The sequence below is a fragment of the Cupressus sempervirens genome, chromosome 7, assembly GCF_028749045.1.
Source record: "Cupressus sempervirens isolate cs-2001-9-10 chromosome 7, ASM2874904v1, whole genome shotgun sequence".
Lineage (NCBI taxonomy): Eukaryota > Viridiplantae > Streptophyta > Pinopsida > Cupressales > Cupressaceae > Cupressus > Cupressus sempervirens.
Window position 1 is genome coordinate 331,587,345 of NC_143124.1, and position 144,179 is coordinate 331,731,523.

The window sequence follows — 144,179 nt, forward strand, 5'->3', positions numbered from 1 at the left end:
ACCGAGTGACATTCTAATGGAATATTATAAAGTCCTCTAACAAGGCTCACTCCTAAAAGGCTAATTGAAATCCTTTAACTAGATCACATTTAATAGTGTGTATTGTAACCTTTAATAGGGTTGGCCTTTCATAGGGCATCACTTTAGAAGAGTGAGAATTAGTAGCATGATACTGGTGGTTTTTCCCAAATTGGGTTTCCACATAAAATCCTTGTTTCATATGTGTGAATGATTCTATTAAAGTGATTTTGACTTATGATAGTAACCTAAAAGTTTAAGTTTTGAATGATATAATGGATGTACTTAAGATACATGATAAGGATATATATATATATATATATATATATATATATATATATATATATATATATATATATATATATATATATATATATATATATATATATATATATATATATATATATATATATATGAGTTTTGTTAAGTAGTGAATAGTTTTATTGGGAGTTTTTGGACCTTGGATAACTAGTTCATTCCCACCCCCCACACCCCCCCCCCCCCCCCACCCTCATCTCAGTTATTCTAAAGTATTCTAATATCCAGGTCAGTGAGTACGCCTATGTCTATTGGACATTATCTATCTAAGACTGATGATTCTGTTGATGTGAACCATACCCTATACAAATCCATGATTGGAAAACTATAGTATCTTGTTCATAGCAGGCCAGATATTGCTTTGGCAATTGGGATAGTTGCTAGATTTTTAGCAAATCCTAAAGAGAATCACATGATGGCAATGAAAAGGATAATGAGATAACTAAAAGGTACAAAATAATATGGATTTTATTACAAAAGAAATGATAAGTTTGAACTAAGGGTGTTGATTGACTAAAATTGGGTAGGAAATATTGATGACAGAAAAAGAACTAGGGGAGGTGCATTGTTTCTATGAAAGAGATTGGTTTCATGGACAAGAAAAAAGAAAAATTGTATTTCCAAATCTACATCTAGAGTTGCGTATGTGGTAGTTGTAGTGAACTATTCAAAAATTATGTGGATCAAACAGTTATTGAAAGGTATGAAAGAAGAAATCACAAATCTAGTGGTTATCTACTGTGAAACACAAGTGCTATTAACATTTCAAATAATTGAGTGATGCACACTAAGACAAACCACATTGATATCAAGTATCACTACTAAAGGGAATTAGTTAAAGACAAAGAAGTGAAGATAGAATATGTGAATACTAAATAATAGATTGCTAACATATTCACAAAACCCTTACCTAAAGATTCTCATTAATATCTTACAGGTAAACTAGGGGTGATTCCCCTAATCAAAGCTACTTAAGAAGACAACATGCATTGCATCACATATGTTAATTAGAATATACTACATAATAATGCATTATATATCTACTTTGGGAAGTTTTTAAGGTAGATAATTTAGTACCACATAACAAATCAATCATACCCAAGATGACAAGTATTAGTCTGACATGCAAAATCTACCTAATTCATATGTATGAATAATTTGAAGCTGAGATAGCTACACTTCTTTGGCATTATTATCAAAGAGAAAGAAATATATAGATAAAGGAATTACAAAAGGATAGATTATAGAAAGAGGGAGAAATTAGTACAAAGAGAGATTCAGAGAGAGAAATGTAAAAGAGTACAATCAGACTAATAGTAACAAAATATTTTGGATTGTATGATAACTAAGCTACAATGACTATTGAGATATTCAAGATGTTTCCATCAATGCCAAAGAGGGAGATTGTTGGAAAATTACAATTGTAACAATTTTTATTTTGTCATTGATGTCAAATCTATTGATAAGATATATTGCTACCTAATCTAAATGTCATATCTATTTGATTGATGAAGAGGATTTGAGAAGTTTCTCATAACAGTAACACCTAGAGGAAAGGTTGAGTTATGAAAAGGAAGCTACAATAGACATTTTATTAGATAGACTTTGATAAAGAAAAGTGATTGTTTATGTCAAGAAAGCTAATCCAAATTGAGCTACAGTTAGTATCGAGTAATGCTAGTGTCAACCGAGCTATAGTTAGTGTCAAGAAAATTTAGTGTTGACCAAGAATGAGTATTAACCAAGAAATTTAGTTGATATCAAGCCATAAAATGTTATACAGACCAATTATTTTAGTGATGACCAAGTGCCAGACCTTAGAGGTTGTCCAGTGACAATATGAGAATGAATTCAAGGAAATTGTGAGATCAAGCTAACTCAGTTGAATTCTTGGGAGATGTAAACTGACTTTAAGATAAGATTGATGAGTTGGATCATTAAATTCAAGGCAAGGATTACATAAAGACCTAATAGATGAATTCTAGAGAAGTTTCGAGAAGAAGATCAAGAAGATGGACAAATACAATGAACAGAGTTGAACCTGATCATGAAGCTTAATATCTATGATGGATGTAGAAAATGGTAAAGCATGAATTTCCTTTTTAAAGAGTGAGAAAGTCAAATATTTGGTGCTAAGGGTGTTGTGTATGTCTTTGAATGTTCAAATCTTGTATGTGAAGAGAGACATAAAGAGAAAGATTGACCAGTAATACACAAGTGTGAGTGATTGTGAAGCTAATAGAGAAAGCTTACAAAGATGATGCTAATGTTGTTAAGTGAATCTAAGTAGAAGGCTTAAGGTTATTAAGAAGAGTGGAAAAATTGCTTAAAAGGTCACTGAGCGAATCAAGATCAGAGTGGAAAGTGAAGAACTTATCAGCCAGTCAACATAAGGATTGAACATTGATATGAACCAACAAAAGTGAGTTGTACTCACACAGATCAAAACCTATTGTTTTCTTTCTAGTCATTGTAGATAGTTTGTATTGAAATCCTTTTAACAAAGGTTGACCTAACAGTCATTTGAAGACTTAACACTCTATTTAAATCCTTTAACTAAGTGACATTCTAAATAGAATGATCAAATTCCTCTTACAAGGCCACTCCTAATAGGGTGATTAAATCCTCTAACCAGATCACATTTAATAGTATATTTTGTAACCTTTAATAGGGTTAGCTCCTAACAGAGCTCACCTCAAAAGAGTGACATGTCGATGGTGATTTTTCCCAAACTAGGTTTTCATGTAAAATCCTAGTGTCAAACTGTGATGAATGTTTTATGTATGTTTACATTTGATAATGTGTTCATTATGCAATGAAAGTTATGTTAATGATAGTTTTACAGTACAGACCGAGCAATAGTAGGATAAATAGAACAGTAAAGTGTTTAGATTTTAATTTTTCAAGTGGTACATATTGACCTTGAGTAACTAATTCACCCCACAACTCCCTTATAGTAAGTTGCCTCAAATTTATTTCCCTAAAATCAATGATATCATTTGGCACCAATACCAATTTTCCCTCATCATCCAACAGTGGAAGCACTATAGAAGGAACAATCTGGTGTCCTAACACATTTTTCAGATGTGACACATGAAACACATTATGAACTTTTCTTTATGCCATAAAATCCAACTCATAAGCCACCTCTCCAACTCACTTGATCACCTTGAAAGTCCTATAATAACATGGCTTAAGTTTCTTGAAGCCACTCTTTTTGAGAGTGGACTAGTGGTAAGGTTGTATCATCAGATATACCATATCACCTACCTCAAAAGACCACTTAGTCCTCTTCTGATTAGCATACTGCTTCTACTAATTTTGTGCCTTAGTGATATTCTCCTAAGATCCTTTATAATGTCTTGTCTTTCTTGTAATAAGTCTCTAGAACTAGGAACTCTACTATATGATAGCAACAAATCCATGAAATTGAGTGCCTCACATCCATATAATGCCATGAATGGTGACATCTATATAGACATGTGATAAATGGAATTAGTAAAATACTCACATAGATATATCCACTTAAGAATACTCACATAGATATACCCACTTAATCTAAGACTTATAATGTCCTTCTCTGTAATTCCTGAGGTATCCCTCCACCTATTTGTTCATTATCTCTGTCTGACCATCTATCTGGGGGCAGTAGCTAGTACTCAGAGTGAGCTCTGTCCCACACAATATGAACAACTCTTTACAGAAGTGACTCATAAGATTATTGTCTCTATCATTGATTATGCTCTGAGGTAATCCATGCAACTTAAATACCTCGCTAAAGAATAAATCTGCCACTTGCATAGCAATGTATGTAGTGCTAATCGGGAAGAAGTGAGAAAACTTTGAAAGCCAATTAAAAAAAACATATATACAGTCTCTACCCTACACTCTCAATAGTCATGTGATGAATTCCATGGAAAAATACTCCTACTTTCTATTAGGAATCAAAAGTGGATGAAGTAAGTCAGCTGGGTAAGAGTGCACTTGTTTATTCTACTAGCAAGTAGGACACTTTGTAACATACTGCAATACCTCATCTTTGAGCCCTTTCCAAATAAAGCACTCATGACTCTGCTGGTAGGTTTTGTAAAAACCTAGATGTGTTGCCTTAGGTGAGTCATGATAAGCTCTCAACAACATCCTCCTCACCTCTAACCTTGGTACCAAATAAATGTGCCCTTTTTAAATGATGAGCTCATTCACAAAGGTGAAATCACTATTCCTAACCAATCCATCTATGAATCTCAATGCCCATGTATCCTTTACAGACTCTACAAGGATCAAATGTCTCCAATCCTCTAATATATCTATGATGAAGCTAAAGTGAGGTCTTTGTGATAAGGCATCTACTACTACATTTGATGTCCCCTTGAAATAGGTAGTATCAAAGTCATATGCATTTAATTTACTTACCCATTTCTTCTACCTATAATTAAGATCTCACAGCCCCAGTAACTGTTTCAGGTTATTATGGTTGGCTTTTATGATAAATTTGGTACCCACTAAATAGTGTCTGAATTTGGCCAAAGTATGCATTATGGACAACATTTCCTTATCATAAATTTTGAAGCTTCTCTGAGCCCCCCTCAAATTTCGACTCGCATAAGAAATTAGGTGCCTATCTCACATAACCATCACTTGAACACCTTCACCAGATGCATCACAATGCAATTCAAAAGGTTTGCTAAAATTTTGCAATGCTAGCATTGGACAAGAATTCATCAACTCCTTAAATTTATCAAAATACTCTTATGGGTATATGCACTAAGTTGTGGTGCCAAAAAGGTGACAACCATTTTTTTTTTTTTTTTCTATTTTAGAGTAGTGCATACGTGCTTTTAAAAAGGTGATTTTTTATAAATGGGTTGCATACCTGCAGCCCATCCATTTCATCTCACTTTTTTTACATTCTTCCAATAGCAGGGCATATGTGCGTTGAAAAAATAAGGATTTTCACCATCCCCCTTGCCGATATGCGTCCTCACTGGAAAAATTTGATATCACAAGCACGCCCACACCTACACCGTCTGTGATCTAAACTTCATTTTGCATTGTTTGATATGTTTTTCATATTGTTTTGTAGGCTTTTTATATTGTTTTGTAGGGTTTTTACAATTTTTATTTAAATTTCAATTGATTTTTTATCAGAAACATCCATAATCAACTGAAAAATCCACAAGAACCTCAAAACCCTCAAGAGCCTCAAAAAAAAAACCCTCGCCAAGAAGAACAACAAACTCCACAACCCAAACCAATTGCAAGACCTCCACCAGGCACACAAGAAAATATAATAAATGAAATAGAGAGAGAGGCAAAATTGAATTAGAAAGACTCATTGGTCGGTTAAAAGAATTTGGACAAACCAATCCAATGAGGGCTCAATTGGCATCATCCCTTGAATCCATTAAGACCCAAATAGCCTCAGTTAGTGGTCAGTTAGATATTTGGCGGGTTAAGAGGGATGAACAGAAAAGATTTTATGCAAATAAATTGTCATATGAAGATGTTAAAAAAAAAAAAAAAAACCAAAAAGTAGAATATGTCACTTATTTAGAAAAATCGATGAGAAAAATACTGTTAGAGATGGTACTAAATGATTCCCCATCCATTGGTGCATACACGATGTTATTAGAAATAATTTTTGGGATAGATGGTGGATGGTTTTTGATGCCCCTCCTTGCAACAATCACAAGGTCCCCATGTATTTTTTGAAGAAATTATATTGTGAGTTTGTCCTTGGGGAGATCCCCAATTATTTTGATATATTAGACTCCCAGGGCAGAGGTGGGGGGTCATCATTTGAGAGGGTTAGGAGCACATCATGACCCTAATGTAGTTAGGACACTTGTGGTCAAGCCATAGTGTGAGCATGTGACTATTCCTTTAGTTGTGAAGGAACAAGTAGAGGCCAACACTCTAGGGACCATTAATGCTTTGACACAAACCCTTATCCATTCCATAAGCCCATTAGTTGAGGGGGAGCCTTCTGTGCATCATGGTCACATGTACACTTCATGCGGATCCCTATGCACATTTGGCACTCATGTTGGAGATAGTGCGGATGATGGGCTCATCACTAATCAGTTCCTAAATGACACATTTGGCATTGACACATAGGTAAATTACAATTATAATTTACTAATTTGATCACATTTCATATGTATAGTGAATGATTAATTAATTAGCATCTATTGACATTGTTCAAATTTCAGGGTCAAAGTGTTGGCGGGCCTAGCAGCAATCCTCCAGCCCCATTTTTTGTCCCCTCCATGAGTCCAGAGGTATGAATTGATTTAATCATTTAAATTAATACATATATTTATTAAGAAATCATATTAAGGATTGACAAAAAAAATTATGCATGGGCATCAGTTCTCTACTGGACCATCAACCTTTACTACGGACTTGGAGCATAGACATCATACGTGCTATGTATAGGTACATTTGTTTCATGTTAATTTAATTCATTTGATTATATTTGTTTCATGTTGCATGTTACATGTAACATGTATTGCAGCTCATGACGTCGAACACTCCTCATCTGTGACAGTCTGTCAATCATCGAGTGGCCACGACTATGGCTAGCTCATAGCCATTGATTGAGGTATGAAAGAATTTTCTTGGTTTTAGTTGTTTATAATGGTTAGTATCAAAATTTCTAATGTTATTTATAAGGAATTATATTGATTGAATTTTTGTAGGGTCTTGTCATGCCTGATCATCCATGAGCCTTCGAGGTGGACTTACAAAGTGATTATTTGATGGCAGTAAGAAAATAATTAATTTTGTGTGTACATATATTTGATTTCAACATATAACAAATATTGATTCATATCTACTTTGTTTGTATCAACTCAAGTTAGAGAAGAGCCTCAACAAGAGGATGAGTGAGCATTTTAGGAGGACCCCATCATCTCCACCATCTCCCTCCACACAATGATAGAAGACATCGAGAGATTTTTTCCCTTCCCCTCGTGGGAAGAAAAAGATATAGTTGATCTACACATGTATAAATAGGAATCAGTGGACATATTCAATACACATTTGATGTATATGACATTTTATATTTGATGTATGACATTTATTTGATGTATGACATTATTTGACTTATGACATTATTGGTTAATATATGATATGTTTGTTCATATATGACATTATTGATTATCATAATATATTATGTGTTTGTTAATGTACATGATATTATTGGTTATCATTTTATATTATATGTTAGTTCATGTATGACATTAAATTAGATATGTTCGTGTATGACATTAAATTAGATATGTGCATGTATTGCATTAAATTAGATATGTTTATGTACGACATTAAATTCAATACCTAATATGTTTGAAACTTTGATAGAATATTGATTAACAATAAACTTTATCACTGTTTAAGCATAAGTTAATCATTTGCAATATGTCATCGTCATATGATTTATGATCTTGTTCATGTTTAAATTTTTCATTCTCTATCATTTGTTTATCTAGTTTAATTCAATACCTAATTAGTTTGAATTTTTGATACAATATTGATTGGCAATAAACTTTATAAGTCAAGATCGATCTCACAAAGTTTAAGAGACATTGCTTGATAGCTTATCTTGTTTCTAAGGTAGTCACAAAAGGATCAAATGCCTTGGAAAGAAATCCATTACTATAATATACCTAACACTTCCCTTAACAAAAATAATATTTGCTACAAGTTTAATTCAAATAAATAGTGCATTCATCTAAGCATAGAAATATTGTTACATAAGAAGAAGATCAAGTTTTACAATTGCTAATAATCATTAATGTATGCACATACACTTAAACCTAAAAAGGATGACCTAAAGAAGACAAATTAAGTATGAAGTCATTACAAAATCAATAAGAGAGTTCTAGCATGATATCTCCAATATTTTTTGAATGAGAGAAAACTAAGTATTAATATGATGATCTCTATGAATCTATATCACCATCTAGATGTCTCTCTACGTCTCCCTAACTCTCTCTATTTTATCTCACATCCATCCTCTTCTTATATCTCTATTCATTTATCACTATTTTTTTATTTCCTTTAATCTTCATGTCTACCTACACCTTCTTTTGTTTCCCTCTATCTCTATGCATCTTTCCTTCTCTCCCTCTCTCCTTCTCCCTTTATAATTATATTTCCCTACTTCTCTATCTCTATCTCTCTATATAAAAAAATTTCATATCTCTCTATCCTTGTATCTCACTCTCTCTTATTCCCCCCCCTCTTTATATTTCTATTTTTTCTATATCTATTTTTTTCCATATCTATGTAGCCATCTATCCTCTTTATCTCCCCCTCACTAATGCAGAGATGTTGAGCAAGAAGTGAGGTTTAAGCACTTTCTTCTTCCTAATCTACCAAACTAAACTTGTGGCCTTCTAATATCTTACTCCTTTAGGATATCATTTTTGTGGCCTATCATTTTTAAACTCCTCCAAGGTGAGTACTTCTCCAATCAAGATCTTGCACCTTTTTGTTTTAGGGAAACTAGCCCTATTCCAAGCCAATAACTGTAACTCTTCACCAATGGCTTCACCAACCCCAATTTTCTATTGGGACACCTTCCTTATGTTGAATTGATTGAGAATCAACTCTTGGTTTAACCCTCCAACTGTCATATAGTACAAAATGTTGACTATCATAGAATTCCTTGTAGGTCTCCTACTCTGATTTTCTAGACTTAAATTCCTCTCAGGTTGAAATCTAACTATTCTATTGGTAGATTTAGACACCCTTTTGGAATTTATTTAATACTCCAAAGCCTAGATTCCCAATTCCATTCCTATAGCACCTAACCCATGTAAAGTACATAGACCTAATAAGGTCACACTAGGTTTGGTTTTCAAAGTAATTACTAGATAATTGGTGCATGGCCTCAGACCTCCTCTACTAACCAAAAATAACTGAAATCCACCACTAAACTACCCATCAATTTAGTTCAACATATTTAAATCTTTTTGGTCTCAAATACACCAAGCTATTCAACTTAGGCACTAATGCAAACATGGTTTTTCCATCGAGACACTTCCTGAGCTCTAGGAATCTATAATTATACCCTCCTTACTTGAATTTTCTAGAATCTTAGAGCATTTCATTGGTTCAAATACAAGTAAGGGCTTCATTTGTGGAATGAACTCTTAACAAGCCTTTTCTTAGATTGTTTCTAGAAAACTTGCCTTCAACACTTTAAATCAAAACTAAACTATCTTAAACCAATATAAAATATCACAATAACACAAAGGATCTTCAAAAAATCAACTTAGTTTGTAAGAATCACCACAAATATGATCACACAACTAAAACCATACTCCCTAAGACACTTATCTAACATGTACCATGCTTACTAACCTTGTAATGAGCATTTAATCTGAAGAATTGGTGATCACCAAGCAAGAAAGTTGTGAAAACAAGGGTTAAAGTTGAGGGGACAGGCCTCTAGCAAGATATTTGTCTTAATAAGGATAGTTTTTAAGTTTTGGAACATGCTTGTGATGAAAAATCATTGATGTTTGCATCTTTAATTGACTAAGCCCTAGGAACAAGGGCTCTGAAAGGGTGAATTGGGGATTTTGGGGTTAGGGAACCCTTATATTTAAATTGAGTGTGGAATCTCCTAATTAAAGACATTTTAAGAGACTATGCAAAATTTGGAAACCAGATCTTAAGTCTTCCTATCAGCTGCTTTGTAATTGCATCATTCTTACATTGTTGGAAACAGGGGCAGTGTGAAGGATCTCTAATATTTTCGAAAGGAAGGGTATCTAAGTTTTATATATGTTTTGTGCAAGGATAAAGGGTATCCAAAACATCCTTTTTTGGGAGTCTTTTAGGAAAAAAAAAATTTATTGATCAATTTGTCTTGTTGCTTTCACAGAATTGGAAAAACTTGCATTGACAACATTTGGGTACATTGAGCATTTTGGCTTAGAAGGTATTGAAACTGAAAGGTATTGAAACTAAAAGTTATTTATTGGAACATGTTAGATATGCCAAAACAAACCTATTGATGCCTTGAAACCTCCTAGAGTTGACTATTTGTAGATTTTTCCCATTAAGACCTAGAAGGGCCTCTTGGAACACTTCTACACTTTTGCTCATTTTGGGTTGTTTAAAGGGCTCATCATACTTTCCTCTACATTAGAAGGGGACAAGATGAGGTTGGGGATAGGGTTTACTTGACCAAACAGAGCTAACGGAGCAGACAGTTTGATCCCATGACAAAAGGTGAGAGAGATTTGGCAGTTGGCAACGTTGTACTAGCCAACACTACAAGTTTTAGTATCACCTAAGATGGCATCATAAAATGAAAACAGAGTGTGATCTCCAAAAAGTGAGAGAGATTATTGTAGGTCTCTGCAACATGGTCCTATAGGAACTAGAATCACATCCATACCTCGCACGAGCTCCAACATATGCCCCATCAAAGATCATAGCCCTATGGCATTTAGTGACCCTTAGGGACGTTCCAGTTTGGCGTGCCTGAGAATTTTCAAGCCTTGAAGGGGATAGGACAAGGTTGGTGATAGGGTTTTCCCGGCCACCTAAAGCTAACAGAGTAGACAGTTTGATCCCACGATGAAAGGTGAGAGAGATTTGGCAGTTGGCAACTTTGTACTGGCCAACACTGCAAGTTTTAGCATCACCCAAGATGGCGTTGTAAAATGAAAATGGAGTGTGATCTTCAAAAAGTGAGAGAGATTATTGTAGGTCTCCACAACATGGTCCTATAGGAACTATAATCGCATCCATACCCCGCATGAGCTCCGAGATATGCCCCATCAAAGATCGCAGCCCTATGGCATTTAGTGACCCTTAGGGACGTTTCAGTTTGGCATGTCCAAGAATGTTTGAGTGCTAAAGGGGATAGGATGAGGTTGGTGATAAGTTTTACCCAACCAACCAAAGCTAATAGAGTAGACAGTTCAATCCCATGATGAAAGGTGAGAGAGATTTGGCAGTTGGCAACTTTGTACTGGCCAACACTGCAAGTTTTAGCATCACCCGAGATGGCATCATAAAATGAAAACGGAGTGTGATCTCCAAAAAGTGAGAGAGGTTATCGTAGGTCTCTACAACACCACCCTGTAGGAACTAGAATCACATCCATACCTCACACGAGCTCCGAGATATGCCCCATCAAAGATCACAATCCTTTGGCATTTAGTGACCTTTAGGGACGTTCTAGTTCTGTGTGCCCGAGAATGTTCAAGCACTGAAGGGGATAGGAAGAGGTTGGGGATAGGGTTTACCCAACCACCTAGAGCTAACAAAGTAGAGATTTTGATCCCATGACGAAAGGTGAGAGAGATTTAGCAGTTGGCAACTTTGTACTGGCCAACACTACAAGTTTCAACATCACTTCAGATGGTGTCGTAAAATGAAAACAGAATGTGATCTCCAAAAAGTGAGAGAGGTTATTGTAGGTCTCTAGAACATGGTCTTTTAGGAACTAGAATTGCATCCATACCTTGCATGAGATCCAAGATATGCCTTGTCAAAGATCACAACCCTATGGCATTTAGTCACCCTTAGGGATGTTCTGGTTCGACGTGCCCGAGAACGTTTGAGCATTTAAGGGGATAGCATAAGGTTGGGGATAGGTTTTACTAGCCACCCAGAGCTAACGGAGTAGACAGTTCAATGCCATGAAAAAAGGTGAGAGAGATTTGGCAGTTGGCAACTTTGTACTGGCCAACACTACAAGTTTCAGCATCACCCGAGATGGTTTCGTAAAATGAAAATGGAGTGTGATCTCCAAAAAGTGAGAGAGGTTATTGTAGTTCTCCACAACACAATCTTGTAGGAATTGGAATTTTATCCATACCTTGCATGAGCTCTGAGATATGCTCCATCAAAGATCGCAACCCTATGGCATTTAGTGACCCTTAAGGATGTTTCTGTTCGGCATGCCTGAGAACATTTGAGTGCTGAAGGGGATATGAAAAGGTTGGGGATAGGCTTTACCCAGCCACCCAAAGATAATGGAGTAGAAAGTTTGATCCCACGACCCTTTTTACACTAATTTGCAAATTTGAGCAACTTTTACAACTTTCAACAATGCAACTTTGCACAAAAAGTGAAATTTTTACTTTTTTCACTTGATTCCAATTCTATGACTTAGAAAATGTTTGGAAATAGTAAAATAATTTATTTCCAAATGCTCATCCCTTTACCAATTCCCAAACTCCTACAAAGTTGTTAGCATTTTTGCAATTTTGCTTTGACAACTTTTGCAATTTTTTGCAATTTTTGAGATCTTAACTCCTAGATGCCTAAAACTTAACCTAATGATCCTAAGGACATTTATAACCCTCTAAGAAACATAAAATTCTTTTTTTCCTTGAAAAATCACCTATATTGCTCATTTGTATGCCTAAAAAGTGGCCCATAGGCATATTTGACACAAAACCCCACAAATAAAAATAATGAGTAGGGGTGACTTGCAAGCATGGAAAGGGTCTATTTAGGTCCAAACTAACATGAATCCAACATTAGATTCAAACTGTGCAACTTTCATTGGCTAGTTGCTTCACAAACTCAAGACTAGGTTTGTAGCCTTGAACATAGAAAATTGCAAACATCTCCTCACAACCCAAAGAAAATAATCACAAATTTGGATACCCTTTTGGGTTTTATACAACATACTAAAGCCTTGGGATCTCAAAAAAAGTGCAGCAACTAAGTTTTTTAAGGCTCACTTAGGAATGTAGGCAATTAGGCATCCGTACCCTACCACTTGAGAAAAAATTCAAACTAGAAATTGGAACATGAGGTCTATCATATAAGATGATCACATACTAATTTTCAAGCCTTGAAACCTTCTCTGTAGCGAGTTATAGAAGATGTTGCTACGAATTTTTAGCATGCACATGGATCTTGCATGCCTAGGGCATCAAGTTTTTCTCTCCAGCCTCATTCTTTTGACCTAAAACCAAAAGGAACATAAAAAAACATTGTCCTAACTCAGATTCCACCAAGGGTCATTAATTTCCCATGGTGGAATCTCAAGATATGAAGGAAAATAGATGAAACCCTGGGTAATGGCACAAAATGGGGATATCAGTTAGTAAAATGGGAATATCTTGAGTTGTAGAGTGAATTAGAACCTCATTCCAAGTGCAACAGAAAGAAGATTCACAAAGCTATCCAACCATACTAGATATACATACTTATATGTGATCAACTTGACCAATGAGTAGAAAACATTGAATAAAACTTAGAATTTTTGCCTTTTTCTCTATTGTTTCAATTTTGTACAGCCTGTACGGATTGGTAGTAGTGAAATTTTGGTATGGTTGGTATGTATGGATTAGTAGTACTCATACTTCCTTTGTAACCCAGCCTAATCTAGCCAATTACATCTGTGACTCAAAGTGGGTGTTAGTTGGTGTTGGAACAGAGTTAGAGTTTGATCTTTTGGAATCTCTAAGAAGTGGAAAAGCATCTTTTCTAATGAGTGACACTAGATTTGAGGTTGTTCTTGATCTAGTACAAAGGGAATACCAGGGAAGGAATCAAAAGAGATTGAAATATTCTTTATAATATATAGTAGAATGGATTTGTTGAGACAAAGAATATAGGGAAGAAGCTAGATGTTAGTCGCTTCAATATATTTGGAAGTTTGATATATTTTCATATTCCAGATGATACACATGTACTAAGTAAGATCTGACTATAAATATGGGGTACTTTTTTTGGTATAGTAAAACCTCAAAGGAATATAGGAATTTTCTTCCAAACACTAGAAGAGTTATACTCAAATGTGATGTTAAGCTCATGGAGGAAAAGACATTTAGAAGGTATAAAGATTTTCTACTGGATGATCAAAGTGAGTAGCTGATAAAAGCTACAAGGATAAATCGACCAAGCGACTCAAACTACCATCCAAACCCTCTATACTCCACAAGGTCACTCAAGGCTTGACTCACTTTCACAAGGACAACAAAACTTCAATAATAAATTCACAAAGTTGAATGGTGCACAAGGTTCACTAGGCTTCTTAAAGGCACTCAAATGCACAAATTTGGAATATACCTTCAACTATCTATTCCAACCTCACAAAGTGTTTTAATAGACTTAAACAGACGTGTTTCAATAGGTTTTATAACCCCAAAACTCAAGTTCATGCACAAAACAAGTTACCCCCCTTAACTAGGTTGTTCTCTCTATTAGGTCAGCAAACACTGTTGTTTGGAATTATCTCACAAACTCTCCAAAACACCAAGCAAATAAAAACTTGTTTTAGATACCCTTTTCAAAGTTGTATGACATATCTAAAAACAAGATATCACTCCTTTGTAAAGGTTGTTGCAGCATTTTCCTCTCTTTTTCCCACTATTAGTCACAATGATCACCCCTTAAATGTTTCTTCTTGCACTCAAATCAGTTAGTAGCATTTGAAACATGTTATAATAGATCCATTCCCCAGGAAAAAACAAGAAAATAAGAATTATAAAACAAGTTTCAAGAGAAGCTTAGGCTGGAAGACTTTTTTTCTATGAGATGACTACTCTTGGTAATAAGCTACCAAATATTGAAACTACAATTAAATCCAATATTTATAAGGATAAGGAAGAACTTTTGAAAGATAGTAGCTATGCTAAGTGTAAGAATTTTCTCAAGGCAAAAAATGAAAATGACAAGATCTAGTAGCTCAATCGATAACACAAATTTTCCAATTGTTGACCAACATTGGTGTAGGAGCACCAAGGTCACAAGCAAGAGGCAAGATGAGCAATTGGGACATTGATGGATCCTTAGGTGGATTGGAAGACAAATGGCCTTCTAAGGTCATTAAAACTTGTAATGAGTTTAATCATGGACATGTGATCTTGTTTTGATCATAGACTAATCATATTGTAATGAAAGCTTTAATGTAAGCCTTAATGGCATTATTGAGCCTAGAAGGTACCTAGTGGTCACTAGGAATGGATTTGGATTGATCCTAGGTTAGGGATGGATACAAAAGACCTATAAAGGTCTGGAATAATGTAATAGGGCTTTCAAAGCCTCTAAAAGATGTAAAAGGCACTAAAAGTGCAATATTTTGTAAAATTGTAAGCCAAAATGGGCTTAATGGAGTCATGTAAGGGGTTCAAAGGGTAGATATGAGTTTTTTTTAATGTTTTGTGTTTAATAAGGTCTCAAATGACCATATTAATGTAATGGGATAGTCATGTAGCAAGGAAGATCAAAAACTTGTCAATTCACAACTAAAAACTTATCAATTCACAACTAAAAACTCGTAACAGATGTTGTGATCATTCATGAACTTGAACAACTAAAACCATGTTAGAAATAGTGTTGTGAAAAAAGACTAAAAAATAGAGGGAAATTGATGCATAGGAAAGGATGATGAACCCTTAAACAACCCAAAATGAACAAATTTGTAACAATGTGCCAAGTGACCCTTCTAGGACCTGATGGTCAAATTCTACAAATGGTCAACTCCAAGAGGTTTTAAGGCTTCAATGAGCTTTTTTTGACATTTCTAGCATGTTCCAATCAATTTCCTTGAGTTTCAATACCTTTCAAGCCAAAATGCACAACATGCCAAAATGTTGTCAATGAAAATTTACAATTTTGTGACAGTAGCAAGACAAATAGGTAGATAAATTTGGATTTTTTCAAAAGACTCCTTGAAAAAATTGATGTTTTAGATACCCTTTATCCTTTCACAAAACATATTTAAAACTGAGATATGCTTCCTTTGGACAATATCATTGATCCTTCACAATGCCCCTGTTTTCAACAATGTAAGAATGATGCATTTACAAAGAAACTGATAGGAGGACTTAAGATATAGTTTCCAAAAAAAATTTAGGCTCTTAAAATGCCTCTAATTAGAGGATTCCACACTCAATTTCAACCTAAGGGTTCTTTAACCCCAAAATCCCTAATTTGCCCTCTTGAAACCCTTGTACCTAGGGTTTTACCAATCTCACACATGCCAGCACTTCTCTAATCAATTAAAGGTGCAAACACTATTGTTTCAACATCAATAACATGAATCAAAACTCAAACTATAGACTCCTTAAGGAAAATCCTCTGCTCTAGGTCTATACCATACAATTACCCCTTATTTTCATGAACTTTTGCTTGGTGGCCACCAAAATCCTCAAGTTAGATGAGCATATTAGTGTTAGAAAACATGTTAAAAGTTATAATAATTTCATTCCATGAAGAAATAGTGGAATATTTCATGGGATGAACATGATTATTTGAAAAGACCTTCAAAATTGCTAATAAACTGTCTGCTACAGCTAGTAGTCTATGAAATTGAACAATAAACTTACTAATTTTGATTCAAAACCTAGTTTCAAACATCAAGAAATGTCTAAGAATATTGTGCAATGCATTCCAAATCCAAAGATATGCAAAGAAACCCAAGAATCCTTCAAATTGTTGTCAAAAACCAAGCTTTTACATGCAAATTTTTTAGACAGTCTGTACCAAGCCAGACATTAGTTTCTTCTTTTCTGCCCATACCAAGGATGTCTTGGTCATTTAATAGACTCTCTCTACCTATGCCAACCAACTTTAAATAGTTGGAGGCTTAGCTAAGCCTAAAAATAATCTAAAAGCTAATTCTTACCAAAATGCCCATATAACCATTTGAATTCAAAATTTAAATTTCAAACTATGCATTTTATGAATGTTCTAATCTCCTAGCCTATTCCATCAACCTATGAAGGGTCAAATGGATTTATTGAATGTATTTAACTATGAAAACTACCCCACCCATTACATTGCATTTATCATCTATTACATTGTATTTTGGTACTTAGACCTTTATCATAACCTTTACATAATTTTTTGTATTCATCATTACATAAGGCCATTATAGGCTTCAAGAAATTTCACTTGACTTCTTTTGATTGTATTTTATCCTCCTTAGTCCTTGGAGTCCTCCTTTGTTCAATTGCCCTCCTAGATGCCCCTACATCAGAAATGGCCATCAAATATGCATGATTTAAATAGCCCTTTACTTCATAAATCACTTCAACTTAATCATTACGTTGTACAAACAACCTCATCATATGTCACTTGAACAAACTTATCATGTACAACATGAGTTAAAAATCCACAAAATTAAATCTTAAAATGTTACAAACCTATCATCAAATCGAGGCCTATTTTCCTTCTTACTTTTTGATGATTGTGATCCTCTACAATTCCAAGCATAAGATGATTAACACAAAATGTTACACAAACAAAAAGCACTAATAAATATTGAGGATGTGAATTGATAATACTATTTCGCAGATGATTTTGGCATCTCACCCTTTATCACTGGTACTTTAACTTTATTAGCCCTCTTCTTTGGTGACCGGCAAATGAAGAATTAGCACAATAAAAAATCTAAGATAAGATTAAATTCTAATATAGAGGAAGAAGACTCAAATTCGATGGACTCAATGGAAAAGAAAAGTATCAAAGATTTGAATGCAAACACTATCTTTGCATTCTTTAAAAATTTTAAATTTTCCATAGTTAAGAATGGTTAGAGCTAGTTTTATGGTATTTATTTAATGTTGAATTTATTGATTACATCAAACTTTAACAAATTTGGTGTTTAAAGATACATAATATGGTTTTCTCAACACTGAAAAAATCTCAAATTAAAACATACGAAGGTTCAACTAGAATAATGGCTTTTAACCAAGTACCAAAGCCAAACAGAGTATTATAATATGCCATAACATAGGTTGTGCCAGAAGTATGAAACTAGGAACAAAGGAATTGGGACTTTTACCTAAAATGAATAAATTACATGAAAAAGGCTAGTTGCTTGTTTTGAAATGTGCTTGTTTTCTTCTCTCCCTCCTCTCATAAAATTGACAAAAAAATATTAAATAGAGTTCACTATTATAAGTGACATGATTCCATTCTAATATAGAGGAAGAAGACTCAAATTTGGTGGACTCAATGGAAAAGAAAAGTATCAAATAATTCAGTGTGAACACTATCTTTGAATTCTTCAAAAAAAATTAATTTTTCACAATTAAGAATGGTTGATGCTAGTTTTATGGTATACATTTAATGTTGAATTTATTGATTACATCCAACTTTAACAAATTTGGTGTTTAAAGATACATACTATGGTTTTCTCAACATTAAGGTCCAACTAGAATAATGACTTTTAACCAAATACCAAAGCCAAAAAAAGTATTATATCATGTGATAACATAGGTTGTGCCAAAAGTATGAAACTAGGAACAAAGGAAATGGGACTTTTACCTTAAATGAATAAATTACATGAAGGGTGGCTATGTTGGAAATGATTGAAAAGCTCATGAATGAAGAGTAATGGAACTGGTAAAGAATGTTTTCAATCATTGCTTTGTCATTGATGTCAAACTTGCTACTTGTAGGAATGACAATTGCTTTAGTGATCCAAATACTATAAGTTGGTTGATTGACTAGGAGGTGGCAATCAATAAGATGTAACTAGAATACCTAGAGAAAGGTTGAAGTTATGATGTTGTAATGAAGTATAAGGATCAGCTAAGTCATTGATGAAATAGTGTATTGATGACATACTCTAAAACATAGAAGATGGACACACTAAGACACATGATGTAAGGATTAACTAAGTTATAGTTAGTGCCGAACAGTTTCTTAGTTGAAGCTGAGCAAGTTCAATTTTAGTGTGTGCCGAGTGATCTTCAGGTGTTGAGCAGTCTTCAAGTGCCAAGTGAAGATTAGGTGTCAAGTAGCAGAAAAGATAATAGGTGCCGAGTAAGTCTTCAGGTGTCGAGCAAGAAATAGGTGTCGAGTGAAGATATTGGTGCCGAGCAAGATACAAGTGTTAAGTAACACAGAAGAAGCTGTGCATCAGTAAATCAATAATGTCGAGTTACTGCATATTTTGAAAATTGAAGATTCACCAGATCTGAGCTGACATGGTAGTTATCTAGAATTCTATGAATTAGATAAAAGATAAGAATGATGAGCTGGTGGCACAGAACACTATGTAAAATTTTTTTGGCAAATACAATTGGATTCTAGACAAATTTTCTAGATAAGAGTAAGATATGGGATATATACATTGTATCCTACCTAATCTATTGAAACGCTAAAGTTGGAGAGGGAAAAATGAGCAGGAAAGGTATCCCAAATTTCTATTTAAGGAGTCATAAGGTCACGAAGCAAAATGGTGGTCAAGCATGAAAGCATGAAGTGTTGAAGAAGGCTAAGGTGGGAGAGAGCACAGATACTCTGCTTTGATAGGTGACCATAGATATGATTGCATTGGTATGATGAGTAAGGAGACTCAAGGTGATGAAGCTTAAGATGAAAAGCTATCAGAGCTACAGTGATTAAAGCCAAGCAAAGGATTGAACTAAAGTGTGATATGTAATATGCAAGATATGTTGTAAGTTGTATCAGATCGAAAGCCATTATTGTTACTATCTAGCAATTATAATAGTTAGAATAAATCCTATGGACTTAGGTTGGTTTAATAGCCATGTTGTAAATCCTTTAACAGGGTGACATTCCAAGTGAATGTTCTAAAGTCCTTTGACCAGGCCCATTCCTAACAATATGGTGAAATCCTCTAACAAGGTCACATTTAACAATGTGTTGTAGCCTTTAACAGGGCAGACCATCAGAAGTGGTTGAAATCAATTGCGCAATTATTTTGTGGGTATCATCCCCACCCCAATTTTACCTTCTTATTCTTGGAGGGTTTCTGGGTTATCAGATTCTTAGTGTTATGGTGTGATACATGTTTACTTTTCATGATCATTTAATGCTCAATTACATGCATGATAATTTTAGTTATGTGCCATTAAGGATTTCTAGAAAAAGTTGCATTGGACATCATTAGACCTTGAATAACTGATTCACCCCCCCTCTCATTTATTCTAAAGAATTATAACAATTGGTATCAGAGCCTTGCTGCTGACTTAGTTTAAAGGGACTAGAAGCAGAAAAGATCAAAATGCCTAAGAGAGAAGTTTCGAAGCTCAACAAAGACAACTTTGTTGTATGGAAAAGCTTGATGAAGCTCTATCTTGGATCCATAGGAGATTATGCCCAAAATTCAATTGTTATTGAACATGTTGATTCAACCGGTACTCTTACAATAGAAGATTTGAAAAATAAACAGGAACATAATCAAACAATGTTGGAGATTGCTTCTGCACTCAACTACGTTGAATTCGATGATATCAAAGGATGTGACACTACATTCAAGATGTGGAAATCCCTATCAGACATTTATGGAGGAGATCTGAATGTCCAAAGAGCAAAAAAAGAAATCCTCAAAGGAAAGTTCAATGATATGAAAATGGAAGAAAGTGAGAATGTTGCTCAGTATGCCTCTAGAATAAAGGAAGTGGTAAGTGCAACAAGATGTTTGAGTGGTCAATTAGATGATGATAATGTTAATAGTAAGTTCTTAAGAACCTTGCTCCCTATCTATGCTATTAGAGAATCAGCTATACAAGAGCTAAGATGTGTGCTAGGGAACAATCTAAGTTTTGAAGGTGTAGTGGGTAGACTCACTACATTTGAGTTATCTAACTTTGACAACTAAAGACCTGAGAATGTTGAATCTTCTTTCAAGGCCACTCTATCACTAAAAGATGTTGAATAGGTGAAACCAAAGAAGGGAAGAAAGATGAAATATGTATCCAGTGACAGTAGCACTAATGAGGAAGATGTGGAACAATTGGAAGCATTGCTAGCTAGAATATTTCACAGAGGAAAAGGAAAATTCAAAGGTAAGTTGCCTATCATTTTTTTCAATTGCAATGAAGTAGGACATATTGCTGCAAGGTGTACACAAAAAGAGGAACACAAGGAAGGCAACAAGTACAAACATAGAAGAGAAGATGATAAGAGAGATTACAAAGACAAAGGCAAGAAGTGCTATATTGCTGAAGAGGATTCTGATGATAATGATGATGAAGTTGTTTATGTGGCCATGAAGGACCAATCTGATGAAGAAGAACCTATAGCACTAGTAACATGTATGAACAAGAATGACAGATGGATCATAGACAGTGGATGCTCACATCACATGACAGGAGACAAAATTAAGTTTGTTAACTTTACTCAGTATGATGGAAAAAGTGTTAGATTTGGTAATGATGCTCCATGTCAAATCAAAGGAAAAGGCTCCATTAAGCTTATAGAGCAAATTTCATGTGATGATGCATACTATGTTGAAGGACTAAACTACAATTTACTAAGTGTCTCACAGTTAGGCAATGTAGGGTGCAAAGTAGAATTTGGAAATAAAACTGCAAAAATCTATGATACGGATGGTAAATTGATAGGAAAAGGAGATCAAACAAGAAGTAATCTGTTTTATCTTGATATGGAAAATGCTTCTTGTCGTGTTGCAAAATTTGATGATGTGTGGTTATGGCATAGAAGGCTGTGTCATGTCAACTTTGATAATTTGGTCACTATCAGTAAAATGAAGAAAGTCAGAGGTTTACCTAAACTAACAAAGCCTAACAACATCATGTGCAAACAATGTCAGCTAGGAAAAATGACTAAGTCAAGTTTCAAGAGTAAAAACTATACATCTAAAGAAGTTTTGAGTTAGTCGATACTGACTTATGTGGTAAAATAGAAGTACAAAGCTACAAAGGAGATAAATATATAATGTTATTTGTTGATGACTATTCCAGGATGATGACTGTTATGTTCTTAAAGAAAAAATATGATGCTTTTCAAATGTTTAAGTGGTATGTGGCTAGAGTTGAAAAAGAAATAGGAAAGAGTTTGAAATGCTTGAGATCAGACAGAGGTGGTGAATTCACATCAAATGAATTTGAGACATTTTGCAATGACAAAGGAATCAAGAGACAAACATCAGCTCCTAGAACTCCCCCACAGAATGGAATTGTTGAGAGAAGAAATAGATTTTTGATTGTGCTAGAACATTAATGATGGAAAAGACTGTTGCTCCAAAATATTGGAGAGAAGCTGCAAGTGTGGTTGTTCACACACTGAACTGAGTACAAGTCAAGAAAGGTACAACTGCAACACCTTTTGAATTATGGTATGGTCACTCACCTAATGTAAAGCATTTCAAAGTATTTGGTTGTAAATGATTTATCCTTAAAGATGCTAGAAATGGAAAATTTGATGCAAAAAGTGATGAAGGCATATTCCTTGGTTACTCCACTAGAAGTAAAGCATATAAGTGTTTAAATACTAACACTGACAAAATTGTGGAAAGTGCAAATGTAAACTTTGATGAGCATACTGATGTCCAAGTTCAAAAACCAAAGAGAATGGATGACTACAGAACCTTTTTGTATTCTTATGAAGGAATGCCTATTGACGAGGATGCTATCAATCAAATTGGGATTCAACAACAAGTTTTGGTTTCAACCGAGTCACAACCAGCAAATGTCAAGCTGCATTCAAAAGCTGAATTGCAGAATGAAGGAAATACACATTCTGATTCTGAAGTCAGTACACATGAAAGAGATGTAGAATTACCTGACAACGAAGTGCATAGTGACCCTGAATTTGAAAGATCAAACATGGAAACAAGGACAGAACCAAGATTATCCAAATATGTGAAGATGCATCAGGCTGCTGAACAGATAATTGGTGACAAAGATGCAAGACCAATGACAAGGAATAGACTAAGAAATCAATCCTATCTATTAAGTAAATTTGAACCTAAAATAGTATATGATGCATTACAAGATGGTGACTGGTATAAAGCTATGGGAGAAGAGATTGATCAAATAAAGAAAAACAAAACCTAGAGTGTGGTTCCCAGACTAGTTGACAAGAATGTGATTGGCACCAAGTGGGTATTCAAAAACAAGCTAGATGAGAATGGTGAGATTACTAGAAACAAATCCAGACTAGTATGTAAGGGTTATGCTCAAGAAGAAGGATTAGACTATGGGGAAACATATGCCCCTGTTGCGAGAATGGAAAGAGTAAGAACTTCACTTGCATATGCTGCATATAAAGGTTTTTAAGTTTATCAGATGTATGTAAAGTCTACTTTTCTAAATGGTATATTGGAAGAGGAAGTCTATATTGAACAACCAGAGGGATTTGTTGATGAGAACAATAGGGGTATGGTTTGTAAACTACATAAAGCACTCTATTGTCTAAAACAAGCAGCTAGAGCATGGTATGAGAGACTTCACAAGTATCTAGTGCAAATAGGATTTGAAAGAACTGATGATAACAGCAACATGTACATCAAATCAGAAGAAGGTAAGGATATTACTGTATCTGAAATCTTTGTGGATGACATAGTTTTTGGAGGAAAGGAAGTGCTTTGCAAAAGTCTTACTGACAAAATGAAATATGAGTTTGAGATGTCTATGTTTGGAGAGATCAAATTTTTTGTTGGTTTGCAAGTACATCAACTAAAACATGGTATATTTATGACACAATCAAAGTACATCAAAAAGATACTTAAAACGTTTGGATTGGAAGACTCCAAACTAGTCAACACACTAATGGAAATAGGACATAAGCTATCCAAAAATGATGTATCAGCTGAAGTTAATAAAAAAAGTACAGATCCATGATTGAAAAACTACAATATGTTGTACATAGCAGACTAGACATAGCACTAGTAGTTGGAATAGTGGCTAGATTCTCTTCTAATCCTAAAGAAAATCATCTCATAGCAGTAAAAAGAATAATGAGGTATCTCAAAAGAACTGATGATTTTGGCCTATATTATAAAAAGAATGAAAAGTTTGAGCTCAATGCATACACAGATGCAGATTGGGGAGGCAACATTGATGACAGGAAAATCACAAGTGGAGGAGCATTATTTTTAGGTAAAAGACTAGTTACTTGGACTAGCAAGAAACAAACCTGCACATCTCAGTCCACTGCAGAATCTGAATATGTGGCAGTAGCAGTCAATTGCACAAACATTATGTGGCTCACACATCTATTGAAAGGAATGAAAGAAGAGCTAACCAAACCTGTGATATTGTATTGTGATCATACAAGTGCTATAAACATATCCAAGAATCCAGTAATGCATGTAAAAACCAAACATATTGCAATCAAGTATCACTATGTCAGAGAATTGGTAGAAGAAAAACAAGTGAATATGGAGTACATTCACACAAAGGAACAAACTATAGATATCTTCACCAAACCATTGCCCAAGGATGCTTATGAATATCTTAGAGGCAAGTTGGGGGTAATGCCCCTAACTCAAGCAGTTTAAAGCAACAAAGAAGCTGCCTTGCATCAACAGGAACAAATCATTGAAATATCAAAAGAATGGTGCAAAGGATGACAGCAGGAGCAGGAACTCCAAATCAGTCACAAGCATGGTGACAAAGAGAGAAAACATGAGCTACAAAGCTTATATTTCACATGTTAAAGATGCTACATCTTTGGCATTTATGTCAAAGAGGGAGATATATGCAAAAAACTAATCAATACAAAGTAAGAGGGAGATATATATGAAAGAGGGAGATTTATGAGAAACTGAAAGGTAAAGATATGGAGACATATGAGATCAGTAGTAAAGGATGCAGCAATCAAGAAGGAAGCAGAAAGTAGCAGAATGTATATAATTTTGGTGGTAACTAAGTTGATCAATTGATCAGTTTGGTTTGCCATCAATGCCAAAGAGGGAGATTGTTGGAAATGATTGAAAAGCTCATGAATGAAGAGTAATGGAACTGGTAAAGAATTTTTTCAATCATTGTTTTGTCGTTGATGTCAAACTTGCTACTTGCAGGAATGACAATTGCTTTAGTGATCCAAATACTATAAGTTGGTTGATTGACTAGGAGGTGGCAATCAATAAGATGTAACTAGAATACCTAGAGAAAGGTTGAAGTTATGATGTTGTAATGAAGTATAAGGATCAGCTAAGTCATTGATGAAATAGTGTATTGATGACATACTCTAAAATACAGAAGATGGACACACTAAGACACATGATGTAAGGATTAACTAAGTTCTAGTTAGTGCCAAACAGATTCTCAGTTAAAGCCGAGAAAATTCAATTTTAGTGTGTGTCGAGTGATCTTCAGGTGCCGAGAAATCTTCAGGTGCTAAGTGAAGATCAGGTGCCGAGTAGCAGAAAAGATAATAGGTGTCGAGGTGTCGAGCAAGAAATAGGTGCCGAGTGAAGATACTGGTGTTGAGCAAGATACAAGTGCCGAGTAACACAGAAGAAGTCGTGCATCAGTAAATCAATAATGTTGAGTTGCTGCATTATTTTGAAAATCAAAGATTTGCCAGATTTGAGCTGACATGGTAGTTATCTAGAATTTTGTGAATCAGATAGAAGATAAGAATGATGAGCTGGTGGCACCGAACACTATGTAAAATATTTTTGGCAAATAAAATTGAATTTTAGATGAAGTTTCTAGATAAGAGAAAGATATGGGATAGATACATTGTATCCTACCTAATCTATTGAAACCCTAAAGTTGGAGAGGGAAAAATGAGCAGGAAAGGTATCCTAGATTTCTATTTAAGGAGTCATAAGGTCACGAAGAAAAATGGTGGTCAAGCATGAAAGCATGAAGTGATAAAGAAGGTGCTAAGGTGGAAGAGAGCACAGATACTTTGCTTCGATAGGTGACCATAGATATGATTGCATTGGTATGATGAGTAAGGAGACTCAAGGTGACGAAGCTTGAGATGACAAGCTATCAGAGCTACAGTGATTAAAGCCAAGCAAAGGATTGAACTGAAGTGTGATCTGTAATCTGCAAGATATGTTGTAAGTTGTATCAGATCAAAAGCCATTATTGTTACTCTCTAGCAATTGTAACAATTAGAATAAATCCTATGGACTTAGGTTGGTTTAATAGCCATGTTGTAAATCCTTTAACAGAGTGACATTCCAAGTGAATGTTCTAAAGTCCTTTGACCAAGCCCATTACTAACAGTATGGTGAAATCCTCTAACAAGGTCACATTTAACAATGTGTTGTAGCCTTTAATAGGGAAGACCATCAAAAGTGGTTGAAATCAATTGCGCAGTTATTTTTTGGGTATCATCCCCACTCCAGTTTTACCTTCTTATTCCTGGAGGGTTTTTGGGTTATCAAATTCTTAGTGTTATGGTGTGATGCATGTTTAGTTTTCATGATTGTTTAATGCTCAATTACATGCATGATAATTTCAGTTATGTGCCATTAAGGATTTCCAGAAAAAGTTGCATTGGACATCATTGGACCTTGAATAACTGATTCACCCCCCTCTCAGTTATTGTAAAGAATTATAATAGGTTGGCTGTTTAGAAATCTACATATTTTTCTTCTCTCCCTCTTATCATCCAAAAAGATAATGCAATGAAAGAAAAATATCCTCACAATAAGAAAATATGAAAAATATTGTTCTAGCTTAAAAAAATTTGGAGACATCAAAACATAAAATCTATGATTTAAACTAAATCTCATCACTTACATATCATAACAATGCGGTCCACCTTAGTCATGTGGACAGTCTTAGGGAAGAGGTTGCAACATTGTATTTGGATCCAACTGGTCACTCTTTCTCTCTCTCCCTCTCTCCCTATTCAATCTAATGAGCCAACTGGATCTGCTTGACATTTTAATGTCTCAGGTATCGCCTCATTTTCTGACTCGCGAACTTTCCAAAGATTCTTATTATGTGGTTTTCCACCATATTTTATCAAGTGGACATTTGATTTGACAACAAGGTTTGAATAATGAAGAATCTTCCTCTCTATTTTCCAATCCTCGAATAACCACAAGTTAAGGTTCTTCATAGAATATCGTCTAAGCCATGTGTTGATTACAACCACCGCACCAACATGGTACTCTAAACCTTCACCATCTATAACCGAGTGATTCAATTTTTTTTTGGCTTGAACACAATGACAAAAATAATAATATGTCCCTTCTTCATTTTCTTCAAGTGCAATAACAACAAAAACATGGCCTCCAGTGACAAATGTACAAAATGTGGTCATTAATTTAGAAAATCTTTAGGGTAAAAGTTATAAAGTTACATATTGAAATTACAAAGATATATATATATATATATATAATCAGGTTGCACTAGATCTGACAAGTGGTCAAAGTCAATAGACGAATCCATCTCTACCATTTCCAGTGCTTGTGGGGGATGATAGGTGTCAATTGGGTCCAAAACCCATATATCCCATTTGTCCACCCATTCAGTTGACTCACAATCATCCCACTTTTCCTCTGCACATAATGGACAATAGCATGCCATTTTTCATGTGTGGATACTCCATGAACCTGCATCAGAGCTTCTAAAAGAGTGTAACTCACTGGATCCTATTAGTGTGCAACAATCCTGATATGGTGCAATGTTAGTATTATCTATCAACTAAAAAAATCTATGAACCGTAGACTCACCTTCCTTACCTGGACCCATTGTAGCATTACACAATTGCATGATGGATTTTGCATCTATCAATATTGCTCCATCTTTTACTTTAGTTCTTCACAAGCTAGGGCTCTTTTGATGCATGCGCCTACACCATCATGCTCTCCCTTTCCATGACCAGCCTCTATGAAATTCCACATATATTGAATTCTACACAACCTATGCATCCTGCTCAACCAATAGAACATCCATGCATTCTTGAATTGAGATGCGCAATTGTCTAACCAAATAATGTGTTGACAATATGTTATGCCCCTGTTAGCCAAATCTCCATAAAATAGTTGAAAACAACCATGTACGAACTCTGTAGAATGTGATCGATCATTGTTGATGTAAAAATGGTACTCCCTCAAAATATTCCTATCATTCTCTATACTTGTAGGTGAATGTATGAATGTTATGTGAACAAATATGAAAATCTGTTGAGAAGTATAATACTTTGCTTGCACCTCATTTTGTGGTTGTAGTGTGTAGTTCTCTACAAAATTTACAACCAAAACAATGGTATCCAGTGGAAACGTATCCTTGCACAACTTGAATTGCAAATCCAGCCATCCAACTCTATGGGTATGCCTTGCATACTCGTAAATAATCTTTTCACGAAAAATCTTCATGAACTCATACACTGGAATCTTTTCGATGACTAAATCACATCTTTTACCATGTTTTCTATCTTTTAGAGCATATGTCACTATCTTAAAAAATTTATAATCTACTATTTCATTTCCAATTGCATGTGTACTATCCATATGTTGACAAGTTGATAAAAGTTGCAAAGAATCACAAAATAAGCACATACCATCCAAGCATGATGTCTTGTAAAATTTTTGTTCGTCCCCTATTTCACATAAAATGTTGGATATGAATTCCCTTGAAGAGCTGGGTGGCTCAATTTATGTCACAATCCTGCAAAATAAACTGAGAATGCAAAAATAAGCATATATGTCTTAAAACATCAAAATGGTTAAAAAATTCAATATGTATCCTACAACAAGAAGTTGTGTGTGTGTGATTTATCTTCACATAAAGAGGTTTACCCATCTCAAAAAATCTTTGACTTATTCGAATTTGAGGATACATACCAATAAATTTTGCAAAAAAAGTTTCGCATGTGGGTCACGATTTTGGCTACCAATTCTACTTCTTACAACATCTCTTTGATTAGGGGAAACACGTGTGTTATTTTTTTCAAAAATCTTCGATCAATGATTTCAAGGCTTCACTAATTTCTTTATCCTTTCGCAGTAGTCTACTACTAAATGTTCATAACTCATTTTTTGTTGCATCTTCCAATCTCTCATGCCTTAGCATGGCTCTCCTTAGAGTACCTCTACCAATTTTTTAATATTTTTCTTGTCTTTCTCATGAGTCTAGCTTTCTTCATTTGGCTACTTACTATTGTCGATGTAAGTATTCATCTTGTGATATTACTATCTTTGGTGCGTGATTTAGAACTCACTTTGTCATAAGCACTCATTGGATTCTTTACAATATTTTTTTCATTTGAATCGTCCATCATTCTTAGCCCAAGAATCTTCATGATAGGCCTAAATTTCAAATTCTTCATCATTTCAAAAAATAATTGGCATTGACCTATAATATTTAATTCATTGAAAAATAATCTCCACATACGATTAACTTTTCTTTGACAAGTACGCTTGCTAATCTTGTTAGGCATTGATTTCAAAATGTTATTATCAATATCAATCAAATATTTTGGTCTTCTAAAATGGATTCTAGAAGGTGTTATGATCTCTTCAATTCTCTCAACATTTTGAACATCAACATAAGGTTGATTGTATTGCATACCTTGAACCGAAGACCATGTGCCTTGGCAATAAGATGCAAAAGATGGAATATCACCTACTTGATATGTTGATGTTGTGCCTTCAACATGACATGATGGAGCGTGTATGTCGTCAGATCTATAAATCAATGTCTCTTCAACATGAGAGGATGATATAACTTCAACATTGGAAGATGGTGTAGTGGATGATATGACTCCAACATTGGAAGATGGTGTAGCTTTACAATTCAATTGTCTTCTTGAGCGTAACAGTCTCATTCGTTATCTTTGTCTTTCCAATTCTTCCTCTTTGTTTCTTTGTACCAATGGTTCTTGATCCTCTTCGAAAGTCAATTCTTCATTATTGCTTTGAAATTTTCTTTGCTCAGGTAGTAATTTCATTTTATCTCTTTTAATTGCCAAATCTCTCTTCCTATCTTCATTTGTTTGAGTTTTTGCTTTCTTCCTTGGCATGATGATGATTTCTATAAGTCAAATTATTCAAACATCTGAATTACTTAAAATGTGTAAATTACAAATTATTCAAATACATATAAAAATTATAATTATTTAAATGAATACACAATATATATCAAACGACTTGTCAAATTTCTAACCATTTCGAAATAACATTTTATTCAAGCATACAAATTTCAATGAATTCACTATATATTAAACAACATGTCAAATTATAATCAAATTTGTATCTATATATCAACAAACAATATTTAAAATAGATTGCACTAACCTTTTCTATACAAGAAATATTCAAAAATTCTTCAAATCGTGTATCCAATGATTGCATTTGGTGTTTGCTAGCTTTCAAAAGTGTTGAAATAGTGTTTGTTATGTTGAAACTCGTGATTTCTATCGGAATAACAAAGTGCACAACAAACCAAAAGTAGAGAATGGATGAAATGGGCCCCAAAGTTTTTTTTTGATCATGCATATGCATTATAGTGCATACGCACTATAGTGCGTATGCAATATGTGAAAACACATCACTCTCCATCCTCCCTACTCTCTATCCTCCCTACTCTCTCTCTCTCTCCCTACTCTCTCTCCCATCCCCTACTCTCTCTCTTCCTACTCTCTCTCCCCTCTCCCATCCCCTACACTCTCTCTCTCCCCTCTCCCATCCTTTACTCTCTCTCTCGCTCTCCCTCTCCCACTACCTACTCTCTCTACCTCTCTCACCCTCTCTCCTCTCCCATCCCCTACTCTTTAGATCTCTCACACACACTCCCATCCTCCCTCTCCCACTTTCTACTATCTCTCTCTCTCCCCCATCCCCCTACTCTCTCCCATCCCCTACTCTCTCTCAAACTCTCTCACATCTGCTACTCTCTCTCTCCCCCCTCTCCCATCCCCTAAACTCTCTCTTTTAGACATACACACTCCCATCCCCCCTCTCTCTCTCTCCTCTCCCATCCCCTACTCTCTAGATCTCTCACACACTCCCATGCCCCCTCTCTCTCTACCTCTCCCACTCCCTCTTCCACTGCCTACTATCTCTCTCTCAAGTTCTCTCTCTCCCATTCCCTACTCTTACTCTCTCTCTCCAATCCCCAACTCTCTCTAACACTCTCTCCCATCCCCTACCCTCTCTCACATTCTCTCTCATCCATTCACTCTATCTCTCTCATCTCGTACTCTCTCTCTATGCCACCTCCTACTCTCTCACACTCTTTCCCATCCTTTCACTCTATCTCTCCCGTCTCATACTCTCTCGCTACCACCCAATACTCTCTCTCACACTCTCTCCCATCCCCTACTCTCTCTCTTTCACAAACACACACACATACACACACTCCCATCCCCCCTCTCTCTTCTCTCCCATCCCCTACTCTCTAGATTTTTCACACACACTCCCATCCCCCTCTTTTTATCTTCCTCTCCCTACTCTCTCTCTCACTCTCTCCCATCCCCTACTCTCTCTTACACACACTCCCATCTACCCCTCTCTCCCTCTCCCACCACCTAGTCTCTCTCTCCCATCCGCTACTCTCTCTCTCTCTCTCCCCTCTCCCATCCCTTAATCTCTAGATCTCTCATATGCACTCCCATCCCTCTCTCTCCTCCTCTCCCACTCCCTCTCCCACCACTTACTATCTCTATCTCTCAAGTTCTCTCTCTCCCTCTCTACTCTCTCTCTTGTCCCCTACTCTTACTCTCTCTCCCATTCCCAACTCTCTCTCACACTCTCTCCCATCCCCTACTCTCTCCCATCCTTTCACTCTGTCTCTCCCATCCCATACTCTCTCTCTTCCACCCCCTACTCTCTCTCTCTCACTCTCTCCCATCCTTTCACTCTGTCTCTCCCATCTTGTCCTCTCTCTTTTCCACCCCCTACTCTCTCTCTCACTCTCTCCCATCCTTTCACTCAGTCTCTTCCATCCCGTACTCTCTCTCTCTACCACCCCCTACTCTCTCTCACACTCTCTCCCATCCCCTACTCTCTCTCTTTCACAGACACACACATTCTTATCCCCCCACTCTCTTCTCTCACATCCCCTACTCTCTACATCTGTAACACACACTCTCATCCCCCCTATCTCTCTCCCTCTCCCTCTCCCACTCCCTCTCCTACCGCCTACTATCTCTCTCTCTCAAGTTCTCTCTCTCCCTCTCTACTCTCTCTCTCTCCCATCCCTTACTCTCACTCTCTCTCTCCCATCCCCTACTCTGTCTCACACTCTCCCATCCCCTAATCTCACTCTCTCTCCCATCCTGTACGAGCTCTCTCTGCCACCACCTACTCTCTCTCACACTCTCTCCCATCCCTACTCTGTCTCTCTTACACACATTCCCATTCCCCCTCTCTCTCTCCCTCTCCCATTGCCTACTTTCTCTCCCCCATCCCCTACTCTCTCTCTCCCCTCTCCCATCCCCTACTCTCTCTCTTTCATAGACACACACACTCCCATCCCTCCTCTCTCTCTCTCCTCTCCCATCCCCTACTCTCTAGATTTTTCACACACACTCCCATCCCCCCTCTCTCTCCCTCTCCCACTCCCCCTTGCACCGCCTACTATCTCTCTCTCTCTCATACTCTCTCTCCCTCTCTACTTTCTCCCTCCCATCCCCTACTCTCACTCTCTCTCTTCCATCCCCTAATCTCTCACACTCTCTCCCATCCCCTACTCTCTCTCTCTCTCTCTCCCCCATCCCATATGAGCTCTCTCTGCCACCCCCTACTCTCTCTCAAACTCTCACACTCTCTCCCATCCCTTACTCTATCTCTCTTATACACATTCCCATTCCCTCCCTTTCTCTCTCTCTCGCACTCCCTCTCTCACTACCTACTCTCTCCCATCCCCTACTCTATCTCTCTTACACATTTCCTTTCCCCCTCTCTCTCACTCTGACTCCCTCTCCCACCACCTACTATCTCTCTCTCTCTCACTCTCTCCCTCTCTCTCCCATCCCCTACTTTCTCTCTTATACACACTCCCATCTCTCCTCTCTCTCCCTCTCCCACTCCCTCTGCCATTGCCTACTCTCTTTCTCTCTCATCCCCTAATCTGTCTATCTCTCTCTCCCCTCTCTCATTCCCTACTCTCTCTTTCACACACACCCATCCCCCCTCTCTCCTCTTCCATCCCCTACTTTTTCTCTCACTCACTCTCCCTCTCCCACTGCCTACTCTCTCTCTCTCTCACTCTCACTCTCACACTCTCTCTCTCACTCTCACTCTCCCTCTCTCTCTCACTCTCGCTCTCTCCCTCTCTACTCTCTCTCCTACCCCCTAATCTCTCTCACATTTTCACACTCTCTTCTATCCCCTACTCTCTCTCTCTCTTTCTCTCTTACACACATTTTCATCCTCCCTCTCTCTCCCTCTCCCACTCCCTCTCCTATCGCCTACTCTCTCTTCCATCCCTTACTCTCTCTCGAGCTACTCTATCTTCCCCCTCTCCCATTCCCTACTCTCTCTCTTTCACACACATGCACTCCCATCCTCCTCTCTCTCACTCTTCCTCTCCCACTTTATCTTCCACTACCTACTCTCTCTCTCCCCCATCCCCTACTCTCAATCTCTCTCTCCCAACCTGTATTCTCTCTCACACTTCCTCTCTCTCCCATCCCCTACTTTCAATCTCTCTCCCCCATCCCATACTCTCTCTTTGCCACCCCTACTCTCTCTCACACTTCCTCTCTCTTGCATCCTGTACTCTCTCTGCCACCCCTACTCTCTCACACTTCATCTCTCTCCCATCCTATACTCTCTCTGTCGCCCCTACTCTTTCTCACTTCCTCTCTCCCATCATGTACTCTCTCCCCTCTCCCATCCCCTACCTACTCTCTATCTCTCTGTCTCTCTCTCACACACACATAGCCATTCCCACCCCCCATCTCTCTCTTGCTCTTGGTTTGCAATTTAGGTCTCAATAGTGTCTGTGCACTATAGTGCACATGCGCTACTAAGAATTCAAATGCTTTCAATAGTGCATGCACGCTATAGGGCACACACGCTATTGAAAGCTTTGCATTAAAACCAATACTAAGGCTTGGTTTTGCCTTGGAGATCCAACCCAAAGGTTTGGAGTTTATGAACAAGTCTGAGACATGTTTTCCAGCAAACATACAAAAAATGATTTGTTTTTCATTTGTGCTCCCCTTCAAGATTCCTCGTAGTTGGGTATCGATAAGATCAGGTTACATAGCATTATAGGTCTTTGTGTTAGCTATCTAACCATATAATTTATTTTTAATTTTGAACTATTTCAAGTCTTTCAACTATAATTTCTTTTGAATTTATATTCATTTTTTGTCAAAAAACACCATGTACTAATTGGGCTATAGATTTTAGCCCGTTCATCAAATTTTGCAACAACTTAGTTTTTTAGAAACTAGACTCCATTCTACACACTTCAAAAAAAAAAGTTTTGATTTTAGATTAGTTTTCAATTATTTCTAGGGGGAGAACATAGATATTTCACATTTTTGGGATGTTTCTAGTTAAAAAATTCATTAAAAAAAAATACACATTATAAAATTACTCGAAATATCTGGGATAAACTAAATAGTGTTAAGTAACTTTTGACTAGAGCAATTAAAGAATTTCAAAAAAAAAGTTAAAATTTTAGGGGAGCCACACTTTGTACTGTGTTATTTTTTTTGGAGTAAATAGTACCACTTTTTGTGGCCCCCTTTTTTGAGGACCTAAAACTAAACCATTTTGTAAAAAAATTAGTAGTTTAGAAACTAGATTCAAAGGACTATGACTTTTGTTTTTGTCATATCTTAAAATTTTGAGCGTAACCATCTTCAAATTCTTGTTGAAGTTCAAAAATTGCAGATTTTAGGAAAAAGGTGTCCACTTATACCCCCATTTTGGCACCACAACTTGGTGCACTTACCCTTATGCCTCAAGAGTCCATAAGAAAGCCCTCTTTCTTATCAAGTCCATCAAGGGTATTGCATGCCTAGAATATCCACTAACAAACCTCCTATAGAATCGACACAACCTCAAAAATCCTCTCAACTGTGTACATTTCACTAGAGTGGGCCACTCAATAATATCATGAATCTTTTCATGATCCATGTGTACTCCTTGAGAACTGATAATGTGACTCAGATATAATAACTCTAATAATCCCAAATCACATTTGGACTCCTTTGCATACAAGGACTCCTTACTCAGAATTCTCAACACAGTGTCTAAGTGTTGCACATGCTCATCCCATGTCCTACTATACACTAGGATGTCATCAAAGAAGACTAACACAAATTTCCTCAACTGATTCATCATGGAATAAAAAGTAGCTAGAGCATTAGTTAGCCCAAATAGCATAACTACAAACTCAAAATAGCTATAATAAAACTTGAATTTCATATTCTCTATATCCTTCCCTCTAACATGGATCTGATGATAGCCTAATCTCCAATAAATTTTGGAGAAGAAACATTCTCCATGTAGCTCATATAATAACTCATCAATTTGTGGGATGGGGTATCTATTTTTGATAGTCTTCTTAATCAAGACCATGCAATGTATGCACATCCTAAGTGTACCATCCTTCTTCTTCACCAAAACCGCACAATAAGTGAAAGGAGACTTACTTGGTCTAATGTGCCCCATAATAAATAGTTCCTTCATGGTTTTCTTAATCTCATCCTTTAATCTCTTTGGATTCCTATAGGGTGTGATCATGATGGATTTAGCAACCTCCTCTAACTCAATAATATGCTCAATACCTCTATCTGGAGGTCTACCTGGTGGTATGTCACTAAAAACTTTGTAGTGCTTGATTCTTATTTCCTATATGTCTGGGTGATATACTAATTTTTTCTACCCCTATGATGGCATTAAAGTAGAACATGCTGCCCACTCAGCCTTGTCATGTCTTAATAAGCTCTTCATGCATTTGTAAGAAATCATCTTATACCCTCTATCATAAATGAACTTAAGTATATGACCCTTCTCTTATGATTAAAACTTCATCTCCATATCTCTCAAATTAAGAGTGAACTCTCCAATATCATGTACCTAAGTCATGCAAAGAACTAAATCTATATCACCCATGTTAACAACAACAAAAAAAATGCTCTAAAATCAAAGTTGTTGATCTTTATAGGCAGACTCGTAATCTTTTTGTCACATTTGAGGATGTAGAGATCAACTACCCTCACTCTTAGAACGTCAAAATTCTCTGTCTATATCTCATGCCTCTCAATCAACCTCGAATCAATAAAATTGTGAGTAGCACCTGTATCAAGAAAAATGATAACTCGCTGACCAACCAATACCCCTCTCATCCTGAATGATCCCTCTTATTTTACACTAGTGAGATGGGCCTCCTTAAGTATACCCTCAGTCTTCTCATCACCTGTAGCCATTTTGTTCAACTTTTCATCATCTGTGCCTTCCTTTTCTTTAATTGATTACTCATTTTCAGATTGTTGGTCAGAATTTTTAGAATCAAAATTTTAATAATAAGCCCACATAAACCTATTTTCTTTCCCCTTTGGCCTCAAAGGATGGTCATGGTTCGTGTCATATGGTCCTTTGAAATAATTATTTTTCTTTCTTAAATCATTCAATGTCTCTCTATCCAAGGGAGAAAATGATTTATATTTATTTTCAACCTTTGTTTCATTCCTCTCAGGTTTCTTGAAGACTGATTTATTGTCTTTGCTAGATGATGCACCCTTTGATTGAAATTTATTTACTGGGGCTGATTGTTCCATACTTCTATCCTTCTTAATCACTTCTTGCTAATTGAATGGATCAAAGGCTTTTACCCAACCCTTCAGTGTTTTGGATATCCCTTAGTAAAAAAAAAACCAATCTCTTATTTGAGATCTTTGGCACCATAATAGATAGCCTTTGAAAGTCACTAATGAAATGCTCCAATTTTCCTATTTATCTCAATTGTGCAAACTCCTTGAAGTAGACTTCTAGATCCTTCTTATCAAACCTCTCTAACAACCTATCCATGAAGTCCTCATATGGAATCACTTGGTTATGCTAAAGGGTAACCATCCCATGGTACCACCAATCATGTGCATCTCCCTCCAAATGTAGCATGACATATTTTATTACCTCCACTTTTGTCATAAGTATCAGTGCTAAGAAGGTATCAAGATTGTGAATCCAAGCTTGCACTGTCATTTTACTACTACCATCAAATGTAGTCAAGTAAATATTACTTGTAGCGCACTTTAATTCATTATTCTTGTTGCAAAGTCTCCTTTCCTATCTCTCTTCCCTATAATTCTCTCTCCTTGGGTTAAAAAAATACTCAAGTGTCATCCTCCCTCACACTTGTGGAGCTAACAAATCTCATTCATCATTTATATCCATGAGGATATCTGTGAAAGTCTCGTCTCCTACTTCTATAGGTGCTATCTCAGGCTCATTTCTCATGAAGGTAGAAAAAGTAGGCATGTATGCTATCCTGGAGTGTGTCATGTGAGCTCTAGGCAACCCTACTACAATCCTTTTATCCCCTTTCTCTTGATTTTGTATGTCTTGTGGGTTCACGTGTTGAACCATGGTGGTGGGTGCTTGCAAAACCTAAGCTATCTGCTCCTTTCATATAACCATTTCTTTGAAAATTTCTCTTGTTTCTAGATCTACATTCCTATTACCTCTGGATGAGCTGCCCTATTTCCTATCACCCATGGTACCTAGTCGCCTATCAAATTCTTGTTCCCTGTCAACACTTGCCTCTGAGTGTAAAATTTGGGAGAGTCAATGATATGACAACCAATATTGCTCTAAAACCCCGAGCTCTCTAGGTTCTTCTTAGGTCATTCATTTGACCAAATAGGGTTCCCACACCTCTAAGGATTCTATCCAATAGATCATACTCATTCAACTAGTGCACATCAACTAGATAGTACAAGCTTCTTCATTAACTCCCATTACCACACATATAGCCCCAAATGACATTGGATCTTCCCACATTATCAAATGGACACCTAGGTATGCCTTAGGTATCTCTGCAAGATTCCAAACCCAAAATAATGTTGAAACCCTAATTGAGTTGCAATCCACAAGTGTAAATGCACTCAAATGCTTGGAAAAAGGCTTTAAAGATTAGCCCTCCAAATGCAAAAAAACCTGAATATCTTGAAAAATCCCTTAACAAGTGCCCAAACAAACTAGCATTCCCACTACCCTTTCCAGACTTCTTGAATATTTTGGAGCTTTTAGATTCCCAACTTGTTCATACTATACGGGCACATTTTTAGCCTTATAATGATGGTTTCAAGGGTTTTCTTGTTGTCTGATGCAAAAAAAAATTCTGCACTCCTTGGGGCTCTCACCATAACTTCTTCTTAGGATTGGGGTTAGTCCACAACCCATACTTACTCACCACTTTCTTGGATTGAAGAATTAGTCCTTTCAATCCTCTCCATAGCTCTTCTTTTTCTCTATGATCCCTAACCAAGTTGGATTTACTTGCCTAGGGCATCACCTTAAAAAAATAGTTGTGCTTTCCATGGGCCCTCCATTACTGTACATGGATTACATGGAGTCTAGTTCTAAATCCCAATAAACTATACAATTCCTATGGTGGGAAGTGGCCCTAGAACCCCATTTGTGCAAACAACCTGTCTCAGGACAACAAATTGGTGTAAAGAAAACTAATTAATCTAAGCACCCAAAACTTGATAAAACAACTAACTTGAATTATAAAGAATCTTGAAACAATCCACCCTAACTATTCCAAAACAAAAGTATGCAGAGCTAATCCATTTACTTGCCAATAACACCAAAAATACAAAATTGTTAGTCAAAATGATGTTGCACAGTCTGTACAATGTTAAATCCACTTTCTCCAACTAATTGAAAATATTGGAAATTGCCTTATAAAGGCTTAACATGAATGTTCCAAAATAATTTAGGTAGTTGAAGATCTCTAACCGATAAGTTTCTCTTTTTGCAAGAAAATTGTCAAAAAGTTGTGAATGACAACTTTTGCAAGATTTGACAATTTTTGCAATTTTTAACATCTACTTCTCAAACTTGCTCCATTTGACAAAAAACTATGAAAAAGGCCTTAGGTGGATACTAAACACCTAATAAGTACCTTAAAACACTTACTTTCCCTATTTAGCCTTCAAAACCCAAAAATGCTCTATAAAGCCAAATGAGCAACTTTGAGCAACATTGCCTTTTTGGGCTCTTACAACCTACCTATCCACACCTTAGAACCAAGTTAGTCCTCTTATTGATCTAGTGATGTGGATAGAATCACTGCAATATAAAACATCTAAGAAGCCCTAGAACTACCATTATCCTACCTAGGTGCTTCTACACCAGCCAACCTCAGGTGGTTGCATGTGATTGCTAAACCCTCAGGATGACAAGATTTAGCTCTGATACCATTGTAATATCCCTTGCAATTTTTATTTTTATTTTCTAATTTCTTAACCTCAAAATTTCATCAAACACTTTGCACACAAGGAATATATCACTAATCTAAACTCTTTTGTTTTTGTCTAAATGCCAAACTTGAATTGAGCAAAACTCCAAACAACTAACAATAAAGATGCAAGTATTTTATTTTTATTTTTTTGAAATATATAAGCATGGACTACAAGTGACAAAATATGCATCTACAACAATAAGACATTAAGGAAACATCTTTTATGATGTTCAATGATATCCTAATCCCTTATAACAAATTCTGATGTAAAACTCTGATATAAATCAGATTAGAATACCTCACAATTGATTTCTAAATTCTTACACATGCCCTAAGATATTCAAATCTATCCACCATTCAGTGAAAAATGCAATGGATAGGAACTAGTAAACCACTCAAGAAATATGGATTTGACTATAGTGAGTAACTGTAGCAATATCTGACCTATTCCTTTAATCATATTCCACAATCTAGCCCTAAGCCACAAATTTAGCACAATAAAAAGACTGATTTGTCTTGTCCTATACCTACAACACTTTGAAGGATCTTTCACCAATATGCTTGAATAGAACACATTTACGATGTCTGCCCAATACCAAATTCACAAGGTTTTTTACCAGCTCAAATTGAGGCACACAAAAGAACTTCATTCTCCAATGGAAAATGTTGAAATGCTTGCTCAAAGGTCAAAGAAATCAATAATCAAATAAGAAAATAATCGATACCTAGCAATGAAGCTCTCACCTCTATTTAGTCTTTTCCTTCACCTTTCTAGAAGGAAATAAATAATTATTTAATTTTACTCTCCAAAAACATCCCCCTTTCCAATACAATAATTAGTTGTGCTTTTAGAAAATTAAATTAATTCAATATAAAGTCACCTTTAGATTTATTTATTGACTTTAATTTAATTTATTTTTTCTTATTTCTCCACCTAGCCTTCGGAGAATGAAAGGCTAAGAACTCTACTGAGGCCCTAAAAGATGGGGGATATTACAACCACCTCTACCCCACATGGTACTACTTGATTTACTGGAAACTCCACCTTATTTGTTTGGGCCCACTAACACGTGTCAACACGTCACTATGTTGTAATGGCTATCTTCCTCACATCTTTCATTGCCGACTAAGTGAAAACCATCAATTATCTTCCACTTGGCACAATCTGGTTACATCTTCCTCAGACCTAACCTGCCACATGTCACTTTTTCATACCACGTGTCACTTTGTCGTGAAGCCAACTAAACATTTTCCACATCATTCATGACTAAGTGACATTCCACCATGTGCCATATCTGCCATCTTGGCCTCCTCGGACCTAACCTGCCACATGTCACTTTGTTGTGAAGCCAACTCAACCCTTGCTACGTCATTCATGACTAAGTGACATTTTGCCATGTGTTATATCTACCTCTTGGCCTTGACATTCCACCATGTGTTATATCTTGACTAATTGACATTGCCTGCCACATGTCACTTTGTCATGAAGCCAACTCAACCCTTGCTACGTCATTCATGACTAAGTGACATTCTGCCATGTGTTATATCTACCTCTTGGCCTTGACATTCCACCATGTGTCATATCTTGACTAATTGACATTGCCTTTCCACCATGTGTCATATCTGCCTCTTGGCCTCCTCAAAATGCATGTGATGTGTCAAGTTTTGATTCATCTATCTAGGTCCATTCATCATGTGCTTGTTGGTTCAAGTTTTCTACATGATATCTTGATTGGCCTGGGTCCCACAACATACACATAGCACCTCATGTCATAGAGCACTATGCTTAAGGCATTCTTCTCGCATGTGCTTGTACATAAAAATGTATTTATATTCCTTGCCACAAAAAATATGGGACTAAAGGTTTTGAATAAGTTCCCACGGAAACCTCAGTGTCTAAAACCTCCACAGACTACCCTCCATCACACAAGCTGAAGGAAATGATTTCTGATTAGCAATAGATACATCTGTACTCATCTTTTCTTTGCGTGCTTCCAAACTTCCCGTCTATCCTTGCATATAAAACCATTCTGTTTATTTACCATCGGTGAGGCTCCAATTTGTAAATGGGCCTTATGGTTTTTTGTTTGTTTTTTAAAAAACCACTGTTCTCCTTATACTTCAAAAACTGTACCAATCCCTATTTTTCAAAGGAGAATCCGCTCTTGTTTCCTTTGTGATTTCCTAATTTTGGCCTTGCTCTTAACATATCTCTTTACACAAAATCCCATAGCCTGTTTGTGAACAATATTCTCCCGAATCTGTGCATATATCTGATCTTGCAAAACATAAAAATAGGCATTATGTAATTTATGTAGTGGAGGACAAAGATTATAATCAATTATTTTCCTTTAACAACAAAGAATCCTTTCACTATCACTGCATAGGCTTCCATTAAAAACAAATCTATGCCTCTGCAATTTATATACTTGGCTTCCCATTGATCGAAGAAGTCATCGCCACTATTAACGCAGCCCCTTCAAGTCAACCATGATGTGCCCCCTCTTTGGTCAGCCTTCACAAAATCCAACTCCTGAATCTGTAATTTGGCCCAAAAACTCGTGTTGGTCTTCTCCATGCTTCAACGCATGTCAACACATATCTACCCATACTCAACAAGTATGCTTCTGCATCATATAGAATGAATCCCTCTTCCAAAACGATAAAATGTTTCAATCTTGTCCTATAGCCACTGTATGTAGATGTTACTCCATCTTTATCAACCACACCTTAATTGTATATCTTTATATATTTACCGAATGAACAATCAACAATGAACATTTTCAGTGGAGACCACGAGCACTCCACTGAAGAATGGCGATGTTTTTTTTATTGTCTTCTAAATAAAATAATTCGACACTCCATGTGTTATGATTTCTATGATCCCCTTATGACAAATGGCAACCCGATCTAGTTTACGTAAGGAAATATGTGAACAAGATGTTTATACTTTGGTGCCTTCACTCAGCCAATGATTCCTACCAACTATCAATGGGATGAGCATTTCCATGGGAGTCTGATATGGCATCTGACATTTTTAATTCTTAACAATCATCTCAATTGAATCCATTTTAGTCCCCACTCAAAATGCACCAAGACTATAGCCACCTATTCAAGGTTGTAGCTCTTCACCATGCTCAGAGAACTTCCACTTACATCATGGCCCTTTACAATGTTCATTTAGCAATCTACCCTGTGTAACATAATTAACTTCATCATTGTCAATCATCTTGCAAATAGGAAGTAGCAAATATTTGTCTCTTCGATTAGGTTTTATCTACCGATGAAGAGTTCACAACACATTTTCTTGCTAAAAGGTTTTAGATAGTGACTTCACAAGGGAAAAACATTTGCAAAATAAACCCCAAATGAATGTGGGCCTAGAGTCTTCCTTAGATGTTCAATTCCTTCATTTGTTGCTTATTGTATGCATAACCTCACATGCTCGTTTGGTCAAGAATGATATGTGCGCATATTGGAATATTATAATAATAAAAATCATTGAAACGTGCTTTGAAACTCTTTTATCTCCACCAATTCCTACCAATGTCAAGATATCAATCAGACCCCAAAGTGGGTCTAGCAAAAAAAAATTGCATTCCAAAAAAATTGACTCCTCAAACTAATTATCCAATCAACATGCTTACATTGATTTGATTCAAATATTATCTCTATTTGAACATTTTAAAACTCATTGTCAACTCTACTAAAAAGTGCTCATTTCGTGTCATGAGGCCTATGAACTAGCTTTTTAAACTAACCAAATCAAACAACCAGGCTCTCCAAACTTGCATTCATATTCTCTAGTGTACAATCTTTCATTCTGTAAATTATTAGCTCATGAAAACTATCCAATCCAAATTTATCCATCTCTGAAGTTGTGCATCTCAATTTGGTCCTGCAAACAACATATTAGAAATAGAAGAAGGCATGTAGTTTTGGTCTTGAAAATAGGTCAAATGAATGCTTATGAAACCAAGATCTGGAATATTGGCAAAGTCTCATACATGGAGAATATAAGTATGCATTTTCTACTTATGACAGTAATCTAGGCACAATTGGTAAGCATGCAAAGTTGGCTTTTGGCAATAGTAGAACTATGTACAGTGACAAAACAATGATTTTTGCAAATGGAATAGCCTTAGGAAAGTGCACAAATGGGTTAATAAAAACTTACAAACTAGCATAATTGGAGTATTTTCAGTATAGAACACAATGGTTCAATCACTTTAAGCTCATCTATCAAAGGTTCAAAATTACAACACCTTGAACGTGTCTTTCATTCATTCTACACATTTAGTTAACAATAAAACATTAGATATTGCATTTGGAATCCTATTTGAAAACTAGTCAAATGGATTCGTCATAGCCTCAAAATTGAAATATAACAAGTCTTTGACTACCAGAATATATCAAAAAAATAATTTTTTCAATAGGGTCAACTTGGTCAAAGTTATAATTGGTCAAACAGGCCTACTTGCTAATTGTCATAAAGGACAATTGGGAAATTTTAACTTTTTGCAAACGGAATCATCTTGGCAAACTCATCAAATGCATTCACTAGGACCTCAAATTATAAAAATAAGATGTCATTTATGCTTACAATATGGGGGTGTGACCATTTATCCAAAATACTTAACAGTTCATGAAATATCCACTATCAAACAGGGCTTCCCAAAATTCTGAACAATGTGCACTAGTAGGGTAACAATAAACAACCAGCTTTTGAGAACTCAAAACCCTATAAAAACATATCAAAATGACTCAAAATATGAAACATGGGTTCTCTTATATGCATACTAGACAATCCCAAAGTGGCAAATCATGACACTCAACTGGGTGCAAGATATTCAAATGCAAACTAGACCTCTCATTGGTGTTTGACACTTAAGCAAAATTGTAGATTTCTCAAATGCTCGAAATGAAACTTCATAAAATGACTTGAAATGACAACCTTTCATCATGAGATGCATGCACATACTAAATGAAAGGTGAAAATAACTTGAAACACATCATAGGCTTCAAAATAACAAACGAGCACACGTATATGAAAAATGTTTATAGTAGCTTGATTAGCATCCTTCTCAAAATAGGTACTCAAAATCAATATGAAATTTTGAGTCCCAACAAATTCCTATAGTACATCTAATTACACTTACAACGTCCTTTATTTGGTTCACATATTGGGCAATTTTCTCACTTTCCTTCATTCTCTATAATCTTACTTAACTCTCAAACTTTCAGCTTTGGCTCTTCTAACATTATCATCTCTTCTATGTACATTTTCATGTTTATTCCATACTTATTTTAAGATTGGTGTAGTTCTTGATATCATCAAACTTGATATCATTGAGAGAAGATGCAATCTCAATCATCAAATTATTATGATTCCTCTTCCCATTCATTTTTTCCACTGTCAAGGGACCAAAAAATCTAGTGTATTTATTCTCCAACCAATGTGTGTTTTATCTCCAATGATAGAGAGATGCAACTTCATTATGTCTTCCCATGATGATTTTTTTTCCTTTGTAAACCTTGGTACCTCTCTCTTATACATCTTTGATCTTTAGCTCAAGTTCCTTTAAACTTCTTTCTCCAAGTGTTGTGCTACAATATCAATAGTTAGATAATTGGGATGGGGAGGGGGGGGTTAATCAATTATGTCCAATCATCATACAACCCCTTCAAACTATTTTAGTACCAAAAAAACTTCATAAACATTATCAACAATAACTTGTTGATAGCATTAATCAACTCTGTCAATTAATAAATTCAAATTTTTAACTCATTGATCTTTGCATTACCGAGTATTAGTAAACTTTCCAATTATTACCAAGTGATTACTTAGTTATAACCAAGTTGCAGTAAACTAAAAATCATGTAAAATAACTTACAACAAAAATAACATTCATAATTTTGACACCATGATTTTAATGTGGAAATCCTATGGAGGGAAAAACAACCTAGGACTAGCAACCCAAATTATTTCATTAAAGGATAATCTATACCTTATCACTCCCTGTTTGTAACTAAAGAGTGGTCTTATTTAAAAAACTTACAAACACAACTAATTGATGTTACCATATAAGATTTTATAGACTTGTTAGGTCCACTCAATATTTTTGATATTTTCTGCTACAATTGTTAAAAAGTAATAGTAGAAATGATTTCTTAAGAATAGCAAGTACATTTTCTTGCTTAGATATTTATTCCTTTCTTGTCTTTGACATATATCTCATTCTGATCTCCTTTCACTTACTACTTTGACTAGCTCTCTTTCACCTTCTTCTACTTGGTTCACTTGGCTCAATTATCTTCTTTCACCTTTCTCAATAGTTTGCACTTTGATCTCCTCTCTCTCATTGAGGCAAGAGTAACTAACACTCCATTCTCCAAAGAATCTATCATTTAAACTCTACATAAGTTCTACTTAAAGGAATTTGTGTCAAATGTAATTGGTAGTTATAGTTATTCAATAAATTAAGCCTATTTGTAAGACCTAGTCCCCATTTGGTGCTTTATAAACCATGGGTTTTGAGTATGGTCAAACAAAATTGCTTGGACGTAGTATAGGTTAGGAGTTTCGATAGGTTTCTAAAACATGTTTTAGGCCACCTAGGGCACAAGCCAAAGGTCCTAGATAGGTCAGATTGCACAATTTGCAAAATTTGCCAAAAGTTGCTAGTCAACTTTTGTAAAAAGTTGTCAACTTTTGCTAAAACACTCCCAAACAGTCACAACCTTTCAATTGTGGTGGGGATGTTTGGAGGATGTTTTAAAATAGCCCTTTTAGGCAGGTGGAAGACACAAAATATAAATTTTCCTTTTTAATCAAATAAAGATTTCATTTTTCCTTGTAAAACGCTACAATTTTATAGTGTACGAATTGGTACAGATTGGAACATGTGAGTAACCAATTTTTTTGGAATCCTAAATATCATAGTTGAACAATGCAATTGGTTTGAGGGTTTGAAGTGCTCTATAACTCAAGTTATTCAAAATTCTTTCCTGGGTGCACCGAAACCCTCCATTTGGTGGCTAGTTTTAGAAATGAGGCCCTACCTTGCATTCCCATCATGGAAATTCCTTGCCACTTGGTAAAATGAAAGTTAGAAAGTTGTATCATAAGATCCCTGAAGGATGGGAGATGGAAGTCAAGGCTTCTATTTTTGCTAGCAAGCCCTAGGCCAAACATCTCTATGTGTTTGGTGCAGGACAATAGGTGTTAGAGTGTTGTAGGCACTTAGGAAATGGATGAAAGAAATTCAATGGTGGATAATGATTTCTGATAGTTCCCTTCATGTTTCCTAATTGATATTTTTTTTTTCAATCACCTACTCAAACTTTCCTTCAAAAACCCTAGCAACTAGGCTTAACAAAGGAATTTGTTGCATTTTTGGTTGGGGATCATCTGATTGATCTGGAGTCTAAAAGTTTGGAATCTAAAGATTCTTCAAAAAGGGTATCCATATATGCAAAAAAAAAAAAAAAATGTATCCTTTGGAGTAATTTCAAACTAAATCCTAATTACCTCGTTGATAGGGCTAATAGGGGCTCCTAGGCCTAAAAGGCAATATTGCTATCTTTGATCTTTGGGAACAAGATAGGCTAACCAAACCCACTAGGTTGAATTTTGTGGATGTTAAGGAACTTTTCCACTCCCCTATAAATGCATAGGTTCCATTTTAAAGAAAATTCCTAAATTTTGGAGATTTTGTGCTTTGAGACCTAGTTGTGTATTTTTAGTGCCTAGGTCATGTTTTGGAGTAAGTTTGTTTCAAAGGTGTAGAGCCCTCTCTTGAATTCATTTTGGAGTGCCTGAATTGTTGCAAGGCCACACCACATCATTATTTATGTTTAAGGGAGAGTTCTGCATCACTCATATAATGAAATCAACAATATGATTTGCAACCAATTTAGAAACCAACTCAAAAACTAAAAATTATCTTTGACTCCTCCTTAACTAATATTCTTCAAGCTTCCATATTATTCCATCTTTTCCCTTTTAATCACAATTGTCAGATTTAAATTCATACAAAATTTTCAGATTTTAAACTTCGTGCAATGAATCTAGACACTCAAAAAATAAAACTTTGTGCACATCCTTATCTTTATTTAATCTCCATCATTAGATTTATCTTGAATTTTTTGAGTCATTGATTTTGTAACAAACTTTGACTTGTGCCTTAGAACATCTTGAACTTTCCAAATTTCCATCAAAAGTTAGCCTTATATTCTAATTCTCCAAACTTGTTCATGCAGCTGTTACTCAGTAAACATAACATTTACTCATGTAATATAGAACTCAGTTATTACTAGTCTCACTCAAGAAACACAAATTTTCATTTTTACTTTTTCAATCAATTGGGAAATACTATATTAACTCAGTGAATGCAGTCTCCCTTCATTAACCTTATCACTTGATTAAGTTTGCATTCTTCAATACATTGCAACAATAAACTATTATTAAATTATCACCATCCATCTCATTCAAGTACCCATTGAATATCACACATATCAATCCCATCTTCATCATACTTTCTTCAAATCCTCTTCATCAATCAAATGATATAGCACTCTACTAAATTATCATAATGTCTATCCGAATAAGATTTTGACATTAATGACAATATACAAACTAATATGACTCTTTTACATATATTTGTAACATTACCATTTACCATCTCATTCAAGTACCCATTGATTATCATAGATATCAATTTTGTCTTCATCATACTTTCTTCAAATTCTCTTCATCAATTAAATGCTATAACAGTCTACTAAGTTATCATAATGTCTAGCCAACTAATATTTGACATCAATAACAATATAAAAATTGATATGACTCTTTTACATGCACTCATAACATTACCAGTTAGGACTAATAATCTCCTATTATTAATTAGGGCTAATACGTGGTTCCTAAAATGGTTTAGAATAGGGAAGTAATAGTAGTAAAAAATATGGTACCTACCTTCTAAAATGGTATAACGCATGATAGCGTAACATACGTCTTTCTGGGGTCTAACAATGTTATTCTAACAAACTCACGATGGTCATAGCTCAGACATTCACTAGGGAAGAAGAACTGGTTGAGGTTGACTTCATTCACAACCCGTGTCTACTTTCACCATTTCTTTTTTCCAAGGAGAAACTACCAACTTTTTCAATGACTTCTTCATTGATCTCAAATGAGATTCCATTAATAATTGAACCTGTTTGCTATTCCTAGTGTTGACAAATTACATGGATATAAACTCATTATAACCCTCCATACTCTTCATAAAAGGTAGCAACCCATCCTCTTACAAATAAGTCCAAGTGACTTCATCTTATTTCTCAATGGAACTCACCTCAATGTGCATAGGATTTCCACCCATATGTTATTTTGTTTAAAAAAATAAATAAATCTTTTTTAGGGACATAAATGAGTATTCTAGATTTAAGTAATTTATTTTAAATAATTTATTACACTATATCAATTAGATAAAGACATTAATTGATGGATGATGTTAATATGTTACCAATATCTTCTATCTTTATAGAGGAGAAGGTTGTTCCATCTAGAAATACAATTGAGGATACGAATATAAATACAAAAATAACCATATTTTTTGTTATATATGTCCCTCCCAAGAAAGAATTGCAACTATATGGATAAACACCAAAGGTCTATCTCATTCAATTTTATGAGCTATAGATTGCATATATAGGGACACAATTTATCATGACAATGATTGAGAGAGGTGATAAATGAGATTGATGCCTTGCATTTCCTGTCAAATTTTCCTAGGTCAGAAATTGCGATTAGGGGGTTTTACTTTTGATATCATCAAGTTCAGAGAATCCCCAAAAAGAGATGTCCAAGCTTGGAAATAGAAAAAAAAAAATGAATAACACCATGAAATAAGCTAATATGAACTTTAATTATCATCAAGTTGGTTGGTAACTATAGATTATAGGTCTAGGACATAACCTTCTTATATTCTAGGAATACAAGCTTGATTATTCACAATCTAAATCCAGCCTTCAAGATATCTTTTATCTCAATCACCCCTCCTCAAAATAAGAATTAATACCCTAAATATATATAATATTTCCATCCACAAGTCATCTGATCTGAACAACAAGCTCCAAACCAAGGAAACATTTTACAACTTATAGACCACAGGACCCAAATCCATCAGAATGACCGCAATAGATACATAATGTCATGCAAAAACACAAGTTTTGGAAACTACAATTGGAACAATTATTATGTTTTCATTCATGTCAAACACTACTGGTAATACATTTACTAATAATGTAGAGTTCCATATTAGTTGATCAATGAAGAAGATATTAAAAGAGAGATAACTAGATGAATAGTGAAGGTATTGAGTAAAGAGGAGAAAATATGATGGAATTATAATGAGAACTTGATCAATTGGAATTATACAAGATAATGTATTGTTTGATCATTGTATAAAGTGTATAAGAGATGAGAAAAATAAAACAATGACCCAATAAACTGTGGTCAATAAAGAAGTTGAACCATAAGATTAAGGAACTTAAGTAGAAGTCGAGTAGAACAATCTTAGTTGATTAACGTTTTTGACTGGGCAAGATAAAGAAAAAATGATAGTAGATATCGAGCATAGTGAAGGTTGAGAAACCAGTGTAAGCTAAGAAATGGATAGAATGGTAGAAATTGAGTGATCCAATGATGATCAAGCAGAAGAACACAATGATGACCAAGTGTTAGCAAATTGATAGTTTGTAAAAGAATCAAGATTTGAGGCCAACATAGTTGAATTCTTGGATTGGTCAAAATGCTTGAAATATAAGGATTGAAAAGTTGGCATATTTAGTGCAAGAATTGATTTTGTTAAGTGATCTAAGGCAAGGATTCAAGGATAAGTTTCCAAAAATTTCAAGAAAGAAGTAGTATTTGTAGCTTGGCAAGATCATACTCATGATCTTTCATTACTATCTTCTACTCTTGATCCATAGCCATACAAGAAACAATGTTCAATCTACTTGATTGATAGAATTTGTAAGCTATAAACCTCACAACAAATTCAATTTGTGGATTTTAGATGTTTGTAATGGACAAACCACATCCATTCCACTTGGCTCCTATGTTTGCCTCTATTTCTTCACAACACAAACATCACATGGTTTTCTTCTTATCTAGAGTAGGCTAGCCTATAACCCTATGAATCATTTTCTTTATGATCTCCATGGATCCATTCTGTAGCCAATAGTTCATGTCATGAATTTTTCTCAAAATAACTTTAATCCACTCAATTTAGAAATTTCTCAAAAATTCTAGGGCACAAGTTAACCCTTTCCTCTCAACAATTTGAATTTTTCCTTCAAGATTCCTTCATTACACAACTTCTCATAAGCTTCTCTGATTTCATAATCTCCTACTTCTCTAATTCTACACATATAACAACTTCTGACATCATGGATCATAATGACTTTAGGTGGTATCGAGGATAACAAACCCATTAAGTCTCCTTTCATAGTAATCTATGGAATAGCACATGAAACTTTGGTGGAGGACAAGTACCACTTTTCACCAATTGGATTCTACAAACCTTTTGACTCATTTCAGTAGTTGATAAAGCTGCCATGTTCATAGTTAGGGTCTGAAGTTATTTCTTCTCTAGATACTCAGCACAATTCAGGTCTTCACTCATTCAAGCTTCTTCGTCTAAATCGCTCTTGAAATATTTGCTAGTTTCTAAAATTTCCAAATTGCTCTATGCTCTCAAAAATATGAATGCATGGTATGTGATAATGTCTTCTAATTTTGTTATATACCTTTTTTTTATCGATTTAGGATCTCCATTAATATTGTGTACTTAGTTGAGTCGAAGCTAGCTATCTCGATCGATATTGATGCCTTTCAACTAGGTCTTTGTATTACAACTCAATCTCTTCCATATCATTCAATCTCTACCATTCCTCTTCTTAAGTCCTCAGTCTACGTTGCAATGCTTGGTCAACATAGATAATTTTACTAACACTTGGAAACCTTTCACAAATTTGTTCTTATGCATCTTCACATATTTAGATATGAACTTTTGACTTATTTTCATGTAAGAATTTGATGTATGATATATCAATTAAGTATACAATTCCATACATTCCTCTCTTTCTTATTTTGAGATGGCATGATCACCTTCTCAATTGGATTGGGTGACCTTAGCTTCATTTGCTCCACTATTTCTATCTTTTGCTTTATTTTTCCATTTTCAACTCATCTCTTCCCTGATCTACTCAATATCCACTTTTCCTTTGCCTTTGTCTTTTGTCTAATTTTCAGAATGTACTTGAGTCCTACAATTCTTAATTTGATGTCCAACTTGTGACATTTGGAACATGCATTTTTAGGTGCATAATTCTTCCTCTTGTTTGGCCAGTTGGGTTTTGGCATTCATATTCTCTATGCCCATACTTTTAATAGTTATAGTAGTATCCTTCAAATTTAGGAGTAGTAGTTGTATTCCTCGGTCTTGATCTATACTCATGTATTTGATGTCCTTGTTTATTGCAGTAAAAATAGTAACCAGTAAACTTAGGTTTAGAATTTTCTATACCAGGTTTTCTTCAACAAATATTTGTAGTATGACCAAGTTTTCCACAGTGATAGCATGTTTGTTTGTCCTTTGACTTTGCATTCCTGTGTTCTCCATTCCTAGATGGTTCTCCTTTCTCAGTGCATGAATGTCCTAACCCATTGGAATAACTTGATGATTTCATAAGTACTTCATTACCTCTTTTGGTCTGTTGAATCTCTCCATGGATTCTTTCTCAGTTTGCAATTCATTCTTCAGTATGTCCTTCTATGATTTAAGATTTGCAATTTTCACATCCTTGTGATTCGATTCCTGATTTGCAAGCATTAGTTGATTCACCGTGTCCAGTTGAGTGTTTGTGAGCTTCTGCACATCTGATATCCTTTCTTCAAGTCTAGTAGCTCCATTATTCTTTTGTCTTCTTCAGCCATAGTCATTTCTTCTTTAGCTTTCTTCTTTTGTTCAATCACTTCACATAGTCTTACTAATTAGATTTCACATTCTCTTTTTAGTCCTTTTATTTCTTCATTCAGGAGTTTTTTCTTGTCAAGTAGATAAGAAAATGCTTTATCATTTAGATTGATTGATTCAAATAGTCCTTTACTCTCAACTTCTTCATAGGAAAATTATTTTATCTGGATGGCAATTTCCTTTCTTCTTTTTAGGGAATCCTCCAGATTTTGTCTTGCCTTCTCAAGTTTCTGCAATATGAGTTGGATGTCAATAACCTTATCCAGTTTGAATGCCTCCATCTCCAAGCTATTAAGTTTCTCTTAGAGAGCACAACTCTAATACCACTTGTTGACTGATGGAGGTTTAAATAGGATAAACTAGATATTGAGAAGGGGGGGAGGGAGTGTGGAGGGGATGAATTAGAATCTTAAACACTTAAAACTTTTCACCAATTCATTCACATCTATCAATAAACTTATGCATGTAAAACTTGTAATGTAAATCTATTGTAATATATAAATCTAATTAATTACATGCATGAAAATAAACACATAACACACTATTTGTTACTGGAAACCCTCCGAGGTGAAGGTAAAATTGAGGTGAGGATGACACCCACAAATCTTCATTGCTCCAATAATAAAGTTAACTAATCCAGCTTACAATTGTTTATCATAAGATATGATCTACCCTATCAAGAGTTTACCCTCTTAAAGGCTTAAGAGACTACTAGGTCTCACCTTGTTAGAGGATTTAACACTTACAACAAAGTAAGGACTCTGTTAGGAGATTTAAAAAGATTTGTTAAGACCACTTTAATAAGATATTTATCCTATTTGAAGTTAATTAAACCTAATTTAGTACCTAACTCTTAGTTTTCTCTATAAGCTAATTTTGAGTCTTCTCCTTGCTAATTGATCCTCTCCTCTGATATGATATTACTTTTCTTACCCTTTCACTTCACTACTATGACTAGGTCACTTGCTCTATTAGATGATAACATAACCCTTTACTGACTTCTAATCTATTTTCAATTCTTCCCTATATAATGCTCTATGTTGACACATATATTCTTCTCATCTCCCTCTCTTTCCTTATGATATTGATCTAGGTTAAGATCATTGCTATATAAAAAGTTTCGTAAAGAGTTTTCTTGATGATTCCATGTTTTGCCTCTTCATCTTGATCGTTGAACACACAACATAGGGATTTGTGATCCACATCGTGTAAATATTCTATAACAACCTCTATAAGTATTAAATGTTCTATAATAAAATCTATAAGTATTAAATATTCTATAACAACTTCTAAAATAATTAAATGTTCCTTCCAAGTCGGCTTGCTAATCATTTTGCCTAAAACTTTGTTCCATTCCTCACTTTTATGTAAACTTTGTATTGCTCGGTCTTTATGGTTTTTTGATGCTCGACATTTTTGTTGCTTGGTTTGTATTGTTCTTGATAGACACTATGTGACTTCACACATTAGTGCTCGATACTTGCTTAGTTGCTAATGAGCTTGACTCATATAGAAAATGCTCTGTGATTATAAACTTACTCAGCTCCTATAGAACTCGATACATACTTGCTTATGTACATGACTCAATCTATATAGAGTAGTTCAATTGCAGTGATGACCATCTAACTCTGCCTTGTAAATGATTAAGTGATTGACACTAATAGACAACAATGGTTAGAGATGCCAACTGTGTGTATGTGTGTGTGTGTGTGTGTGTGTGTGAAATATCTTATTTTAAAACAAAATATATAAGAATAATAATAATGCATTTATCACCTTATGTGTTGCTGACCCACATGTGCTTCATACTTTGTTATCCTTATATGCTCCAAGCTGGTAGTGCCTATCTGACCATAAATTTAGTATTATGTATATAACTTTTTAGCACAAAAATGAAGGGTTTCCTTCATATAATTGACTATGAATAGTTGCATTTTACTTGGTTGTGCTTTGATCTTCCAATATTTGTTTGTTGATATATATTTATGAGATTGTCATTCCTTCCACATTGATAAATAAATTTTGACAGAGCCATATGTTCCTCTATAACAATCTATAGTTATTAATACATCTAACACACGCATGCGCACACACACACAAAAACAAAGCTATACCACCAACATAATATATTATTAATAATAGACAATTTTATGATGCATACATTAATATTATATAATATAAATTTAAGTAATAGTACAATATAAATAAATAATAAAAGGATTTAATAATATTTTATTTTCATAAATTTGACATCATTATAAAATCCATTTTTCATCATTTTATGATTTTTCATATGTACATATAATCGATCCACAAACATTTAACCAATAAAGCACTTAACCTTTAAAAAGCTTAGAAATCTTAAGACTCCACATTGAAAAATGGTATTTCTTTTTCCTTCAAACATAAGGAATCTATTGTCTCATAGGTTTCCAAAACTTATTATTTTGCACTGTATAATCGTCAACATCATACAAGATTCCTAAATTGGAGGACATTTTATTCATTTAACATACTATGATATTTTATTTCATATGGAACAAAAATGTAACAGTAAATTGTTTAAATGATCATTAAATATAATTATCACTAATTGTAGTAGACAAAGCCAATATTAAAATTCAATAATATAATTTCATAATCAATTCTCAAATTTTAATGCATCAATATTAAAATTCAACAATGTTATTTCGTATTCAATTCTCAAATTTTATATTTAAGTTTATTTTCTTAGACAAAGTGTATGTTGTATAGCTTGCCTCCATATTTAAATATTCTTTCAAGAATAAGAATCTTTTGAATGCTTGATGATCAAAGTAATGGATTTCTTGATCAATTTTCTACCAGCATATGATCATAAGAGAGTCCATGTACCCTGCTTAAGGCACATTGAAAGATGAGAGTATATTTTTCCTTTATCTTTTATAAAATATATGTGATTACCTCATAGTGTTTCATTGCTATAGAGAAGCAAAGCTTCAATGTACTCATCAATTTTCCTCACCTTATCGTATAAATAGAAGTTTGCATATAATTTTTTAATCATTTAAAGGATATTCTTATTGAAACAACATTTTTCATTTCAAAACCAATATTAATTACTAAATCATATCAATTGCACATTACATTTTAATTAAAGGCTACATTGAAATTGCCTTAAAATTAAACAACAATTTTTTTAAAAAATAATGCATACTAATTATTTGATTTTAAAAAACAAAATTTTGAACTATATATTAGCAATTAAATTTTATTTAATATTTTATACTTGATGAGTCATACATATCAACTCCAAAAAATGAATGTAATAGTTACATTACTGAATAATTATGTACATAAAGCAATAAAAATAATCAATATTTAGACATTGATCAAACGGTCATCTTGTTCTTGTAGATGCCATGAAAGATATCCAGCTATGCAATAAAATCTAAACCTTTGAAAAGCTAGGATTCCAACCATTGTAACATCATACTTGTATAGAGCTGACCTCATTCTCTTCCAATTCTTTAGCTTTATTCTCTTTTCCTCTTCTCTCTTTGTATTCTTCATACTATTTTGTTTTATAACTTGGTCCTTCAAATCTTTAATTTCTTTCTTTAACTCATCTTTAATCTCTCTTTTCCATGCATCCAACTCATCCCTTAATATTTTTTCCAATGGACTCCCATCTACCTCCAAAGCCATTTTTTCAAAATCTTTTTCTAATACCTTTTGTTTACCCTTACTAGATTCTATTTGATTATTTTTGTCATTTTTATCACTATCTTTAGGGACAACCTCATTTGTTTCCATTTTTTCAGGGCCTGCAATCCCCTTGATGTACTTGTTTTCCTCAAGTTCTATAAAATGGTCTACAATCATATATAGAGAAGGTTGATTGGAATCTTTTGTTTTCAAAACATCGAGTTCATTCCATTTCTGCATGCAAGATAATAAAAAATAAGAATTAGAAATTAGCATCTCCATTTATTTGAATTTTAAATTAGTACACTTGAAAAGAATTATAAGAGTTTGATATGTACCTGAATAATAAAGTTCATGTTCTCTTCCCATTCCCAGCAAACAAATATCCAGGCGATGAATTGTACTTGCCAACCAGCCAAATCCTTTGCTTCTCCTGTGAGATAAAATATATACCACACTAGTCTATGATAATTCAAGAAGCGCTTCCATTCTCGAGGAAACTTTCTGCTATTTGTTGACAACTTCTGAAAATAACAAAATGCATCTTGTTCTCCTTTGCTGTATCTAACAAATAATAACTCCCTTAAAGGAATCTGTGACCAATAATTTTTGTTACCTGCATTTACCATGTATAAAATATCTAAATAGTTGATGATATTAATGAGAACTTTTAAAATGAAGAATAAATAACTTGAAATAAAGTAAAGCTAATTTAATAATTACCTATTTTATGTGTAACATCTTTAGGAATGGATACATCTCCCCCTTCTTGAGCTTCACTCATATGTGGTGTTGGATCTGCATCATTCTTCCATCCTACATTAAACGTGTAAACATGTGTTAAGCTATTTGTAGTAAGATATTTCCAATCAAATAGTCCCTCTTCTATTAGGAAAAAAAATTAAGATATAATATTCTTTTAATAAAATTAGATTGAGTCCATATATATTTTTTTAATGTACTAGTTATACATCTATTTAAACTATTGTTCGAGGTAAAGATTAATTTTACATGTATAAATCAAAATAATTTATTTGTGAAACAATTTAAATAATAAAATAAAACTACTATAAAAATTTATGTCAATACCAACCATAAAAAGTACTTAAAAAAGAGGGGAAAAGTTTGCACGGTAGTCGTTTCAAATAATGGAAAATCTTGTTTGTATTGTCATATTTGGAAGCCGCGTTTGCACCATTTGTAGGATGCCTCTCTGCATTGGATTCTGAAACTATTTCTAATCCCGTTTCCATCTCTGCATTGGATTCTGAAACTATTTCTAATCCCGTTTCCATCTCTGCATTGGATTCTGAAACTATTTCTAATCCCGTTTCCATCTCTGCATTGGATTCTGAATCAATTTCTAATCCCGTTTCTCCTTTAGTATTCGATGATGCTAATTTTCTCGACTTTCCACCCTCTGTAATTAACAAATGTTCACATCATATCAATTCTTTAATATCTAAAAAATGAAGGTTACTAACAAAAATACGTTAGTTTTATTTTAAAACATTGCATTAATCCTTTATATCTACTTGCTACAAATATTATATGCCTTAAAATATTGCCCATACCTGCATCTGATTCTAATTTTGGAGCAACAGTCTTTTTAGAATCTTCAAAAATGCCCAACTGTCCTTCCAAAAACTTTTTTGATTGCTCTTCACTGGGATCAGGAAGGTCAAGTGGAAGTTGTATGATCTTTTGTAGATACTTTTCTGCTAGTTCTTGATTATCTTTGAATGATCTATTCGTTTTCATATCTCCAAACTTTTTAATTATAGCCCTTTCTGTCATTCCTTTGTCAATGCCTAAAACCACACTTATTTCACACACTGCTAATACAAGATTGATGGCTGATAAAACCTATGGAAAATACATAACTATATTAGACATTTGAATTGAAGCACAAATATTAATTGCGAGTCTACTAATCACACTAAGAATTCAATCTTACTAGATAAAAAGTGTAACAAATTAATTTATGCACACCTGCAAAATCACAGATTCTTGACAACGATCGAGATCATCAATAAACACAATTATTCGAAGATTGGTCCCAGATGCAAGGGCTATTTCTGGAATCGATGTGATCTTTCCAACGGTTTTAGGATTGAAAAATAATGTTGTGAACCACCATTGAAAACAGAAGAGCCATAGTGCAGAAATCATGGTACATACCCACGAATAGGCCTTGAAAACTAGACATGGCCTTTTACCAATTTCTTCTTTTAAAAAGGTGATATCTGATATCACCCTTTCTTGATAACCAAGTTTGTCTGTATGATCTGGGAATGATACATAGCTCATCAACTGTGTACTAACTGGTTTTAAAATACCTATTGCTGATTTTGTGACAGTCCATCCTATAATGACTATACCTGTTGGTAAACAAGCATATTTTGGTATTGCCCAATGTTTGAATTTGTCTGATCTGTCTAATAGTACCCATAAAATCCAAGTAATTGTGCATGCCAAAACTATTGCAAGAAGACATGGATAAATAATTTCAATTCATATGTTATATTTCTTCTTTTTCCATGTGTTCCTCCAGCATGTACTAAGCCATTGAGCCTTACTCATTATTCCCTCCAACTCTTTCGTGATCTCAACAGCCATCCCTGCCAATGCCTCTGTTTCATTCTTATATTTCCATGCATTGTAATTTACAGTCAAAATAGCAGGAACACTTTCCTCTAGTAGAGAATCTCCTATTGATGGCTGAAAATTGTGTTTTGACAATAAACAATTCATTGTGAGCTATGATATAAATAGTCATTTTAATTAAATAAATTTTGTTTTGACAATAAAGAATTCATTGTGAGCTACGAAAAAAACAAAGTCATTTTAATTAAATATCATATTTTTACCAACTAAATTTTTTCACTCAACAAGATTATATTTGAAATAAAATCTCAGAATAAAAATATATTGAAATAATTCTTAGCTAAATTTAAATCTTTACCGTATCCCTAGCAATTCGCAATAGAGAATCAGAATGTTGGCCTTGAGGTTCATGAGCTTTTCGTGTCCTGGTTCTGAACTGAAAACGAGAACAAATAGTTGCTGTTGAGAACCAAATTTCAACTGTATAGAATTAATTCACCTGAGCATTAAGTAGTAATCTCCTTTCATGGTAATCTAGCACTACTCTTACCATATCCTTGCTATCCATTGCAGCAAGTGACTTAAAAATCTTCCGATATTCAGCTTTGTAACTACTTAGAAATTCCTCAAGAGAATCCCGTTTGGTTTGTCCAAATTAGCAAAACGATGGATTACTCAATATACAATTCAATGACTATTTTTTATTTGTATTTTTTCTAAAAACAAATACGTATCGTTTAGAAGCAAAGATATCTATTTTAACATTGAAGAAATTACCTCAGCTTGAGATTCCTCTTTGCTAATATTCTTTACCCAGCTCCGAATCTTATCCATCATGGTAAAAAGTGAGGGTTCTTTACCATTTTGTTCAAAGTTGACATGTCTTTTAATTTCTTCATATTTCTTTTTACCTTTTATGGATAATTCAGGGATTGGGATATTAGGCAATTCTAAAGATGAGCTTGATAATTTTGAAGATGGCAACAATGCCACTTGAGCTGCTGTTTTTAGCAAAATGCTTTCTGTCTGAATTGTTTACAAACAAAATAGAAGTTTAGATGAACTGACTTGTATTTCAAAAAATGTCTGTATATATAAATCTAAAATCAAAACTGTACATGATACCTGTGCCATTAAGCTTGATTTTCCCATCCCCCACGATCCAGAAATTCCAACAACAATGGGAGGTTTTATGTAAGGATTCAAAAGTAATGCAGCCAGTCCGTGAGCATAATCAATTCTCCCTGACAATTTAAGAATTTTTTTCAAAAAAAAATATGTAGAGAAAAATTGAAGATGAGTATCACAAAAGTTAAAATTATAGTTGATTTATATTTACCAAGGTTATCTAATATAGTAGGTTGGTCATTAGCCTGTTGGGCAATCCTCTCAAGTTGACTTATAACTGCGAACAACACATGCAATTCTTAATTGGATGGCAATTTTAATATAAATACTAAGGTCGTTTAGGAAGGATTTAAAAATTACCTGTGGTTACATTATGTTTTTCTTCTTCTGATAATCCATCTTTCCATTCTCTATCTTGTATATCTGCAATTTGATAGCCTCTGGCAATCAGTTCTTTGGTCATTTCTATATCTCCTGTAACAGCAGCAGTTTTCAACAGATCTTCTGTAGTAAGTTGTGCTTTAATCTTATCCCTTTCACCTACAAGAAATGCGTGAAGTGGATCATCATTGCTAAGAAATACGGTGCCTGAGCCTGTTGCAGAGGCCCATAACAAGAGCCATTTCTCTTTGTTGGTTTTGCATCCTTTTAATAGCAAATCTGCCAATTTTCTTTTGTCTCCTTTGGCTTTCTCCACGTAATGAAGTGCGGTCCGACCATCACAATCCCGTTCTTTAAGCGGATGGGAACCTTTTTTCAACAAAAGCTCCACTGTATTCAGGTCTCCACAATTTGTGGCCTTGTGAAGGGCTGTTAATCCAACAAAATCACTTCTCTTTAAATATTCTGAGGTTTCTTTTACCTGCGAAAGAAGCAATTCAACCAGATATTTTTTGCCTAGTGAAGCAGCCATGTGCAGTGCTGTGAAGCCGGTTCGGTCTGTCAAAGAATTCAGAGTAGTATCTCTATCGAGATAATATGTAAGGAAGATCTCTACGACATCTTCCCCATTATGTTTTGCTTTAATTGCATCATACACAGATGTTCGCCCATCCCTGTCTTTCGTATTTGTTATTTTTGGGTTTATCATCAGAAGATATTTGCAGAGCTCTTTATTTCCATTCAAAGCCCCCTCATGGAGAGCAGTCCTCCCTCTTTTGTCCTGTTTACCCACCAAGCTTTCCACCTTTACTTCAATATTTTCAGATGCTATCATGTCGACCATTTCCATTGCTTTATTGTTATCTTCACACATTGCAGCCAAATGCAAAACTGTTTTACCTTCGTCATCGCACTCCCCACCTGGTAGTTTTATTCCCCTCTCAAACAGATTTGCAACTGCATAGACAAACCCATTCAGCAGAGAGAAATGTAGAAGCCGTTCCAGATTCACCCTGTCAAAATAAGCTTCGGGCTGTTTTGACTTGAATAACAACATTGCTAATATTTCTTTCTTTTCGTAGTGGACCGCTCTATCTAGAGGGCTCTTTCCGCTTTTATCTTTTAAATCAACTAATTCAGTAATACCTGGATGTTCTATAAATACATTTACGACTGTATCATCTTTCTCTTCAACTGCAATGTGCAAGGGTGTCCTGCCGTCTTTGTCTACAACATCTAGTTTAGCCCCGTATTCAAGAAGCATTTCACAAATATTTGCTTCATTATATCGAGAAGCAAAGTGGAGTGCAGTCCGTCCATCTTCCATTGGAGCATTTAGCAACTGCTCTTCTTGTTTCTCATCGCACTTATCCAGCAATGACTTTGTAATCTCTGCTTCAATGTCTACACTTTTAATGCACCGTATAGCAGCAAGTAGGGCTGTTAGCTTTTCGAAATATACAAGAGCATATGCCGGTCCAGGCTGAGCTCCGCAATCCAATAAACTCTTCACCACAAAGATCTCTATCTTTCCCTCCACTCCCAGATAATCAGAAGCTCTGATGCTGGATGCGAGGACAAGAAGCTTGTTTAGAAGCTCATAATTTACCATGTCGTGGTCGTAACACCTCCACATTGCATTGTTTTCGAGTGTCTGCTTAAAACGTTGAAGATCACCTGCCCTGTTGTTCGATGCCACGTAGCGTAATATTTCTTCAACACAAGCAGCACTCCGATTGAACATGGTATATCTCTTAAGGCAGCCATGTGCCAGAGGTGCGTGTATGATATCCCTTCTCCAAACGGACAGAGAGAAAAGAATGAAAGAGGCAACCATGAAATTCTCCTGGCTTGATGTTATTGTGTTCAGATCACACTCATTATTTTGCTCACATAATATTTTTGGAAGAACGTGGCTCACAGAAATCTCTACAACCCAGCCAGCAAAGCATTCGGACAAGAAGTTCCAGAATGTGTCTGCGATGTTAATCCACTCCGCACCTCCCTGCTTTGCACAATCCGCAAGCCAGCCGGGCTCCAGCCATCCTGGAAAACAATCCTCCATATCGTCAGCCGCACTCTTCATGGGAAGACGAGCATTGCTGTATTGCTCTGGGTGTTCTGCATTCACGATGTCGATCATGTGAGAGAGGACATCTTTCACTGAGTCCTTCCCTGTAAATCTCACATTGGCTGCTTTCTGATGTGCACTAACAGGGCCCTGATCGCCAAGCTTTCTGGCGAGAGAACAAACTTTTCTGTTCATCTCTACGAATTTCTGAGCACCACGGAAAGGAATTCTGCCACCTGCAACATCTTGTAGATCCATATTATAAGAATGGGTTTTCGCCCAGGAGTTGAAGAGCCAGTAAAGAAGCTCATAGTTGCAATCATCTGCGCAGAGGAATAGAGCGACTTCTTTTTGCGGGTCACTGATATCAACATCGTCATATGCACACCGGCCTGAAAGTTGCGTCCCTGATAGCTAATATCATCTTCAGAACAACGTGAATAGTAAAATACTGACTCCCTTTCGTGTAGTTTTACAAAATCAAGCTTACAATTCTTTTCAGCACGTGGGATACCAGAAAAATACCAAATTGCGGTCTTGCACGCAAATCGATGGTAAGAAAAGAAGAGGGTTATACACAGTCAGTATATTTTACCTTGAATTTTAAATAGTCAACACACTCAAGATTTGCATCATGTTATTTATCCATATATTATCGCTAAATATGCTCTCCACGTCCCAATCATCATATCCTTAATATTGGAGTGGTTGCCGCGAGGGTCTAAAGCATCTCAATGGAAATGCAAATTATTAAATAATTGATATCTTCAATCATGAATTATTTCGATCTTTAGTAATCTGGTTGTTGTTTTATTTTTTATATTTATATTTATATTTTGATCTTTCATCTAATTATTTGTGTTTCATTTTAAAATCGGAGTGTAAAGTGTTTTTAAATGATTGAGTATAATTATTTTAAATAATCAACTCATATTTTTATTCTTTATTTTTCTATAATGAACTTATAAAAATGTAACATAAATTCTTTATTACTCTCAATTTTCAATTATAAGCATGATATTAATCTATATCAAAATAATCAACCCATTGGTTTCTTAGTTTGACTAGTTAGTTTTATACTATTAAAAAATAATTATGATATCTTGCATTAATTTTAAGTGAGGAATTATTTGAGTTCTCAATGCTTTATTTTGTTATTTAGTTACATATTGGATTATTTTATATGTGAACATGTTAAAATTTGATTTTTGTTCACCAACTTCAACTCTTCATTGAAATTGAAAACACATTATATATATATATATATATTGATAGTTGTCATATAATTTTTTAAAGGTTTCCATTTTCATTTTCAAGGATTTTTTAATGAGGATGGAAAATCTAATTGTTAATTAATTTATGATATTTTTACATTTTGGTAATTTCATGTCATGATTTTATTATTGTTTCTACATATTTGAAATATATATTAATTATTATGTATTTTGCGAATCCAATTTGTTAGAAAATTTCAAATACAAATTATTTCTATTTGCATCTACCTTTGGTAATTGTGTAAATTGGCTACAATTTATGATAAGCTATCTTCACCTTGTTCAAATTAGATTTTTGAAGTTTCTTGTTACCACCTAGTATTAGAATAAATTTATGTCTTTTGTAGTAATATAGTTGTTTAAATTTACCATCATGTTTTCTTGCAATAATTCCTTCCCAATAATAGCTTCTAGACTACATGTGTTTTCTTCAAGCATGTTTGCATCTTTTTTTCTTCTTTCTACAATTAATAATATTTTACTATAATATAAATTTAATATCTTTGAAAATACTCTTTAGAATATTCTTGGCACGAAATTGAACTATAACATAGTCTTCAATCATTTAATTAGTGTGTTGATAATGGATATAAATCACATATTACTACACCTTATATTCATTCACTATACTATTCATGTATGCACTACACTTTTAAATATGTTATGGATTCATGTATGGATTCTAACAAAATGGTTATTAACATATCTAACCATACTAGCTCAATATTTAAAGTACATGAATATGAAAATGAAGTGGATAAGGTACTAAGGTTGATGTCTAACACATCCAATACTTTCATTAATTGATCCATACTATTTGCCAACTACAATAAAAAATAATATCACATTGAGACCAATTACACTTCACTTTTCTAGTTGGAGAAAATTTCTAGCATCATCTATGAAATAGATTATTCTATAGTTTTCACATCAATATTAACCCCAAATCGGAAGAAAGGTTGAACAATACTAACAACTCTACTAGGTTTACGAAATATGCATAATAGAAAGAAAAAAAGACACTATAAAATGAAGCATCATATTTCAATTTTTAATAAGAAAAGGAAGGTGAATTTCAAAACCTTGAGGATTAGACAATAGTGTAAAATTAACTAATATTTCTTTTAAATTACACACTTGTTCAAAAAAATATCATGCCATAACTAAAAATGAAAGAGAAACTAATTAGTCAAATAATGTAAGTTTATGATTGAGTTGATAGCTTTTCATTAAAGGAAAATTACTTTTGAAGGGAACTTAAACCCTATCACAAAACCCAAAACTAGCTAAAAGTTCCAAATGTTATCTATTTGAAAAAAAAAGCTATCGAAAAGCACAAAATTATGGGAGTAACACCCCAATGATCTTATAGAACCTTTAATAAAATATCATTATTTTGCATGATTTCTTTATCAATGCTACAAACCTTATTGACTATGTTGTCGATGGGGTGGAGCCCTTGTCTTTACTCCTCAATATGATCCTTGGTATGAGCATAGTGGCCATCTCCTTCTCCCACCCAACCATACCTCTATCCTCGACAACAACTTTGTTCTTCTTTATCACACCTCTAGCCCAAATTTCATTTGTCTTCACTAATTCGACAATAGCAATGGGGGAGAACAAGTTTCCCTTAGATATAAACTATAATTTTACACTTGTTCATTTTTAAATAGTCTAGTCAAAGAGTGATTTATCCACAATAATAACTAGTCATAACTTATCTTGAATCATACTTACAAATTCCTAAAATTTCTACTATGAAGATCATGATCTTTCTTAAGGTCCTTAATACCCTAGAAGAAGAAGTTTATATTGATCATCCAGAAGGATTTGTTGACCCCTATAAGAAGAATATGGTTTGTAAGCTACATAAGCTTTATATGGTTTGAAACAAGCCCCTAGAACATGGTATGAAAGATTGCACAATTATTTGGTGAAGATTGGATTTACTAGGACAAATGATAACAACAACCTATACTTGAAGACTGGTAGTAATAATGATGTATTGTTATCTGAAATCTATGTTGATGATATTATATTTGGAGGAAAGGACACCTTGTGTTGATGATATTATGTTTGGAGGAAAGGACACATTATGCAAATCATTTGCAAAAGAGATGAAGAAAGATTTTGAAATTTCTATGTTTGATGAGATAAAATTCTTTGTTGGTTTACAAGTATATCAAAGGAATCAAGGTATCTTCATTACTCAATCAAAATATATCAACGAAATATTGAAAACTTTTGGAATGGAAGATTAAAGACTAGTAAGTACACCTATGGCTATAGGACCCAAGTTATCTAAGAACGATGATTCTACTAATGTGAACCAGACATTGTATAGATTAATGATTAGAGAATTGTAATATGTTGTGCATAACACACCTAATATTGTATTAGTAGTTGGGATTGTTGAAGGATTCTCTGTAAATACTATAGAAAATTATATGACAGCAGTAAATAAGATACTGAGATATTTGAAAGGAACATAAGACTATGGATTATACTACAAGAAGAATCATAAATTTGAACTAAAAGTATTCATTGATTCAGATTGGGCAAGAAATATTGATGACAAAAAAAGGACAAACATAGAAGCTTTCTTTTTGAGAAAGAGACTAGTTTCATGGACAAGCAAGAACTGGAACAATATTTCTTAATCAACAGTTGAAGCTGAATATGTGGCAGTAGGAGTGGATTGTTCAAACATCATATGGATCAAGCAATTGTTTAAAGGAGTGAAGGAAGAAATCACTAATCCAATTGTTATCTATTGTGATAACACTAGCTCTATAAATATATCAAGCAATCTAGTGATGCACACAAAGACAAAACATATAGCTATCAAGTATCATTACTTGAGAGAGCTAGTTCAAGACAAAGAAGTGGATTGGAGTATGTAAACACCAAGGAGATAATAGAAGATATTTTTACTAAGGCTTTACCCAAGGATGTTCATGAATATCTAAGAGGAAAATTAGGGGTGATTCGCCTAGACAAGGCTAAATAAATTGAGATAGAGCCCTGCATCAAATGATTTGATCAGGATATCTTACACGTTGATGTGGATAGTCTTATTTAGGAGTTTCCTAAAGTAGTAAAGGAATGAAGAATGTTGAATAAGTCATACACATACGAGAGATGGAGAATTCAATACTAACATAAGAATATGTACATGGAAAAGATGTACAAGTAACATTTCTTCGGCATTTTTGTCAAAGATGGAGATTATGTAATTCAATTACCATGGCTTAAAAATAGTAAGAGGGAGAATATGGAAGAAGTTACCTATGTAGTGATAAGAAAGAGGAAGATTATACCAAGACAAAATGAAAAGGAGGGAGAGTGCGTTAGTTATATCAACAAGATAAAGAGAATCCATACATGAAAGGGTCAGTAAGAGATAGAAGAGTTGTTTCTACAAGAAGCTCTAAAATTTAGAAGATATATGTCAAAGAGGGAGTTCATAGCTTATGTCAGTTCCAAAGATGAGAATCAAAATGAAATTTAAAGAGAGAGATTGTTGGATGAAAAGATGAGAATTATAATAAAGTTGAGGATATTAATGAAGATCCGATACTAAACATAGATGGATATGCAAAAGGTAGTACATGTTGTGGATTGCATGGTAACTAGATGTGTTGCCATCAATTCCAAAGAGGGAGATTGTTGGAAACTATAATTGGAACAATGTTATGTTGTAATTAATGTCAAACCTCATTGGTGAGACAATTTTCTATCTTATTTGAGTGACATCTAGATGATTGATGAAGAGGATTTGAGAAGTTGGACATAACAATAGCACATAGAGGAAAGGTTGAGTTATGAGAGGAAACTATAATGGGCACTTGATTAGTTAGATTTTGACAAGATAAAGTGATTGTTTAAATCATGTTTCAAGTAAGGAAGTGACCTAGGATGAAGCATATTCAAGATGGAATAAGTCCAACGTAAACCTAAAAACACCTCTACTCAGAGTTACACGTAGAAGCAACATGCAAATCAAAAGAGCCAAAAGAGAACATGAGGCCATACTCCATGCAACCATACTAGTATAATTATTTAACTTCACATATAGAGAAAACAAAACATGTCTAGCTTTGAGGCCTTCCAACACTACTACATTTGAGGTCAGTTTATGACCTTCAATTTTGACCATTTTGACCATTTTGGCTTGTAATTTTAATTATTTTTTGTTTATATACTGAAAAGGTTGAAATTTTTCCAGTCATTAAGTTTAGTGTCAAAATTTTGATGAACACACAATATGAAGAAAAAAGAAAAAGAAAAGTAAAATTCAATTCATTTTGTTTTAGGCATTTTGGCTTGTAATTTTAATTATTTTTTGTTTATATACTGAAAGGTTGAAATTTTGTCAGTCATTAAGTTTAGTGTCAAAATTTTGATGAACACACAATATGAAGAAAAAAAAGAAAAGTAAATTTCAATTCATTTTGTTTTAGGCAGATCGTGCACTGTTAGGAGGAAGGGTTTTTCAAATGTCAATGAACGTGGGATACAAACAAAAAAAGAAAACTAAATCTCATTTCATTTTGTTTTAGATAGATCATAGGTAGGAGGAAGGTTTTTAGCTGTGCAAATCAACTGACGACACTGGTAAGTCCTTCTTTCCTAGGATAAATTCCCTATGCCAAAGCTTATTGGTTTTGGTAGTAATGGTAGAAAGTAAGTAACAACAAAAAAATAGAGCTCACAAAATGCCTTATGCAAACCTTTTTTCAATCGATTAAGGATTATTTGGATTACATGTTGCATACTTAATTTCCTTGATTATTTTCTTGCATTTGCACCAAAAAATATCACTACAAAGACATAGATGACAAGGGCACAAAAAAAGACAAAATATATACTCACCCTTGAATCTGAAATGAATGAATGAATGAATGGGAAAACTAGCTGGTTCTATTTATGGAAATGGGAAATGTCACTCATCAAATCCCTTCAAGTTTATAAACACAAACCCCACACACTTGTTACTACTATCTATGGAAGTAGAAATGGATGAGGCTTGGTAATTGTAGGAGTCCGCATCTCTCTCATTTATGGGTACTCTATGATGAATATCTATGCTTGATTTGCTCAAAATAAGTAATCAACTCCTTATTATTGTTGTTCAAAAGAAAAAATAAAGTGTTTCTATTATGCATGTCACTGTTATAATTCATCAAAGATCTTCAAAAAAGTAGCTAGAATTGCACTTTTAAAATGATTCTCATATAGAAATCATCTTTTTGTTGTTTGGAGCATGTTGTAGTAGATCCTTGATATGACCATGTTGTATGAACTTGTTGCAAGCAAATTGAACATACCCAGTGGCTAGAGAAAAGTAATGATTAGAGAATATTGAAGGAATCAACACAGGAAGAGGTTGAGCCTATGATAGCTATAAAGCATAGATGAAGACAATGAGAAGAGATGGCTGCAAAAATTAAAGCCTATGTAATGTCGTTTGTTGAAAGTTGGGTACTGTAAGGAGATGTATGTTGGTAAGAGATCTGAGTATGTGTGAACTTAAGAAGCTGAAAATGTTGTTTATGTTTTGTGTTGAGTGTTAAAATTTCAGTTAGAAAATGATGGTTTTTTAAACCAATATTTCTACAAAAAGGAAGATGCATGACAATTTATTTTAGATGTGTTATGAAGCTTATAGTTGAAGTCACTAGTAAGGAAGTTTTTTAAAGAATGTGTATGAAGCTACATGTGCAAGTTGCTGAAAGGAGTAAAGAATTTTTTGTTACTTAAGTCAAAACCATTTGTATGTGATGTAATATGTGAAACAAAAGATTTGTGTGATTATATAAATGAAAAAGGGAGTTATATTGAAGTTAAAAGTGTTTGTGATTAAAAGTGCAAGAAAGGACATCAAATAACTCTCAATATACTCCTCTCATAACATTCAAACCAACTTTTAATCATCAACTTCAAAAGTCACTGTAACATGAATTTTCTAATTTTTATTAAGGTGTTTTTGGATTTTCGCCTTTTGCTAGATTGTATCTTTTTGAATGATTTGTTAAGTTTCATTGTATTCATGCATCATATTGTAATCAACACATTATTATGGAATTCTTGGAAGATTTGAACATAGTAGTTTAATGTTGAAACTCTATAATGATTTAGCTATGCATTTAGTAGTTTCTTGTATAATAGATGTAGTTGTGCATTTAAAAGATTTGCATACTCATGGAATGGTATGTTACTTCTGTTATGGGTCTTGTGATGACCGAGATGAATAAGCTTTGACCCTCTAATACATGTACCAGTGACTTTCTATTATTTATGAGGATTTATCTTTTAAGACATGAACTTTGTAGATCAATGTTTACTATTTCTAGTTGCAATGTGGTTTTAATAATCTTCTCATGAGTGTTGTAAAATTTGAACACAAAATGATGATACCATCCATCATCAAAATGGAAACTATTTTTCTATTAATTTTGTACAAATAAACATCTTTGGGCATCTATGTTTTATATTTAAATTATAGCAATGCTCTTTTTTCTTTTCTATTGGATACACTGCATATTTGATGCAAGTGGAATTTGTGCTTTTCACTTATTGGTGTAATGATCTCTCTAAGAGAATTTGACCCAAAAATGAGTTCTTAACCTCCAAGGTCAAGGGCAACTCACCCAACCAATAACTCTTCATATTCCCTTATAGTTCATTCAAAGGACTTTATCCTTCCAAGCACCCTTACTCCCACTACTATAGGATCTTCACTAACTTAGATAACCAACTTCTCAATCAGAGTTCTAACATCTTGTTTCATCATCCTCTTTAATGTGTTTCAACCATTTTTGGCTCCTTAACCTTGTTTGGTTGAACTATGCAAACCAGTTAATAGTTTAGATCAGCAATAGCTTCTTCTTTTTTTCTCTTTTCTCAAAAAAGACCTCAACATGATACAAACATTTTTACATTCTTGAGTACCCATTTGGAAGTTTTAAACAATATCTTATTTTTGCATCTAGATTTTTACCGATTTCATAGTTAACTCAAAAAAAGCATTTCAAAACCTTATTGAAAATACATACCCAAATACGGACTATAGGGACTTTTCTTATGTTATGTTCATTATGACTTCTTGGATTAAGGAGTTGCAAGATGACAAGGAGATGTGGGAGACTGAACCTTATGTTTGTCGCATGGTGTCTGATGCTTTTGACATTTTTGATGAAGCTCACCAGGCCCTCCTTAAGGTGCAGCAGGAGGAAGAATTAAAACATAAGAAATATTAGGAGGAGGCAAGGCTCAAGCTTGTCCAAATGAAAGAAGTTGAAGCACAATAGCCTCCAAGGAGAAAGTTTGCTAACTTTCAACAAATAATACCTCCTCATATTTCTACTTCACACTGCCATGAATCTCGGCCTATACTTCAAAATCCTCCCCATGTTGATGATTGTGAGCCCACAAATGACAATTTTCCCTTTTTTGTTGTTAATGAAGAAGTGGATATATCTTTTTCCACATCAAAGACATCAAAAGAGAAGCCATCAATTGAAGAACATGTGCTACAGTAGGAGGTTAAGGAGGAAGAATGTCAAAAGGACACTCATGTCCTTGTTGAGGAACACCTTGATGTGCAAGAGTTTTCTCCTCAGCATGCATGCAGTGTTACAATAGAGAAGACAATCCAAGAAGAAGAGTTTCTTTCTTCTTTATCCATCATAGGGATTGTTGTGACATGGGGAGATCACAGTGGATGTCGACGATTGATTTATATGAGCTCGAGGCCTGATGTCTATCTAACAAGTCATCTTTCCCATATGAAGAACATGAGTGACTCCAACAAGAAGAAAGAACATTACCAACTACACCATCAGAGCTAAAACTTGTTGGCCAAAAGGATTTGGAGGTTGTAGAGCATAAAAATAAGGTCAAGGCTGATTTCTTAGATCAAGAGCCATCAAGAGGACACCCCACAAGGCATCTAGCTCTGCAACAATGCTTGTTGCCCCCAGTCGTGCTCATTCTAGAGCATGCGGGTGATGATCACAAGGAAGAGCAAGTATGTTTTTATCAAAATGACAATGTCTCTTTTTGGAAAGCCTCTTAGCTTTAGGAAGGAGTTCCATGCAATAGTATGCTTGTCATGCTTGCTACTATTTTCAAATGCCCACATGCATGGAAGAAAAAATTAGCTTGTAAGAAAGAGTAGTTATTTCAACCAACTAGTTAATGGCTTTGTTTGATTTTTTGTAATTGTAAATACTTTTACATAGTAGATTAGGTATCTTTAGCTTTCCAAGAAGTGCACAAGCACATTTTCCCTCTTCTATTGGAACTTTCTGGAGCTTTTTGGAGCTCATCAAAACCCTTTTGCTTTTTTGTTGGTTGCAAATTTTGTGAAGCTGCAAGTGGGATAATGTGCCATTCTCTTTTAGTGACTCTATGCCCAATGGATTTCTCAAGGGTACTAATCTTATTCTTAGCAAGAAAGCATCTCATTGAGTCACCAAGAATGTTGGTTATTTTTGCCACCATTCATCCCATCATTGATAATCGATCTAAGATATTTTCAATGGGTTGGATTCTTTGTAGTGGGTTAACACGCGAAAGTTGGTAGTTAACATTTTGTGTTGGCTCAGTTTTCTCTTTCATTGAGTGCCAATATATTTTGGTGCCAAGTGGCTCATTTTTTTCTTTGGCCGAGTAGCTCAATCTCTAGTGTTAACCAAGTTATGCAGATAGAAATGGTCAATAATACCCAAAAAAAATTAGACAAATTATCTTCATCAAAATTTTGATGCTAACTACTTATTGTCATCAAACCTTCAATGCCAACTATTCATTTTTGACAAAAAATTTGACAAGGATGGCGTCAATGCTATCTAGCATCCTCATTGACCATAGATGTTTCCCAATGTCAAAATTCAGAGATTTTGACAACAACCAATTGAATTTGGACACCACATTTGGCGAATGTTTCACCTTTTTTCTTCCGCCACATTTGGTCAAAATTTTGACACTCTCATCTATCATCAAACATTTGAGAAAAAAATAGTGATGAAGGATTTTGTCAAGAAGCTAACCAATTTTTGTTGACAAATGTATAGAATTTTACTATTGCAGGATTCAACCATATATAAAGAAATACGAAATCAAGTCCAAGCTCGCATCCTATGTTCTTCTCTAGGATCTTTCAATGATATATCTCACTAGTCATCTATTGAATGATGAATTGTCCCCTTTCTACATCTAACCAAGTTCCTTATATAGTTAGCTAAGCCACGAGTCAGCTAGTCAAGCAATTGATTATAGTATAGGTCCAACATTGCAAGAATAAACCAAAACCATAGAAAATCTCAACATGAAATGATGTGAACTTAGAGGTGGATTAACACTTGTACTAGGATTTTTCTCCTAACTTTACAAAACATCACGTTAACATAGTAAACTGCACCAAATGAATTAACATGCTACATAGGATGAAAATCATAGGAATATGGACCACGAAGAATGACACATAACTTGAGAAATATGTAACTTCAAAACTTGTACTCTTAGGGTAAGGATCTAGGATGGGTCCTCATAATGTTGTTAACCATGCATAACACAAAACCACAAGTAGCAATAGCTACTTCGCAAATAGAAGATTGGTATAGAAAAACAAGAAATATTTTTGGTTTATGCAAGATTTCTCTAAGACTGAAGAAGCTCCTACATCAAACACCTGGGGTTAATAAAGAAATGATGTCTACATTAGGCATTCTTCATATTCTGACTTGAATCATAAGACCATTCTCAGCTTGTCTAGTCCAAAAACTATCATCAACTAGCTTGTCTTTCCACTAAACTAGGTATCCCATGTAGTCTTTTCCACTTGTACTCTTGTTTATTTTTCTATTCAAGATCCTTTCAATATTTTCATTCTTCTTCTTAGCATAATTTAGGTTACCTTATATCTCATCATCTGATTCATAGTACTCAAAGATGTTTACAATGTTGAATATGGGTGAAATATCCATGTCTTCTAGTAGTTCCACTTCATAAGCATTTCCACTGTCAGATTTCTTCAAAATCTTACAAGGAACAAACTTCTTCATTTTTAACTTATTGTAGGTACCAACTGGAAATCTATTCTTCTTTAAATGAAGCGTGAGCTCATATCCCACTTCAAAAGAATTATGTCTCTTCCTCATATCTTCCCTCTATTTATATTTTAGATTCATGTCCTCTGAATTTCCTTTTACTTCTTCATGTAAATCTCTCATGAAAATTGCAAAACCTTCAGCTTCAACACTTCTTCTTGTCTTGGTAGGCAAATCTCTCAACTTTGTGGTTCCCTTATGATGAAATTCAGTAACTATCTTGGATGGTGTCTTCTTAGTACTTATATTCATAGAATTATTATATGAAAAACCTAGTTGTGCCAAAGCCAAATCCCAATTAGCAGGCTTATCTCCAACCACCAAACATATCAACAAGTTACCTAAACTTATATTCACAACTTCAATTTGTCCATCAATCTGAGGGTGAATTGTAGAACTAAAATTCAATCTATATACTCAACTTCTTCCAAAGTGTCTTCCAAAAAAAACTAGTGAACTTAGTAACCCTGTCTAAAATAATAGTTTTAGGAAAAGCATGTAATATTACCACTTCCTTGAAGAATAACTTAGCTACATTTATTGCATCATATGTTTTCTTACAGGGCATGAAATGAGCCATCTTTGAAAATATGTCAACCACTACCAAAATAAAATCATTACCTCTCAGAGTTCTAGGCAATCCAAGAACAAAATCCATAATCACATCTTCCCAAGGTCTATTAGGTAAAGGAAAAGTTGAATACAATCCCAAATTCTAACTAGTTTTTCTTTCTACATGACAAATTTCGTAACCTATAACCATTATAAGTACATCCTTATAAATTTGTGGTCAAAAGTATCTATCTGAAATCAGTTTCACCATCTTATCAATCTCAAAATGTCCAGCAAGTCCACCACTATGTTTCTCCTTCATTATGTTTTCTCTCATAGATCCTCTAGGTATGTGTATCATCTTCAAATTGAAGCACTTCCATGTTATGATCATTTAGCCCTCCCAATAGGTGGTTTGAGGTCATGTCAAGCACCTTGAATAGCTCTTTGCATGGATCTGGCTATTTTTCCCCTATTTTGCATCTCTCTCCCTATTTTGAGCCTCTTTTTGACAAGTTTCTCTGTGAAACTAAAGACTTTGTCTTTCTGGTTCAAAGACAACATGAAGGGTCAAGGTTGACCTCAAACCTGACCTAGGTCAAGGATGGCCTCAACTTTGACCTAGGGTAGGGTCAACCTCATCCTTGACCCTAGGTCCAAATTTTAATTTCTTGAGGTTTCGAGAAATCAGGCTTTAGAAAGTTTCATTTCCCCTCTTCCAGGTCAGTTTTTTTGGGTTTTGGAATGGTAAACTTTTATATTTCATTTAATCTAGGTCGATTTCTAGGAGTTAAGTTTAATTGGGATTTAATTCTCCAAAGTCAGCCTTCTCTAAAAGTTTGTGCCCTAGATCTCTATATAAGGATTCCTTCCTCTCTCATTTTGGACACCCACAAGAGATATTATACCAATGGTTTTTCTATGAAGTGAAGATCTACTATCCATCAAGTATTCATGCATTCAAGCATTCAATTGTTCAAGCATTCAATTCATGAAAGAGATCCATTGTTAGCCATTGAAGGATTCAATCTATATGGAGTCCTCTTGTTGAAGATTTCTCCATCCACATCCATTTTCATCTAAGCCTTTTACTATGAAAAGATCAATTCAAGATTGGTGATGAAGATCTAATGTCATTGATTTGAACCATCCTACATTTATTTGGAGCAAGCGTACTTGTGGATTCAAGGATTCAAATCCTCGGCAAAGATTTCAATATAAGCAAGGTGAATAGGTCCATTTATTTTGTTTATTCATATTGTAATTTTAATTATATTTCAAGGTTGATTCCAAACTAGGGTTTGACCAAGGAAACCCCCCATTCAAACCTAAAAATCATTTTTTCTTGCAGGTAGAGGTACAAGACATCGAATTAAAGGGCAGATTTGAATACCCTTTTTGCTGAACTTGGAGGATCCCTGAACAGAATTATTGTCAGAGTTGTGCAGGTCAAAGTCAACATTTTGGGGGTACAATTGTGCCCTAAGGTAAGATTATGCCCCTCTATCTAGGTCAAGGTCAACCTACCCTTGGAAGGACAGATGTTTTCTGTGTTTTCCTAGTCTTGACATTTCCAGTCTAGAGCGGGTTGTAGAATTCCTCAAAACTATACACAAACATCAAAAATCAGCATTTTCTAGATTTTCTCTACTTTGAGCTTAGTATTTGTCGTCTATTCATTCAAGGTTTCAAGTACTTACTTTCTATAGGAGATTATAGGATTTCTTCCTTTCTCCATATTCTTCATTGTTTGATTCATTTGTGCATTGATCACTTCCTTTGTTGTTAATCAATTTGTATCATTCCTTTTGAGAATTTCAGTTAAGGATAGATCCTATATTCCCCCTCATATCATATTTCCCCTTATATACACACATACACATTTTTACCTATATTCATTTTGGTGAACTTGACACACTTACCACCTCCCTTTTGTGGAATTAGATACTCTATTGTATTTTTGGTGTGAGATTTCCCTTCATATTATTTTATGTGTTCACCTTCATATTCATTTTGGTGCACCCCACATGCTTACCCTCTTTTTTTTTGTGGAATTAGATGCCCTATTGTGTTTTGTGGTGTTAGATCTCCTTTTTATCTTATCTTGTTGGTGTTAGATTTATTTTTTATGTCAAATATTGCTTCTATGTCTCCTTCAAGTGTTCAAGCATTCAATTCATCAAGGAGATCAATTATTAGCCATTGAAGGATTCAATCTCTATGGATCCCTCTTGTTGAAGATTTCTCCATCCACATCCATTTTCATCTAAGCCTTTTTCTATGAAAAGATCAATTCAAGATTGGTGTTGAAGATCTAATGCCATTGATTTGAAACATCCTACATTCATTCCTATATTCATTTGGAGCATTCATACTTGTGGATTCAAGGAATAGTTCCATTTATTTTGTTTATTCATATTGCAATTTTAGTTATATTTCAAGGTTGATTCCTAACTAGGGTTTGACCAAGGAAAACTCCCCATCCAAACAAAAAAACCATTTTTCTCACAAGTACAATAACAAGACAATGAATTAAAGTTTAGATTTGAATACCCTTTTCGTCAAACTTGTAGAATCCATGAACATAATTTTTGTCAGAGTTGTGTAGGTGAAGATCAATGATTAATTTGCAACATTTTTCAGCAATATTACATTTGTTTTTAAATAAACTTTTAATCAAAACAGGTTCCTCATTCCATAGGATTATTCTCAACATCAATTTCCCACCATTTTTACGTTCATTAGGTGTTTTAGCAACTCCTTCACAAGATAAAGTATTTCTGCTATTACCTCCATTCTTCTTTCCACAATTAGTACGTTCAAAAGCTCTATGTCCTCCTTCACCACATTTGTAACAAGTACCTCTAAACCAAATCTCTCTTCTCTTTTTCCACTATTATTATTCCCAAAGTAACCAATATAGCTATCTCTAGAGTAACTACCTCATTTACCAATAGGTTCATCTTTCCATCCTTTATCTTGCATTATTCTGTAAGATCTGCTACTTTCTCCATAGGTTCTACCTCTGGTTCTTTGAAATCTACCTCATGTTCCTCTTTGCCTTTGATCATGTCTTTTTTCCTGTCTTTCTTCAGCTCTTGAAGAAAATTGATATGTTTCCTCTGCACTATCCATCTTAACATGGTTGATCTCATCTTGAATTGATGTCCTTAGGCCATTTAGGTATCTTGCCACTTTCTCAACTTCATCATCAACATGTCCAGATGTGATATCCAATCTATAAATTTCTCTATATAGTCTTTTACACTCATGTCCTTTTTTCTCAAACTCTGCATCTTCCTCAACAAACTAACATGGTAGTCTATTGGGAGGAACTTCTTCATTTTTCCTAGCATCTTCATCCAAGTCTTGATCTTTTCTTTCGCTCTCTTTTTTCTATCAGTTTGCAAATAATCCCACAAAAGAGATGCTTGACCTTTCAACTTTTTGACTGCAATCTTAACCTTCTTATTATCAGGAGTACCTTCATACTCAAAATATTTGTCCATCTTAAAGATCCAATCCTGCAATGCATTAGACTCAAGTCTTCCATCATAGTGAGAAAATTCTACAACAGGTCTAGAATTAGCTTTAGACAAAACTCTCTAAAATCTTTCCTTATCTTGTTTAGCTTTAGGTATAGGTTTAGGATTAGGTTCTTCCTCTTCTTCATCACTAACCTCTTCTCTAGGCTATCTCGACAACTGCAATCCTGGTTGTAATCTGCCTCAACATGTCCATTATAGCATTGTCAATATTTCCTCTACCACGAACCATCTTGACAATAGTTTCTGCAAAACTATAACCTTCTGCAATTTATAGGTCATATTTTAGATCTGCCACCCAACAACCAATCCAATAAGGTTCTCCATGATACAATCCACAAGAAAGAACTCAGCTTTGATACCACCTAATATGGGATGAAACATTTTCAATAGGGAATAAGTCCAACTTAAACCTACAAACACCCATGCTCAAAGTTACACATTGAAGAAACATCAAAATCAAAAGAACCAAAAGAGAACATGAGGCTAGATTCCATGCAACCACACTAGTGTAATTATTTAACTTCACATATATAGAAAACAAAACATGTCCAACTGTGAGGCCTTCTGGGTTTTGGCCATATACAAAGAAATATGAAATCAAGTTCAAGCTCACATCCTATCTCCTACTCTAGGATCTTCCAAAGATTTATCTCGCTACTCCTCTACTAAATGATCTTGTCCCTTTCTACATCTAACCAAGTTTGTTATATAGCTCCAGCTCTACCACAAGTCAACTAATCAAACAATTGATTACCTCATAGGTCCAAACTTGGAAGAGTAAACCAAAACCATAGAAATTCTCAACATGAAATGATGCACACTTAGTGGTGGATTGAAACATGTACTAAGAGTTGGCTCCTAACTTTGCAATATGTCATGTTAATATAAGGAACCACGCCAAATGAAATAAGACATTATGCAAGATTAAAATCACAAGACAAAGGACTGTGAAGAATGAAACATAACTTGAGAAGTATGTAACTTCAAAGATTGCGCTCTTAGAATAAGGATCTAGGATAGGTCCTCATCATTGTGTTAACCACGCATAACATGAAACCACAAGTAGCAATAGCTACTTCACAAATAGCAGACTTGTATAGAAAAACAAGAAATGTTTTTGGTTGATGCAAGATTTCTCTAAGATCCAAGATGCTCTTACATTTGGAAGATAGTTGTACTGAAGCCTTAAAGAAGTGATCAAAGAATGATCAAATGTACAGGCTTGACCGAGTGATAGAGAAAAAGATTAAGGAACTAGAAGTTTATACCAAGTGATGTTAGTGCCGACTGAGGCACAGCATGGGTCAGGCAGAAGTGGTGTCAATTGAGCATCAATATTGACCGAGCATCAGTATATGTGCTAAACAAAAAAGTTAGTAGCAACAAGGTAACCCAGCAATGATTGAGTGTTAGAACATAGTGTTGGTCGAGGGACAAAATTTGATGAATTATGAGAAAATTGTGATTTCCAACTAAGATATTTAATTTATTGGAATATGTAACACATGTTGAAGATAAGGATGGATGACCTAAAACATTTAATTCAAGGGAAACTATGTTTGCATGTTTCTATGCAAGGATTTGTAGTGCCTGCCCCTAAGTCGCATTTCAGTCTTCATTGCCAAACTCTTTTAGGCCAGTTTTATACTTGATGTTTAGTAGCATTACTTTCAAATTATTAGATGTTGTTGTACACTCAATTTATTATATGATGAGATGACCTGGTACTCTATATTTCATGCATATATGATGATTACTCAATGTTTTCAATTATCAAATGATGATTAGTTATATGGTTTATTATCACACGTGCTTTCTTATGGATACTTACCCCATACTGCATGTGTATGGTGTGTGTGTTTGTTTTCTTTATGTATGGTGTTTCTGATGTGGTTAAGGAAGAGAGTCGTAGTCACCTGCTAGTCGGGATCTACACGATGCACCACTTCCTGCCATTGTCTGTTTAGCTTAGAATATTGTGTCTGTACATGCATGAATTTTATGCAGGTTGCAGGTATCGGGTATCGACTTCCCTGAATTGCCAGGATGAGCGTACCCTATCGCATTATCTCAATGGTAAGAGAGGGGAGTTAAACTCTTAAGTCCAAATCCTAAACCCTTTAGCCAATTGTCCTAATTGATAATTAGGACAAGTATCTGAGTTAAGTACCCTCCGAATGCATCAAATGATGTTATTTCGTGATTATAACCCTTTTTGTTTGATTTAGTATGTGTTCTTCTATGATGGGTTTTCATATGTTGCTTTATGAGTCCTTGATGTATTTTCTATTAATTAAGTTTAATTAAAAGGATTAATTAATGATTTAATTTAATAGAAGATTATTATGACATTTTAATATTTAATTATTTTTAATTAAATTGAGAAATTAATTAAATGAAAGGAATTAAATTTGGAGATAAAAGCTTTAAGTCTAAATTTAGAACGTGATAATATTTAGTTAATTTAATAATAATATATTTAGAGTTCATTTTTAAATAAATGCTAAATATTATTATTATTTGAGTTAATAAATATTTTTATCAATTTAGTTTCTAAAATAATTTAAAAAGTGAAAATATAATTATTTAATAAAAGATTCTAGTTCGCATGACTTATGCATAAGATTAAATAAAAAAAATTTATTAAAAGATAAAATAAGTGAAAATAATAATGTTACTTTAATTTCATAAAGTGCGCATGGGATTAAAAGTAATAAAGATCAAAAATAGAAGTCAAGTGGAATATTAAATAAAATTATTTAATAATTCAACTTAATGTACATGAAAGTTGAATGCAAAAGAATAAGAAAAGATAATAAAGGTTAATTTGGAGTTAACTGAGTTGTGCAAAGAGTCTTCTTGGCTAAACCCACAATTAGTGCCCCGAATTGAGGAGAAATTGTTTATCACAACTTTGGGGGTTCATTTTTGGGATATACAAAGTTGGACGGGAAATTTTGGGGAGACATCTTTTGGAAGCGATTTTCAGAAGGCAAATACCAAAGAAAGATTTTGGGAAGAAGGTTATTGAGAGGAGCGAATTCTCTTGCAGTTCCTGGGGATTTCATAATAGCATCAGGATCAGGTAGGGTCTTGTGTTGTTGATTATCGATTAAATACGCAATTATCCTTTCCTGTCTTCTTCGTGTCTGGGATTGGTAAATCCGAATTCTCTGTGATGAAAGTTTTAAGCTTTCAATATTGTGAATTTATTAATTGTTCGTCAATAATTTCTGTATCCATGGAGATTGGATGAATTATTAGAACCCTTGTTTTCTTGATTTAAAAATTAAGATTTATTTAGGTAAGGATTTTGAATGTAAAACTGAAAGTTCTAAGTTGTATATATATATATATATATATATATATATATATATATATATATATATATATATATATATATATATATATATTTTTTCCTTGGAGGATATTGTCTTAATGAAAATTAAATCAAACTAAATTTAAAATAAACATTATTTATTATATATATATATATTTATTGTTTTAATAAAATTAAATAAATCTTATTTAAAATAAAATTAATTATTTAATACTTTTATTAAAATCGAAAATGGAGATTTGTTTTAAATTTTTAAAAAAATAAATTAAAAAAAAAATAAAAAAATAATAATAATATATTTGGGGTGGGGCGGGGCCACCACTTCGCACGCCCCACAATCTTTCCCACGCTGCCGCAGCAGCAGTAACACCTGCGGCCGCAGGTGGATGGCAGGCCGGCGGGCCTTTAAAAACGCCATTGTTTTATTTAAAAAAAATATATTACGATTTAAAATTTTATAAATCGTTTTTTTTTTAAAAAACGTTTTAAATAGAATTACTTTATTTAATATTGTTATTAGATAATTTAAAATTATTAAATTTTAAATTATATTGAAATTTTATTATTATTTATTAATAATTTTATAAATAAATAAATTATTAATAAATATAATATAATTCTTTATGTATCATTAATTAATCTTAGTTATAGTTTGACTTAATTAAGATTAATTAAATCGAATATTTGTGTAAGCAAGTTTAATATTATAACATCGATTTTAATGGAAGCTCAGATTATTATAATCAACAAGGATTATTAATAATTTAATTAGTACCTTAGATTGTTTTAGGACTTTGACTTAAAATCAATTAAGGGTAATTAAATGTTTCATTTGGAGTTAGGAACGGGTTACTTTGTAAAGGTGAACTATGGGTTCTATCTGTTTAAAACATACGTTCAACTGAAAATGGAAACCTCAATAGTATATTATCAATTAAATTGAACTATAAAACTTTTTATTTGAAAATAAACACTGAAAACTGAAACCTTATTGTTTAACTCAACTGTATATTTCAAATCAAAACCAATTGTGAGACTATGATGTTTTCTATATATTGTTTATGTTTGAGTGTTATGGGGTTGGTTTAGCGTTGACCAGTTTAGGTTGTCCCTAGAGGCTCGGGGTTGTGAATGTGATTTTATGATGATTTGTTCTCGATCTTTTCAAACCAACCAAGGTAATGTGATAGTATGCTCTATGATGGATGTATTTACTGTTTGTTATTGCGTTCCAATTTCCTTGTGTGAAGCTGAGGTGTATGTATTTGAGATACTTGACTTAACCATTTTTGAGTCTCGATCAGTTATACTTGGTTTGCTTTTCAGTCGCTTGAGAGGACTGAAGTGTTTGTTATGTTCTTAATGATGTCATGTTTTGACTTGACCATTTTGGAGTCTTCGATCAGTATTGTAATTTACTATTGGGATACTTTCTGGTTGCTCATTGGAGAACCATTGGATTTTGTGATTTATCATTGATGCCTTCAGTTGCTGATAGAGAACTGTCGTGATCATATGATTATTATTGGATGCTTATCTGTTGCTCATGAAGAACTGATGTAATTTTGTGGCTTATCTTTTATGATGTTTTTCAGTTGCTTGTATAGGACTGAGGTGATTTTATTATGATTCTTGATTTGTGATTTCATGAGCCTAGGGTAGGTTATCTATGTGTAGAGTCGAGAAGTGGCTTGCAATGGGGATCAGGGCCCTAAGAGGCTGCCTGGAGTAACCCATTGTAAGTTGTTTTAATAAGTGAAAACATTTAAACTAAATAAGGGAAAATGAACCTAATTAGATAATTGTATGTTCTCTCCCATGCCTTGAGTGCTAGTACAGACTAGGATGGGGTAGAGAGAACGCTTGGTTATGACCTTGCATTCCATAGTATGCCTCGTCAGTACGAGAGGATACTAATGGCCACAGGGATCAGTAGGGACCCGGGATTCCTAAGGGATTTCTCGGGTAACTTCTACGTGACTTTTGCGATGACACTTTCCCGCTTGCATATTAGGTTTCCTGCGTGTCTTGTGGTACCTCTAGGATTTAGATGTCGATCTTTTTAGGAACCCTTGAGTTAGCATACTTATAGGATTTCCTGGACTTAGAGAGTATTTATGATTATAGGTTTTGTTATCCTATTTGGGACTTGAGACTATCTCCTCAGCGCGGTGGGAGTGGACCATTTAGGTTCCACGCGATCGGGTGGTAGTGCTTTTACTCTTACCATTGAGATCCGTTTCGTGGTCACCGTGGCTGGAGTTTTCGTGATTGGCATTTACCTTCACTATGTTCTTGGATTATTATGATGGATGGTTACATATTATGATAGATGTTTTATCATTATGGATGTATGGATGTATCATGTATGGTGAATAGTTTCATATATTTTTATGGTACTTTGTATCATGAATTTGAGGATGTCGTATCTTTATCTTTACATATGTATATTCTTTTAAGCCTTTCATACCTTGTGACTTGTACAGTGGATGATTGAGCATTCCGAATTAATTTGCCAAGAGGCATTCGGATCAAATGTATATTATGGACATGGGACTTTCTGATTATTCTTTCATATGTATGTGATAGTTGTTAGACTTAGAATTAGTTAAATTTAAATGTGACTCAACGTCTTGGGATCCTTAAGAAATGTAACTTGCAAAGTATGGTTATCGATGATTACATGTTATTGCTTCCGCTACTATGTGTTTGATGTGTATGTTATACATTCTTACTTTAAAAAAAAAAATGTTTAGCAAGCTTAGTGAAACTTTAGGTTAATTTTTTTGGGTCCCTTGGCGGGGCGTTACAGGATTCAAGGAGAAGTTTCTAGAGGAAAAAGGAAAAGATGAAATGTTGGATGGATTCAATGAATCTGACCTAAACCTAAGATCTATAGTGGTGTTTAAGTGGAAAAAGATCAAAATTACCTATTTAAGGAGGTACAAGGTCTATGATTTCATGTGTCTTTGTGGGTGTAAGAGCATGTGAAGACCTAGAAAGGTTGAAGCAATTGTTGATGCTATTGACTAGTGAACTCAAGCAGGAAGCTGGACAGAGTTGTGAAGGGTGATTTCTTGTAGGGTTGCCAGGCAAATCAGAGACAAAGATTAAAATGAAGACCAGTTAGTGGATCAATATATGAACAAAATTGTAATCTATATTTGCAAAGTGAGTTTTGCAGTTTATCATATCAAAACCTATTGTTACTTTGTAACCATTGTATTAGTATTATACTTCCTTTAATCAAGGTTCACCTAGTAGTCATATATAAATCCTTTAATCAAGGTGGTATTCTAATCGAATGTTCTAAAGTCCTCTAACATAACCACTCCTAACAGGGTGGTTAAATCCTTTAACAAGGTCATATTTAACAATATGTTTTATATCCTTTAACAGGGTTTTCTCCTAATAGAGCTCACTTCATAAGAGTGAAAAGATCAATGACATGTTACTCATGTTTTTTCCCAAATTATGTTTCCACGTTAAATCCTAGTGTCAGACTTGCGTCAATGTTTTGTGATGTTACACTATTTGTGGTTTATATTTTGCAAATTTGTAATTATTAGGACACTGAACTAGTAGTTGATGTTATTGTTAATCTACTATAGAGACCGAGTTACTAAATGATCATATTTGGGTTAGTTAAAATGTTTGTTTGCTCAATTGGTAAATCTAGACCTTGGAAAACTAATTCACCCCCCGCCCCTCTCAGTTATTCTAAATATTTTAATAATTTCAATCTTTAACTTCACTTCATTTAGATGTGTTCACGATTATATCACAACTTTCATGTGTTGTGAACTAATCCTCCTTATGATGAAACAAATTTGATCATAACTATGCACCTTAAAACTAATGTATTAGGGTGTAAGACCTCTATAACATCCAAGACTAAACTCTTCGGTTGAACTCAAGTTTGGTGCTACATTAGCTTGACTATAGGAAGACATGATATTTCATAGTTATAATATATATATATATATATATATATATATATATATATATATATATATATATATATATAAAATAGGAAACATAAAAAACTCTAGTAAAGTGAATATGATTGTCAAATTCTAGATAATAAAATGAAGGTGAACATTGCAAGTTACTTTAAGATTACCTAACAACTCAATAGTAACTAAAATTATATTTAAATTGCACACTTCAAGGGAAATTGTAAAGTAATTGAAAATGAATGTGTATAGAAAATTGAAACATGTATAATATAAGATGATCGTTATACTCTTTAATTTTACAAGTACATACTATAGTTGGTGATAAATTCTAATTATATCTTACATATATTTTTGTCAAACCATGGTAGCTCATTTGAGTTTTATAATATAGAATTTATGGACAATATGATTAAAAAATGCAATTACCTTTAAATACACCATTTTAATAGATTTTTAGTTAGAGTTTCATATATCAACAAACTAAATTAAAAATCCAATCAATTGACACTATTTGAATTACGTAATTTTCATAATGGTTAATTAAATTATTGAATTTTTAGTTCCTAATAAAAAAAAATCTAAAAGAAATAAATGATAAACTTGAACATTGGAATCTTGGAAGTTCCAAACTTAGAATAATTCAATATTTTTTTATCATCACTCAAACATCATTCATTTGGAGTGGATCAAATAGTTAACAAGGGGCGCATGCGCCAAAGTTTTTGCCTTCATGTTTTTATGGTTGACTGAAGTAGCTTTTGCAATGATCTCTATCTTCTCAACACCTCTGTGTTTTACTGATGGAAACTTATGGCTCAAGATTAGTTTTTTGTGTTTAGTGAGGAACTAATAGAAAATGTTGAAGTGTCTTTTAAAATGGAAACGTTCATAACATTTTTCTATATATATACAACTAAGCTAATGTTGATATCAAGGATGACTATGGCCCATGGGATATAATGTTATACGAAGAGAGAGCTAAAAGAGAGAATAATATGTTATTATAAGGACAAGTAAAGGTAGAATAATAGAGAGAGTTGAAGAGAATTTGAAAAATATTAATAATTTTATTATTTTAAGAAATATATAAATAACAATAAAAATTATATTTTATGAATGAACTACTCATTTCTACCATTTCAATTATAAGTTGAAATATTTAATTAAAAAAGAATTGTTGATTACTTAAATCAAAGTACCAAAATATAGTTTAAGGGGGTAGTATTTGTAGACAACTAAAAATCCTTTAGAAAATAAAGTATTTTTATTTTCTGAAAAAGTCCCTAATGACATCATCATTTATTAATTAATTAATTATTTTATTTATTTATTTATTTTGATGCCATTAAATCTCTTTATCTTAATTAAAAATATTTAATTAAGGAATCCCTCCCAAAAATGTTTAAATCTTATTTAAACATTATTTTATTATTTATTAATTATTTAATTAATAAATTGACCAAAATTTTCAAAATAAATATTTTTTTTTCTTTGCCCAAAACTTGGCCAATTTCCTTAAGACCACTAACCTCTTCCAAAATCTTATAATCCTTCTTTAATTTTGATTAAAGGCTAATCCCATCATTTCCTACCCCTAATCCCAACTCAAAATATTTAATTAAGATTAAATATTAATCCTCATGTTTATTAAAAATATTTTAATAAATATCTCCTCAACCCAAACTCTTGAAAAAAATAAAATTTTATTTATTTCCTAAAAACCTTATTTATCCTCATCCTAGGAAGTTCTAGACTCTTCTAAAAAGTCTCCATCCTCATCCAAAACCTAGACTCTTCTAGAAAATGTCAATCCTTATCTTTAATCATAATCCTAATCCCCTCCTAACCTTGTCACATTCTCTAAACATGGGTTAAGACTTGCTAACCCAAGCCAAAGTTAACAAATATCTCCTCCTTCACCCACCCTCATTTATTGCCATCCACTTGCCCATCTCTAATAAGCCTAATCTAATCTTAACCCAAGTCTAATCCAAGCCTTAATCATTTACACATTCCTAAGTCAAGCTTAAGACTTTTTTAATCCAACCCAAGTCAAAATATCTCAACTCTCTCACAAATATCCCAACCATAAAACTTTGTGAAGCCCACAAAGCCATAAATCACTCTTACAAGCCCATTCATTGCTCTTACAAGTCATTATGAGGGTCTTTATGAACTTTGAGTCTCCTTTGTTGACTCCTCAACCCCTCTTGCTCTAACCAATGACCCCGTGACATGTGTCACTCCTTGATTGGCTGTAAGAAAGCACAATCCATGTGCTTTCCTCTTATTCAATCTAAACCTTCCATAAGCTTTCTCCCATCCTTGCATCCTAGCCCTTGATCCCTCAATCCTTTTGCCTATTTAAGGAATCCTTTCCCAAGCCATTTTAACACAATCTAGAAAGTAAAACCATAATGCCATTTTGAGAAGCCATTTTTACATCAAATCCATTCACCAAAATCTATCAAAAATCCTCCATTGAAGCCCATTTGAGCATTTGAGCATACATACATAATCAAGCTATCTTAGCTATTAGACACACCTTTACATCAAGTGATCATCCTCATTGAGAGAGCCTATCCATGGCTTATATTCTTATTTGAGGACTTCGCTTTGTCTCTCATGAAGTTATGTTAAATTAGTATGCAAATACTTTTTGATTGTTTTAATTTAGTGTTTCTAACATACTAAAGTAGCATATACATTTTGGCACGCTCGGTGGGACTCCGCATGGGTCATCTTCATTAGCTTTTCTAGTCAAGTTTTGTATGTGATTTGCTAATTTTGGCTAATTTTGCTTGTTTTTGTGATTGGTAGAATTGTATAAATTGGTTTTGCAGGTCCACATGAGCATGAAGAAGACAAAGGAACTCATAGTCTATCTCATAGTGTTTGCAAATTTTTCAAGCTTATAAGTGGACGGAGCACTTGGAATTATTCTTCTTCTTCTTGTCTATATTCTTCTTCTATTCCATCTACTTCTTCTTCTTCTTCTTGAGGGATCTTGGCCTTTTTTTTTAAGGAAGCAAAATCATACACACTTTTTTTTAAGTGCTTAAAATGAACCCCCAAATCATACTTAAATTCATTAAAAACTAAAAATTTGCAAAAAAAAAAAAAAAACTTTTAACAAGTGAAACTAAATCAATCCAATCATTTGCATCCTTGCAACATCAAGGTTTTAGATACATTCATGCAAAGTTAGGAACACTTCATTTTTGAAAATTTAAAAAGAACTTCAAGTTTCCATTTCAAAAGGTTCAAAATCAACACTAAGTGCACACTAAAATCTAAATCAAACTCAAAGTATTAATCAAGGATAAAATAAACCTCATTCGCAAATATTTTAAAGTTCTTTTAAAAATCTCATGAAAACTAAGAGTCCTAAATGGTTGCCAAAATTGTCCTAAAAGCTTTGTTATTTGTTCCAAACAAATGTCTTGTTGCAAAATCTTGAATGTTTCCTAGATTTTTCATGCATCAAAACAATTTAGGAATATCATTTTTTAAGGCTTAAAACATGCAAACTAGAACACAAAATCTTGAATGAAAACCAAAGTCCAAAGAGTCATTTTCACTTTTGAATCCAAAACAATCTTCAATGATCTAAGATTAAAACAAAGCACTTCAAAGTTCTTAAAACAAAACAAAAAATCTCAATCTTGAATGCTCAAAGGAAAATACTTGAATGTTTAATCACTTGTCTTTGAATGCATTTTACTAAAATCACTCTTGAGTGCCATGGATTAAAATCATGTTTTTTTTTTTTTTTTTTCTAAATTTTTTATGAATGTATGGTTAAAACAACAAATCCAATCTTGAATGCAAAAGGTCAATTAATCATTACAATATCTCACACTTCATCTTTTGGGGCATAAAAATAATTTACATTTTAGAAACTTTCTAAGTTATAAAAACAAATAAAGACACTTTGAGTGAATTTGTTGTTGGACTCACCCTCTTTAATCACCTATCATTCTAACCATTGGTTGCAATATCAGCACCATATACGGGGATGGGTCTACCTAAGAAGGTGTTAAGTGCTCCACAAAAATCAAATTCCACTCACTTGAGTTTTTATTGGTTTTTCTAAGATAGAAAATTTCTTGAATGCACATTAGTCTCGCTAACACTTCAGTTGGGCAAAAAAGTTGAACAAATCTTGACATGGAGGGCCTCCAAGTGTGCACTTGAAATCGAGCTTTACACACATCTTTGTTTTGGGCTTAAAACAAACTCACACTCAATCTTGAATGCCTTAAAGAAAATCAATCGATACTTGACGTGGAGGGCCTTCAGGCACGTGAGTTTACTTTTTGTTGACCCTAAATCTTCTTGGTGTATTCATTCTTCGATTACTTCTCTTTTGTTGGCGCATTTCAAATTATAATTGAACCTTTGCATCTTAAATCACATGTGTTTTCAAAAGGTCTAGATCAGAAAACTTAAAGCGTCAGTTGGAAAAGAACTATGTCTTTTAGCCCAAGATCATCCAAGTCTTCTCTCCCCTTGTTGTCTTTCGAGGCCATCTTGGGTGCATAAGATTAGGATCCAAAATCTTGTCTTAGCTTTTAGGAGGCCTGCTTGGGGATTTCATCACCCCTTGGGATGACCTGAACTCCAGCGTTCTAGCGGAGTATAAAGATCAGGAGGTGAATCCAAAGACACCTCTCTTGGGATCAAAATTCTGTCACTCGAGCTAAGCCTCAAGGAACTTTATACCCTTGAGAAGTGAAAGAGGAGAAGTGGGTTACCGCTCCTCTCAACTGTGTGACATTGTTTTGGTTTCATCTACAGATTTGGGCCTCACGTACCTTGGGTATATCGAGGACTCCCTAGCTAAACCAACTGTCAGCCTTGTAGACAACCATCTAGGATGTTAATGTGTTTGAAGTGATTGATCGAAATATTTGTAAAATATACACACTCCTTGGCACACGTATCACATTCTGAGAATAAAAAACTTCTATCTAGTTGTTCCTATCTATTGCTTGATCTTTTACTTGTTGAATGAATGTTTGCCAAACTTGGTCAATCCTAGCTTAGGGCACACTTAGCGTAGTCACTGCCTGTTTCAGAAGTTGAACAAGTTGAAGCAAAACAACCACAATCTCTCAAAGCCAAACAGATTCAGGAATTTATGTCAGAACAACCCAAACCCAAATAGAAGTTTCACAAAGCCAAATTCAAGCCCTCTCAAGCATACCAAAAAATTTCAGCCAAGAGAAAGGAAGTAACACCAAGCCCTCGAATTGCCAAACTTCACAAAGCCGAAGAAAAAGCAGCTGACAAAACCTGTTAGAATGCCTGGTTAGATCGCACTATCAGATTTAGCAAGCATCCAGGAGTTAACCCTGCTTATGTCTTACCAACTAGGCATGATTTCTATGATTAGGACCCCTTGTTTTTCCACATCTTCTTGCATAAGTTTCACTTTATAGTCATCTTTGTAGGAAAGCTAGCCATTCTAGGTTATCCCTTTAAATCATTTTAGCGCATCCATTTCATCTAGGTCTTTGCCTTAGAATCAAACCAATCCGCTCAAACCTAGTTGGCATCACAAAAAGCGTAATTTTCACATCCAAGCCTTTAAAATTGTTGTCACCTTGCCAAAGGTTTTCCATTCCTACCATCTTGCAAATCCACCAGCCTCACCGAGGTTATCCCTCTGATAGAGCTTTGTCTAGGGTAATCTAGCTTTGTCACTTGTTATCCCTCATGATCACCTTGAGCCAAAGGTTGGGATCTACAAGTGGTCAATCTCGTGTTTTTCCTAAAGGATCATCAGTCTATCCTCAAGTTGACACCAAAAGCCACCAATCCTGCACATAGGAAAAGAAAAACTCTCACTTTTTAACAGCATACCCTTCAACTCTTCCATCCACAAGAAAGCCAAAAGTCTCCAACCAATCCTCCTTAGGTCTGTCATGCAGCTTTGACTCTCCCTAGGAAATATTTCATCAGCCAATCCAAAATTTGCGCTTAATCCAAATCCAACCATGAGCTTCTGTGTTCATCCATATGCAAGACCCCATCCCTATCCAACTCATCATCAAAACATGAAATCCCAACCCTATCATGATGAGTTTGGTCGCATTGTCCTTTCTCCCGCTACATCCTATTCCAATGATGATGAAAATCTTGTTGACTATGCCGGGTATCTTGAGAGCCTTAGATGCCTTCCGCCAACCATCCACCAAAATCCAAGCGTTCCTCCAAACTATCTAGTCATGCCATCTCATATCCCAGCTTCTCCTCCATCACCCAATCAACCAAGCTTCCAATCTTCCACCCCCATCACACCAACTATTCCTATCAATCCACCACCTCCACCTCTGACACATGAGTCTCCCATGAATCTCCTACAGGAAATACAAGAAAAGCTGCCTCCAATAGTCGATAAGCCATGTCATCTAATCAAACCATGTGAAGTAGTCAGTGATGAAGCTTCCCCATCTATAATATCACCTCCATCTCCCATAGCTATCATCCCCATACCATCCATCAAATTACTTAAAATCCTTCCACTTTCGCAAGCATCAAAATCCCACCACCTATCAAATCCCTCCAAATCCTATCCACATCACCTCCAAGCATTTCCCAAATCTCCCGTAATGACCCTTATGCATCCATCTTCTACTCAACCATCTCCACTACCGAATCTCCCATCTATCCATCCACTGCCTTTGAAGAATCCATCCCTTCACCTCCTATCGCACCATCCACTCCAATCCAATCCTATCAAGATCCTACCTAAAAGCATGTTGACATCCCCCAAAGCATAAATGAAGATATCATCGTACCATGTCTTCCATCCATAGTGCAGTCACCATCCCCTCCATCTCCAAAACCTCAAGCCATACCTCCTCTACTACAAGGATATCTTTTCATCCCATCAGCTAAATCAAGATCCTATCCTACCATCTCCTCCGCTCCATGCTTCCATCTTACCACCTATCCAAGCTATTCCACCATATATAATCTACCCTCTTGGTTCACTTACATTCATCCATGGTGGCTCCCTCTCAGAAGAAGAATTAAGAACATTATCTCCCCGTTGAAGTACACCTAATAAAGCACTTCTACCATTTTTTATAAGCAAAAAGTTTCCTCAGCTCGTTCAAATGCTCAATCGATGGCATTATCAAGGTCAAGGTTTAGGACCACAAGAGCAAGGAATCAAAAAGCCTATTATTGCACAAAAGAATCCAAGATTTCATGGTCTTGGATATGTATCCAAAGGCTCACCATCTAAAAATTTTGGTACACGCCATCCCCAAACCAAGCCTATCTCCAGGCCCACCATGCCAGCCTCCCATCACTCAGTCAAGAAATCTTATGTCATCCCCCCTCCACCATCTTTGCAACCCAAAACAACCTACCATATCCCCCCTTCATCCGCTAAATCCATTTTGGGTCCCCATGTCCCAAAATCTACCATCCTCCATCCTTCTATTAGCCATCATAAAAATCCTATTCCCTCCATTCCTACATAAGATCAACAAAGGCACATATCAGGACACATCATCCATCATCATCCCCCTACACGATCTTCCATATCCTCTCCATCTCACAAAGCTTCTCCTAACCATCTTCCCAAAGCTTACCACAGCAATGTGAATGCCAACTTCAAAATGCATAAAGCTAAAATCCACACCTAGGCAATCATATGTCTATTCTAAAAGACATAATCCAAAAAGGCAAAATCCAATCAAAGAATGCAAAACAATGCAAAAGCCTATGAAAAGAAAATCCAAAACCATGTGGATCCCAAAGAAAAAAGTTGAAACCCAATGCATAATGGCATCCACCATTTTTTATCCCCCATCCAGTGACTCGTGTCCCCCATCTCCTAACTCCATCTTGGGTGCCTATATCCCCAAGCGCACTTCCACAAATCCTCCATCAAGCCCACATCTACCATCTATCCCCCATATGCTCTTTTCACACTCATCCCAACATGTGCCAATGTTGATCCTGCAAGCATCCCCATCTCATGCTCCTTTCCAGCCTTTTCATCCCTCCATCTCCTACCATCAATCCCATCTAATCCGATCTATTGCATAAATCACACATCCGGTGTACCAACAGCTAGCAACAAAATTGAACATTCCAACAGCCAGTGAAAAATCCCAAAAAAGCCAAAAACAACTGAAGAAAGCCAAAATCATTCTAGCGAAGTCCAAAGTCAAAAAGTCAAAAAAATAAAGAAAAATAAAGTGTCCACTGGTGAAAACTTGGCAATTCAAGCGCGTTGGACAAGTACCATGATAAAAACTTGGCAAACAAGCGTCATGCGTAATCTAGCCATCCCTAGCTTAGCCTATCATCCTCATGCTTTTGGTCACATCTTGCCATGCAGCTCCATCTTCCAATTTATCCACCTATCTTTCATCCTCTAGCTTTTATCTATCACTATCCACTTATCTTTTGCAACCTCACCCCGTCATCACAGCTATCATCCATCTCCCTCGTGCCTTCAGCTTTTCTATCCTAGCTTCAATCCTATCACATCCATTGTAAGACCTCCTTCTGCATGTCATCTTCTGACTAGGGGCACTGTATTCCTTGGAGATCTTGTCTTGTCCATCCTCCCTTGTCATTGGTATCTTGCTCTAGGCTATCCTCATGCAAATCCAATGTCATCCTCTCATTAGCCATTCACTCTAGCGCCATCCATCATTTCAGCTACCACCAACCTTAGCATTGTCTGCATCCTTGGTCGCACATCTATCATCATCATTGGATGCATCCTGCCAAATCCATATCTTCTGTTATCACCTCATCCTTAACTTTTGCATCTTGCACCAACTTAAGCCATCCTGCTATCTTATCATCCAGAGCTCCTGTACAGCTTGTAAATAATCTTGTATCCAACGCTTGTATCATACTTTGTATCATAGCTTGTATATCCAATCTTGTCCAAAACAACTTGTACATTTGTATCATATCTTGGTCCGTCAGCTTGTACATCCTCTTTAGCTTAGTACCATTGTATCTATCCAGCTTTCATGTCAGTTCATCCTTGATCAGCATCTTCCACACATCGCACAAATCTTGGTTAGCTATTACAATGCATCCTTTAGCTAGATCTCTTGTCACCAAAGTGTTATCCTTCTTAGTTTAGCTTGCTAGATGCATCCCTAATCCAAATCCAACAGCTTAGGTGCTCTCCGATAGATCCTTACAGGATATAGCTTTCCTCATGTCTGATCTTGGTTCGTTAGTACCTTATCCTACCCATCTCGTTGGCAAATGGTTCTCTTTTGGATTTTTCCTTTCTTTTAATTTGGAATCTTCCCTTTTGGGTCTTGAAGTATCTTTTCCAAGAAATCTTTTTGTTCCCTCCTCAAGGTTGCCACGATCTTCCATATCATGGTATGCTACGAATGGGGCTCTTTGAGCGTACGGTTTTGATCAAGTCTTTCATTTGTTTCTTTTTTTCTTATGGGTTACCCAATGTCGATTCCACACTATTTCCTCTGGGTTTCATGTGTGATGCTAGGGTAATCCTTGTGTGTTTGTTTCGAGTCAGTCCATCAGTCCTCTGGACGGTTGGTGACATGGCCTTGATGTTCTTGGTAACCTTGGCAATTAAGCAACAGTCCTATAGCAAATATAGTGCTCAACTACATGGTGGTACTTCTCTTTAAAGTATCCCCCTGCTCAAAAAGCTTCAATGGATTCCCTTCATCTCCATTATCCCCCATCCATATCCAGCATCCATCTCTCCTACCACAGCTTGTGCAACCGTATCTCTCAGAATCAATCATCACTCTTAGCTTTAGGGATCCACAATCCTAGTCTTAGTGATCCACCCATCAAATCAATCTACCAAGCCTCATCTTTCGAGATCCACAATCCTAGTCCTAGGGATCTCTGATACCCATCTTCCATCAATCTCACTCTTTGAAATCTTGTTGCCTCAGCTTTATCTCATCCCATCATCCCTTCCCTTATCCTGGATTCCATTTTATGGCGCTCCGCTCCTTCATCCTCCATCTCCCCTAAAATCTTAAGCTTATTTACTCTTGTGCCTCTGATTCTCCCTTTATCATTCTCCCATAGTGAGAGTTTGAGCTAATTTAGCCCCTTCTCTTTGCCAATCTAAGTCTCCTTGCTCATCCCAGATTCTTGTATTTTTTCAAGAAATCGTCGAGCCTCGTTTTCTCTCCCCGCCGCCTTCTTAAGGGGGCATCATGTAGTCTAGTCTCTCCTTCTTACCTAAGACTACGACAACTGTGTTGCTCCATAAAGTCATCTCCATGTTGTTTATATTTGAACTTCTTTGAAATAGTGTTGTTTCAACACTATGTCAAAGAGGGGCAAAATGTAGACAATTAAAAATCCTTCAGAAAATAAAGTATTTTTATTTTCTAAAAAGTCCCTGATGACATCATCATTTATTAATTATTTATTTTATTTATTTATTTATTTATTTTTATGCCATTAAATCCCTTTATCTTCATTAAAAATATTTAATTAAGAAATCCCTCCCAAAAATGTTTAAATCTTATTTAAACATCATTTCCTTATTTATTAATTATTTAATTAATAAATTGACCAAAAATTCAAAAATAAATTATTTATTTATTTTTTGCCCAAAACTTGGCCAATTTCCTTAATACCACTAACCTCTTCCAAAATCTTCTAATCCTTCTTTAATTTTGATTAAAGGCTAATCCCATCATTTCCTACCCCTAATCCCAACTCAAAATATTTAATTAAGATTAAATATTAATCCTCATGTTTATTAAAAATATTTTAATAAATATCTCCTCAACCCAAACCCTTGAAATAAATAAAACTTTATTTATTTCCTAAAAACCTTATTTATCCTCATCTTAGGACGTTCTAGACTCTTCTAGAAACTCTTCATCCTCATCCAAAGCCTAGACTCTTCTAGAAGATGCCAATCCTTATCTTTAATCCTAATCCTAATCCCCTTCTAACCTTATCACATTCCCTAAACATGGGTTAAGACTTGCTAACCCAAGCCAAAGTTAACAAATATCTCCTCCTTCACCCACCCTCATTTATTGCCATCCACTTGCCCATCTCTAACAAACCTAATATAATATTAACCCAAGCCTAATCCAAGCTTTAATCATTTGCACATTCCTAAGTCAAGCTTAAGACTTTCTTAATCCAACCCAAGTCAAAATATCTCAACTCTCTCACAAATATCCCAACCATAAAACTAAAGAAAAATAAAGTCCACTAGTGAAAACTTGGTAATTCAAGCGCCTTGGACAAGTACCATGATGAAAACTTGGCAAACAAGCATCATGCATAATCCAGCCATCGCCAGCTTAGCCTATCATCCTCATGCTTTTGGTCACATCTTGCCATCCAGCTCCATCTTCCAATTTATCCACCTGTCTTTCATCCTCCAGCTTTTATCTATCACTATCCACTTATCTTCTACAACCTCACCCCATCATCCCAGCTATCATCCATCTCCCTCGTGCCTCCAGCTTTTCCATCCTAGCTTCAATCTTATCACATCCATCGTAAGACCTCCTTCCGCATGTTATCTTCTGACTAGGGGCACTGTATTCCTTAGAGATCTTGTCTTGTCCATCCTCCCTTGTCATTGGTATCTCACTCTAGGCTATCCTCATGCAAATCCAATGTCATCCTCTCATTAGCCATTCACTGTAGCGCCATCCATTAGCTCAGCTACCACCAACCTTAGCATTGTCTGCATCCTTGGTCGCACATCTATCATCATCATTGGATGCATCCTGCCAAATCCATATCTTCTGCTATCACCTCATCCTTACCTTCTGCATCTTGCACCAACTTAAGCCATCCTACTATCTTATCATCTAGAGCTCCTACACAGCTTGTAAATAATCTTGTATCCAACACTTGTATCATAGCTTGTATATCCAATCTTGTCAAAAACAACTTGTACATTTGTACCATATCTTGGTTCGTCAACTTATACATCCTCTTTAGCTTAGTACCATTGTATCTATCCAGCTTTTGTGTCAGTTCATCCTTGATCAGCATCTTGCACACATCGCACAAATCTTGGTTAGCTATTCCAATGCATCCTTCAGCTAGATCTCCTATCACTAAAGTGTTATCCTTCTTAGTTCAGCTTGCCAGATGCATCCCTAATCCAAATCCACCAGCTCAAGTGCTCTCTGATAGATCCTTGCAGGATATAGCTTTCCTCATGTCTGATCTTGGTCCGTTAGTACCTCGTCCTACCCATCTCATTGGCAAATGGTTCTCTTTTGGATTTTCGCTTTCTTTTGATTTGGAATCTTCCCTTTTGGGTCTTGAAGTATCTTTTCCAAGCAATCTTTTTGTTCCCTCCTCAAGGTTGCCACGATCTTCCATATCATGGTATGTTGTGAATGGGGCTCTTTGAGCGTACAGTTTTGATCAAGTCTTTAGTTTGTTTTTTTTTTCTTGTGGGTTACCCAGTGTCAGTTCCACGTTGTTTCCTTCGAGTTTCATGTGTGATGTTGGGGCAATCCTTGTGTGTTTGTTTTGAGTCAGTCTGTTAGTCCTTTGGATGGTTGGTGACACAACCTTGATGTTCTTGGTAACCTTGGCAATTAACCAACAGTCCTATAGCAAATCTAGTGCTCAACTACATGGTGGTACTTCTCTTTGAAGTATCCCCCCGCTCAAAAAGCTTCAATGGATCCCCTTCATCTCCATTATACCCCATCCATATCCAGCATCTGTCTCTCCTACCCCAGCTTGTGCAACCGTATCTCTCAGAATCAATCATCACTCTTAGCTTTAGGGATCCACAATCCCTCAAGAAGAAGAAGAAGCAGTAGATGGAATAGAAGAAGAATATAGACAAGAAGAGGAAGAAGAATTCCAAGTGCTCCATCCACCTATAAGCTTGAAAATTTTGCAAACACTGTGAGATAGACAATGAGTTCCTTTGTATTCTTCATGCTCATGTGGACCTACAAAACCAATTTATACAATTCTACCAATCACAAAAACAAGCAAAATTAGGTGTCTACAGTATTAATGGTATAAAAAAAATTGAGCAAAATTGTAAAATAGTAGAAGATAATAAATGTGTTTAAAATGAGAAATATATTTAACTCTATATTTGATTAAAATATCTATATTTGAATAACATTTTACAAATTACAAAAATAAGCATCAATGTAAAACTAGTAATAAATATATATTTAAAATAAAAAATATAAAACATTGAAGTCTATATTTGAAATTGGTAAGGAAAATAGATAGGAAGAAGAGACACAATGCGTCATAGTTCCTACCTAACACATAATGGTTGTAGAGGTGGAGATGAGTGAGAATCTAAATTAACATTGTGAATGCATTAATTTTTGCCTAGAAATGCACTTGTGATCTGATAGGATTGCTCATATTTTGTTAAATTCTCGTCCTAGAAATGTGCTTGTGATCTGATAGGATGGCTCATATTTTGTTGTTAAGTTCTTGTGCTATATTATTATATCTTTTGGCATTTAAGCCCAAGAATAAGAGGCCAAAGTCCCCAATATGGCACTAAGTACTTAATATCATACTACGATCAATACATATGCTTTAGACAAATTTGCGCCTTCTACATTGACAACTTAAATTATGTGCAATGAGGAAAGATATTCATACCAATATTTGAATTATAGAACTTGAAGAAGTGATGAAGCATTTGGAGTATCACATTATATGTTTATGCATACCATGCATGCTACTAGAGAATCATAAGTAGTTGAAAAAACTCCCCCAACTATGTATTATTCTCATCTTGATTATCAAATGAAACTCACATTATTTTTAATCATTAGCACTGGACAAAAATTAGGATAGAGATAGATAGAGATAAATAGTAGCATACAACAATAACAACATAAATATATATGCAGAGGAAAAAAGGATAGATAATATAGAGGAGGAAGAGGAAGAGAGATAAAATAGTAAGATAAAGTGATACCAACATAAGTTGTGTGTTTGTGGGAAAGAGAGAGAGAATTAAATATAATTATTTTTCTTAATTAAACAAATAGTCAAAATAAAATTATGGTTATAATAAAAAATTAAAATATATTATATTTTAATTAATGAAACTAAGAATTTAATTTTTTTATTAAAACTCACATTTCTATAAGAAAAAATGAAATGTATTGAAATATAAAAATACTTTATAAGTAAAACTAATTGTTTAATTTTACTCAATTAGAGAAGGTTTACTATTTAATGTTTTGTATTTTCAAAATTTTCATAAAATAAAGTAATTTTTAATTATGAAATAATATCTATATGATTTAATAATTACATTTGTAAGTAATAAATATGATGTAATAAATAAGAAATAAAATATAACTATTTAATTTTAATACATAGTTTATAAAAACTTAACAATAATTTATATATCTTTTAGAATTGAATTATTTATTTTTTGTGGTTATTTCTTTAGTATTTTTTTATATAAAATATAATTATTAATTTAATATTAAAATATATATTTAAGTTTTAAATGTATTTAAACTAAATGATAAAGTATTTAAATAAAAAATATTAATAATAATTGATGATATAATTTATAAATTGTAACACTTATCAATTATACATATTACAAACATTATTATAAAATATAATTAAAAAATAATATTGTTTAATTTATTTTTATAAAAGTAAAATAATAGTAATAATTTAACTACCTTTTTTAAAAAAAATAAAGTTTAAAAAAAATTAGAAATTCAAATACAAATATATAACATATTAAAAAGACATATTTATTAGTTATATATATATATATATATATATATATATATATATATATATATATATATATATATATATATATATATATATATATATATATATATATATATATATATAGAAGTATAATTTGAACTTATGCATTACATGAAGTTTTAGGAACGAGTTATATCAAATAGTCAAAAAAAAAATCAATGTAAAACTAATAATAAATATATTTAAAATTAAAAATAAAAAATATTTAATAGATTGTGATAATTAATATTGATTAGACATGTTGTGTGAGGTGGAAGATAAAATGATTGAAAAAATAAAATCCTATCAACTTGTCACAAATGTGAAAAAGATAAAGTTGTAATTAATACATTCATTAATGCAAGATGAAGGTGCTAGAAAATATTTGTATTTTTTGTTGAAGAAAATTAATTTTCTCCCCCACCAAAAATAGTATGGATCAATAGAATGGATGAAAAATATGATTTATAAAATAATGAAAAATTAGAAAAAGATGTAAACATTTGAAATTTCATATAATCTTTTAAATTCTTTGATTTGATTGGTTAGTGTGAATGTTATATTTGCATTGACATGAATGCATAAGTATTCCTGCCATGGGCAATAACTAATAATTTATATTGATTAGACATATTTGTGAGGTGGAAGATAAAAATAATTGTTTTTTTTCTTAAGTTTATCCACTTGTCACAAATGTGGAAAAGATAGAGTTGCAATTAATGCATTCATTAATAGAGGTGTTCGAAAAATAATTGTTTTTTTTTAAGTTTATCCATTTCTCACAAATATGGAAAAGATAAAGTTGCAATTAATGCATTCATTAATGGAGGTGTTAGAAAAAATATTTGTATTTTTGTTAAAGAAAATTGAATTTTTTCATTGCCTTTTTCATGATGAGCCAATACAATTTTTAAAAGTTGCATTTTTTAATTCCAAAAAAATATGCAAATTAATATAGCTTTTGCAAACATTAGTATATCTTGAAATTTTTTGATTATGTAACTAATATGGAACCTTATGATTCCATTAGTTTCCTGCCAAAGGTAGGAACTAATAATAATCGGGGTTAACAAGGAAACACATTCTATTTTAATTTGTGTATGCTTGTCATATTATTTACCTTCAAGACTCTTCTTAGCCTTCAAAAATAAACATTCTAGATAGTTCGCCCACTCCTATCATTTATCCCACCTAATACAAAACATTATGAAATTCAATCTAGAACTTGAAATTTATTTTACTCCCTATTTTGATATTTATCCACTTTGACTTTAATGTCAACTTGAGAGAGTACAGATATCTTTAAAATGCATAGTTTTCTAGGTTTCATTTTATTTTTATAAAGAGTGAGCACCTAGATCAAACCTTTCATAATGTTGAAGATTGAATACAACTCGACCATTAAAATGCACTTTTAAATCTATTTACTTCACTACATCCAAAAGTGTGGAATTAATGATTACTTTTTCTGTGATTTAAGGTTTCAAATGAATATTCAATCAAGAGACAATTAGAATGAATTAAATAAATATATTTATATAAGATCACGAAACATCAAATTATAGAATTATGTGTTTCATTGGCTTTTGGAAAAATGAACAAAAATCCCAAACTAAAATGTAGCATTTACAAGGAAGGAAAAAAAACTTGACAAAAAAATTAAGTGTCCCCTTAGTAAGATGTTGTGTTTTAGTTTAGTGTTTAGATGTTATCAATGAGTAGTAGACAAAAGACTATGTCAATTAAACCATCTTTACATATGAGTACTCGAATGATTATCTTATCATATATCAAAACATTTTTCAAGAGAAACATAACACTAAATAATAATATATAACTTAATATTGATGTGTGGTAGCTTTGGTTGGATAAACCTATATAATTATCTATGAGTTATAGTTATATGTGTGTTTATTATTATATGAGATAAATTAATATTATAATGATATATAACTATGGTTAGAATATTAATTATGAATTAACAAACAAACATGTCAATGGCTTCACTTATTTATATGAGAAGAGTTGCCTTTGGAAAACAGATACCACTTACAATGGTAGTGTTAATACATTTGTAGCAGATCCTCGAGAACTTAACATGGTATCAAAGTGAGGGCTCCAAATGCAAGATCATGCACTTAAGCTTATTACTGCAATGTGAGTCTAGTTAGATGATAAAAAGGGCAGATCTTGAAATACTCAATGTCTTCAATCGCAGATCAATACTTGTACCCCATATCTTTGGCTTGAAGAATGTCTATAACCAACCCGACCAATAATTCAATCTGATTTTGATATGAAAAATCATCATAAGTGGTTGATTTGAGGAGGATACAAGCTCAGACATGATGCCAAAGACTTGGAACTATGACTCAACCAGTCTGTGTCAAACATGCAATGACTCAAGTTGAATGCTTGGATCTTGACTTGACTACTAATGACAATGTGATGTTTGAAAGCCAAAGTGGACCTGTGATGCCAAGTCAATGTCTTTAAGGATTGACTTGGTAGATTTCGTAAGTTGCAAAGATGAAGCTTGTTGTCAACTTGAGAATGATCGGCAATGGAGGCTTAACAAAAACTCTCTTTATGGCCAAGAGACAACCAATTCACCATGCTTGGATGATTTAATTCACATAGGACAACCATGCATTTTTTTGTCATATTTCAACCAACATAGAAGCTAAGTGAATACAAGCATGGGATGAGGAGCTCTCAAAAAAAAAAAAAAAACTCCACGTGCTTTCACTTGCTAATGTTATTGTAGCATTGAATACTATTAGAAAAGAGAATTTGTTGACATACATATCTCTGAATTATATATCTCTCAATGTTGTGTATTAGTATTGAGACTTAATTGTCATATTTCAAACTCACCCATGTTAATGTGATTTCCTTGTCTCTAAAGGATTCAGATTCATCAATATTCACATGTGGCAATATAGAGAGGATGGCATTACAATAGGGACAATGTACAAGTCAACAATAAACTAGTACTATCACAAGTTCTACGTCATTGATGGATTATAGGTGCAATATCCCACATCATCGACATAGTATAGATGCAAGGTCCCACTTCATTAGTGGAGGTACGTATAATGTCATTTGTGCCAACATATGGGTGACATGTATTTAGAATGGTAAGCCTATTATTGATTTATTTAAAGTTATTACTAAGACTCTAAATAATATTGACATTCTTATTTATACACTATAAGAATTAATTTCCTTGATCTATTCTAAGATTATTTTTGCAAAAAAAGGATGGCTGATACCAGATTCAAAGGGAGTCTAACACTTCTTCAAAGGTAATGGGGCTCAGAAGATTAATGTTCAGAGGGAGCCTAACATGTTATTAGGGGCAACCTTGAAAAAGATGGAGAAGAGTGAGGATGTTATTTAGTTAACCTTCAGTGAACTCGATCATTGATTAAGAGGGAGTAAACCATGTTGAGATAGTTTCTCTAGTGTTCTCTACATTTTTGCAATCAAGAGGACCATGATTTATACATCATGAATGTGATTTTAATGTGCCTACCCCTTGTGTACATCATTAGGAAGTGACGAATTCCAAATCATCATCACTTGTATTTGGAGAAGTTGTTGTAAGGTGACAATCTTCCAATAACTTGTATTACGAGATCAAATAAATTGAGTAAATGGTGAATGTCTTGCATTGCAACATTCTAGAAGACCATTAAGTATTTGGTAAATATCATTGATATTCTGGAAGACCAATACTCGTGATAGCAGATGTGGTATCACACCTTATTTGAGTAATTGGTGAATATCGTATGATATTTTAGGAGACCAATACTTGTGATAACAGATGTGATATCACACCTTATTTGAGTACTTGGTCAATATTAGATGTCAATATTATTGGAGATCAATACTCTTGATACCAAATGTGATATCAAAACCCTATTTGAAGTAATTGGTAATTATCATATGTTGATGTTCTAGAAGACCAATACTCATGTTCAGGGATAACTTTAATAAACCCCTCCCGATAAAAATATGTAAAATGCTAGCGACTTCAACATTAAATATGTAGGAAAAAATTCTAATCGAGGGCAATTTTTTCATTCGAGGCAAGAGAGAAAATTATTTTCTACTGACAAAATTTTCCTTTCCATATCAAAATTTAATAATAGCTGTGGCGAATTAATTTAATTTTTTTTGGTATGCAAATAAATTTAGGCAATTTTTTTTGTTGGTTATAAATATTTTTGTAATGTAAAAGGCAAATTAATTATTTTATATAACACAAAATATTAATATAGTTGGCTAATATGGCAGTTTCCAAAGAGGGATTATTTAAATTTTTTGGTGAGTTTATAGAGTCACAAGTGGTCCATGGCCCACATGCCAAGTGTACACTATACAATGTACTTGTAGTATACCAATCCATTAAGATTTAGTTAATAATGGGTCATTTTTTATTGTCAACTTGGTCATCGTCACTTTTAATGTTGTCATTTTTATGCTGAAAGGAATTAATTTGGACCATTGATGTAATATAGATCAATGGCTTCAACTCTGTTTTGGGCCTAATTTTAAATGACATACCATAAAGTATAAATCTTCCTGAAATTAGCACATATGTCGCAAAGACCAAAACATAAAATAGTTGGCTAAACGAGGTTAGTTGGAGACACATGTCAGGAAAATGGTAGGCAATACCCAACCTGAGGGAAAATTTTATTTTATTTTAAGGATGAAATAACATTGTCCAATAAGAAAACAATAGGGAAAGGTTGGTGAAAATTTTAAAATAATTGTGTTCTACATGTAGATTACATTGGCAATTGGACCAAGATTTGGGACCAATTATGTGTAAACTAATGAGCGATTAGCCTAGGATTCGAACCCAAATTATTTAATATCTCGATGATGTGATTGACCCCATATGTAGGTTTTATTCCCCAAATTGTGATTTTCCAAAGAAACAGAATAGCCAATTGGCAAAGATTCGCCACTAAAAAAATCACTACTCATGAAATCAAATTTGTTATAAAAATTTTGAATATCTTTTGATCAAAGATATTCTTATATTGAGGAGATATATTATCATGTGTTTATCCTCCCTAGCTAAGAGGGAGTTTTGATGTGTGGTAGCTTCAATTGGATAAACCTATATATAATTATCTATGATATATAATTATATGTGTGTTTATTGTTATATGAGATAAACTAATATAATAATAACATATATGTTAGATTGTGGTGACTGATAAGGAAAGTATTGTACATACTTCATAAATAGTGGGGTTCAGGGCATCGCCTCGAAAAAAAAAAATTTGGAAGTAGCCGACATATTATGGCCGACATATGGCCGACATGTTATAACCCTAAAGCAATTTAATACTTGTATAAAAAGGGCTTAGGATTGGGTATTTTTTATGTGTGGTGATACGAAATTGGTTCTTGCGGCGGTATTGAGCTGTAAGGGATTACGGATTGTAATCAGGTTGTAATCACTGGATTGTAATAAGATCGGACTTGCTGTTTGGTGGACGTAGCCCAGGGATTGGGTGAACCACGTTAAATCTTGGTGCCTTGTGTTCATTTCTGTGTGTTCTATTATTTTTGTTATTGGTTATATTTGCATGTAGTTTTTATTTATGTCCGTGGTTTATCCTAACAATATATAACTTTGGTTATAAATTAATATAATAATAATATTATAACAATGGTTATAATATTAATTATTAATTAACAAATAGACATGTCCCTTAGAGGGACATGTTTTTTCATGGATTCACTTATTTATATGGAGAGTTGTCCTTGGCAAACACATACCAAATACAATGGTAATGTTAATACATTTGTAGTAGATCCTTGGGAACTTAACACTTAACACATTCATAATATTTTTCTAAATATTTAAACATTAGATTGATCTTTCCCCATGTGTGTGTGTTTGTGTGTGTGTGTGTGTGGTGTGTGTTAGACCCATTTGTGCATGTATCTAATTATAGTTATCATAAATATTAGAGTAATTCGATTAAACTTTAAACTTTAAGCAATATTCGATAAGGTTTTGTATTAAACCTTTGATCATTACTTCTAATTTGCATTTCTTTAATCTATCTAGACTTCCCTAAAATTTTAGAGAACCTCCATATTTCAAATGAGTGTATAACATCCTTGTACAAGTAAAGTCAATCGGAGGTTTAAACCATTGGCACTCAAATATGACTTGAGTTGCTCAAAAAAGAGAAAAAGGTTTAACGTGTGATAAACTCTAATTCGTAGTCTAATATCTTCCTCCAACCAATTGTATAATCAAAGTGCAATCCACAATTGATTTTTTGTAGCACAAAAAATGCCATCTAAAAATTTGATATAGTTTGATTGACTATAAATCAGTCTAAATGCTACAAAAGATAGCTAAACTCTTATATCCACCATTTTATAAATTATTTATTATGCAGTTATTAGTAACTACTTAAATTTCATACACTAAGACTTGATTCTCAAGTTAAATGTGTTCAATAGTAACAAGTGCCACACAATAGTTAGTATTTGCCAATTATATATATAATATTTAATAGTAAAAATATAGTGTTGAAATAGAATTTGATTATACAAATATAATACATTTATAAATGAAAGCAATGATAATGTCATAATATAATATACATATATAAAATAGCATTTACTTAATATCTAAATCTATGCATAAATGGGTATCACACCTTATTTGAGTAATTGGTGAATATCATATGATATTTTGGAAGAGCAATACTTGTGATAACAGATGTAATATCACACCTTATTTGAATACTTGGTCAATATCGATTGTTGATATTATGGGAGACCAATACTCTTGATGCCAGGTGTGACATCAAAAACCTATTTGAAGTAATTGGTAAAGATCATGTGTTGATGTTCTGTAAGACCAATACTCATGAATCAGGGATAACTTTAAGAAACCCCTCTCGAGAAAAATATGTAAAATGCTAGCGACTTCAACATTAAATATGTAGGAAAAAATTCTAATCAAGGGCAATTTTTTCATTCGAGGCAAGAGAGAAAATTATTTTCTACTAACAAAATTTTCCTTTCCATATCAAAATTTAATAATAGCTGTGGCGAATTAATTTAATTTTTTTTGTTGGTTAAAAATATTTTTGTAATGTAAAAGACGAATTAATTATTTCATATAACAAAATATTAATATAGTTGGCTAATATGTCAATTTCCAAAGAGAGATTATTTAATTTTTTGGTGAACTTATAGAGTCACAAATTGTCCATAGCCCACATGCCAAGTGGACACTGTACAATGTACTTGTTGTATACCAATCCATTAAGATTTAGTTAATAATGTGTCATTTTTTACTGTCAACTTGGTCATCGTCACTTTTAATGTTGTCATTTTTTATGCTGTAAGGAATTAATTTGGACCGTTGATGTAATATAGATCAATGGCTTCAACTCTATTTTGGGCCTGATTTTAAATGACATACCCTAAAGTCTAAATCTCCCAAAAATTAGGACATGTGTCGCAAAGACCAAAACATAAAATAGTTGGCTAAATGGGGGTAGTTGGAGACAAAAGTCAATAAAATGGTAGGCGATACCCAACCCGAGAGAAAATATTATTTTATTGTAAGGATGAAATAACATTGTCCAATAAGAAAACAATAGGGAAAGGCTAGTGAAAATTTTAAAATAATTGTGTTCTACATGTAGATTACATTGGCAATTGGACCAAGATTTGGGACCAATTATGTGTAAACTAATGAGTGATTAGACTAGGATTTGGACCCAAATTATTTAATATCTCGGCGACGTGATTGACCCCATATGTAAGTTTTATTTGCCAAATTGTGATTTTCCAAAGAAATAGAATAGCTAATTGGCGAAGATTCACCACTAAAAAAATCACTGCTCATGATATCAAATATAATATCAAAATGTTAAATATCTTTTGATCAAAGATACTCTTATATTGAGGAGATATATGATCATGTGTTTATCCTCCCTAGCTAAGAGGGAGTTTTGATGTGTTGTAGCTTCAATTGGATAAACCTATATATATTTATCTATGAGATATAGTTATGTGTGTTTATTATTATATGAGATAAATTAATATTATAATAATATTATAACTATGGTTATAATATTAATTATTAATTATTAATTATTAATTAACAAATAGACATGTCCCTTAAAGGGACATGCTCTTTCATGGATTCACTTATTTATATGAAGAGAGTTGTCCTTGGAAAACACATACCAAATACAATGGTAATGTTAATAAATTTGCAACAGATCCTTGGGAACTTAACACTTAACACATTCATAATCTTTTTCTAAATATTTAAACATTAGATTGATCTTTCCCCATGTGTGTGTGTGTGTGTGTGTGTGTGTGTGTGTGTGTGTGTGTTGTGTGTGTTAGACCCATTTATGCATATATCTAATTATAGTTATCATAAATATTAGAGTAATTCGATTAAACTTTAAACTTTAAGCAATATTCGATAAGGTTTTGTATTAAACCTTTGATCATTACTTCTAATTTGCATTTCTTGAATGTATCTAGACTACTCTAAAATTTTAGAGAACCTCCATATTTCAAATGAGTGTATAACATCCTTGTACAAGTACAGTCAATTGGAGGTTTAAACCATTAGCACTCAAATATGACTTGAGTTGCTCAAAAAAGAGAAAAAGGTATAACATGTGATAAATTCTAATTCATATTCTAATATCATCCTCCAACTAATTGTATAATTAAAGTGCAATCCACAATTGATTTTTTCTAGCACAAAAAACGCCATCTAAAAATTTGGTATAGTTTGATTGACTATAAATCAGTCTAAATGCTACAAAAGATAGCTAAACTCTTATATCCACCATTTTATATATTATTTATTATGCAGTTATTAGTAACTACTTAAATTTCATATACTAAGACTTGATTCTCAAGTTAAATGTGTTTAATAGTAACAAGTGTCACACATTAGTTAGTATTTGTGAATTATATTTATAATATTTAATATTAAAAAATTAATAGTAAAAATATAGTGTTGAAATAGAATTTGATTATACAAATATAATACATTTATAAATGAAAGCAATGATAATGTCAAAATATAATATACATATATAAAATAACATTTACTTAATATCTAAATCTATGCATAAATAGTAAAAAGTAAAAAGTAATAATTTACTTTGTATTAATCTTATGAATTTAGAAGTAATTTTAAAATAATACATCAAAATAATATTTATAAGAAATATATTTCTGTCATAGAAAATAGAATAATTTCAATATTTTTATATTATGGAAATTTGAATGACACAAATGATGAATAAATTGGCAACTCGTTAGCTTTTAATAAAATCTGTATATAAGATGTCAAATTTAACCAATCATCATGAAGAAAAATCATTGATTTCATTTTGTTATTTAAATATTTTACACATTACTTCAAAAAATTTAAGAACTCTAAGAAAATAAAAACACTTTATTGCACTTTATTGCAATTGATTAAAATGAATTCAACTGTAATCGATAGCAAATACCAAAAACTGAGTTGCTTTTTCCAAAATATTTTTCCTGATGTATGATGTTCAAAAATGATCTATTTTTATAATAAATATATAATAGATATTGGAATAAGAGAGCATACCAGTTATTTCAACTTCAGTTTGAGTGAGAAGCATATAACCCAGACATCCTTTGAAATCATTTCCCATTTTATAATCATAACCTGATCCAAGTATCCAGCCGTCCAGCAGACGCACTCTGTCCCATCTCCCTAAAATGTTATGCTCCTTAATTATCTCCAACCCATTTCTGGCTTCCTCAAACGTAGCCAGACGCCATCCAATTGGAGTGCTGAAATAACTCCTTTCAATCTTCTGAAAAGGCACGCTTACTATCTCCGCCATAGCCTTCAAATTTCTCTCGTCACCTTGCTGAGCTGGATCAATACAACTCTAAGATCTAACCTTGAAACTGTACAAGGAAAAAATATATACAAGATTAAATAGAAATAAAGAAAAAGAATTACAATTTTCTTCTTTTTGATAATAGATAATTAAGCATAATCTGAAACTCAATGAAAAAAAAACATACACAATTTTATTTAAAACATGCGACAAATTCTAATTCACGTTGTAGAAAACTTATTCTAAATAGAAATTTATTGAAGCAGCAGCCTCAACTGCTTACTTAGAAATACTATTATATCTAAGAAATAAATGAAAATTGTTTAACAAAATGTAAATATAATACCTGGAGGATTGTAAGTACTTGTGACAACGGAACTAATATCTGTTCTGCACAAGGCGTTGCAAAAATTTGTTTCGTTCCATGGCCGCACTTTCCCTCTTTATATAATTTTAGTTTCTTATATTTTAGTTTCTTATATTGTAGTTTCTTATATGTAGTGTAGATTCCATTTGCTTTGAAGAGTACAACTAAATGTAGAGAGTTAGTAAGCAAATTCAAATAATGACATTCAAGCGGAGTTGATTAATTTGCATAGGATTCGCAACTTTTCTTGGACAATTGCATAGATTTTTTTGTCCTTTTGCATAGGATTCGCAACTTTAGCATCATTTGTTTGTTTCCTTTCCTTTTGCTTTTTGACCATTAATTTGGTAAGATATAAAGAGAAAAGTAACCGATATAAAAATCGAAGGGCCCACTGTCGGTGGCAATTTACATTATCCTTCTTTTCTATATGGTTTGGAAGAGTTTTATAACTACGTAGTAAGGATTTTAATTACCTTGTGCATGCCTTGGCTTAACTTTTTCTATTATCTTGGAGTTGCTTAATTTATGTCAATTCAATGGCTTTCATTTCTTCCATCTCATTTTCAGTAATCTACTAAATGCACTAAATTATCAAATCGAATATAGTTAACACCACACCTTTACTTATAAGTAAATACAATAAATACAATGATTGAGTCATGTGAAAGATGAATATTGTATTTTAATACATATGTTACATAATTATTTGCTTCATTCTATTGAATTTTTTTTATGATTGTATAATTAATTTTCTCAAAAATGATACTTGACTTCTTAATTTATATTCTAATAGTTTTCTTATTTATTGCTAGTATAAATAAATGATGTCTTATAAAAATAATTATTATTCTTAAAAAGATATTGACTATAAATTATTAAAGAGAGCACTACAAGAAATCTTTTTTTAAATATATTTAAATATAAATATTAGTTTTAAATAATCGCTTAATGTGAAATAAGCTAACTAGCCTTTGAACAACTTAAACATTATTCTAGATCACTCTTAGAATTATATATTAACTCAAATAAAGTTAATTCAAAATCATATATTAATATCTTTATTAATTATAATAAAATATTTGGTCCAAAGATCCTCAAAATAGAACATTTAGTGCACCATCCACTAAAACCAACTCCAGAAGAAGTTATCACAAACCTAATAAATATTAACCAATAGCTTCATTCCTAATATGGGAAGTAACCAAGACAAATACATCACTTCTAAAGTACTTTAAAGTCCACTCTTAGTAGCATTCAAAAATGACATTTATGTAGCAAAAAATAAACTAATCACATTATACCAATGCTTCTTCTACAATAGTGAATTGAATCTTTATTAAGAAAATGAATGGAGAAGAATTTAGTGGTTCCCTAGACCCAACAGATTACTCTACATTTGTGTGGGAAATTTTTTTGTTTCACCTAGGACATTCCTTTGAAGTGTTCTAGAAACAAAGTATGATGCAATAAAGTATTCATTTTTTTAAAGGAATAAAAAAGGCTAACTTGTCAACTAATTTTTCTTTGATGGATATTTTGAACTTCAATGAATCTAATAATCCAGGATAATCCTCAACTTAGGCTACTTTCACAAGCTCCAACTCAAAAAATCAGTTAACTTTTGAAGGGAAAATATTTTCTAACGTGAACAACATTTTAAAGAATGTCACATATCTTCTTATATTAGATTTAAGAACCATCAATTTTATATTTGTGAAAATTAAAAAAATCATATTTGATGATAAATTTTCAAAAATAAAAAATTATTATTAATTAATTTAATTATAAAACTTAAGCACCACACCCTTTACAAAAAAATTCTACACATTGAACAAATTAATATAAAACTCACACTTGGTAAGTTTAGTAAATATTGGATTAAAGAATACACATGCCACAGTCTACTCATTAAAATTATTTTGACAAAAAAATTAAATTTGATTATGTTCAATTAAAAAACTCTAGTTTCACACTTAGACAAAAATATTACTATAAAGAATGAGGATGATAAATGGAAGAAGAGTTCAATCACCTTATAAAAGAATCAAGGAAATTAATAGCTTTAAATGATTTTTTTGCTATGTTTTTCTTTTTATAGGTAACATTTTGTATTATATTGATAATTAAAGATAGATACAATATTAGTGGTATGGCCAAAACACCTTACTGCCATATCTACCCATACCTTGGCCATACCTAAGCCATTACAAAAAAATTAGAGTTTGAGCACTCTGTAAAAATTAAAACACCCGCCCCCCCGCCCCCCTTATACTAAAAAAGGGGGAACCAAACAAAACAAAATAAGGTGTCCACATGCATTCAACAAAAGCTCTACCATCTAGTATTGTTAATCCTTGAACCAACGCGTTTCTTCCTTGTGAGTAAATGTTGTTATTGTTCGATCTTCCATCACCGAAATCCCCTACCTCGCTTGACGGCGCTTGCCACTACCCTCCCCATCTTCATTGAGTAGTGAGGCATCCACCCAAACTCCCTTTAATGTGAACGCTCCCCCTTCCATCGGGTTCTTCTTCACTATTTGGTGGTGTAATTGTTGCTCTAGAGCAAGCATGCTCTTTCTCAAACGTGGCCTTCACGAAACCTCATTTGTTCTCTGTCGATACCCAAATTTGCTTAGTCAGAAACTCCAGGATCTTTTTCCATCCTTTCTTTGCTTTGGGGATGTGGGCATCTTGTGGATTTGAGGACTACACAACCAATGGCTGAATCAATGTCTGGACCCTCCACCAATTAGCCTCCAAGGCTTTAAACCCATCTCAATTCCCACTCATAGGACAACTCTTTCAATAATGTCTTCCAACCCCAAGAGCCACTACCTGTCCACACATGCTACAACCACACAACGGACCTCCTCCTTCATTCCCCCATTATCAATGTGAGTGCAACAAACAATGATGCCACATTCACATTTGATCTCCTCTTCCAGTATGCGCTCAGGTACTCTGCCCAAACATCTGTTGCACTCCCTCCATGAAAGATGGGTCATCAAACACAAAAAAGTATTTGAGACATGGCGTAGTAATCTAGCCCTCGTAAGTTTGCATCTGATAATCAAAGCCCAGAGTGAAATTTGCCTCCATTTCTATCACATGAGGGAAAAAATGAGTTTTGCCTTCCTTCTATCTACATTTAAACTCCTTGGAACTCTCTGGAACCAGAGTACCAAGTAATGAAGACACTCAAGCTGGCACGCGTGGAGGATTGGGGATCTCTGCATGCCGTGTAATGATTTAATATTGTCAGAGGAAGGAATTATGATGCCTTTCCCTTAAATCACCCAGGACAAAAAGTTTCTTATATGTTTAAATGTCTAATGGCCAAAAACATACTCTCTTTAATCTAATGCAAGGTGTTGTAGGTCCTCAAAATTTTCATTTTGGATACCCATTGCAGAATTAGTCCCCATGTTGGCTAACATGTCTACCACCCTGTTCACTTCCCGGAATGAATGAGAGACCTTGAAGTCATCAAATTCTTGAAGCAAGTCTTTGATCTGGTGGATGTATTTATTGAGGTGCCATGCCTCCATCCTTCCTCTCTTCATGCCGTTAATAATGATCTCTGAATCCCCTTCCAAATGGACTCTTTTCAGGCCTATTTTTTCTCCTAAAACTAGAGCCTCTCTGGCTACATGGCTTTCTACAATGTTATTTGTGTCATCCTGCAATCTTTTGGTCGTAAATGAAAGAAAATTTCACTTATGGTCTCTTGCTACACAACCACACCCCAATACTATTGGGTTTCCCCTAATTGCCCTGTCAAAGTTAATCTTGACCCAACCTTCCTCTGGTGGTGTCCAACTCACCTTTGCCCTTGTGATTGTTGGATTAGCCCTACCAAACCCATAAATGGGCCGGATGTTTTTTCTATGTTAATGTAAATATTATTTTATTAATTTTTGGACTTGGTTGTTATCAAATTTTAGATATTAATTATTTCAAACTTTAAATGATAGCATTCCTATTTTTAGGAGACATAAGACTTTAGATATAATTTTAAGAGTTTATTTAAGAAAATTTTCCACACATTGAATAAATTAATATAAAACTCATATAGTGGAAGTTTAGTATATACTAGATAAAAGAACACACGTGCCCTCTACTCATTTAAATTATATTGATTATAATGAGAAGGGGACAAAATTAAATTTGATTATGCTCAATTAAAAACTCTAGCTTCACACTTTGACAAAGACTATTACTATAAAAAAAGGAGGGTGAATGGAAGAAAGAGTTGAATCACCTTACAAAATAATGGGAAGTAATTAATAGATTTCAATAATTTTTTGCTATGTTAATGTAAATAGTAATTTTGCTATTTTTTTGGACTTGGTTGTCATCTAATTTTAGATGTTAAATATATCAGACTTTAAATAGTTGAATTCCTATTGCTAGGAGACAGAAGACTTTAGATTATAATTTTAAAAATCTAATTAAGAAAATTTTCCACACGTTGAACAAATTAATATAAAATACATATATGGAAAGTCTAGTATATATTAGAATAAAGAACACACATGCCACCGTCTACTCATTAAAATTATATTGATCATATTGACAAGAATGTTGACAGAAAAAAATGAATTTGATTATGTTCAATTTAAAAAATCTAGTTTGGCACTTTCACAAAAACTATTACTATAAAAAAGGAGAATGAATAGAAGAAAGGGTTTAGTAATTTTGCTATTTTTCGGATTGATTGTTATCTGATTTTAGATATTAATTTTGTCAGACTTTAAATGACTGCATTCCTATTGTTAGGAGATGGAAAACTTTAGATTTTAATTTTGAAAGTTTATTTAAGTGGAAGGATAATACAATAGTCGTAATAAAGGTATCTAATTCTTAAAATTAGTGTGAAAGTTTGTGATGATTTTGTTAGATGGCAGATGTTTGTATATCATATTTAATAGCTAGATGTTCTGCTCAAGGTTGAAGTTGTAATGTAATCCTATGCCATTTTAATCAAAAACATTTTACAAATTATACACCTTTAAATAAAAATTCACACGAGAAAATTATATACAAAAAAGAGTATGTAGTGTCATTTCCCAAAGCCATACCATTATACAATGAAATTGGCAAAAGATGGATGGAAAAGAAAATGAAAGAGCCACCTAAAACTATTAAAACCTAAGTGACATGAATGTTCATTTATTCTGTGTACCCAAGATAAAAACATATATTTGAAAAAAAATAAAAAATCAATTGAATGATAAATATACGTGTCCATAAAGTAAAAATGTAATGAGCAAGGAAATAGTTGTAAGATTTTATGAATGACAAGAAAAGCATAGCCATGTCCTTAAAGTTTTTTTGATCTTGATGTGGCGTGACTGCACAGAATAATGATGTCCGTTTAAAGAAATAAATGTGGAAAATTTGTTTGTTTCAGAGAATGACTTTAAGGTGGGTAAATAATTGATAATGTCTAACTTGTGGTAAGAATATTTCCCAACAAAAAAAATAGCATTTTACATTATGGCAAATAAAGTAAAAACGCCTTTAAAAAAGATATTCTTCGCAGTTTAAACCAATGAAATACATACGATCCTTGATTTAATAGATGAAGACATTCAATAACGTTCTTTCATAATAGGAACACATCATATAGGTAATGCTATGTGAAGAGAAAAAAGTCGTTTATTTGTTGGTAAAATATTTTTATATTTTAAAATGGAGTAATTAATGAATATAAAAGTGGAAAAATGAGATATGTATAAAAGTAATACGTTGGATGCAATAAGATTATTTTAAGTCTAGCATTAATAAACTAAAATGAGATAAAAAAAATATAAAAGTGGAAAAATGAGATATATAAATATAAAAGTAAATATTAGAGTTTTCCATTATCTATTTTGTATTAATCTTTATTTTGGTGGTCGTAAAGTTTTCAAAGTTTGTTCAATAGACGTGCCATTTAGAGGTGTTGTATGGATAATAGAATGTTGTGCTTGAAGGTGCCAGAATTTTCTATGCATCATTATTTTCTCGTAACTGTTCAAATTAATGGCGCCTTAATATTTTTACATAAACATTATACATTTTTTTAAAAATTTGATTTTTTTAAAAAATAAATTCCTTATATATCCTTTTAGTTCTTTTCATGGTGGATTTATATATTTTTTAATTTTTACTTCCACTTTCATCTATATATATAATTAATATTTGCCCAAAAGCATATGCTATTGTAATCAGTTTGGTTTAACTAGTTATTAACCAAACTCATTTTTCCAATTTGTATCTCTGATAGGCTCCATTAATTAGTGTTCTAGTAATAAATATTATATTTTTTTGCTCTTTCTTTGTCTAATTAGTGGCATTCATAATTATGGTTTAATTGCCAACTTAAGATAAAATATTTTTTATTAATTTTTTAAGATTATTATTTAGATTTTAATAAAATAAATCACTAATAAATTTTCATTATAAAATAATTGAAGATTCACTAATTTTCTATTATTATTTTTAAGTTTACATTTTAAATGATAAATAATTACTATTCCATTCAATTACATAAACATATACACTTTTTAAAATTTGATTTTTTTTTAAATAAATTCTCTCTATACCCTTTTAATTATTTTCTTGGTGGATTTATATTTCTTTTAATTTTTTACTTCCACTTTCATATATATATATATATATATATATATATATATATATATATATATATATATATATATATATATATATATATATATATATATATATATATAGTTACTATTTGTCAATAGGCATATGCTATTGTATCAGTTTGGTTTAACTAAAACTCATTTTAATCAATTAGAATTAACTACTTTTATTTTTTTAGTGCTTAAATTATTTTCTAAAGTAATGTGTACAATATTTAAATAACAAAATGAAAACAATGTTATTACCGAAAGCTAACAATTTTCAAGCCAATTTGTTTGAATCCACTACCTCATTCGAATTTCCATAATATTGTGAAAAAATATTGAAATTATTTTATTTTCCACTATTAAATAAATATATTTTTTTATAAATATTATTTTAATGTATTATTATAAAATTACTTCTAAATTCATAATATTAATACAAATTTAATTATTACGTTTTCCTCTGTACTTGTTTATACATACATTTAGATATTAAGTAAATGTTATTTTATATATCTATATTATATTTTGACATTGTCATTGCTTTCATTTGTGTACTATAAGAGTAAAATCAATTCTAATTCTACAATATATTTTTATAATTAAATTTTTAATATTAAACATTATAGCTATAATTGCCAAATATTAGCCGCTATGTGACACTTGTTTACTTTTGTAGTCACTAATCTCATTTTACCCCTAATTCTTTCATATTTATGAATTATAAAAAATTATTATTTTAAATGTTATTCATTTAAATATTTCAAAACAAATCTGACCTATAATATTTATTACTAATTTTTAAATATTTGCTACTTGTAAATAAATGTTTACATATTTGACTAAGAATATTTCTTAGTTATTTTAACAAGATTTGGTTTCAAGTTCACTTTTTTGTACACAAGAAAAATAAGTAAACATTATTTATAAATACTTTAACTAATTTTAGTTTTAACAATGATTTTTAAATATGTAATAGTATATTATATTTATTATATTATATTAATGATTGAATTGAATATTCAAGCTTTGATTTTAATAATCATTGTTTTAATACATTATAACACATTCTACAGGAAAGTGACTATTAGTGCCTATATAAGTAAATTCATGCACTCAATTTTGGTATCAAATGACGTCAACTTTTGTCAAATTTTTATGTTGTTTATGTATGTGACTTAAATGCTTGTAGCTATGCATTCAACTTCTAGCCAATAACAATGCACTATATGTTTGCATGAATGTTGATTGTATTCCTATGGGGGGGTATGTTAACATTTCTCAACACATGATTCAGTGGTTATGTGTTACACTCGTGACACAGCTTCACATTGATGTCAACATACAATTTATTTTATGAAGACTAACAGAGCAACTAAGAAACAAGTATTCAATGTGGATTAAGGATTGAAGATAATCTTATGCATACTTGAGTTTATGTTTTTCAGTATCATGTCATGTTGATACAGTTAAGAGCGTGTACTTTAAAATGAAGTCTATATGGAGTTATGACAGTTTTATTGAAGGCATATAAATCATACAACATTTTTGGAAAGCAGGTACTGATATTTTGATTCTATCTCCTCACTAGGATGGAATTGGCTTAAGAGGACTTAGATGAAGGTCGAAGACAGGTCAGAGATGCATTGGTTAAGAGGGCATAATCTGATAATCAACATATGCAAAGTTATGAATGTTGTGAATCGACGGTTAGTTTATAATCTTTAAAATAAACTTTGATTGTGATGTATGTGCATTGTAATATCTTAATGATGTCTGATATTATTATTATAAATTGAGAAAGCCTTTGGGACAACTCAATACTTACTTCCAGGACTTGGTATGAAGGAAAGATTGTTTCCTTGGTTGTATGACATGTAATGAGTAAGAAATGATATGTGGTCATATACATTGTGTTGTTTGGTTAAGTGAGCTTGAATGTGAATATCTTTTTATCAGAGCAAAGATAGATGTTGAGGATGTATTGTAGGCTTCAAAAGAATTGTATTAGCAAAAGATTTGTTGTTTAGTCAGTTCAAGATATTCAATAAGTATATCTAAAAGATTTTCTAGTGAAGACTGAGGCTATTTGGATAGTGAGTTCAGTTTTCCTCCTTACAGCGCCTAACAGGGTTGAAATCTCCTAAAAGGAATTCAAAGTCTCCTAATAGGGACCATGTGCACTAATTGTATTCTATTAACTCCTATCAAGGTTTATCCTTTCATAAGGAACTGTTATGTTTTTCCACCATCTTGTGGGAATCATTCCAGAGTTTTCCCTCTAATCAAGGGTTTCCTTAGCATATCTGGTGTTATTGTTCATGGTTACCTTTTTATGGTTGTTGCATCTATTGTTTACATGTTTTAGAGCTAGTAAAGTTATTGAGAATTGTTTTAAATGTATAATTGGTTCACCCACACCCACCCCTCCCCCCGGCTCTCAATTAACTTGGTGGACTTTACTTTCTAACAATTGGTATTAGAGTGTCAAGACCTTAAAGGAAAAGCTTAATAGCTTGAAGAGATCCAAGACTTTGACATAAAATGGATGAAATGGAACCAAAATAGCGCATTGCACTTCTTTTGGAGTTTCCCAATATCTTTTCTTGGAAATATTCTAATATGTTTGGCATTGACAATATAGTTTTAATAATTGGTTCACCCACACCCCCCAACCCCCCCCCCCCCCCCCGCCTCTCCATTAACTTGGTGGACTTTACTTTCTAACAATTGGTATTAGAGTGTCAAGACCTTAAAGGAAAAGCTTAATAGCTTGAAGAGATCCAAGACTTTGACATAAAATGGATGAAATGGAACCAAAATAGCTCATTGCACTTCTTTTGGAGTTTCCCAATATCTTTTCTTGGAAATATTCTAATATGTTTGGCATTGACAATATAGTTTTAACACTCGATGCTAAACCTATTAAGAAAAAGATTCGTAAAATGAATCCTAGCATCACTCTTCTTGTTAAGGATGAAATAGAGAAACTTTTGGATGCTACCTTTACACATCCTATAGATTATTTCTATTGGATTTCTAAAATTGTGGTTGTCTCTAAGGGTGAAAATATGATAAGGATGTGTACTTATGGTCATGATTTGAACAAGTCTTCTTTCAAAGATAACTTCTGTTTACCCAACATTCATATGTTAGTGGACTCGACTGTTGGACATGTTTTACTATCTTTTATGGATGGATTCTCTGGGTACAATCATATTTTCATTCCTCCTTATTATGAATATAAGACCGCTTTCATTACTCCTTAGGGAACATTTGATTGGGTAATGATTCCTTTTGGATTAAGAAATGTGAGTGCTACTTATCAATGATTTATGACTTTAATTTATAATGATTACATGCATAAGATTATCAAAGGCTATGTGGATGACATTCTAGCAAAGTTTATAAAACATAATGAACATGTTCCTACTCTTAGATAAATCTTTGAAAGAATAAGTAAGTATAGTATGTGTCGGAATCCACAAAAATGTGTCTTTGGGATTGACAATGGGAAGCTCTTAGGGTTAATCATAGCTAACAAAGGTATTGAGATAACAAGGAATAAGGCAAGGCTAGTATTCAAAGGTTATTCTCAAGAAGAAGGTATTGACTATGGGGAAACATTTACCCCTGTTGCATGACTTGAAGGAGTTAAAATACTTCTAACATATGTTGCACAAAGGGGATTCAAAGTATATCAGATGGATATCAAATTAGCTTTCTTAAATGGAGTCGTGGATGAAGAAGTCTACATTGAACAACTTAAAGGTTTCGTTGATCCAAGAAAAAAAGACATGGTATGTAAACTTCATAAAAGCTTTATATGAACTGAAGAAAGCTCTTAGAGCATGGTATAAAAGGCTACATGGATATCTCATAAGAATTGGTTTTGAAAAGAAAAATAATAATAGTAATTTTTATGTAAAAGAAGGACCACATGACAAGATATTGTTTGCAGAAATATTTGTAGATGATATCATATTTGGAGGACATCAAATGTTGTGCAAGACATTTGCTGAAGAAATGAGGAAAGAATTTGAAATGTCTATGTTTGGAGACATTAAATTCTTTGTGGGTCTACAAGCTAATCAGATGAAGGATAGTATATTCATCATTCAATCAAAATACATCAAGGAAACATTGAAAGTATTCAAAATGGAGGATTCCAAACTAGTTGGAACACCTATGTGTACTAGACATAAACTCTCAAAGAATGATGATTCAAAGGACGTGAACCAGACTACTTATAGATCAATGATTGGTAAACTTCAATATGTGGTACACACTAGACCTAATATTGCATTGGCAGTTGGCATAGTTGCAAGGTTTTGTGCTAATCCAAAAGAAAATCACATGATGGCAGTCAAAAGACTTATGAGGTATCTAAAAGGAACATATGAATATGGTTTGTGGTATAAGAATGGAATAAATCTTGAGTTGAGAGCCTTTTCTGGTATAGATTGGGCAGGAAGCATTGATGATAGAAAAAGTACCAGTGCAGGAGCATTCATTCTTAGAAAGAGGTTAGTATCTTGGACAAGCAAGAAGCATAATTTTATTTCTCAATCAAAAGCAGAGGTAGAGTATGTTGCTACAACAATCAATTGTTCTAACAGAATATGGATCAAGCAATTAATGTTGAGAATGAAGGAATAAAGCAAGGAACCAATGGTTATCTATTGTGAAAACCCAACTGCAAGCAATATACCCAAAAACATTGTGATGTACACAAAGACAAAACACATTGCAATCAAATATCATTTCTTAATAGAATTGGTTCAAGACAAAGAGGTGAGATTGGAATACGTGACAACCAAGGAGCAGATAACATATATATTTACTAAGGCTTTACCTAAGGATGCATTTATGTATCTAAGAGGTAAACTAGAGCTCATTCCCTTATTTGATTCTCACTAAACCAAAAGGTAGTGAGGCATCAACCAAGCTTCATTGAAGATCTATCAAGTTGATGCAAGTTGTCATACTTCATGTGTGAAATGCAAAGCATATTTGCATATGTATTAGTACAAAGGTACTTTGTAACTTGAAACGTATGTATCTGTTGGTAATTGATGTCGAAGAGGGAAAGTTCAATGTCAACACAAAAAAGTGAAGACTTCAGTGTCAAAGACAATGTGGGAGAGTATTGTATCTCGGAAGGAAGATATTCAGATGAGAGAATGCACAACAAATACGGAGAAAACGACAGAAGTTCACAACAGAGTGTTAATAATGGAAGTAGGAGAGACAAATCCAAGCAAAATCTTAGAGGGAGTTGGTATGGATGAGAATCATAATGAAAGTAAGGATATTATTAAATTTCTCATACTTCTATAAGTTTATGTTGACATGTTGTGTTTCCATCAATGCTAAAGAGGGAGTTTGTTAGAAATAATTCTTCAATTGTATGTTGTCATTAATGTTACACAAATGTTAGTATTAACCGAGTAATGTAGAGTTTACATTATTAACCTTGTATATCTCAGTATCGACCGAGCAGTCCGATAAAGAAGACATTTCCAATATTAATTGAGCAATTGGTTAAAGAAGGGAAACCTACTTGCAGTATTGATCGAGTCGTTGGGCATCAAAGAACTCGCAATGTTGACCAAGCCTTCAAACCTAGTATTGGTCGAGTTACAATAGAATGCATTTGTGTAATATTTAATTGATTGAGACTAACTATTTGGATGTTTATAGATTGTTTAGAAGAGTATTCAAGCCTACTTATCCTAGCTTATGATATATAAGAAAGGTTAAGGTGTGAGGATAAAATGAAATAGTGGAATATGAAATAAGATGGATGTGTAAGAAAAGGGAAAGGTAGTGCAAGAAAGTGTGGAAGATAAACTACAAAAAAATCTGATTAGGAAGGATCCAAAAGTTAAGCCAGAACAGAGATCTGAATCTACAAAGATGTTGTTTCGTAAATAAGGTCAAATTGTTGTTACCTTCTAACCATTGTAGAAGTAAAAAAATCTCTTAACAATCATATTGTAAATCCTCTAATAAGATGACAGTTTAAGATTGAAGTGTTTGAAGACCTCTAACCAGGAAACTCCTAACAAGGTGATGTAAATCCTCTAAAAGGGTCATCCTTAAAAGTATGTTTTATAACCTTTAATAGGGTTGGCTCCTAACAGGGATCACTTTAGAAGAGTGAAAAATGGTGTAACTAGTTGTATGGTGGTTTTTTTCAAATTGAATTTCCACGATAAATTTTGGCACCATATGTGTTCATGTTATTAGCTTATGCTTTATGTTTTTGCAACTAAGTTCCTAAAGGTTAAAACAGTTTAATAATCATAAGATTGTTTTTTTAACCAAGCGGCAGTAATATTATAGTGTTAACTGAGTTGGACAATATTGCATGATCAAGGGAAAGTTTGAATTGACATCTGGGGACAAGGAAATTTTTTATGGTAACTAATTCACCCCTTCCCTCTCAGTCACACTCTTACAGTTCCAACACCACTACATTGTAAACACATCTCATAAAGCAATCATTCTATAAAAGAAACAACCATCAACTCTAGAACATACAAATTGATCTAGCAAGTCTCTTCATGATTTTTGAAGCCAACTAGCACCACAATTCTCCAATATTGCATTACCATGCAAAGTAGAATGGATGGATAGTAATAGTTTGTGGTGAATAGAAAACACCACATGGTATTTGCAACATGTATTTTGAATCGTAAGTGGCACACAATAAAATTGGTTCAAAGATACAAAAGCCCTTTGCGATATATGTGATCTTTGATGACACTCTTTAAATTTTTTGAACAACATTCTTTGACTCACCTCCAAATAATGTTTAAAATGTAGAGGGAGGTCTCTAATGCCAAATCTCAATTAAAACATGTCTCTAACATTTGGTGAGACTCTTGAGCTAAAGTGCCAAAACTGTGTAATTTCTTGTTTGATATTATCAATTAGCTTCTTATCGAAACATGAAAGTCTCCCACCATAAGACATTGTATCCTTTTGAAGAGGATCATCAATTCTCTCTCTTCTAATAAGTGCCCTTATCAAAGTAATACACTTTAGGTTAAAGTCAATACAAGTTTGTCTCATATATCTACCCTTTCTCAAATGATGACTTGCAAAAGATATTGTAATAACCCTTCAAATAGCTCTCTTGTCCTTCTCCTTGCTATTTTTTCCAATGCTATTGAGAGCACTAAAAAGATTCTTCATAATAGTGGCATCTCTCCATTTTATTGTTCATACAAATCTTCAATTTAGCAAGCATAGGTCTCGTGTTTGGCACCTTTAATAAATGCACAAAAATTTGACATTTCTCCACCACTGTCTTATTGCCAAAAATAATCCCATACTGTTTTGAAGCCCATAACTAAAGGGGTCATAATTAGAGACAAAAGTTGTCATGAAAGTGTCGAAAGGGGTCATAGATTTTGACACTTTTCGTGACAACATTTGTCCCTAGGGGTCTTAGGACCACTAAGGACCTATTTCATTTGTTTAAATGGATCCTAAGGGGTTATAGGTTAACCTACGATCCCTTTTGACATATTTCATGAGAACATATCTCCTTAGGGGTCTAGGGACATATTATAATTGATCAGATAGGTCGAAAGGGGTCATAGATTAACCTACGATCCGTTTTGACATATTTCATGCCAACATATCTCCTTAGGAGTCTACAGACATATTATAATTGATCAGATAGGTCAAAAGGGGTCATAGGGTAACCTATGGCCCCTTTTGCACAATTCATGACAACATATGTCCTTAGGGGTTCAATGCCCCTAGGGACCTATTTCATTTGTTCATATGGATCGTAGGGGTCATAGGGTAACATATGACTCCCTTCAACACATTTCATGACAACATATGTCCCTAGGGGTCCCCAAGACCCCTAGGGACCTATTACATTTGTTCATATGGGGTCATAGAATAACCTATGGCCCATTTCGACACATTTTAGGACAACATATGTCGCTAGGGGTCCTGGGACCCCTGGGGACATATTATAATTGATCAAATGGGTCGAAAGGGGTTATAGGATTATGTATGACCCTTTTAGATACATTTCATGTAAAAATATGTCCTTAGGGCCTATTTGACTTTTTCATGTGGGTCTTAACAAGTCATAAGATTACCTATGACATGTTTCAACACATTTCACAACAAAATGTCCCTAGGGGTCTTGCAACCACTACAAACAAATTATGATTCATCGTATGGTTCCAAAGGGGTCCTCTTTCGAGACTTTTCATGACAACATATGTCCCTAAGGGTCCTAAGATCTCTAAGGACCTATTTCATTTGTTCATATGGGTCATAAGAGGTCATAGGTTAACCTATGACCCATTTTGACACATTTTATGGCAACATATGTCAGACATACTATCATTGATCTTATGGGTTGAAAGGAGTCATAGGATAATCCATGACCCCTTTTGACACATTTTATGACAACATATGTCCCTAGGGGTCCTACAACCCCTAGGGACCTATTTCATTTGTTTATATGGGTCGTAAGGGCCCATATGATATCCTATGACCCATTTCAACATATTTCATGACAACATATGATCCTAGGGGTCGTGGGAAACCACCTAAGGATATATTCTAATTAATCATATGGGTTAAAATAGATAATAGAATAACCTATGACACCTTTCAACACTTTTCATGACAGTCGTAAGGGGTCATAGGTTAACTTATGACCCCTTTCAACACATTTCATGATAGCATATGCCCCTAGGGATCCTAGTATCCCTACGGACATGTTATAATTGATCAGATGGGTTGAAAGGGGTCATAGATTACCTATGACCCATTTTGACACATCAAAAATAATCTAAACTACAATAATCAAATTAGTGCGCACTTGTAAAATATAGTGTCAAAGATGAGCACTAGATGAAAGAGAACGATCTTTTTTCACCTTTTTAATTTGTAGGAGAAATTATTAAGTTATTATCAATCTACAAGTATGTTACAAATATAACAGAAGAACGTAGGAAAGTGAGTTTTGATACAAATCATTAGCTTCACAAGTCTTACATTTGTTTTGAATATGTGAAAATAGATTTTGAAAGGACCCAACACCTTTTACAAAGACACAAGAAATATATAACAATGAAGGATTTAAATACGACTATGGAACACCACCCAACAAACTAGAGGGACACACCATAGTTCCCAACAAGAGGGCTAAAAACCAACCCAAAAATTAAAAAACAAAAGACCATCAAGATTTACATTTTGGTCTAGTCTTTTGAGAATGTAAAGACATATCAAATGAAGGTTTGGAGGATTTGACCTTTTTTCCTTTAAAGGATGTCCATCCATCCTCTACCTTTTCAGTACCCATTTGCCAATCTAGAGATAAACATGAACAACCAAGGAAAACCGCAAGAGTATCCATAGTGGGGAAAGGGGTAGTACCACTACTAACCCCCAAAACCCTTGCAGAAGAAACATTGGCCTCAATACCCACAACATCAAGAGATAAGACAACTAAATCAGCACCAGCAACAATGTTCTAGACAAAGTCAACAGCAAAAGAAGGGACAACTTTAACATAATGAACCAAAGCCACCTTAGAGACAACATTTGTATCGTCAAACACAGTAACAATATCATCCACCAATGAAAGATCATTCTAAGAATCATTTCTTTCAACCTTGATTATAGTGTGCATGATTATTGGATCAGTGCAAGTGATTCAACCTGTATTCACTAGTCAGGTTCTTTGTTTGCTGATTGTTTTTGTCTTGCATTCACCGAATGCCTCACTGACTTCTTTGTTGTTTTATGGTGATGTCTTCTTCTTCTTTCACTGAGTTGTCTATATGATTCTTATTTTTTATCCAACTTTGTGTATTTGATTCAAGGATGGAATTAATGTATTGGATCAATCATTGGCCCAAAGGCCATATTGTCTTATGATTTCATCTTATTTTTGTGTTATCCCCTTGTTGTTCGAAAATTCAACCAAATGACAGTTTTATGCCCGAGTTGCTCAAAATTCAACCAAATTACGGTTAAATGCCTGTGTGTGTGCCTATGTGTGTGCATGTGTGTGTGTGTGTGTGTGCGTGCGTGTGTACGTGCGTGTGCATGTGTGTGCCGTGTGCGTGTGTGTGCGTATGCGTGTGTGTGTGTGTGTGTGCATGTGTGTCTGTGTGTGTGTGTGTGCGTGTGCGTGTGTGCATGTGTGTATGCATGTGCATGTGTGTGTGCCTGTGGGTGTGTGTGTGTGTGTGTGTGTGTGTTATGTTTCCGCCCATGACTCGAAAATATAACAAAATAATGCTTTCGATCGGTAGCTTTATTAGCAGTAGCAGAGACCATGGTTTCATTTGGGTTTAATGTTGAGGTCTTTGCCTGTGAGTAATATTGGGGCTTTTCCCATCTTTCCACTTTGCGTAGATCAGCCATCATAGGTCATTGCTTCATGCGAGCATATCTAAGTGCGCTGAGTGGAACTCCTCGAACATGGGCCTGGAGCTGGAGGAAGGTGCTTGTTCAACTCTGAATTACATTGGTTCAATTCATCTTCTCTTCCATTGAAAACCTTTATGCATATATCTACCTTGGAAAGGAATATGAAAATAAAATGGTGCAAGTTATTCGAGAATTTATTTTCTTTGTTTCTCTTACATATCTTTGATAGAGTAATTGTGTACTTTGTTCTCTAGCATAGCCATGATTTTATTGATCTATAAAGAGTCATCTATATCAATCATAACTTCAAAACCCCTTGTTAAGACTTAATAGAGGTAATTGGGCTAATTCTAGTATTGAATGGAGATTTTGTATAGCTTCTATAGATCAATAAAGAATTGAATTTGGAATTCTTTCCATCATGCAGGTGAGAGGTATGGCTTTTATATTTTGTGCATGGACTTGGATGACTTTTACTATAGAAACTAAGATATATATTTAAAAAATCCAACCACAATACTATTTCTTGTGCAGGATACAAAGAGCGTACAAGATACAAATATACCTATATCGATAATGTGATTGTCGATGCTACAAGGTATGTGCTTCTTTTCGATTATTACCATTATTAAATAATTCCCCTTCTTTCAATGTGAATTAATACAAAATCACTCTTCAAGAATTATTTTATAATATGAGGACTTGTGTCTATCATATATGGTGTGAAATGTAGAGCCAATTCCTCATATCCAGGCACATGTGGTCGAGTTGTTGAGCCCTCTACATCAGTTGGTAGAATAAAAATGTTAAAAAACATATGGAATGTATACTATCTGCAATAAGTTGCCGAGAATTAAATTGTAAACTAAGGCAATAGTGAACAATAGAGTACATGACATATTGCAAATGGTTCAATGCCTATTTAGTCACTAGACTCATGGTCACTCAAATCTTTATAATGGGAAATACTTTGAATTCCAATTATGACTCTTTGACTCCTTTAAATGCAATAGACGAACTTTTTTTTTCTACTGATACCTTTGTTGTATTTTATGGCATGAGTGTACTTGATGTCATTTTATAAATTACTCGTTGCTCATTGATAGAGAATGTTATGGTCACATTTTTTTAATTTAAAACAAAACTTATAATGTTGGTTATAGATTAAAACATGGCTTCCCTCCCGTGAAATCTAAACATCTTCATGTACAGAAAACAATGCATCAAAAACCACTTTATACAATTTAGAAAAACTTGTGCTTCTATTTTTGTTTGTAATAAAGTAATTGATTGTACACCAATGTAAAGGATTTGAAAAATTAAGTGCACATAGCTCTTGTTTAGGTATGATTATCATTTGAACCTCTTTTCATGAGCTTGTGGTATACAATGAATACTAAATGGATTCACATGATTATGTTTAAGATTGTCATGTACTTGCGCATTACTAGTACCCAGAATTCTTGCTAAATCCTAAACTCTATTCTTTAACTTTATTGGTGCTTGATGATAATTCCCTTGTATAAAAATTGCTACTTGTTTTTGTTACAACTTCTACATTAACATGGGTTGACAGTGCATAGAATACTTTGTCTGGTTAATAGGAATTAAATATAATCTCACTCTTGTTAGAATAGACAAGGAAGAACACCATGCTTAAGGATATAGATTGCAATACATACAATGAATGTATATATACATCTTTAAAAATTACATACTCTTAAAGGTTTTCACCCTTTTATTAAATGTTGGGCCCTTGACGTTGTGTAGTCCACATAGGTTGTTCATAATCAGTTGTATAACCTTCTTCAACATGTTTCCATTATAATGTGCAACAAGAGTTGTTATTCATATGATTTAAATGTGACAAGAAGTGGTCGCTAATCTTACATCTTTAGAAAGATGCTCCGTTACTTTTGTCGAACCAAGGAAACCATCAAGGTCTGCAAATCCAAATTAAAAGATGTCTAGTCAGACTAGTCCACTTTGGTAAATATGAATCTAGTTCTTCCATGTTTAAAAGGAATCTAATTCTTCCATGTTAGGACAGCTAAAGCTAAACTTGTTTTAGGACAAAAAATTCTAACATTACATTTTGGATTTTGAATTTTCTATAGGGTATATGTGCCACAAACATTATATTTTGGATTTTCTATAGGGTATTTACAGTGCAAACAGGTAATATGTTTCCCAATCTAAATATTCACGTGCTGGTATCTTATAATTTGGTTTTATAACATAGGTAACCACAAATTTTCAACATTACTTTATCCTTTGCTTTGTTCTAGGTTATACAAGATTTTAAAAACCCATTAATTTAATTTTTGGTCTCACTTCTTATGATTTCTTTCTATTGCCGCAAAATCCCTCTTTGGTCTTTACAACATATTTTTCCTGGTTGGTGTTGCATTGGATCTCTGTTGGGTAAGTACAAATTTTTGATAATCATTTATCCTTTACTCTATTTTATTATTTAGGTTATGCAAGATAACAAACCCCTTTGTTACTTTTGAATCATATTTTCCAAGCTATCCTATGCATTTTCTTTTAAGCGTTGCATTATTTTCCCCTTTCTTCTTTGCAATATAAGCTCAAAAATTTCTATAGATTTGCTGCAACATATTTAAAATGGTTTATTCATAATATTCATCCTCTTCATGCTTGAAGTTATTCAATTTATATTCTTGTTTTTCTCTAGATATCTATTCTTTTGGGAATTCACAGGATGTATTTTCCAACACTATCACCCATACACAATACAGACCAATAATGTGAAAATAACTTAAGTAGAAGTCATTTGAGTATATGTCAGAAATTATGGAAATTATATCAAAATAGATAGTATCTTTTTCTATTCTAAGATTATAAATTTTAAAAACAATATGTTTACAAATTGCCACACAGCACAAAATTCCCTAAACTGGTGGAGAAACTTTCAATACCCCAAGACCAACTTGAAGCTTAAATCTATATACGAGGAGCCCCATTTGAATAGATATAGATCTATTTACTTTAGTAACTTGTACTAACTATTTCCATAATACCATTATTATGGTTAAAGAAAGGGTGCAAGTGCCTTTTATGGAGCCTACTATGAAAAATCCAATTAGTTGAACTTGATCTTCTCAATTTCTCTCTATAAATAAAATTTTAGGTTTTAGATTTGAAAGAGTCTAGCCATCCCTGCCAAATGGTAGCAATTTACTTATGTGATATCAATTCAAATTTCTATACAATTCTTAGGACTACATACATATATCAAAATCTAATGTATGCTTGAACTATTGTGATTTATTTATTTATATCAATTTTTGAACTTAAAATTGTAGTACACTACAATAAGAAAGAATGAAGATATAATAATGTTGTGGGGAGTTATGAAGAAGATAGCATCAAAAGTTTCAAATTCTATAGAAAAGCCTTTACATTTTGATCAAGAACTTCTTCGCAATAGTTTTTATGTATTTGTCACAAGGGGCTTTTTAGGAAGATCAATTGAAATAATTACTAATATAGAGTATGAGAATATGCTTATGGACAAATTTAAGTACAAATAGGTTCATTTAAAGTTTAAAGTATCATAGAAACCTTGCTATGAATAAGAAACTCGCAAAGTACGAACTGAAGTGCAATTTCCAAAAAGAGAACAAAGAAATGGCTTATAAAGATCAATAGGGTTGGATTAAATATCTTCTTATATTGGTTGTGGACTGTGGAGAGAAATACTTCCATGCTGAGGTTCCACATGCATTACACGTCACCAGTAGACCTCTAGTTTAGATTAAGCAAGATTCTCAGATACTATTATCTCTTAAATCAATGTGCTCATATAGGGGGGGTCATTGAAAAGAGTAAATGCATCCAACCCTTTGCACAATCACTTTGTCATTACAACACTTTCAAGGGTGACGTTGAATCCATAAAATTATGTTGTTCCAATTCCAATCAAATATTAGATTGCAAGTTTTCTAATCTTACATAGTATAGTATACTCTATGTAGATTTTTTCCCTACATTCTACTGCAAAAATTTCCTTGTAATTTGGGCATTTTACAAGTTGAAGTTTGGGCAACATAGAGTTTCAATTCGTGAAGTTGCTCGCACATGCTACAATTACATTTGGTATGAGCTTTATTTCCTCCTAGGCACGGCTTTTGCACCTCATTAGAGGTGTTTGGGTAATATCTGTGTAGCAACGTATACTTCTGATCAAGTTGTGTATGGTGCTAGGCGTGAAGTATGTAGTTTAGCTGCAAACTAGACATCTTTAGATGCAAAGAGTGGTTGTTATCAACCAAACAGTCCCAAATCTAGACTGAGAAAGGTTCACACATAAGTCATCTAATGTAAGCAACTAGATTACTAGGTTCCCTATATCTAGTAGTATAATTTCTTGGGCATTTTGTAGTTGAATCATAGTATATGGTTAGAATCTTATAATGATTGTCAGACTGTAATGTCTTGCATATAATTACAATCAATGAATTCATCATATCTTGGTAACTAACTCTATCATGGTATAATGTATTTTCTTACATTGCATCCATATATCTGATTTTTCCATTACAAGAAGCAAGGAAGCTGCAATTTTTAAGCATCCAAGATACACACTCTCTTAGTTTGTCAATGTGAGCTAGTTGGTGGTGCAGGAGCACCTAGGTAGGCTAGCATGAAACCTAGGGCTTCCTTTTTTTTTGGCTTCTAGTAATGATTAGCCACATCACTAGTCTAATAAGAGGTCCTATTTGGTCCTTAGGTGTGTTTAGAAGAGTTGGCAAGACCCAAAAGAGCCAAGTTGCTAGAAAGTGCAAAATATTGTCAACTAGGTGACTTAGGTTCTAGAAAGGGTAAAATGGTCTACTAAGATTCCCATGGGCTTGGATATCTTATTTGAGGTCCTTTAATGCATATTATATGCCCACTTGGTCTTTGGAACAAGTTTGGAGGTCTAACTCCAATTTGGGAAAAAGTTACTAAAATGTTGTCATATTATCATGACAACATTTTCTTGCTAAGAGCAACTTTTTTGCAAGATTTTGCAACTTCGTGTTTGCAATGCTCTAACTGTTTGGAACAATTATGAAACCGATGGGGGAACTTTTAAAAGCATGAGGGCAACCTTTTCAATGGGTTGGAAAATTTGGAGAAAGTACTGTATGGACTGTGCACAACGTTTTGGTTGCTAGTCTTGAAAATGACTTAATTAAAATAAAATGTATGCAATTCATTTCCTAAAAGTTAAAAATATTAATTTCATTGTCCTGTTCTATATTTCATCATAGGTCATGAAAACTTTCCCCTCAAGACCTACATGAAGAAAAACAAAAATTATTAAAACAGAGACAAAACATGAAAGCCAACCTGTGTGGAAGAGTAACTCTTTTTGGATTTTCTAGCATGTTCTGCAAGCATGCACCTTTAGCTAAGGAAGAAAGGACATAGTCTTCTATTGAGACAATCTATAAAATAGAAAAATCATGTATACAAAGGACGTCATCCCATAGCATTACAGAAAGAGTAATATCTAGAACTGAAAAAAAATGGATTGCACTCTGGAGGAAAAATAAATATCTATTGAGAAAAATAGGACACTCAAGACTAAGAAATTTCTCTTCTTAACATGAAGCACGAGCATCACCAGTCATGTTAAAAAGTTTTGTCGCTACAAGATAGTTTATAAGGTGCTATACCCGAGTCCTACAATCTGAAAGAAAAAAGACATCACGATTTTCTTGGAAAGGCAATCAAAGTAAGGGCATTCCAAAGATCATAACAAGACTACCACAATACACAAAAATCTAAAATAAACTATCCAACCTGCATCAATGAATCCTCATATAAACCAAAATGTAGACTATATTGTTCACATATGACAGTGAGTAACATTTTAAAAGTCTTCATTTGATAAATGTAGATATTTTGTTACTTCTAATATATACATCACTACTGGTGAATTAAGCTTGTACAATGATGTTAATGATTCCTTTAAAACCTGCAACAAAAATGCCATCCCATTATGGAGGGGAGATATGGTACATACACAGAATGAAAGTAGCTAGGAAGCCATTCTAGTAGAGACAACCCAAGTGGGTTTGGGAGGTTGGACGACAGATCTCTTTCCATGCTCCTAGGTTGGGCGGAGCGGCTCAAGTCACCTTGTATGATCTCCCAACTGTTGCCCCATAGTGACGATGGGTTGTTTGGGTAAAAATTTTAAAGGAATCCCTCATATAAACTCTGAATAGTGAATACTGAATAAATTCTATTTGTAACATTGTTAATTATATATTTATTTATCTTTTAAAACTAAGATTGTTGCAGGCTCTAAATGAGGAAATCAATTTGACAATCACCTTTTCCAACACCATTTATACCTTATTTGGGAATTATAGGGAAAATTGAGTAATGTCCCAATAAGGGACATTACAAATGTAGTGAATGGGCTCTTGAACATGTAGGAATAGTAATCCAACTGCTCTAGAACCTTCAATGATTAATGGAAGCTCTATTTGTGTAACACAAGCATGAATGAGTAATTTTGGTCTTTTGCATTCTAGTCGCAGATATGAGTATAGATACACTTGTACATCAATTATTTTCCCCTTAGGTATGGTATGTTTCAATGTGTGTCTATGTAGATGCACAAAAAAAATTAAAAAATTAAATGAATATATAGAATTGTAAAACTAAATACATTTGAGTATATGATACTTCACCATTGATCAATGTCAAATGTCAAAATATTAGTGATAAAGATAAGTATTAAATGTCAATTAATATTTCAGAATTTGAAAAACATAATTCTGACTTATCATATGTAAACCATTACAAAATACCAAGAGCGTTATCGAGTATTTGTCAGCTATATCAGCATATACATCAACTATATTATCATATACAATATCAACATAAACATTTACGTCTAACTATTTTTAACAATAGTACATCTATATCAGTAAAATGTCTCCAATATGCCCCAAAAAAATAGACCAGGACTGCAACTCATATGTGTCGCACCCTTTTCACTAACACTATCCAACCAAGAGGACCCTCCTTCCAGCATAGTTCTTTGTCTTGCTATATGTAGGCTCTGTATGGATGCATCAGCACTTCAACTACTGGAATCTCAACACCTGCCACTGCTGCAATGGAAACTGCAGCCATAGGTATTGCTGTAGTAGCATCTTGTTTCTCCCTCCCACATTGCTCATTCAACTCTTCTACAATATTCTCTAGTGCAATCTCAAACAAGGACTTCCACACAAATATTCTATAGCCTATGTGAAGCCATGGGAGATTTCCCACATAATGATTCTCTTTGTTACATCCTGTAACAATCTTTCAAACTTTTTCTTGACTAATCTCAAAGTAACTATGACCTACACATCAACCTTGTGAAAATGAGTCTCCTTAGTGACTTAGTAAGAGTTCTATCCCTACCACTGTAAACATAGTCATTTCTAATCTTCCAAATGAGCCATAAAATTTCAACAACAAAGCAAGATCAAAAGACATTGCATTAAATTGAGAGTTCACGTGTATTTTTTTTTAAACAAATCATGTGTTGAAATTTCGACCAACTCTTGAAGGTTTTCCACCAAAAATTGGTTGATATTTTGACCAACTCTTTGGTCATGACCATGGCATCTTGGTCCTAGGATAGATCAAAATTGGTCAATATTTTGACTAATGCTTGGAGTTTTCCACAAAGAATTGGTCATGGCCATGGCATACTAGTCGTGGGATAGACAAGAATTGGTCAATATTTTGACCAATGCTTGGAGGTTTTCTACCAAGAATTTGTCGAGATCATGGCATCCTCGTCATGAGATAGACCAAAATTAGTCAAAATTTTGACCAATGCTTGGAGGTTTTCCACCTAGAATTGGTCAAAATTGCAACCAACTCTTTCTTCATGACTTTGGCATCGTGGTCATGGGATAGACCAAAATTAGTCAAAATTTCAACCAATTCTTGAAAGTTTTCCACCAAGATTTGGTCAAAATTTCGACCAGTGATGACCAATTAGGCTCATCCAAAATGCACTCTTTTTCGACCAAAGATTTGGTCAATATTTAAACCAATTGGAGGTTTGGTCAAAATTTCGATGACAAAAATTATGATGCACTACTTGGTCGCAACTTCAACCAACATGAGTCAAAATTTTGACCAAATTTCGTCAAAAATTGGGTCAAAATTTACTAGTGACTTTTTTTGCATTGACTCAAGGAGATTGTGTGGTAATTAGGTGAGCCCCTGGCCCTACTTAATTATCAAGAAGTTGGGTCACAACCTCCCTTTCTCCAAGGTTTATTCCCCAACCTAGCACTAAAATGGATAAATTCTCTTTAAATCCTTAAACAGATTCTTGTGGAACTAGATGATGCATAATAAATCACACAATGTCTTTGGATTCTCCAAGTTGCAAATCCTAGTCCATTATCATGGAGTACACATACGTGTTTGTGTAATGTTGGTTCTCGACTAGGAAGACTGGATCCCCTCAAACAAATTATCTATCCTAGCTTTCCTTGCTAAACACAAGAATGGATTCTACTTCTTAGTACATTCACGAGTAAAGGATGATTCCTTTATTGCTTCCTACACACTCCTCGTCTATAGCCAAAAAAAAGGCGTTCCTATTCTTATGTGAACCAAAGAAAGGGAATAAAAAGCTGCAAGTTCAGGCCCCATAAATACAAGTCCCATCAGTTTAACCCACAAAATTCTTTGCCAACTAAATTACCAATGCAAAAAATATTATGTTCCTCTGTCATCAAATGTTTCAAAGGATGGATTGGATTACTTCCCACCAAGGTACATCTTGAAAATCGTCAATAACTACATGGGGCATGTTAAGATTTAATGCCCTTTTAACATTCAATCTACTTCCAAGTTTCCATCTCATTTTTGTGGGAGATTTTAAAATCTTCTAGGGTGGCCAATTCTTAAATTTTGTTTGTAATGTAATTTTGGAGGTGTCACGCTTCTAGAGTACCTTTAATAGCTAATAAGTAATTTTGGAGGTGTCATGCTCCTAGAGTACATTTAATGGGGGTAACTATATATCTTACTCGATTATTATTTTCTTGTACTTTTCATATCATCTATTTGCAAAACATTTGTTAGTCTTCTAAAGTCAAAATTGTAGAAAAAACAATCACTCCTATTAATTATTTCACTACTCTTACAGTTTTAAGAATCGACCATTATAAAGTTTTGATTATTACGTCCAAACTCATCTATAATAGAACTTGAAACTCTAGCATTTTGCTCACTATATTGATATTAATCCATTTTCACTTTCACTATTAATTTGAGACACTGAACATTTTAAAATATATTTTATATAAATTCCATTATATTATTGTAAGGAATGAACATCCAAATCAAAGCTCGAATATTTTGTAAAATTGAAGACAATAATAAGCACCTTAACTAAACTTTTGTATTCATGTCTAATTCACTAAATCCTAATAATTTAAGAAGTAAGAATAAATTTAATAGATGTCTTCACATATTACCATGAAACATCGTATCATAGAAATGTGTGCTTAATTTTCTTTTGGCAAGACGAACAAAGGTAACTAGTTTACTAAATTTAAGATTTTGAAGGTAGTTTTGAGATAGAAAGAATCTGTACTCTAAACTACACCGAATGACAGATTCTAGTACATATCATATAAGGGGAAAGAAGTTAGTGATATTCAAATGGATGATGTATCGGAAAATTTTCTTTATTTGACTATGTAACTTTACAGACACATGTTTTCGAAGAAATTTTTATCTTGTAATAAGAGCGTACCAGAAGCGCCAGTTTGAATGAGAACCATGTAACCAAGACACCCTTCGAAGTCATTTCCCATGGACCAAGTATCCAACTATGTCCCATTTCTCCAAAATATTTTTCTCCGTAATCATCTTTAGCTCATTTCTGGTTTCCTCAAAAGTGGCGTGACGCAATCCAACTAGAGTGCTGAAATAACTCTTATCAACCTTCTGAAAAGATATTCTCACTATCTCCTCTATAGTTTTAGAACTTCTCAATAAACTTGTTGAGCTAGATCAAATAAAACACCCTCAGATCTAACTTTTAAACCATACAGAAGAAAATGTCACAACCCATTTCATCTACCTCCCAATAAGATGGGCAGTTTTGTACCACGTAGATTAATGAACAAATTTATTTTGCCAAAAAGAATAAATAATATAATAATAAGGTACGTCAGTTGCAAAGTATCGGTGGGGGACAGTTACAAAAGGATACGATACCATCTTATTTGGGGACAATTTTGCTAATGGGGCTGGGAGACAACTGGAGAGTTGAAAGTTGATCATGCCTTCCACCAAGTTTCCCTTTCCTTTTGTACTATCTCATGAACTTGAATGCATTCAAAGTCTTGTTCAATACAAATAAATATTCAATGGCTCGTTCTTGTTTTCATTTATTATTGATGAATGTCTGGATATTGTAATCAATTTATGTCTCGAAGTCCTCCATTCTCAATTCTTATTTAACTATCAAATCTTCTACATTGCATATTATTCTGTGATTGCATTGTATGTGGAAATGACTATGAAACACTTCCTATTACCTTGTTGTTGCCATGAAAAATAATGGTGATCAATTTAAAGTACCCGTCTAAAAACCAAACCGATTAAAGCATTCCCTCCATGTAAATAACATAATTTAAAATAAATTCTCTCATTTTCCTATTGTTGGGTGCTCAAAGCACAAAAGCATAACAGGACCAAGCAATTATTGTGTATTGCTAACTTGTTAGTAGCAACCTGTAAATGCTTCTTTGACAACCAGATGTAATTTGTTACATTTTTTTAATACATCAGAATGAACGTGCTTCCCATATCGCTACCTCTAAAATTTCATTTAATGACATAGAATGCATGAATTTAATATGGCTATCGATATCGAATGATCATGATTGAAAACAATTAGGAGAACATAGCCAATAATAGGAATCGTATCTCGTAGGTTTTAAGACACAGGGAGCCATGATATATTGAATATTATGCAATGACATGTAGAACTAATATCATTTCAGCATTTTATCATTGTTATCTAAACATTTTACAAAGAGTTTAATTATGTTACTTAATCAGAGAGAGAGATTAGTCATAAAGAAAAATTAAACTCTCTCTCCACGTACTAAAACTTTTAGAAAGAAGTAGGAGGTTTGAGTCAGAGTCTCATTCTCCTTGTCACAATCCTCTCTCTACGTACTTTTCTCTTTCCACTACTCAAACCTTTTAGAGAGAAGTACATGGTTTGATTTTGGGTTTGAGTTTTCACACTCAATTTTTCTCTCTCCACGTACTAGCCATACTCTCTCTCCCTGTACTCCATAGGTCTGAACTCAGACATGAATAACTCTTGAACCAGATCAAAACTCTTCAATCGCTCTGGTGAAGATGGGCGTAATTAGGCCTATAATAACATATCCAAAGCTCATGAAAATCCAACGGTGCATTTGGGAGATATTACCCATGCACTGAGATTAATTTTCTACAAACATACCGAGATCAATTCCGAGCACTACTGTAAATGCAGACTTAGTGGAGGAGTTGCTAGCGAAGTATGGCGGCCTATCACTTGCTCTAAAGGTGATTGAAAGCTGTCTATATGGGCAACCACGTGAGATTTGGGAAAGGGCAAAGGAAAAGATTTCTAAAGGAGAGTGCATATCAAATTATCATGAAAATAGGCTTATTCGATTGTTAGAGCTTCGTGTCAATTCCTTACATTGATCACTCTAGCACCTAGGAGGAGGTGCCTCTTAGTTTCTTTGATATGCCTTCCATTAAGATGTGGTCTATTTGCAGCTGCCACCTGGTTAGTAATTTGCTTATGACCTTCAAAATATGAAGGCTATTATAATGCTAAGGTTATCAGCTTTACCAGGCCTAATGAACTCACCTTTGCTAGTGTTCTTTCTACGATTGGCAATGTGGGATCTCTCAAATTAGGTACATAATTCCACGAAGAGATATTGAGATATGGGTTCCAATCTTATGTCTCTGTAGCCAATGCTTTGATGGATATGTATGCAAAATGCGGTTGCATAGAGGAAACCACCCAAATCATCAGAGACCGCAGTATCGAATCTGATTATTATATGGGGTCAAGCAATATGGAGTTGTAAAGATGTGCAAGAATAGAGTCACAGGAGAAGATATAGCATGTAAGACTATGTCCCAAGATTCTCCACAAAATGTTTACAAAGAAGTGGAGATTATGCAGCATCTATCTGGTCACCCCAACATTGTAACACTTCATTGAGTGTATGAAGATATTGACTCTTTACATCTAGTAATGGAGGTTTGCTCTGGAAGATGTTTGGTTGGTTATTTGAAAAAGAAATTTTATTCTGAGAGAGAAGCTGCACAATTGATCAAACAGTTGCTCAGTGTAATTCTACACTACCATGAGATGGGAGTTATAAAACCAAGAACATTCTTCTCAAAAGTGATGGACAAATGAAATTGTCTAATTTTGGCATGTTGCAAATGGCCAAAATTTATCAAGTTTGATGGGCAATCCAGCGTATGTTGCCCCTAAAGTTTTGGCAGGGCAATATATGGAGAAGGTGGATGTATGGGCAACTGGTGTCATCCTCCATGCCCTCTTGATTGGTAGATTACCATTTTGTGGAGATTCTGTGGATGCCATTGTTGAGGCAGTGAAATCTGTACAGCTGGATTTCCACACTGATAAGTGGAAGTCTGTTTTTGAACCTACAAAGGATTTGCTTTCCATAATGCTTTCAAGGGATGTTGAGAAGAGGGTTTCTCCAAAGGAAGCAAAACCATACATATAGCAAGAGAATTGTTTGATGGAATGCTTCTGTAGCATATAAGAGTTAGATCCTTTAAAGTGAAGTTAAGATATTGATGAAGTTGTATGATTGCCATAGATCAAGGAACGAGTTCAGGGAATTAAAAGTTAGAAGTATTTTTGTCTAAAGTTGTCTTAGAATTTTATTGATGTATTTTGTAAAAAGGTCAACTTTAGAGTTAACTCTGGTTTTGGTTTTTCTTACTGTAGTTAAAACTTTAAAGGTTAGAGTTGGTTACGAACCATCTCCAAGTATCCAAACTCTAACTTTTTGGGTAGTTACAAACCCGAAAAGTTGGTTGTTCTAGATTGGTTATAAATTCTTGAAAATCATTGTAATAGGGGACTTTTTGGACTTGGATACAGGGAACACTTATGCTCTGATAACAAAGCAATTTTTGGAAAGTGTGTACAATTGTTGTTTTTTGTAATCAATTATTTCTTACTTTCTTGGTGCAAGGAAATAAAGGAAGTACATTTGGCATTCTCTTTCTAAGGAATCTGAATGGTTGGAGTGTTGATTCATTTATGAGTATTTTCATGGTATGGTGTGAGTATTCATGAATGGTTGACTTAGCATTGTGTTAGTGATAGTTGTCAAGCGTAGTCCTTGATTGCTCTCATTAATAGATTACATCATTTTTACGAAAACATTGAAAGCATGTGGTGCATTCGCTATCAATGGTTTTCCTTTTTATTTTCCAAGTTCTATTCATCTTTATTGAAAAAGCACAAATTTTATCTTATGAGGGAGCTGCCCCTCTAAACGCAGAGGAAGGCCGGATATCAAGGGCCTATCCAACTGTTGGAGACATCGATTTGACACATACTCCATTGGGCTAAATCGTATATTTTCAAGGTGACAAATCTGTTTACCAACAATCATGCAAATCGATACCATGTTGAGTCCATCCTCGATCAATATTTGATCAAGCATTACTTGGGTATGTTCCGCAGTGGTGGTCTATTCAACAATGTTTTGTTATAGAGGATGACGTGTAGTTCATATACTCCATCAAATGATACCAATGTATCTTCTTTGATTTTACTTATTGTTGTATTCATTGATAATTACACCATGACATTTGGTCAATCGATTTATGTGCAACTCTTGTACTTGATGATAGGAATTGAAGGATTAGAACAATGATTTAAACTTTGATAGGAATCAAAACAAATATAACCACCCTGTGGTGTTGGAGTAACTATTATACTTACATCCATGTTATGCTAAATTACTAGTAGTTGTTTATAAAACTTAATTCATTCCTCAATTTTCCCTCTATTCATTGGAATAGTTCTATTTTTATAAATCAAATCACCATTCTCACCTGTAAAGGTTGACATGATATAATTTTGATATCTGAACAAATGAATTTAAATATTAATTTTTAATGTCCATGACTTGATTACATATTTTTCTTGAATGCAAAGGGGCCTAGAGAAGAGTTATTAGGTTCAATGACTTGAATTTGTGATATTGTTATTTTGTTTTCTTGGTTAGATGGATCTTAAAAGCTTCATGGATTATGCGATATAATAATGAATGTTGTTAATTGGTTTCTTTTGACCCAAGAAAAATGAAATTTATGCATATATAAAATATAAGAGCTTGCCTTTGAACATTCTTGTAGGAGAAAGGAAATTTTACCATGATCTATAGAATTAAAATTCTTTATAAATTAATGTAAGAATCGAATGAAATGATGAAATGGGAAGAATCTCTACACTTGTGAAGTATTTGTATTACAAGATCTAAATGGTGAATGAGGTTATTTGTCTTTTATAAAAAATGAGGAATTGTGTCCCATTTTTCTTAATGTTCCATTTTCTTCGATTTCTTTCTAGGAGAAAGATTGTGATCATTGATGAACTATTGAATAAAAGAGTTATATTTGTTGGTGTATTTAAATATTTACTAATTACCCTTTACTTAAGTTTACTTAGGTTAATGCATTAGCATATTAGTTGTCATGTAGCAAGAGTTATATTTGTCGGTGTATTTAAATATTTACTAATTACACTTTACTTAAGTTTACTTAGGTTAACGCATTAGCATATTAGTTGTCATGTAGACACCTAGGAGTTTGCATATTCACATGAGTTATCATGTAGACAACACAATTGTTTGCACTCAAATTGAGCACATGTTGTCTACTACATCTCTTGACAAGATACACCTTTGTATTCTTATCCTCTCATTGTTGCACGTACATTCATGCACAATGGAGGATAATCTACTCTTGGTGGACATGTGCTTAGTTGTGATGATTATCTCTTTGTTGACTCCTAGTCATCCTAGTTCCCTTTATATACAGGCACTTCTATGGTGTATTTATTTGATATCCATTATCATTTTGATCATTATTGAGATTCTCATTTGATCACTATTTGTCTCTCTTGTGCTATCTACTGAGCTTCTTGATCTTGGCATTGAATTATTGCCTTAGGCAAATTCTTACATTGTATCCGAGCTATAGGAGCTTCATTGTATAGTCATTAGAGAGCTTCATTTTGGATGGCCACGATTCAGATCCAAGATATCCATAGTTATTAAGAGCATCTTGAGCAAGATCTAACCTCACCATTGCATCTGGGTGGCCGTTTCCATAATTTCTTACACATATCTTGGGCAAAAGTAAAATCTGAGGCAAATTTTTTTTGCAAATCGAACTTGGAGGCCTGATTAGCCAATTTGGAGGATTATATTTGATCTATAGTAACTATCAACATTCCAAGCCCAACTCAATTTTTTTGGCTGCCCATATTTGATCTAGAGCAAGCTCGAGCCTACACCATTCAGATTGAGCATGACCAAAGCATTGCCTTCTAAGTTGTTTAAGTATCACTCATATCGCCCAACTCATAGAGATGCTTGGGCCAGCCCGGTCGAAGCGCACACAAATTTGTTGGAGAGTCATTTGGATTTGCATCACTGATCCACGATAACTCCCAACATTGCCTCTACATGTGTTTGAATATCTGATTCATTGCGAGAAGCTTAACTATCCATGCACACAATTTGTATCAAGATTCAATCTCTTTTGCGATGGAAGCCTAATCAAATCCACTACAAATCTTTGGCATACCGAGCATTGGTGGATCTGATCCACGTAGATCGTTCTCCTGCCAAGCATGCCTTAGAGTGGGTCACTCATAGCTTGGTCTTCCAAAGACAGACTTGATCCATTCTAACCCACATTTGTTGATCCCACATTCAACTTGATTTGCTCTCTACACATTGCATAGTGGAACCTATCTGCAATTTCACTCGCTACATCTTCCTAAGCACATAAGTCAACAAGCCTCCAGATCGTGCATCATCTTTGTGGTCCGCAAATTAATATTCAAATTAGCAGTGAAGACTTCCATTCGTTCGCATTGCAAATCCATTTCCTCGTGGTGATCTTGGGGCATGGGCATTGGTTCAGTTTCAACAGCCTGGGTCATTGTCGAGGTTTATCATTCATTGAGCTCCCATATAGCAATCTAAAACCAAGCCAACCATGAGCCCATTTTTTCGTGTGTCGAACCATATCTTAGATTTGCATTGTGACATCAAAACTTCTTCCATTCGAAGCACGATACTGTGAGATCATTGGAAGAGAGAATCTATTCTCTGTGTGCTCCATCTATGGTTTTAGTGAATTCTATTCTCGCAATCATAGAGATCACAAATTGGCAAGCACTCCCATCTCCACAACATCATTTTTTGAGGCAAATTGTGTATCAACACCCAACCGAGCATGACAAGTAGATCTAGACGCCTTCCACATTGAGTTCCATCAATAACCATCCACATTGATCTGTGGCTTTGTACCAATACAGAATTGATTTTACAGATTTTATAGAATGGGCAGATTTTGGTGACTATTCCTATGCAATCCTCAATTTTGCAACTTAAGAGGCTTCGTTTGGGCTCATACAAAGACATTTTCAAATGTCATTTTTTTTGAAAGTGCATAATGTTTTGTCTACTTTCCATATCTAATATAAGTTTGGAGAAATTGAAGTAGATATTGTACTTTCAGCATTCAGTCTTTTTTGACCTATTTTAGCACTTGTACTTGTTTAGATCCTTGAGAGATCTAGTGTCGTATGTACTTGAGTCTACTATAGCTTC

At 33.8% G+C, this 144,179-nt stretch overlaps 3 protein-coding genes across 4 annotated transcripts; all 3 read right to left on the reverse strand.

Moving 5' to 3' along the window:
* Positions 1-55,720: 55,720 nt before the first annotated feature.
* Positions 55,721-58,432, reverse strand: LOC149546779 (uncharacterized). Of its 2 annotated transcripts, none has more exons than XM_089791362.1 (6): positions 58,115-58,432; positions 57,697-57,988; positions 57,216-57,542; positions 56,846-56,920; positions 56,461-56,738; positions 55,721-56,356 (listed from the first exon to the last, which is right to left on the reverse strand). In XM_089791362.1, the coding sequence occupies exons 1-6, from the start codon at positions 58,430-58,432 to the stop codon at positions 55,796-55,798; spliced, it is 1,851 nt and encodes a 616-aa protein (XP_089647488.1). In that variant the 3' UTR covers positions 55,721-55,795. The 2 variants fall into 2 exon arrangements, with proteins under 2 accessions (XP_089647488.1, XP_089647489.1); XM_089791363.1 differs by having other exon boundaries at positions 56,846-56,938.
* On the reverse strand, positions 58,381-59,379 carry LOC149546780 (uncharacterized). Its single transcript, XM_089791364.1, has 3 exons — positions 59,280-59,379; positions 59,088-59,165; positions 58,381-58,843 (listed from the first exon to the last, which is right to left on the reverse strand). The coding sequence occupies exons 1-3, from the start codon at positions 59,295-59,297 to the stop codon at positions 58,637-58,639; spliced, it is 303 nt and encodes a 100-aa protein (XP_089647490.1). The 5' UTR covers positions 59,298-59,379; the 3' UTR covers positions 58,381-58,636.
* Positions 59,380-59,482: 103 nt separating this feature from the next.
* Positions 59,483-110,065, reverse strand: LOC149546781 (uncharacterized). Its single transcript, XM_089794052.1, has 6 exons — positions 109,956-110,065; positions 109,507-109,835; positions 60,218-62,701; positions 60,069-60,134; positions 59,855-59,973; positions 59,483-59,755 (listed from the first exon to the last, which is right to left on the reverse strand). The coding sequence occupies exons 2-6, from the start codon at positions 109,766-109,768 to the stop codon at positions 59,483-59,485; spliced, it is 3,204 nt and encodes a 1,067-aa protein (XP_089650178.1). The 5' UTR covers positions 109,769-109,835; positions 109,956-110,065.
* Between the last annotated feature and the right edge of the window lie 34,114 nt (positions 110,066-144,179).

Bases quoted from the DNA above. Each gene is read 5' to 3' on its own strand.
- LOC149546779 (XM_089791363.1), bottom strand. From the start codon at position 58,432: ATGAGCTATGTATCATTCCCAGATCATACAGACAAACTTGGTTATCAA. The intron at 56,939-57,215 runs GTTGGTATTGAC...CGTTTAATGTAG, and splicing joins TTTTTTAAGTACTTTTTATG to GATGGAAGAATGATGCAGAT. The intron at 56,739-56,845 runs GTAATTATTAAA...TGGTAAATGCAG, and splicing joins AGATGTTACACATAAAATAG to GTAACAAAAATTATTGGTCA.
- LOC149546780 (XM_089791364.1), bottom strand. The intron at 58,844-59,087 runs GTAAAGATTTAA...CACAATTTTCAG, and splicing joins TGCGAATTGCTAGGGATACG to CCATCAATAGGAGATTCTCT.
- LOC149546781 (XM_089794052.1), bottom strand. From the start codon at position 109,768: ATGGCGGAGATAGTAAGCGTGCCTTTTCAGAAGATTGAAAGGAGTTAT. The intron at 62,702-109,506 runs GTATGCTCTCTT...CGCAACTTTCAG, and splicing joins AACTGAAGTTGAAATAACTG to GCCGGTGTGCATATGACGAT. The intron at 59,756-59,854 runs GTATCATGTACA...TAAACAATTCAG, and splicing joins AATCAAGCTTAATGGCACAG to ACAGAAAGCATTTTGCTAAA.